General features: G+C 38.0%; 3 protein-coding genes and 1 non-coding gene across 6 annotated transcripts in view; all 4 read right to left on the reverse strand.

The window, feature by feature from the left end:
* CEACAM18 (CEA cell adhesion molecule 18) overlaps positions 1–781 on the reverse strand; it is a 3,291-nt gene extending 2,510 nt beyond the window's left edge. Inside the window, 1 exon segment of the mRNA XM_036832320.1 lies at positions 736–781. Within this exon segment, the coding sequence (XP_036688215.1) occupies positions 736–781 (46 nt within the window).
* A 28,232-nt stretch (positions 782–29,013) lies between these two features.
* On the reverse strand, positions 29,014–54,892 carry C19H16orf87 (chromosome 19 C16orf87 homolog). Of its 3 annotated transcripts, none has more exons than XM_036834880.1 (4): positions 54,601–54,888; positions 48,831–48,927; positions 36,475–36,657; positions 29,678–30,711 (listed from the first exon to the last, which is right to left on the reverse strand). In XM_036834880.1, exons 1-4 carry the CDS (start codon positions 54,664–54,666, stop codon positions 30,593–30,595), a joined length of 465 nt encoding a protein of 154 aa, XP_036690775.1. In that variant the 5' UTR covers positions 54,667–54,888; the 3' UTR covers positions 29,678–30,592. The 3 variants fall into 3 exon arrangements, with proteins under 3 accessions (XP_036690777.1, XP_036690775.1, XP_036690776.1); XM_036834881.1 differs by lacking the exon at positions 29,678–30,711 and adding an exon at positions 35,114–35,263 and having other exon boundaries at positions 54,601–54,892; XM_036834882.1 differs by lacking the exon at positions 36,475–36,657 and having other exon boundaries at positions 29,014–30,711; positions 54,601–54,892.
* A 7,684-nt stretch (positions 54,893–62,576) lies between these two features.
* Positions 62,577–106,191, reverse strand: LOC118885808 (histone-lysine N-methyltransferase SETMAR-like). Its single transcript, XM_036834883.1, has 3 exons — positions 105,948–106,191; positions 75,643–75,739; positions 62,577–63,640 (listed from the first exon to the last, which is right to left on the reverse strand). Exons 1-3 carry the CDS (start codon positions 106,011–106,013, stop codon positions 63,252–63,254), a joined length of 552 nt encoding a protein of 183 aa, XP_036690778.1. The 5' UTR covers positions 106,014–106,191; the 3' UTR covers positions 62,577–63,251.
* On the reverse strand, positions 92,661–92,790 carry LOC118885976. Its single transcript, XR_005017609.1, has one exon. It is a non-coding gene; the product is annotated as a small nucleolar RNA SNORA11 (small nucleolar RNA).
* Positions 106,192–144,179: the final 37,988 nt, after the last annotated feature.

Consider the following 144,179-nt stretch of genomic DNA (forward strand, 5'->3'; position numbering starts at 1 on the left):
TACTTCTGATTCTGCTTCTCTAGTTGAACCCTGACTGATATAGACTTTGATACCAGAAGTGGTTCTAGAGGAACAGAATTTAAGGATGAGTTTTTGTAATTGATTCTGGATTTTCTGCAATTGGTTCTCTAATCTTATTAACGGCACTAATGACTCTATTTCCAGTGGTAAAAAGGACAATAGTAGTTCATGACATGATGTGGCAAGAGAGATATGCAAAATATCATCATTGGGTACTCCTAATCAAATACCTATAGAAAGTGAGATTCTAGGTGACTGTGTATTTGCTATATTAGGATATTTTACTCAAACTAAGGAATGTGATGCATTAAACACAACTCACATTAATATAAAACCCCATGTTAAAGACCTCTTACCCTCCTGGCCCCATGTGACCAGAGGGGCTGGCAAAAACACCTGCAAGTGGTGCTCAAGCCAAGAGAGGGGCAGGCGGAGCAGGTCAGCTTGAGCTAAGACAATAAAGAGCTTTGCCAGCTTTAGAGCTACTTCTCCCACTGTGCCTGGGCAGGGAAACTAATTCGTAGCCCTGCTCATTGCTGAATACAGTCTCAAACCTGCATGGCCAGGGAATCTGAGCAGACAGGAAACTGCATAGCCCATTCAACAGCCCTGCTTACAGTAGCACTTGAATAGAGGCACAGCTTGTAGATTTCCCCATCAGCAGAGAAAAACCAGTGGCCTCACCTGACCAGAGAATTCAGTGTACCCTCTCACCAGATTCAGGTCCCCAGACAACAAGCCACACAGACCTGGGTCCCATCCTGTTGCCCTGCCAGGGCAGAGAAGCTAATTCAGAGCTCTGTCTACTACTGAATGTAGTACCCAGTCCTGACCATCTAGTAAGCCTGACCAGAAAATCCAAGCAACCATAGAGCCCATCTGACAGCCTCATTTGGGTAGGGAAACTAGCCAGTACTTCTACCCAACTGTTCTCAGCCAGTGGCACCCCCCTCATCTCCATCTTCAGAATTCAAACAGTTGTCTCTCAGAAAAACAGACCATAATAGCAGGTTCCATCTGCCCAAGGACACTACCAGCAGACATGCCCAGAAACCTAAACTGAGTTGACTGGGGAAGATCTGTCTCTTCCAAAGCAAACCTGATAAGCCTGGAAGAGAAAATCCAAGTACTCAAGTGTGCAGACACGTCCATAAAGAATCAAGGATCATGAAAAACTAAGTAAATATGACACCACCAAAGGAAACTAATAAAGTTCTAATAACTGATTTAAAGAGAGAGCTATAAACTGTCAGACAAAGAATTCAGAATACTCTTAAAATTGAATAAACTACAAGAAAACACAGGCAAACAGCTAAAAGATATTAGGAAAATAATGCACACACAAAACAAGAAGTTCAACAAAGCAATAAAAACAACCAAAACAAACAATCACACAGAAATCCTAGAGTAGAACACTACAATAACAGGAATGAAGAATTCATTAGAGAGTTTCAAAAGCAGACTCAACCATGCAGAAGAGAGAATCAGTGACCTGGAAGATAGGACATTAGAAATTATCCAGTCAGGGAAGAAAAAAGAATGAGACAGTGAAGAAAGTCTAGAGACTTATGGGATGCAATGAAAAAAAAAATTCACATTATGGGAATTCCAGAAGGAGAAGAGAAAGAGAAAATGATAGAAAGTATATTTAAAGCAAAATGGCTGAAAATTTCTCAAACCTAGGGGATACATGGACATCCAGATCCCTGAGGTCCAAAGACAGGTTGAACCTGAATAGGGCCACACCAAGACACGTTATAATTAACTTGTCAAGGAATTTTTAAAACAGCAGAGAAAAGAGAGAAATTACATACAGGGGGACCCACATAAGGCTAAAGGCATATTTCTCAACAGAAACATTTCAGGCCAGGAGAGAATGGGACAACGCATTCAAAATATTGAAAGCAAAAACTGTCAACCAAAAATACTATACCCAGTGAAGCTGTCCTTCAGAAATGAAGGGGGGATAAAGACTTTCTTGAACAAACAAAAGTGAGAGAGTTTATTACCACTAGACCTACCTTACAAGATATGCTAAAGGGAGTTCTGTGAGTAGAAGTAAAGCACACTAAGTAACATCATTAAAAGGTAGTGTAAAACTCACTGCTAATGGTAAATGTACAAAGTTAGATTCTGTAATTTGGTAATGATGGTGCATAATTCACTTACAACTCAAGTTTAAAAGTTAAAAAACTGAATGTATTAAAAATAACCATAACTATAATAATCTATTATTAGTTACACAATAGAAAAATATGTAAATTTAACAGCAGTAATCTAGAATGTGAAGGGGAGGAGAAGAAAAAATGTAAAGTTTAGAAATTCTATTGAAGTTAAATTGCTATCAGCTTAAAATAGGATGTTATAATTTTAAGCTATTTTATGTAAGCCTCATGGTAACCACAAGGGGAAAAACCTGTAGCAATTACACAAAGGAACATGATAAAGAAGTCAAAACATACTGATACAAAAGACATCAAAACACGAATATAGAGGGCAGGATAAGAAGCAAGGAACAGTTAATCTATAAAACAACCAGAAAACAGTCAACAAAATGTCAATAGTAAGTTCTTACTTATCAGTAATTACTTTAAACATAAATGGATTAAATTCTCCAATCAAAAGACAGAATAGCTAAATAGTTTTTTTCTTCTTAACAAAAAACAGGGTAGTTACACTTATATCAGACAAAATAGACTTTAATTTTAAAATGGTAAAAAGAGGCAAAGAAGATCATTACATAATGATAGAGGAGGTCAATCCATCAAGAAGATATAACAATTATAAGTATTTATGTGCCCAAAATTGGAGCACCTAAATACATATAAAGCAAAAACTGAGTTAAAAAAAATAAAAATTAAAAAATAAAAAATAAACAGTATTACAATAATAGTTGGATACTTTAATACCCCACTCTCATCAATGAATAGACTATCCTGATAATCAATAAGGACACAGCAGACTTGAACAACACTGTAGACCAAATGGACCTAATAGGCACATATAGAACAGTCTATCCAACAACAACAGAATACACATTCTTCTGAAGTGCACGTGGAACATTTCATAGGACAGACCACATGTTAGGCTGCAAAACAAGACTTAGCAAATTCAAGGAGATTGAAATCATACCAAGTATCTTCTTTGACCACAATGGTATGAAACTAGACATCAATAAGAAGAGAAAAACTGGAAAATTAATGAACACATGGAAATTAAACAACACTCTCCTAAACAACCAATGGATAAAAGAAGAAGCTAAAGGTGAAATTTAAAAGTTTCTTGAGACAAACGAAAATGGAAACTAAACATACCAGCACTTATGGGATGCAGCAAAAGCAGTGCTAAGAGGGAAGTTCATAACAATCAATGCCTGCATTAAAAAGCAAGAAAGATCCCAAATAAATGACCTAATTCTATGCCTTAAAGAACTAGAAAAAGAAGAATAAACTGAGCCCAAAAATAGCAGGAAAAAAGGAAATAATAAGATTAAAGCATTAATAAATGAAATAGAAGATATAGAAACAACAGAAATGAAGAGCAGAACTAAGAGTTGGGTCTTTGAAAAACTAAAATTGACAAACCCTTAACTAGACTAACCTAGGGAAAAAAGAGAGGGGACCCAAATCAACAAAATTACAAATGAAAAGGAGACTTTACAACTGATACAACAAAAATTCAAAGAATCATAAGAAGCTGCAATGAACAACTATACACCAACAAACTGGACAACCTAGAAGAATTCTAAGAAACATACAAGTTATCAAGAGTGAATCAAGAATACATTAAAAATCTGAATAGACCAACTACTAGTATAGAAATTGAATTAGTAATAGAAAATCTCCAAACAAAGAAAAGCCCAGGACAAGATGCCTTCACTGCTGAGTTTTACCAAACATTCAAAGGATTAACACCAATCCTTCTCAAAATCTTCCAAAAGCTCAAGGAAGAGGGAAAACACACAGATGGCTAACAGGAACAAGAAAAGATGCTCAAAATCACTAATCATCAGGGAAAAGCAAATCAAAACCACAATGAGAAATCACCTCGCACCAATCGGAATGACTATTATCAAAAAGACAACAAAAAAACCAAGTGTTGACAAGGATGTGGAGAAAAGGGAACCCTTGTGCACTGTTGGGGGAGTGTAATGGCAGCATGCATTCCATAATGGGTGCAGTCATTATGGAAAACAGTATGGAGACTCCTCAAAAAACTAAAAATAGAACTATCATATGATCCAGCAATTCTAATCCTGGGTATTTATATGAAGAAAATGAAAAAAATTAATTAGAAAAGATACATGCACCCCTATGTTCATTGCAACATTATTTACAATAGCCAAGATATGGAGGCAACCTAAGTACCCATCAATAGATGAATGGGTAAAGAAGATGTGGTATATATACAAAATGGAATATTACTCAGCCTAAAAATGAATGAAATCTTGCCATTTGTGACAACATGGATGGACCTACAGGGTACTACTTTAAGTCAAATAAGAGAAAGAGAAATACTGTATGATTTCACTTATACGTGGAGTCTAAACAACAAATGAACAAACACAACAAAACAGAAACAGAGGTATAGCTAGAGAGAACAAATAGGTGGTTGCTAGAGGGGTGGGGGGTGAGGGGAGAAAAGAAATAAGTGAAGGAGATTAAGGGGTACAAACCTCCAGTTGCAAAATAAATGACTCACAGGTTTTAAATGTATAGTGTGGGGACTATAGTCAATAACTATGTAATATCTTTATTTAGTGACAAATCACAACCAGACTTTATTGTGGTGATCATTTTGAAATGTATAGAAATATCAAATCACTATGTTGTGTAACAGGAACTAACCCAGTGTTGTAGGTCAATTATACTTCAAAAACAATCAAACAAATTCCTAGAAAAAGAGATCAGATTTGTTATTACAAGAGGCAGGAGGTGGGGGGAGGGGAAATTGGACAAAAGTGGTTAAAAGGTACAAACTTCCAGTTATAAGATAAAGTACTAGGCACGTAATGCATGACATGATAAATATAATTAACACTGCTGTATATTATATATGAAAGTTGTTAAGAGAGTAAATCCTAAGAGTCCTCATCACAGGAAAAATATTTTTTCTATTTCTTTAATTTTGTATCTATAAGAGATGATGGAGGTTCACTAAACTTACTGTGTTAATCATTTCATGATGACTATAAGTCAAATCATTTTGCTATACACCTTAAACTTATACAATGTTGTACACCAATTATATCTCAATAAAACTGGAAGAAAAAAATTAACTGAGACAAGATTTTAAAAAATAAAGGCAATAGGCATCATATTAAAGTTGCAAACAAACAAACAAAAACAAAAAAGAGGAGGAACACTCCCAAACTAATTTTACAAGGCCAGCATTACCCTGATACCAAAAACCAGAAAAAGACATGATTAGAAAACTACAAACCAATATCCCTGATGAATATAGATGTGAAAATTCTCAATAAAGTACTAGCAAACTGAATTCAGCAGCACATTAAAAGGGTCATTCACCGTGATCAAGTGGGATTTATCCCTAGGATGCAAGGATGGTTCAACATACATAAATAAATCAATGTGATATATCACATTAATAGAATGAAAGAAAATAATTATATGATCATCTCCACAGATACAGATAAAGCACTTGGCAAAATCCCACACCCATTCATGATAAAAACTCTTAGCAACTTAGTCAGAAGAAACATATCTCAGCATAATAAAGGCCATATATGACAAGCCCACAGCTAACATCATACTCAATGGTGAAAGTTTAGAAGTTTTCCCTCTAAGATCAGGAACAAAACAACGTGCCCACTCTCACCACTCCATTTAACATAGTACTGGAAGTCCTAGTTAGAGCAATCAGGTCATAAAAAGAAAAAAAGGGTATCAGAACTGGAAAGGAAAAAGTAAAACTGTCTTTGTTTGCAGATGACATGATTATACATATAGAAAATCCTAGACTCAACTAAAAAACCATTAGATCTAATCAATGAATTTGGTAAAGTTGCAGGATATAAAATTAACATACAAAAAGCAATAGCATTTCTATACACAACCAACAAATTTTCTGAAAAAGAAAAAAAGATGTCAATCCCATTTACAGTAGCATCAAAAACAATTAAATACTTAGGAATAAATTTAACCAAGGAGGTGAAAGAGCTCTACCCTGAAAACTACAAGACACTGATGAAAGAAATTGAAGAAAATACAGATAAATGAAAAGGTAGCCAATGTTCATGGATTAGAAGAATTAATATTGTTAAAATGTCAATACTACCAAAAGCCATCTATAGATTCAATGCAATTCCTATCAATATTCCAATGGCATTTTTTAACAGAAGTAAAAACAAACAAATGAAAGACTCCTAAAACTTATATGGAAATACAAAAGTTCCTGAATGTCCAAATAAGTGCTGAGAAAGAAGAACAAAGCAGGGGGCATCACACTTCCTGATTTTAAGCTATACTATAAAGCTATAATAATCAAAACAGTATGGTACTGGCAAATGCCAGTGAGCCTATAATTGGCCCCAGCCCTTGCTACCCGCTCTGGCCCCCTCTGCCACTACATAGGCACCTGCAGCTGGCCCCTGCAGCTGAGTATGTGCACACCACTGGCTCCAACCACCACCACTGCCTGCCCTGCTACCAGTTTTGGAGGTGCCACTTAGGAGCCCAAAAGATCTTGAAGCCACAGAATTCCTGCAGTGCTTGCCAAGGACCACACAGTTGTCAATACTGTGGACCCCAATGTCCTGGAGCCAAAGAGACATCATATACCATTGGACCCAGTGCCACCATGCACCTTTCCACATGGCACTCTGCATCACTAGACCAGGGTCACAGCATAACCAGTAAGGGTCCCTATCAGCAGATAGAAGGCTTCCCTTAACAAAATCAGTCAGTAAAGTCTGGAGGAGGTGACTGCTTTTTCAAATGTGCAGATACCTATACAACACTACAGGGATCATGGAGAATCAGGGGAAACATGTCTCCACCAAAGGAATACAGTAAAATTCCAGTATCTGACCGCAAAGAAATGGAAATCCAGGAATTGCCTGACAAAGAATTCAAAATAATTCTTCTATGAATACTCAGAGAGCTACAAGAGAACACAGATGAAAAATTTAATGCTATCAGGAAAACAATACAAGAACAAAATGAGAAACTCAAAAAGAGATAGAAAACATAAAAAAAGAACCAAACAGAAAATCTGGAGCTGGAGAATACAATGACTGAAATAAAGAATTGAATAGAAAGCTTCAAGAGCAGACTTGAACAAGCAGAAGAGCGAATTGGTGATCCAGAGGACAGATTGATTGAAATTTTACAAACAGAAGAGCAAAATGAATAAAGAATGAAAAGGAATGTAGAAAGCCTACAGAAGTTATGGGACACCATCAAAAGAAATAATGTATACTAGGGGAGAAAGGAGTAGAAAGCTTATTTCAATAAATAATGGCTGAGAAATTCCAAAATATGGGGAGAGATTAGGCCATCAAAGTACATGAAGCAAATATGTCACCTCAAACTCTCAATCCAAAACGTTTTTCTCTAAGACACATAGTAATAAAAGTGTCTAGGACTTCCCTGGTGGTGCAGTGATTAAGAATCCACCTGCCAATGCAGGGGACATGGGTGTGAGCCCTGGTCCGGGAAGATCCCACATGCTGCAGAGTAACTAAGCCCATGTGCCACAACTACTGAGCCTGCCCTCTAGAGCCTGCGAGCCACATCTACTGAGCCCATGTGCAACAACTAATGAAGCCCACGTTCCTAGAGCCCTGCTCTGCAATGAGAAGCCACTGCAATGAGAAGCCCATACACCGCAATGAAGAGTAGCCCCCACTCGCTGCAACTAGAGAAAGCCTGCGCGCAGCATCGAAGACCCAACACAGCCAAAAATTAATTACTTAATTAATTAGTTTTTTTTTAAACTGTCTAAAAACAAAGGCAAAGAGAGAATTTTAAAAGAAGCAAGAGAGGACTTCCCTGGCAGTCCAGCGGTTAAGACTTCCACTCCAGGGGGCACGGATTTTATCCCTGGTCTGGGAACTAAGATCTCGCACGCTGCACATCACGGCCAAAAAAAAAAAAAAAAGAAGCAAGAGAAAAAAATCTCTCTCATACAAGGGAACCCCCATAAGGCTATCAGTGGATGTCTCAGCAGAGACCTTACAGCCCAGGAGAGAATGAGATAATATATTCAAAGTGCTAAAAGAAATAAACGACTGAAGATGGTGGACTAGGAGGACGTGGAATTCGTGTCTCCACACAACTAGGGCACCTACCAGGCACCGGTGGGGGACCACAGACACCTAAGGGGATGGGAGGAATCCCCAGCAACAGGGTAGGATGTGGGGTGGGGAGTGAGGGGGGAGGAGAAGTGGAGGCGGGACAGGACCAGTGCCCCTGAGGGGCAGCTGGGGGAGAGGAAGGGATCACACGCCCAGAGGGGGAAAGGGGGGGACCATTGGAAGGTCAGAGGATCAGAAAGGAGCGTAGCCAACGTTTCCCCTGTGCACTTGGGCCCTGGGGAGCCTGCTGAGATCCCGGGCCTGATCCTATGCCAACCAAGGTCCCCTCCAACCGTATGGGTCTTGAGGGAGTGGGAGGGAGGGAAGGGGGAGCAAAAGTAAAGGCCAGACCGACAGGACTGGCACCCCTAGGGGGCGGCGGGTGGAGAGTACAAATTCCCACACATGGTGGGACCCACCCACGCTTCAGCAGCGAAGGGGGAGACGCTCGGGAGAGTGGAGGAACGGAAGGGAGCATGGCCAGCACTTTCCCTGCTGACTTGGGCACCAGAGAGCGTCTTGGGATCCTGGGCCTAATACTGTGCCCTCAGAGGCTCCCTCCAGCATTGCAGAGCTTAAACCCTGCCCCTACACCCCCACTCAGGGCCCTACTTCTACAGGCGACACTCAGAGACCACTTCTGAGACCCGCTCCAGCCACACTGGGCCTAAACCTCACCCACAAAAGCTCACTCACAGCTTACCTCCAAACTCTGGAGCTCCACTCTCCAAGGCCCCCCTCAGAACGTGCTGCCTTTCCCCTGCCGCCAAGTCCTAAGCCTAGGACCCACCCCACTCTTGAATGTCACCCTGCCTAGGCCCCGCCCACAAGGCCTTTTCCAGCTGCATGGGTCCTGAGCCTAGTCCCCATGCCCACCCTAAACCCCGCCCTTGCCTAAGCTCCGCCCCCCACAGCCAAGGCCTTTTATGGCATTTTTTTTTCTTTTTTCTTCTTTTAGGTTGTGGTTCTGTTTTACCCCATTGTTGTTGATTCATGTATATTATAATTTTTTTAATAAACCTTTTATTTTTCTAATTTTATTTTATTATTTATCCTTTGTTATTGTTCTGCTCCCCCCCCTTTTTTTATTCTTTGTTTTCTTTCTCTTTTCTGTTGTGGTTCTGTTATACCTTGTTGTAGTTCTTTCAATTATATTTTTATTTTTCCTAATATACTTTTTATCTTTCTAATTTTTTTAATTTTTAAAATTTTTTAAATGTTTATTTATTTATTTTCTTATTAGTCATCCATTTTATACACATCAGTGTATACATGTCATTCCCAACCTGCCAATTCACCACACCACAACCCCAACCCCCCACCGCTTTTCCCCCTTGGTGTCCATACGTTTGTTCTCTACTTCTGTATCTCAATTTCTGCTCTGCCAACCGGTTCATCTGTACCATTTTCTAGGTTCCACATATATGCGTTAATATACGATATTTGTTTTTCTCTTTCTGACTTACTTCACTCTGTATGACAGTCTCTAGATGCATCCACATCTCTACAAATGACCCAATTTCGTTCCTTTCTATGGCTGAGTAATATTCCATTGTATATATGTACCACATCTTCTTTACCATTCGTCTGTCGATGGGCATTTAGGTTGCCTCCATGACCGGGCTATTGTAAATAGTGCTGCAATGAACATTGGGGTGCATGTGTCTTTTTGAATTATGGTTTTCTCTGGGTATATGCCCAGTAGTGAGATTGCTGGGTCATATGGTAATTCTATTTTTAGTTCTTTAAGGAATCTCCATACTGTTCTCCATAGTGGCTGTATCAATTTACATTCCCACCAACAGTGCAAGAGGGTTCCCTTTTCTCCACACCCTTTCCAGCATTTGTTGTTTGTAGATTTTCTGATGATGCTCATTCTACCTGGTGTGAGGTGATACCGCATTGTAGTTTTGATTTGCATTTCTCTAATAATTAGTGATGTTGAGCAGCTTTTCATGTGCTGCTTGGCCATCTGTATGTCTTCTCTGGAGAAACGTCTATTTAAGTCTTCTGCCCATTTTTGGATTGTGTTGTTTGTTTTTTTTTAATATTGAGCTGCATGAGCTGTTTATACATTTTGGAGATTAATCTTTTGTCCGATGATTCGTTTGCAAATATTTTCTCCCATTCTGAGAGTTGTCTTTTCGTCTTGTTTATGGTTTCCTTTGCTGTGCAAAAGCTTTTAAGTTTCATTAGTTCCCATTTGTTTATTTTTGTTTTTATTTCCATTACTCTAGGAGGTGGATCAAAAAAGATCTTGCTGTGATTTATGTCAAAGAGTGTTCTTCCTATGTTTTCCTCTAAGAGTTTTATACTGTCCTGTCTTACATTTAGGTCTCTAATCCATTTTGAGTTTATATTTGTGTATGGTGTTAGGGAGTGTTCTAATTTCATTCTTTTACATGTAGCTGTCCAGTTTTCCCAGCACCACTTATTGAAGAGACTGTCTTTTCTCCATTGAATATCCTGCCTCCTTTGTCATAGATTAGTTGACCATAGGTGCATGGGTTTATCTCTGGGCTTTCTATCCTGTTCCATTGATCTATATTTCTGTTTTTGTGCCAGTACCATATTGTCTTGATTACTGTAGCTTTGTAGTATAGTCTGAAGTCACAGAGTCTGATTCCTCCAGTTCCGTTTTTTTCCCTCAAGACTGCTTTGGCTATTCGGGGTCTTTTGTGTCTCCATACATATTTTAATATTTTTTGTTCTGGTTCTGTAAAAAATGCCATTGGTAATTTGATAGGAATTGCATTGAATCTGTAGATTGTTATGGGTAGTATAGTCATTTTCACAATATTGATTCTTCCAATCAAAGAACATGGTATATGTCTCCATCTGCTGGTAGCATCTTTAATTTCTTTCATCAGTGTCTTCTAGTTTTCTGCATACTGTCTTTTGTCTCCCTAGGTAGGTTTATTCCTAGGTATTTTATTCTTTCTGTTGTAATGGTAAATGGGAGTGTTTCCCTAATTTCTCTTTCAGATTTTTCATCATTAGTGTATATGAATGCAAGAGACTCTGTGAATTAATTTTGTATCCTGCAACTTTACCAAATTCATTGATTAGCTCTAGCAGTTTTCTGGTGGCATCTTTAGGATTGTCTATGTATAGTACCATGTCATCTGCAAACAGTGACAGTTTTACTTCTTCTTTTCCAATTTGTATTCCTTTTATTTCTTTTTCTTCTCTGATTGCCATGGCTAGGACGTCCAAAACTATGTTGAATAAGAGTGGTGAGAGTGGACATCCTTGTCCTGTTCCTGATCTTAGAGGAAATGCTTTCAGTTTTTCACCATTGAGAATGATGTTAGCTGTGGGTTTGTCATATATGGCCTTTATTATGTTGAAGTAGGTTTCCTCTATGCCCACGTTCAGAAGAGTTTTTAACATATGTGAGTGTTGAATTTTGTCAAAAGCTTTTCTGCATCTATTGAGATGATCATATGGTTTTTATGCTTCATTTTGTTAATATGGTGTATCACATTGATTGACCTGTGTATACTGAAGAATCCTTGCATCTCTGGGATAAATCCCACTTGACCATGGTGTATGATCCTTTTAATGTGTTGTTGGATTTTGTTTGCTAGTATTTTGTTGAGAATATTTGCATCAATATTCATCAGTGATACTGGTCTGTAATTTTCTATTTTTGTAGTATCTTTGTCTGGTTTTGGTATCAGGGTGACAGTGGCCTCATAGAATGAGTTTGGGAGTGTTCCTTCTTCTGCAATTTTTTTGGATGAGTTTGAGAAGGATGGGTGTTAGCTCTTCTCTAAATGTTTGATAGAATTCACCTGTGAAGCCATCTGGTCCTGGACTTTTGTTTGTTGGAAGATTTTTAACCACAGTTTCAATTTCATTACTTGTGATTGGTCTGTTCATATTTTCTATTTCTTCCTGGTTCAGTCTTGGAAGGTTATACCTTTCTAAGAATTCATCCATTTCTTCCAGGTTGTCCATTTTACTGGCATAGAGCTGCTTGTAGTAGTCTCTTAGGATGTTTTGTATTTCTGTGATGTCTGTTGTAACTTCTCCTTTTTCATTTCTAATTTTATTGATTTGAGTCCCCTCCCTCTTTTTCTTGATGAATCTGGCTAACGGTTTATCAATTTTGTTTAACTTCTAAAAGAGCCAACTTTTAGTTTTATTGATCTTTGCTATTGTTTTCTTTGTTTCTATTTCATTTATTTCTGCCCTGATCTTTATGATTTCTTTCCTTCTGTTAAGTTTGGGTTTTATTTGTTCTTCTTTCTCTAGTTCCTTTAGGTGTAACATTAGATTGTTTATTTGAGATTTTTCTTGTTTCTTGAGGTAGACTTGTATAGCTATAAACTTCCCTCTTAGCACTGCTTTTTCTGCATCCCATTGTTTTTGGATCATCGTGTTTTCATTGTCATTTGTCTCTAGGTATTTTTTGATTTCCTCTTTGATCTCTTTAGTGATCTCTTGGTTATTTAGTAACATATTGTTTAGCCTCCATGTGTTTGTGTTTTTTACGTTTTTTTCCCTGTAATTGATTTCTAATCTCATAGCGTTGTGGTCAGAAAAGATGCTTGATATGTTTTCAGTTTTCTTAAATTTACTGAGCCTTGATTTGTGACCCAAGATGTGATCTATCCTGGAGAATGTTCTGTGCGCACTTGAGAAGAACGTGTTATCTGCTGTTTTTGGATGGAATGTCCTATAAATATCAATTAAATCTATCTGATCTATTGTGTCACTTAAAGCTTGTGTTTCCTTATTAATTTTCTGTTTGGATGATCTGTCCATTGGTGTAAGTGAGGAGTTAAAGTCCCCCACTATTATTGTGTTACTGTTGATTTCCTCTTTTATAGCTGTTAGCAGTTGCCTTATGTATTGTGGTGCTCCTATGTTGGGTGCATATATACCTATAATTGTTATATCTTCTTGGATTAATCCCTTGATCATTATGTAGTGTCCTTCCTTGGTCTTGTGACATTCTTTATTTTAAAGTCTATTTTATCTGATATGAGTATAGCTACTCCAGCTTTCTTTTGATTTCCATTTGCATGGAATATCTTTTTCCATCCCCTCACTTTCAGTCTGTGTGTGTCCCTAGGTCTGAAGTGGGTCTCTTGTAGACAGCATCTATATGGGTCCTGTTTTTTATCCATTCAGCAAGCCTGTGTCCTTTGGTTGGATCATTTAATCCATTCACGTTTAAGGTAATCATCGATATGTATGTTCCTATTACCATTTTCTTAATTTTGGGGGCTTAGCTTCTGTAGGTTCTTCTCTTGTGTTTCCCACTTAGAGAAGTTCCTTTAGCATTTGTTGTAGAGCTGGTTTGGTGGTGCTGAATTCTCTTAGCTTTTGCTTGTCTGTAAAGCTTTTGATTTATCCATTGAATCTGAATGAGATCCTTGCTGGGTAGAGTAATCTTGGTTGTAGGTTCTTCCCTTTCATCACTTTAAGTATATCATGCCACTCCCTTCTGGCTTGTAGAATTTCTGCTGAGAAATCACCTGTTAACCTTATGGGAGTCCCCTTGTATGTTATTTGTTGGTTTCCCCTGCTGCTTTCAATAATTTTTCTTTGTCTTTAATTTTTGCCCATTTGATTACTATGTGTCTCGGTGTGTTTCTCCTTGGGTTTATCCTTTATGGGACTCTCTGCACTTCCTGGACTTGGGTGGCTATTTCCTTTCCCATGTTAGGGAAGTTTTCAACTATAATCTCTTCAAATATTTTCTCTGGTCCTTTCTCTCTCTCTTCTCCTTCTGGGACCCCTAAAATGCAAATGTTGTTGCATTTAATGTTGTCCCAGAGGACTCTTAGGCTATCTTCATTTCTTTTCATTCTTTTTTCTTTATTCTGTTCCACAGCAGTGAATTCCACCTTTCTGTCTTCGAGGTCACTTATCCGTTCTTCTGCCTCAGTTATTCTGCTATTGATTCCTTCTAGTGTATTTTTCCTTTCAGTTATTGTATTGTTCATCCCTGTTTATTTGTTCTTTAATTCTTCTAGATCTTTGTTAATCATTTCTTGCATCTTCTCGATCTTTGCCTCCATTCTTTTTCCGAGGTCCTGGATCATCTTCACTATCATTATTCTGAATTCTTTTTCTGGAAGATTGCCTATCCATTTCATTTAGTTGTTTTTCTGGGGTTTTATCTTATTCTTTCATCTGGTACATAGCCCTCTGCCTTTTCATCTTGTCTATCTTTCTGTGAATGTGGTTTTTGTTCTACAGGTTGCAGGATTGTAGTTCTTCTTGCTTCTGCTCTAATTTTTTAGTTTTTTACTCTTTGTTATTGTACGCTCCTTTTTTTCCTTTTCTTTTCTATTGCTGTGCTGCGTGGCTTGCAGGATCCTTGTTCCCAGGCCGGGGTCAGGCCTGAGCTCCTGTGGTGGGAGTGCTGAGTCCAAACCACTTGTCTAACAGAGAACCTCAGACTCCTGGTAATATTAATCAGAGTGAGGCCTCCTGGAGCTCCTCATAGCAGCAGCAAGACCCAGCTCTACCCAACTGCCTGCAAACTCCAGTGCTGGATGCCTCAGGGCAAGAAACCAGTAGGACAGGAATAAAGCCCGGCCCATAAAAAAAAAATGAAAAGACAAAAAAATATGTTACAGACAAAGGAGTAAGGTAAAAACCTACAGGACCAAATAAATGAAGAGGAAATAGGCAACCTACCTGAAAAAGAATTCAGAGTAATGATAGTATAGATGATCCAAAACACTCTAGAAGGAATCAATAGCAGAATAACTGAGGCAGAAGAACAGATAAGTGAGCTGGAAGATAAAATGGTGGAAATAACTGCTGCAGAGCACAATATAGGAAATAGAATGAAAACAATTGAGGACAGTCTCAGAGACCTCTGGGACAACACTAAATGCATCAACATTCAAATTATAGGGGTCCCAGAATAAGAAGAGAAAAAGAAAGGGTCTGAGAAAATATTTGAAGAAATTATACTTGAAAACTTCCCTAACATGGGAAAGGAAATAGCCATCCAAGTGCCAGAAGTGCAGAGAGTCTCATACAGGATAAACTCTGGTAGAAACACACCAAGACACATATGAATCAAACTAAAAAAATTAAATTCAAAGAAAAAATATTAAAAGCAGCAAGGGAAAATCAACAAATAACATGCAAGGGAATCCCCATAAGGTTATCAGATGATTTCTCAGCAGAAACTCTACAGGCCAGAAGGGATTAGCAGGATATATTTAAAGTGATGAAAGGGAAAAAACCTACAACCAAGATTACTCTACCCAGCAAGGATCTCATTCAGGTTCAATGGAGAAATCAAAAGCTTTACAGACAAGCAAAAGCTATGCAAATTCAACACCACCAAACCAGCTTTACAACAAATGCTAAAGGAATTTTTCTAAGCAGGAAACACAACAGAAGGAAAAGACCCACAAACACAAACCCAAATCAATTAAGAGAATGGTAATAGGAACATATATATCAATAATCGCCTTGAATGTAAGTGGATTAAATGCTCCAACCAAAAGACACAGACTGGCTGAATGGATACAAAAAAAAGACCCTTATATATGCTGTCTACAAGATACCCACTTCAGACCTAGGGACACATACAGACTGAAAGTGAGGGGATGGAAAAAGATATTCCATGCAAATGGAAATCAAAAGAAAGCTGGAGTAGCAATACTCATACCAGATAAAATAGACTTTAAAGTTACAAGAGATAAGGAAGGACACTACATAATGACCAAAGTATCAATCCAAGAAGAAAACATAACAAGTATAAATATTTATGCACCCAACATAGGAGCACCTTAATACATAAGGCAAATGCTAACAGTGATAAAAGGGAAAATCAACAGTAGCACAATAATACTGGGGGACTCTAGCACTCCACTTACACCAATAGAGAGATCATCCAGACAGAAAATTAATAATAAATACAAGCTTTAAATGACACAATAGACCAGGTAGATTTAATTCATTTGTATACCACATTCTACCCAAAAGTGGAAAGATACACTTTTGTCTCAAGTACACACGGAACGTTCTCCAGAATAGATCACACCTTGGGTCAAAAATCAAGCTTCGGGGGCTTCCCTGGTGGTGCAGTGGTTGAGAATCTGCCTGCTAATGCAGGGGACACAGGTTCGAGCCCTAGTCTGGGAAGATCCCACATGCCGCAGAGCAACTAGGCCCATGAGCCACAACTACTGAGCCTGTGCGTATGGAGCCTGTGCTCTGCAACAAGAGAGGCCGCGATAGTGGGAGGCCCGCGCACCGCAATTAAGAGTGGCCCCCGCTTGCCACAACTAGTGAAAGCCCTCGCACAGAAACAAAGACCCAACACAGCCAAAAAATTAATTAATTAATTATTTTTTTTAAAAAAAGTAACAAATGTTCAAGTACAATTGGTGTCTTTAAAAAAAAAAAAATCAAGCCTTGGAAAATTTAAGAAAACTGAAATTGTATCAAGCATCTTTACTGACCAGAATGGTATGAGATTAGAAATCAATTACAGGAAAAAAAAAGTATAAAATACACAAACATATGGAGGCTAAACAGTGCACTGCTAAATTACCAAGAGGTCACTGAAGAAATCAAAGAAGAAATTTTAAAATACTTAGAAACAAATGACAATGAAAACGCAACAATCCAAAACCTATCAGACACAGCAAAAGCAGCTGTAAGAGGGAAGTTTATAGCAATTCAAGCCCACCTCAAGAAACAAGAAAATTCTCAAATAAACAATCTAACTTTACACCTAAAGCAACTAGAAAAAGAAGAACAAACAAAACCTAAATTAGTAGAAGGAAAGAAATCATAAAGATCAGAGCAGAAATAAATGAAATAGAAACATAGAAAACAATAGCAAAGATCAATACAACTAAAAACTGGTTCTTTTAGAAGATAAACAAAATTGATAAACCTTAGCCAAGCTCATCAAGAAAAAAAGGGAGAGGACTCAAATCAATAAAATTAGAAATGAAAAAGGAGAGATTACAACTGACACCACAGAAATGCAAAGGATCATAAGAGACTACTACAAGCAACTCTATGCCAATAAAATGAACAACCTGGAAGAAACGGCCAAATTCTTGGAAAGGTATAACCTTCCAAGACTGAACCAGGAAGAATTAGAAAATATAAACAGACCAATCACAGGTAATAAAATTGAAACTGTAATTAAAAATCTTCCAACAAACAAAAGTCCAGGACGAGATGGCTTCATAGGCAAATACTATCAAACATTTAGAGAAGAGTTAACACTTATCTTTTTCAAACTCTTCCAAAAAATTGCAGAGGGAGGAACACTCCCAAACTTGTTCTATGAGGCCATCATCACCCTGATACCAAAACCAGACAAAGGTACTACAAAGAAAGAAAATTACACACCAATATCACTGATGAACATAGATGCAAAAATCCTCAACAAAATACTAGCAAACAGACTCTAACAACACATTAAAAGGATCATACACTATGATCAAGTGGGATTTATCCCAGGGATGCAAAAATTCTTCAGTATATGCAAAACAATCAATGTGATACACCATATTAACAAATTAAAGAATAAAAATCATATGGTCATCTCAATAGATGCAGGAAAAGCTTTTGACAAAATTCAACACCCATTTATGATAAAAACTCTCCAGAAAGTGGGCACAGAGGGAACCTACCTCAATAATAAAGGCCATATATGACAAACCCACAGCAAACATCATTCTCAATGGTGAAAAACGGATGTCCACACTCGCCACTCTAATTCAACATAGTTTTGGAAGTCCTAGCCACGGAAATCAGAGAAGAAAAAGCAATAAAAGGAATACAAATTGGAAAAGAAGTAGTAAAAGTGTCATTGTTTGCAGATGACATAATACTGTACATAGAAAATCCTAAAGATGCCACCAGAAAACTACTAGAACTAATTAATGAATTTGGTAAGGTTGCAGGATACAAAATTAATGCACAGAAATCTCTTGCATTCCTATACACTAAAAACAAAAGATCAGAGAGGGAAATTAAGAAAACAAACCCATTTACCATCGCAACAAAAAGAATAAAATACCTAGGAATAAACCTACCTAAGGAGGCAAAAGACCTGTACTCAGAAAACTATAAAACACTGATGAAAGAAATCAAAGATGACATAAATAGATGGAGAGATATACCATGCTCCTGGATTGGAAGAATCAATATTGTGAAAATGAGTATACTACCCAAAGCAATCTACAGGTTCAATGCAATCCCTATGAAATTACTAATGGCATTTTTCAGAGAATTAGAACAAAAAATTATACAATTTGTATGGAGACACAAAAGACCCCGAATAGCCAAAGCAATCTTGAGAAAAAAAAAAAAAACAGAGCTGGAGGAATCAGGTCCCCAACTTCAAACTATATTACAAAGCTACGGTAATCAAGACAGTATGGTACTGGCACAAAAACAGATATACAGACCAATGGTACAGGATAGATAGCCCAGAGATAAACCCATGCACCTGTGGTCACCTAAACTATGACAAAGGAGGCAAGAATATACAATGGAGAAAAGACAGTCTCTTCAATAAGTGGTGCTGGGAAAACTGGACAGCTACATGTAAAAGAATGAAATTAGCACACTAACACCATACACAAAAATAATCTCAAAATGGATTAGAGACCCAAATGTAAGACCGGACACTATAAAACTCTTAGAGGAACACATAGGAAAAACACTCTGACAAAAATCACAGAAAGATCTTTTATGACCCACCTCTTAGAATAATGAAAATAAACACAAAAGTAAGTGAATGGGACCTAATTAAACTTAAAAGCTTTTACACAGCAAAGGAAACCATAAACAAGACGAAAAGACAATCCACAGAATGGGAGAAAATATTTGCAAACGAAACAACAAAGGATTGATCTCCAAAATATACAAACAGCTCATGCAGCTCAATAGCAAAAGAACAAACAACCCAATCAAAAGATGAGCAGAAGATCTAAATAGATATTTCTCCAAAGAAGACATACAGATCGCCAAGAGGCACATGAAAAGATGCTCAACATCACTAATTTTCAGAGAAATGCAGATCAAAACTAAAATGAGGTTATCACCTCGCAGTCAGAATGGCCATCATCAGAAAATCTACAAACAATAAATGCTGGAGAGGGTGTGGAGAAAAGGGAACCCTCTTCCACTGTTGGTGGGAATGTAAATTGATACAGCCACTGTGGAGAACAGTATGGAGGTTCCTTAAGAACCTAAAAATAGAACTACCATATGATCCAGCAATCCTACTACTGGGCATACACCCTGAGAAAATCATAATTCAAAAAGACACAAGTACCCCAATGTTCATTGTAGCACTATTTACAATAGTCAGGACATGGAAACAACCTAAATGTCCATCAAGAGACGAATGGATAAAGAAGATGTGTTACATATATATAGTGGAATATTACTCAGCCATGAAAAGAAATGAAACTGGGTCATTCGTAGAGATGTGAATGGACCTAGAGTCTGTCATACAGTGAAGTAAGTCAGAAAGAGAAAAACAAATATTGTATATTAATGCATATATGTGGAATATAGAAAAACGGTATAGATGAACCTATTTGCAGGGCAGGAATAGAAAGGCAGACATAGAGAACTGACATGTGGACACGGGGTGGGAAGGGGAGGGTGGGACGAATTGGGAGATTAAGTTTGACATAAATACACTACCATGTGTAAAATAGCTAGTGAGAACCTGCTGTATAGCACAGGGAGCTCAGCTCTGTGCTATGTGATGGCCTAGTTGGGTGGGATGGTGAAGGTCCAAGAGGGAGGGGATGTGTGTATGCGTATGGCTGATTCACTTTGCTGTGCAGCAGAAACTAACACAACATTGTAAAGCAATTATACTCCAATAAAAAAAAAAAAGAAAGAAAATGCCAACCAAGAATATTTAACCCAGCAAAACTGTCCTTCAGAACTGAAGGCAAAATTAAAACTTTCCCTAATAATCAAAAGTAGAGGGAATTCATCACCACTAAATTTGCCTTACAAGAAATGCTAAAAGGAGTTCTTCAAGCTGAAACAAAAGGATGCTTATAAGTAACATGAAAACATACAATACACTGGTAAAGGTAAACAAATAATCAGATTCAGAATACCCTAATACTGTAAAATGGTGATGTGCTAACTACTTAACTCTAGAATAAATGTTAAAGGACAAAAGCATTAAAAATAACTATAAGTTCAACAATTTGTTAATGGGTACACAATTTAAAATATGTAAATGGTGACATCAAAAACATAAAAGGGGGGAGTAAAAGAATATTTTATATATGATGTTATAGGTGATATAAGTTTAACTGTTTTCACCATAAAATAGACTATTAAATCTATTAGATGTTTTATGTAAACCTCATGGTAACCACAAAGCAAAAGTCTACAATACATACACAAAAGATAAAGAAAAGGAAACCATACTACCACTACAGAAAAATATCAACTTACAAAAGAAGACAGCAAGAGAGGAAGAAAATATATGAAATTATAAAACAGCCAGAAAACAATAAGATGGTATTAAGCAAGTTCTCACCTATCAATTACTCTAAATGTCAATGGATTGCATTCTCCAATTGAAAGGCATAGAGCAGCTGGACAGATTAAGAAACAAGAGCCAACAATACGCTGCTTACAAAAGACTCAGCTCTAAGAACACACATAGATTCAAAGTAAAGGGATGGCAAAAGGCATTCCATGCCAAGTGGAAACCAAAAGAGAAAAGGGGTAGCTATAGTAACATCAGACAAAATAAGTTTTAGGCCAAAAATGGTAACAAGAGACAAAGACGGTCATTATATGATGCTAAGAGGGTCAATTCATCAAGAGGATATAACAATTATAAATATATATGCACCCAAAATCAGAGTACCTAAATATATACTAAGCAAATACTATAAGATCTGAAGGGAGAAACAGACAACAATACAGTTTAATAGGGGGACTTCGATACCCCAACGTCAACAATGGTTAGATCATCTAGACAGAAAAATCAACAAGTAAATGTTGGACTTGATCATACTTTAGACCAACTGGACCTAACAAACACAAAACATTCTATTGAACAGCAGCAGAATACACATAATTCTCAAGCAGAAATTGAACATTTTACAGAGTAGATCACATGATAGGTTACAAAACAACATTTAACAAATTTCAGAAGATTAAAATCATACAAAGTATCTTTTTTGACCACAATGGTGTAAAAGTGGAAATCATTAACAGAAAAGCTGAAAATTCACAAATATGTGGAGATTAAACAACATGCTCCTGAACAACCAACGGATCAAAGAAGAAATCAAAAGGGAAATCAAGTAATATCATGAAAAACAGTGAAAACTGAAGCACAACATATCAAACCTATGAAATGTTGCAAAAGCAGTTCTAAGGGGGCAGTTTATAGCAATAAAAGCCTATATTAAGACACAAGGAAGATCTCAAATAAACAGCCTCACTTTACACCTCAAGAAACTAGAAAAATAACTAAACCCAAAGTTAGAAGAAGGAAAGAAACAACAAAGATTGAAGTGCAAATAAATGAAAGAGAAGAAAAAACAATAGAAAAGATAAATGAACCAAGCTGGTTTTTTGAAAACATAAACAAAATAGACAAACCTTTAGCTGGACTTACCCAGAAATAAGAGAAAGGACTCAAATTTTAAAAAGAAAAAGAAAAAGAAATGATAGAGGAGACGTTACAGCTGATACCACAGAGCTACAGAAGATCATAAGAGACTACTATGAATACTTATGCAATCAACAAATTGGACAACATAGAAGAAATATATAAATTCCTAGAAACATACAACCTAGATGACTGAATATGAAGAAACAGAAAATCTGCACTAACAAGTTACTAGTAGGAAATTGAGTCATCAAAAACCTCTCAATAAAGAAAAGTCTAGGACCAGATGGCTTCACTGGTGAATTCTACCAAACATTTAAGAAAGAATTAATAGCAATCCTTCTCAAACTCTTCCAAGAAATTGAAGAGGATGGAACACTTCCAAACTCATTCTTACGAGGCCAGCATTATCCTGATACCAAAACAAGTTGAGGACACTGCAAGAAAATCGAAGGCCAATATCCCTGATGAACATAGACGCAAAAATTCTCAACAAAATATTAGCAAACCAAATTCAACTGCACAAGAAAAGAAACAGACACCATGATCAAGTGAGATTTACTCCAGGGATGCAGGGATGATTCAACATCTATAAATCAATCAATGTGATACACCACATTAACAAAATGAAAGATAAAATTCATACGATCATATTTGCTGAGTCTGTCTATTAGCTATAGTGGCTTTCTTGTGGATTCTTTTGGATTTCCTATGTATAGGATCATGTTTTATGCACATAGATACAGTTTTGCTTCTTTCCAATTTTCATGTTTCTTTCTCTTTCCTGTCTCATTGCTCTGGCTAAAACCTCCAGTACAATGTTGAATAGCAGCAGTAAAAGTGGGAATTCTTTTCATGTGCTTTTTAACCAACTGTATGTCTTCTTTGGAGAAATGTCTATTTAGATCTTCCACCCATTTCTTGATTGGGTTGCTTTTTTGATATTGAGCTGCATGAGCTGTTTGTATATCTTAGAGATCAATCCCTTGTTGGTTGCTTCATTTGCAAATATTTTCTCCCATTCTGAGGGTTGTCTTTTCGCATTGTTTATGGTCTCCTTTGCTGTGCAAAAGCTTTTAAGTTTAATTATGTCCCATTTATATATTTTTATTTTCATTACTCTAGGAGGTGGATCAAAAAAATCTTGCTGTGATTTATGTCAGAGAGTGTTCTGCCTGTTTTCCTCTAAGAGTTTTATAGTATCCAGCCTTAAAAAGATGCTCAACATCACTAATTATTAGAGAAATGCAAATCAAAACTACAATAAGGTATCACCTCACACCAGTCAGAATGGCCACCATCAAAAAATCTACAAACAACAAATGCTGGAGGGTGTGGAGAAAAGGGAACCAACCCTCTTGCACTGTTGGTGGGAATGTAAATTGATACAGCCACTATGGAGAACAGTATGGAGGTTCCTTAAAAAACTAAAAATAGGATTACCATATGACCCAGCAATCCCACTCCTGGGCATATACCTGGAGAAAACTATAATTCGAAAAGATGCATGTACCCCAATGTTCATTGCAGCACTATTTACAATAGCCAAGACAGGGAAGCAACTTAAATGTCCATTGACAGATGAATGGATAAAGAAAATGTGGTACATATGTACAGTGGAATACTACTCTGCCATAAAAAATAACAAAATAGTGCCATTTGCAGCAACATAGATGGACCTAAAGATTGTCATAATGAGTGAAGTAAGTCAAAGACAAATATCATATGATTTTGCTTATATGTGAAATCTAAAAAAGGGTACAAATGAACTTATTTACAAAACAGGAACAGAGTCACAGATGTAGAAAACTTATGGTTGCCAGGGGTAAGGAGGAAGAGGGGTAAATTGGGATATTCAGACTGACATATACACACTAGTATATATAAAACAGATAACTAATAAAGACTTACTGTATAGCACAGGGAACTCTACTCTGTAATGGCCTATATGGGAAAAGAATCTTTAAAAAGTAGTGGATATATGTATACGTATAACTGATTCACTTTGCTGTACACCTGAAACTAACACAACATTGTAAATCAACTAAACTCCAATAAAAATTAAAAAAAAAAACCTATAAGGGAAAAGAATCTGACAAAGGGTATACATATATATATATATATAATATATAACTGAATCACTCTGCTGTACAATGGAAACTAATACAACATTGTAAATCAATTATACTTCAATAAAATAAAAAATTAAAATTAAAAAATAAACTAGGGTCATTTCATAGGAAAGTTCAATGTAACTGCAAAATGATGGGAGGAGGAAACATGTCCTTCCTTTTATTTTACATGTAATAAGATTGGGACTCAAATAAAACAGATTAAAAACAAACAAACCTCAGCACACAGTGATAGATGGAATTTCCTCAATTTGATAAGGAGTATTCTGCAACAAAAATCTACAGTTAACATCATACTTAATGCTGTAAGACTGAATTTCACACCCCACCCTCAATATTGGAATCAAGGCAAGGATTTCTTCTCTCACCGTTCTTTTTCAACACTGTACTGAGTGAAGTCCTTGCTAGTACAATAAGGCAAGGATAAGAAATAAAAGGCATACAGATTGTAAACTAATAAAACATTAAGGAGGTGGAGGCGGGGTGGGGAAGGACCCCTCAACAATAAGAGGATAAAATAGATTCCTTAATAATACAAAAGGAAAATATTTGACTGTGGTAAAAAGAATAATTGTTCCAGTCCAGCCTAGAGCTTCACTATGTTTCTCATACTTTTCATTCCAGAGAGTTTGTTTTGTATGTTAGAATACTCATTATTATAATTGTCATCTTTGAGCAATAAATACTACTAATAACTAAGTGGGTTAAACAGCACAAAAGAATAACTTTTAAAAAGTGTATGCATAGGGAGGGTGGGAGGGAGACGCAAGAGGGAAGAGATATGGGGATATATGTATATGTATAGCTGATTCACTTTGTTATAAAGCAGAAACTAACACACCATTGTAGAGCAATTATACTCCAATAAAGATGTTAAAATAAATAAATAAATAAATAAATAAAATATACTGTGAATACATTCCAAAAAAAACTGTATGCATATAGATACTATAAATATACCTCCAAATGTAAAAACAAGGCATAGAACAGTACTAAGAGAGAAACAAAACAAAAAAACACCAGCTACACACACAAAAAAGTTTAATTAAAATGAGATTAGTTTATAAAAAATGTTTTAAAGGCTAAAAAGATAGAAAATGCTAGTGAAACTTCAAGAAAATAAGGCATCAAACCAAAATCAGAAGGCAGAATGGAAATAACTTTTTTTTTTACATTTTTTCTTTTCTTCTTTTTCTTTCTTGGCCATGCCAGGCAGCATGTGGGATCTTAGTTCCCTGACCAGGGGTCGAACCCATGCCCTCTGCAGTGTAAGCACAGAGTCTTAACCACTAGACTGCTAGGGAATTCCCAAAATAATAATTTTAAAGGAATTTCAAAGAATAATAGACACATGTTTTAGGGAAGAACACATTAAATTCGGCAGTGTGAGTGACTACCTGTATCTTGAGCATATTTTGAATGCAGAATCAAACAAATTTGATTAATACTTTTGTATGAAGTTATGTAAAGAGCTTAATTTCTCCAAATTTAAAGGATAAACATGCAGGTTGGGAGGAAAGTAAAAATTAAATATATTGCTGAGACATTTCTACAGTAAGAATTGGAGAATTAAGTGCAATTACCACAGTTTAGAAAGTCAAGTACTTTTCCATTGGAATTCTTATCTCAGGAAAAACATTTCTAATAGTACTTTCAGGAAGAAACACAGATGTCATGCCATAACGACCATTATTTTTTTAAGTATTTCTGAAATTTAAAGACGTAAATTTACTTTGGCTAAATTTCTAAGTCATGTGTATTTAAAATTTTTATTTCATCATGATATAAACTGCCTCAAGCTGTGTGATCATTTCCACTGACTGCCACAGAAGTAATCTGCAGTATTTCCCTTACTTTTAGATAATTTTCACCTGCCCATAAAAATATAAGAAATGTTCATACTTTAAAAAAAAAAAGCACACAAAATCAAATCTCAAGCATTTAAGTGCCCCCCAAAACATTTTGGAATATTATGGGATTGGGTAAGTAAACATACAAATTTGTATAGGTTAGCCTAACAACCCCCAAATAACTTTTATTTAATCTTGCTCACATTTAAGAATGAACATATCTTCAACAGACCTAATCTAATTATGGAATCACTTTAGAACATTTTGAATAATTGTATCACTTATAAATATTAGAGCAGAACAAACTTTGGATTATGTAATTAAATTACTATAATTATGCTTTTAGGACATCTGCTGACAAGAAAGGTTTCTTCAACACCAGTGACAAAGTACTATTTCCTGAGACCACTACAACATACATAGACAAATTCAGCTTTACAACGAATTAGCTTATATACATATTTATCAGCAAATATGATTTTTAGAGAAATTGGTTAAATAGGTTACATCACATACAGGGGAAGCCTAGTTTGCCCCTCCATCAAAGAACGTTTAAAATAAGCCAATGATTTGAACGTCTGAAACAATTACATTTCTAAGTGGCAAACTCCAGCCTGGTCACCAGTCTCCTCCCTTATTGTATCCAATGACTATTTTAACATGACTTTCCTCTAAGGGTCTTCAGCTTTAAATGGAATGACTCTGACATCAATAATTCTTAAAGAGATGCCTACTCCATAAGCTGTTCTTGCCTTTCCTGAGGACCTCCACAGGCATAGGCATACTTCATTTTATTGAGCTTCGCAGATACTGCCTTTTTTTTGCTTTTATTTTTTTTTACAAATTGAAGGCTTGTGGCAACCCTACAAGCAAGTTTACAGGCGCAATTTTTACAACATCATTTGCTCACTTTGTGTCTCTGTGTCAATTCTGGTAATTCTCACAATATTTTGAACTTTCCCATTATTTTTATATTTGTTATGGTGAACTGCAATCAGTGAACTTTGCTGTTACTATTATAATTATTTTGGGGTGCCATGAACTGTGCCAACATAACGACCTTAATAAATATGTGTATTCTGACCGCTCCACCACCAGCCATTCCGTGTCTTCCTCCCTCTCCCCTGGCCTCCCTATACTGAGACACAATATTGAAATTAGGTCAATTAATACCTCTAAATGGACTCTAAGTGTTCAAGTGAAAGGAAGTCACGTCTCTCACTTTATATCAAAAGCTAGAAATGATTAAGCTCGGTGAGGAAAGCATGTCGAAAATCAAGACAGGCTGAAAGCTAAGCCTCTTGCACCAGTTAGCCAAGTTATGAATGCAAAGGAAAACTTCTTGAAGGAAATTAAAAGTGCTACTCCAGTGAACACATAAATGATAAGAGAAACAGCCTTATGGAGGCTGATATGAAGATCTTCCATATGGACAGAAGATCAAACCAGCCACAACATTTAGCCAAAACATAATCCAGAGCAAGGCCCTAACTCTCTTCAATTCTATGAAGGCCGAGAGGTGAGGGAGCTCTAGAAGAAAGTTTGAAGGTAGAAGTTGTTTCATGAGGTTTATGGAAAGAAGCTGTCTTCATAAAATAAAAATGCAAGGTGAAGCAGCATGTGCTGATGCAGCTGTAACAGGTTATCCAGAAGGTCTAAGTTAATTAATGAAGATGGCTACACTAAACAACAGATTTTCAATGTAGACAAAACAGCCTTAAATTGGAAGATGCCATCTAGGACTTCCATGCTAGAGAGAAGTCAATGCCTGCCATCAAAGGTTCAAAGGACAGTCTCTCTTGTTAGGAGTTAATGTAGTAGGTGACTTTAAGTTGAAGCCAATGCTCATTTACCATTCTGAAAACCTTAGGACTCTTCAAAATTATGTTAAATTTACTCTCTCTGCGCTCTATAAATGGAAAAACAAAGCCTGGATGATAGCACATCTGTTTACAACATGGTTTACTATTTAGAGCCCACTCTTGAGAACTACTCCTCAGAATAAGATTCCTTTCAAAATATTAATGTTCATTGACAATGCACCTTGGTCACCCAAGAGCTCTGGCGATGTACAAGCAAGATTAATATTGTTTTTGTGCCTGCTAACATAACATCCATTCTGCAGGCCATGGATAAAGGAGTAATTTCAACTTTCAAGCCTTATTATTTAAGAAATACACTTCATAAGGCTATAGCTGCCATAAACAGTTGATTCCTCTGATGGATCTGGGTAAATTGAAAACCTTCTAGAAAGGATTCACTATTCTAGAAGCCATTAAGAACATTTGTGATTCATGGAAAGAGGCCAAAATATCAACATACACAGGAGTTTGGAAGAAGTTGATTCCAACCCTCATGGATGACCTTGAGGGGTTCAAGACTTCAGTGGAGGAAGTAACCGAAGAGGTGGTGGAACTAGCAAGAGAACCGGAATCAGAAATGGAGGCTAAAGATCTGACTAAATTGCTGCAATCTCATGATCTAACTTTAACAGATGCTTTGTATGAATGAGTAAAGAAAGTGGTTTCTTGAGATGGACTCTACCCCTAGTGAAGATGCTGTGAAGACTGTTGAAATCACAACACAGGACTCAGAATATTACATAAACTTAGTTGATAAAGCAGGGCAGGGTTTGAGAGGACTGACTCCAATTTTGAAAGTCCTACTATGGGTAAAATGGTATCAAACAGCAGCACATGCTACCGAGAAATCATTTATGAAAGCAAGAGCCAGTCGCTGAGGCAGACTTCATTGTTGTCTTACTTTTAGAAATTGCCACGGCCACCCCAGCCTTCACCCTGATCAGTCAGCAGCATCAACATCAATGTAAGACCCTCCACCAGCAAAGATTATGACTCGCTGAAGGCTCAGATGATGGATGGCAGTTTTTAGCAATTAAGTATTTTTTAAATTAAGGTATATACATTTTTTAAAGACATACTGTTATTGCACACTGAAAAAACTACAGTACAGTATAAACATAACATTTATATGCACTGGGAAACCAAAAAATTCATGTGACTTGCTTTACTGCAATATTTGCTTTATTGCAGGGGTCTGGATCTGAACCCACAATATCTTGGAGGTATGCCTGTATTAAGTTCATAAGCATTTTTAGATATTAATCTTAAGTTTTTTTCTCAAAATTTAAAGTTTTCTTATATTTCATAGATAAAATCACATTAACATTTCTGGGAATAAACTTTATTACTAGGGCTTTAAAATGCATACAAGATAATTGTAGTAGTACTTGCAGGTAAATATGGGGATTGAGGGAAAAGGAATTTTTAGGAAAATCCTACATCCTACCTAGAGAACCTCTTAAGCTCCCTCTGCTGGCTACCATTTAAATAAAGTAGAAAAAAAGGTAAACCTCTTTTCTTCTGGGAGGTAATGGGAGATGCACTCTGAAGCTGACAATGCTGTTGTTGAAATTGAAAGGAAAGTTCTCTTAAGTAAGGACTAAGTCTAACTGCTGCCTACATTCCTTAATAAGGCTTTAGGACTTCCAAACAGATGGGGTGGGGGGGAAGGGGGAGGCCACAGTCGACTTAAAATAAGGGAAGTCATTATCAAGTTTGAATATGTTAAGCATTAAATCGATATACAAAAATGCAAAAGCATTTAGTATAAAACAAATCAACTATAAACAATTATCATTTAACACTAGAAAATTAATAATTTAAATACAGTTCACAAACTTCACTAGAACAAAAAGCTTATACCAAACTATTTAATCTATTAGTTTCAATATTAAGGTTTATTTTTTTCCTCCAGAGTGAGGTTAAGTAACAATTTAAATAATTTTCAGGATGTATAAATGAACATCCATTCAGAAAGAACATTACTGCTTCAAAGTGGCTATCTAAGAAATATTTTGCATGTAATAAATATATTTTATGTTTAGGTTAACAGGCACCATCTTGAGAGCAAAAAAGTATTTTTTTTAATTAATAAATAAATTACATTCAAGAAAACAAGGAGTTTATATCTGAAGTATGATATATCCTTAAATGTTTTTCTTCATATAGCACCCAAACTTCCAAACTAGAAAGTAGCTTCTAAAATATAACTCATACCTTAAGTTATAAAAATAAAGGCCAAGAAAAAAATCAATTTAAGACAAAATTTACAGTTTATATTATTAATTCCCCATTCAATAAAATATCAATTGCCAATTTACTAAATGAACTGCAAATATGCAATGTTAGTGCTGAAAATCTGAAATATATATTTTTAAAAGTCACTCTTTTTCAAAGTATTTAAAATATTGCATCTCTGGTGTCAAATCTGCAAACTATCATTTTATTTCTCTAGTTTTCTTACTTCCACTCCCAACCCTACCCCTTAATCCTGTAAAAGCCATCCAGCTTTTTTTCTTTTTTTCAGCAGGGGGGGTGGGGGGTGGGGGGGGTTAATACACTATATCCCAAACACAAAACACTGACAATACTCCTTGGTAAACAAGGAAATCCCAGAACAGTCCAAGCCTGCAGCTTTGCTCCCAAAGTGTGCCACAGGCTAAATGATAAAGAAAAAAAAACAATCAATGGCCCTTATTGATGCAGTCAGAATGCTCCTGGGAGTTCATAACTGTTTGAGAATTTGCTGATGTAATCCTGAAGAAAGTTTCAACACATTTTGCAGACAAATATCAGAGAATAAGTCTTTGATTAATAATTTTTCTATTTATTTCTGCCAAGGCGACTGAAAACACGAAAGCCTTTTCATCAGAGAGGTTAGCATAGATGTCAATTTCCTTTTCCTGTTTCTCTGTTAAAAGAAAAAGGGAAAGATTTTAATATAAAGGCAGTAGATGCAGTATTTTTTTTAATTTAAAGTTTTCAAGTATTCCTTTAAATGACAATACATATAATACATAATACTACAACATACACTAAATGTTATAAAGTATTATGCTACTGAACTGAAATTTTAAAATTACACAAAGGGGTTACTAAAATGCCAAGAACTCAATTCTAAGACTAAATGGAGACTGTATATATTTCTATACACACAGTCTAATATCAATATCATTTCTGTAAGAATCTCAAATATTTCTTTCTCCTCACTAGCATGAGCTGTTTCAATCAAAATGAATTTCCTCACCCTAAATATTGTCCCTTTTGAACATCAATGGTGCCTTTATGAATATATTAAGTTCTTCACCTTAGCCCTGCTATGGAAAATATGAATAACCAACATTTATTTCTACTTTTCCCCACCTGATTACAAATGTAATCCAAGTCCATGGTAGAAACTTTGAAAAATACAGAAAAAGAAAAAAGAAAAATCACCTATTATCTCATGAGCCAGCTAAAATCACGATTAACATCTTTTGTGTATATTCTCCCAAATGATTTTTTCAGGCTCTACTATGATTCCACTTTTGTCTCGTTTTTTGTTTTGTATTGACTTTTTAATCAAAGTTAAACATGAATATAGTTTAGAGTCAAATTATTTTTACAAAACGTGTTACAAAAAAAACAGAAGTCCTCCTCCCCTCACGCACATTTCCTACTCTTCAAATAAAACTACTTTTCCAGGTATTCCTTTTGGTTTTTACCTAAGTAACATATTTATCTGATGCAACAGCTTGGATTTTTGGTTTTAGGCATGATTAATTGACTTTCCACCATGAAATATTAGGATTTATTGCTTTCTGTCTCTTGCCCCCACCATACTCTTCTTATCACATCTTCCCATTATAGTTATATTACCATTTTGATGAGATCAATATTGTGTTTACATTATTCACTGTGTAAATGATTTCACTTTTCCTGTACAGTTTTCACTGAAGGGATTCTCTTTTTTCATTTGCTTAGTTTTCATTACTAATTGAACCCAAACTCTCTCCTAGTTGGATAAATCTTTCAGAATGTTTACACATATCAATCTTATTTTCTTGAAGAAATTCTATGCTCCAATGTGAAATGGTTGCTTTCTAGGCCTATTGCACAATTATCATCTGGAGATCTCTCGTCAACATCATGCTGGAGATTCTCCTCATGTCTCTCTTGAGTTGGACCCCGTGTCGTAGGTCCAGGATACTTTCTTGGTTTACTTCTTCATTGATGCCACATATCTTGCAGTAGCCTCCTGAGAAAGGGAGTATGGGTAGCAAATTTTTTGAGACCCTGAATATCAGAAAGTGTCTTTAGTCTTTCTTCACACTAGTTAATAGCATGATTGAGTTAAGACTTGAATATTTCCTCTTAGTATTTTAAAGGCAAAATACTGTCTTCCAACTACTGGTGTCACTGTTAAGAAAACCCTATACCACTTTTTATAGTTATTTTTTAAGTTATTGCTAAATTTACTACAGTTAAATATACAGATCATAAGTGTACAACTGGATGACCCATACCACAATCAAGATACAGAAAATCCCTCATGCTCCTCTCCAGTCAATCCCTCCCCACCGCACCAGCAACCATTGTTCTACCACCATAGATTTATTTTGCCTGTTCTTGAACTTCATGTAAGTGGCATGGTATAGTACGTACTGTTTTGTGTCTAGCTTCTTTCATTCAACATGTTTTTGAAATTCACTGATGTTGCTCATACATGAGTAGTTTGTTCCTTGCTGGGTAGTATTCCACTGTACCACTTTGATTATTTTCTCTGAACACTTGAAGGACCTTCCCTTTAACCAGAGAGATATGATTTATGATGATATGCTTTGGCATAATATCTAGTTTTAACCATCCATTGGTCTGGGAATTTGGTGAGGCATTTCAATATGGAAACTCAATGTCCTTCTTGTTTGGGAAAACTACTTGAATTATTTCACTGATGACTTCCCATCTACTTCATCTTCTATGTTCTTCTTCTGCAACATCAGTTATTTACAGATGTTGACCTCGAACTGGTCCTCTAAATTTCTTATGTTTCTTATTCATTTTTTCATCTCTTTTCCTATTGCTATACATTCTGGTACATTTCTTCAATTTTGTCTATAAGCCTTCTGTTAAAGTTTTACATTTCTGCAAATCATATAGACATATACATACATATATATATATTTTGAGATTCTCATTTTAAAGTTCATTTTCCAAGTACTTTTTTGACATCTGCAATTCCTTTTAAACATCATCTTGTTCTTCTTTCATGACTACCATATCTTCTCTTACAAAGAATATTAATGGTAGTCTTAATTTTTTTCTTCTCCCTGCAAAAACTTATCATATCCAAGTTATTTTTTTATTCCTTTGTGAAAGCCTGACTGGAGAACTCAGTATTTACCATCTCCAATTTTCACCTAATCTTCCTCATCTTAATTTGGTACTCCTGCCCTCAATGATGCCTGGTGTTTCCTAGACCAGAGACTCTGTTTTCCCTTTCAAAGGATAAACTTGCAGGGAAGGGAGGTCAGGGTAAAGAGCCCTAGCAGGCTATTAAAACACAGAGTTCAAATAATCTTGTTTTTAGCCTCACCTTCACCTCTACACTTCCAAACATAACTGAGGTAAAAATTCCTGACCTTAGGCAGACGTGAAACAAAAATCAGTTTCTTTCTCAGCTTTCCTCAAAGGAGTTTACGATTTGGGTTTCTTGTGTCTGCTAAAGAAGTTAGCACTTTCCAGAATTCTGCTGCTTCTCCCACTCCTTGTCCTTGTGGGACTTGGCCCTTAAAAAAAAACATCCCTTTCATCCCTGTCATTTTACTAGGATTTGGGGAGGGTGCAGAGCTAGATGTGTTTATTCAATCCACCATCTTTAACGTGAAGTCTACATTAACTGTCTATGTTCATTAATAAGGTATTCAGAATTGCCCAATATATTTCAATCAGTCAAAATGTCACTCCTACTTTACTAATATCCAGAATAATCATACCCCCCACATATAAAATAAAGACTTATTTTAAACCATCCAAAACTGTTAAGTTTAATGGTTGGCTTTTATGATAATGTTGTTATCTAGATGTCTAAAAAGATTTCCTTTTCATTCCTTCTTCTTCCTATTTTTTTCAAAACATAGAAAACAGTAAAGCCAATTAAAAATGTGCTTTTAGACACACTGTCAGGTTTTCCTTATTAGAATAAAGGTAAAGCTTGCTTCAAATTCTTCAAGTGCCCTATGAGCTGGGAATCAATAAATACTGAATTTAAGTAGCTACTTAACACTAAGAAGCATATCAAAGAAGTCTATTCTAAAATATATAGACATTTCAAAAGTTCATATTTTCTATCAGTATTATATTTAGAAAACATGGTCTGCCTTAAGGGTTTGTAAAATACAGCCTGCAAAATTGGTAAAATACAATTGGCAAAATCTGGCCTCCCACCTGTTTTTACAAAGTCTTACTGGAACACAGCCATGCCCATTCATTTACGTATTCCCTATGGCTGCTTTCCAGACACAATGACAGAGCAGACTAGCTATGACAGAGACCGTATAGCCCACGAAGCCTAAAATATTTATTATCTGGCTCTTTACAGAAAAAGCTTGCTGACTGCCCTTGCCTCTGGCCTACATTAAAAGATTCTATTTTATTATACAAAAATTCCTTTGAGGTCCTCCCTGTTTGTATTAAAAGTATATCTTACTCTAGAAATAGCTTTCTTAAAACTTTCCTATAATAAACTAAAAATACCTGAAAACAATTTATACCCAAATAAATGCTTTTTTCAAGTTAACATGAAATAAAAGATCCAAACCTGCATATATAGAGTCCTACCACAACTACAGAGCCTTCGTTCCCCCAAATAAAATACTGTCATTATCTATTCTCTCATCTCCTCTGACCAGAAGCATTCCTTTTCCATTCTTTGGGTTATATTCCCTTTACTTCAATGGTAAAGAATGTTCTGTTTTCTGGGCCAAGCAGTATTTCCCTCTTTTCTTTTTTCTCTGTTTACTTTTTTTTTAATTTATTTATTTTATTTTTTGGCTGCATTGGGTCTTCGTTGCTGTGCTCGCGCTTTCTCTAATTGTGGCGAGTGGGTGCTACTCTTCGTTGCAGTGCGCGGGCTTCTCATTGCGGTGGCTTCTCTTGTAGAGCACGGGCTCTAGGTGCACAGGCTTCAGTAGTTGTGGCACGCGGGGCTCAGTAGATGCAGCTCGCGGGCTCTAGAGCGCAGGCTCAGTAGTTGTGGCGCACGGGCTTTGTTGTTCCGTGGCATGTGGGATCTTCCCGGACCAGGGCTCGAACCCATGTCCCCTGCACCAGCAGGCAGATTCTTAACCACTGTGCCACCAGGGAAGCCCCTCTGTTGACTTTTCTTTACCTAGTTTTCATTCTGTAACATTCTTTAGCATATATTTTCTGATCATCCCATTGTTAAAGAAGCACCCTCAAGTTGAGAAAACAACTCAAACTCTCTGGAAGATCAGCATAATAGAAAGAAAGAGAAAAAGCAGTAAAATTACCCAAAGAAATTAAGGAGTGTAGAAGCACAGTCTTCACAGAATACAGTCAAAGACATTATAAACCTTAGTCCTTTAGCCATACAATATTAAAAAATCTTTAACTTTGATAAAAGCTATACCAGTGAAGTTATTTTCCCTAACAGTAGTACTTTTATTCAAATAGAAGCACACAAAGCAGAGAGAAATGGTGAACAGGTAAAAAATTCTCAATGTCTAAAATACATTTATATTTGAATACCTAAGACTGAATACCTGAAAAAGCAAAGCATAACTCACAAATAACATAAGAAGTTATAAACACATTTCACTGAAGAAATTATTTTAATAGAGGTTTTTGTGGGGTCTAACAACATTGTTATATATTTTTAATTGAAGTATAGTTGATTTACTTGAGAGAGATTTTTAAAGAATTATAAAAAGCAACTATCTCTTTTTTTCTTTAATTACTGGCTTGAAAGTCCCACTTTTTAAAAGATATTCATGGGCATATAGGGTGCATTATACTATTCTTTTTACTTCTGTGTAATCTTTTAAATTTTCCACAATAAAAGGTTTTTTAAAAGATGTATAAATCAAAGAAAACGAGAAGTTTTAGTTGATGGTTACAAACAAGTTATTGGTAGACACACTACTTATCAGAAGAAAAGAGAAAATCTATAAGGAGAATATGAATATGTTTTAGACCAAGAAGAATTCACCTTACTATCCAAAAGCTGCCTCAGAATAGGGAACAGAATAGGAGTAATTTAAAAATTCATACTGAAGAACACTTGATAGTAAAATTTTAAAACTCACAGTATAATAGTTTGAAATAAGTCTTAACAGAATTCAGATTTATCTTTAAAAAAGTATAACTATTTTAACAGACTTATCCAGGATATCATACACAAATTATCTCTGAACTTTACTATCATCAGTTTATAGCAAGGTGAATTTTACCTAATTTAAGCCTTTAATTTTCCAATAAGAATTAAATTTATATGACTTTTTTAAAACAAGCATCTACCTGCAGGGAAATGTTTTTACAAACGAAAATATGAGTTGGAATTTTAAGTCTAGGAGTTCAATGCCTACCAAACACTTTCTTCACTACTATCTAATTTAGATGTTAGAAAACTTTAATACCTGAAAAAAAAACAACAACTGCTTGGATTTACTCATACCTCTTTCTTCCTCATGTTTTTTGGCAGATGCACTTTTAGGTCTTCCTCTTCCTCGTCTGATATGATCTGAATGGCTGTTACTTCGAGACCTCTTTCTGTTTTCTAAATCCTTATTTACTGTAGAATTTATCTTCTCTCGCCTAACTCTCTCTGTTCGCCTCCTCTTGGCCTCATGCTTGTTTTCTGTATGGATGAATAAAAGTGATATATTTTAGGGCTTAGCAAGAACTGTTTGCCCATGTTCTCATTGCTTTCTTCTTTTTTTTTCTAAATAGCACTAGAGTTTGCTGCCTGGCATATTTTATAAAACTACAACCATAACATCTATATGTCCCTCACACCTATGCAGGAAAAAAAGAAATTCAAAAGAATTCAGATCCACACTAACACATGAGGTAGTAGGAATCTTATAACGGAAGACAAGTTTCTTTATTTGATACTTTTAATTTCAGCCCCTACAAGTTCACACAATTCCACAGCAACCTTTTTCCTTCTCTCTGTATCCAAGTTAAAAATGGTGAAGTATTACAAAAGGAAAATAAATATTCCATTCCTTTTTTTCCCCCTACCCAAATTACAGATTGAAATATGTCAAATACACAGAAGCAAAACTGACCTTAGCCATAATATTTATATTAAAGTTCCCAGTAAAAACCAAACAGAAAGTATCTAGGGAAAACATTAAAACACGAGGGAAGTAAGCAGCTATCACTTTATCCACAGATGAGGTCATTTCTGACATTCTAAGAGCATGTTTATCCCAAATAAATAGCAATAGGGGAACTTTACTCAACATGGTGATTTAATTAATGCAAGGAGCCACCCCTCTCACTCCAAACAGATCAAAAGGTTGGATAAGACAAACGACAATTTTTTTTAAATTGATTTAATACGTACCTGAATTCAAAAGAAAGAAAGAAAATTCCCCAAATGCCTAAAACCATGGTGGTAAAAGGGCAAAACATATAAGAAAATTCATATCCCAAGAACTAAAGAGAACAATTTAAAAGGCTATATAGGGCTTCCCTGGTGGCACAGTGGTTAAGAAGCCACCTGCCAATGCAGGGGACATGGGTTTGAGCCCTGGTCTGGGAAGATCCCACATGCCGTGGAGCAACTAAGCCCGTGCACCACAACTACTGAGCCTGCACTCTAGAGCCCACAAGCCACAACTACTGAGCCCACCTACCACAACTGTTGAAGCCCACGCACCTAGAGCCCGTGCTCCACAAGAGACGCCACCGCAATGAGAAGCCTGCACACTGCAACTAAGAGTAGCCCCCACTGGCCACAACTAGAGAAAGACCGCGCACAGCAGCAAAGACCCAATGCAGCCAAAAATAAATAAATAGAGTAAATAAATTAAAAATAAAATGAAATAAAAGGCTATATAAATTAAGTACGCTTAATAGGCTACTATAAAATAAAATAAATTTAAGTAAAATATTAAAAGTTATTTCCAAATACCATATCCTTGGAGAATTAGTTAATTCCAGGTCTCAGATTAACATATACCAGATAATGCAAGAATATTTAGTTATTCCAGACTGTAAGAAAGTTATCTAAGATCATCAGCATCTTGTTAAAGCACTCAAGGGCTAACTTGAAGAGGTTCCTGCTGACCATTATAATTTGAGCATCAATAAAAATAATAACTATAATAGACTGAAACACCTAAAGAACCAACTCACTATTTTGAAAAGTGAAATAAAGGAAAAGAATAAAGCATTTACCCTGCTTTTTCTATTCAAACTGTACCACTCACTGGTAACAAAAGGGTAGATGAAGAGCAATTTCTCATTTTAGAATCACTGTGGCTAAAAAACTGAAGAAGGAATAAGAGTATCACCATTTTCAACTTGAAATGAACTAAATGTAAACATCAACAGCTGCTAACATCACAAAAACAGAGATAAGTAGACTTTGTGCCTCCTTATAGAATACCTACCTAAGTAGTCTTGCCAAAAAAAAAAAAAAAAAAATCAAATTTCATCAAGCCCTTGGATCCAAATTACAATTTATAAGAAAAAGAGAAATCATTCAAAGAATGTTAACATACACCACGGAGACACAAACAGTAAATCCAAATGGACAAGTGATAGTTTAACATATAATTTGCAAGGAATAAAAGAGAAAATAATAGATAAAGAGAGAGCCAAAAAAGATATCAGTCATATGCAATGTGTGGACCTTATTTAGAATCTGTTTTTAAAAACCATTTATGAGAAACCTGAAAATTTCAACACCAGTTGGATATTTGATATTACGGAATTATTGTTAATTTTTTATTGTGCTTAAGTTTTTAAAGGTCTATCTTTTATTTTAATTTTTTTAATTTTTAATTTTATTTCTTTTTGGTTGCACCGCATGGCATATGGGATCCTAGTTCCCTGACCAGGGATCAAACCCATGCCCCCTGCATTGGAGGCATGGAGTCTTAACCACTGGACTGCCAGGGAAGTCCCAAGGTCTGTCTTTTAGAAACATGTAATGAAATATTTATAATTGAAATTATATGAAATTTGCTTTAAAATAATATACAAGAGAAGGCGTGGATGTGGATGGGACAGGGTATGCTTAGAATTTCTCAAAAAGAAAAAAGTTGAAAGAAATAGTAACAGGTAAAGCTTTTTACAGTATGCCTTTTAGAGTTTAACACTGAATTTAAGTTTGTTCCTTCAGCTACCCACCCATCTCTGCAAACTTCTTCATAGCCAACTTCTCAAAAAAGAAGTATCTGTACTTTCTGCCTTCAGTTTCTCACCTCCCATTCACCCATCAATTCATTCCAGTATAGCTCCCAACTCAATGAAAATGATCATCAAGAAGGACAAAAACCTCTGTCAGCAAATCTAATAGACACCTCTCTTTAATCATCTTAATACCATCTCTCAAAAATTCAACAGAGGACTACTCTTTTCCTTGAAATTAATTTTTTACTTGATTTTCAGGTTCTGCAAATTTCCCATCTCACCAGCCATTCCTCTTTATCGCCTCTGCTGTCTTCTCCTCCCTGCAGGTTCTTTTCCATCTCTAATATTAAAGTCTTAGGACTCTGTCCTGAGCCCAGATAAACCATGGACCCAAAACATTAAAAACTATTGTTATAATGGTTCCAAAATTTATACTTTCAGCTATGACTTCTTCCCAAAGCTCTAGACTGCCTACCTGACAGCTTCACTTGTATGACTCACAAGCATTTCAGATGTGCCAAAAAATAACTCTTGATTTTCCTTCCTCCAACCTTCATTATACTAGTAAATAGCACCAACCAGTTGCAAAAGCCAAATAACTTGTAGTCATTTGTGACTCAGCTTGTTTCTTCTATCATCACAGAAGTCCATAGGTACTCCGTGCAAAATACATCCACAATTTCTTCATTTCTCCCACTTCTATGGGCAACATCCAAACCGAACACATTCCCTAAATAGCTGCCAAAATTATCTTAAAAAAAAAAAAAAGACTGTATAAATAAGCTTCCTTTCTAAAACCTTTCATTAGCTTTTCACTTTATTTAAAAGAAAGTCAAATTTCCCGACCAAAGACTGTAAGTCCCCCTATAAGACCTGACATTTGCCTCTCACCCATCTAATCTCATACCACTAGCCATTTTGTTCAGTACTCTCCAGACATGGCTTCCTTTTAATAAAACAAGTTCCTTCCTCCCCTTGAGTCTCTACATTTGCTAATGCTTCTGCCTAGAGCTTTCTTCCCAAGGCTCTTCATGAGACAGGCTTTATTTATTTCCTTCAGATGTCAATTTATAGGTCGCCCCTCTGAGTCTCCCAGCCCAAGTTACTTTCTATAATCTTCTTCTACTAATACTACTATAGTCCTTCTATAATTTTCTTCTACTACTACTTCTACTTCTACTACTACTACTACTACTACTACATTTATTTATATGTTCAATATGTCTCCCCCTTCGAAATATAAGTTCTATGAAAGTTGGGATGCTTTTGCCTGTCTCATTCACAGAACCTAGAACATTACCTACACATGTTAAGTGGTGCTGAATAAATAAAATCAGACTGAACACATGATTTATTTCATTATCTTCTCAAAAATCCTACTGAAATGAAAACAAACATGGGTAAAAAGGTAAAGGGAAAAAGGAAAATAAATCTGCAGTGCTTGAAACAGAAAAGGGTGCTATTAACGATCTGAAATTACAGAATTTCAGCAAACTGGCAAGCTGACAGATTCTAAGTAACCAGAATAGAAGAAACTAAAATTCAAAATAAGAATAAGAGATATCTCCTATAGAAGGGATCGCTGTTCTTCCCAAAGATACTCCCAGGACAGGACAAAAAGTACAGTAAGGAACAGCAGGCCACAGGGTGATCATCAGAATAACTAGAACTACTGCAGAACAGTTGGGCCTATGTATACAAAGTAACACATAAAGATGTAAAGCTCTTGGGAACCAAGCGATCGATGTTCAAGGGGACTTTGAACCTCCACAACATAGAAAGAAGAAACAAACAAACAAAAAAGGCAGTTCCTCATAAAAATGAAATACTATAAAGGATTTCACATTCTGTCCCAGAATGAAGCCTTCCTTATTTTGGCAATCATGGATTTCAACAGCATCCCCCAGCTCACCTAATTTACATCTAAAAGCCTGCCAATAAGCTGCTTCCAATTGTACACTAAAGAAATGTCAAAATAGACTTTCAAAACAGTGTAGGATATTCATGCAAGTTATCGACACTGATAAACCAAGACCTTCATTTATAAATATCAACAGGCAATTAAGGATTACCAGCTATTTGAAGAAAATAAAAAGTGTGAGAGAGAGAAGGAGCAAGATAAAACATGAGGAACAGGGAGTTCCCTAGTGGCCTAGTGGTTAGGATTCTGGGCTTTCACTGCCGTGGCCCAGGTTAAATCCCTGGTCGAGGCCAAAAACAAAACAAAAACAAAAACATGAGGAACAAAGGTAGTTCAGGAAAACAAAAAAATCTTCAAACATTTCAAAGCATACCTTCAGAGAGTATTATATCATTAAGATTTTTTTGCAGAAATAGAAAACTCCATCCTAAAATCATATGGAATCTCAATGGACCCCAAACAGACAAAACAATCTTGGAAAAGAACAGAGAATCACACTTCTTGATTTCAAAACTTTTCTAACAAAACTACAGTAATCAAAAAAATGTAGTACTGCCTTACCAGAGACATACAGACCAATAGAATAAAATAGCCCAGAAATAAATCCTCGAATATATGGTCAAATGATTTTCAATAACAGTAGCCATGAAAAAACAGTACTTTCAACAAGTGGTAATTGGGAAAACTGGATATCCACAGGCAAAAAAATGAAACTGGACCCTTATACCATATACAACAGCGGTCCCCAACCTTTTTGGTACTAGGGACTGGTTTCCTGGAAGCCAATATTTCCCCCCCCCCGGGGGGGGGGGGAAGGGGCAGGGCAGGGGGGACGGTTCAGGAGGTAATGCGAGCGATGGAGAGCGGCAGAAGAAGCTTGGCTCGCTCGCCCACCACTCACCTCCTACTTTGCAGTCCGGTTCCTAACAGGCCGCGGCCCAGGGACTGGGGACCCCGATATACAAGAATTAACTCAAAATGGATTGAAGATCTAAATATAACAACTAAAACTATAAAATGCTTAGGGAAAAACTTCAAGACAGTGGATTTGTCAATGATTTCTTGGATATGACACCAAAAGTACCGGCAACGAAAGAAAAAATAGACAACTTGGATTTCATCAAAATTAAAAACTTCTGTATGTCAAAGGACACTATCAACAGAGTAGAAAGGCAACTCATGGAATGGAAGAAAATATTTGCAAAAATATATCAGATAAGGGATTAACATCCAGAATAAAAAGAACTTCCACAATTCAACAACAACAAAAAATGGACAAAGAACTTTAACAGACATTTCTCCAAAGACAGACAAATGGCCAATAAACACATGAAAAGATGTTCAACATCACTACTCATTAGGGAAATGCAAATTAAAATCACAACAAGACACCACTTCATACCCATTAGTATGGCTATTATGAAAAGCACATAAAATAACAAGTGTTGATGAGGATGTAGAGAAATTGGAATCGTTGTGCATTGCTGGTGGTAATGAAAAATAGTGCAAACAATAAGGTGACTCCTCAGGAAATTAAACAGAATTACTATCTGACTCAGCATTTCCCCTTCTGGGTATATATTCAAAAGAAATGAAAGCAGGGAATTGAACAGATATTTGTACACCCATGTTCACAGCAGCATTTTTCACAATAGCCAAAAGGTGAAAGCAACTCAAGTGTCCATCAATGCATGAACAAAATGTAGTAAGTACATACAATCGAATATTATTCAGGAAGGAAATTCTGACATGTCACAGCGTGGATGAAGGCATTATACTAAGTGAAACCAGACACAAAAAGACAAATATTGCATGACTACACTTATACAAGGTAACTACAGTAGTCAAATTCAAGTTCACAGGCACAGAAAGAATAGTAGTGGCCTGGGGCGTGATGGGGGCGGGGAGTAGGAGGAAAATGGGGAGTTACTGTTTTATGTGTATGGAGTTTCAGTTTGGGAAGATGAAAAGAGTTCTGGAAATAGACAGTGGTGATGATTAAGCACATGATATGAATGTACTTAATGCCACTGAACCGTACAACTTAAAATGATTAAAATACAAAATTTTGGGACTTCCTTGGTGGCTCAGTGGTTAAGAATCCGCCTGCCAATGCAGGCGACGCGGGTTTGAGCCCTGGTCTGTGCTCTGAGACACGCCTAGAGCCTGTGCTCTGCAACAAGAGAAGCCACCGCAATGAAGAGTAGCCCCCGCTCACCGCAACTAGAGAAAGCCCATGCACAGCTACAAAGACCCAACACAGCCAAATAAATAAATAAATAAATAAAATTAATTTAAAAAAAAAAAAGAAAAAGTAGGGGACTTCCCTGGCGGCCCAGTGGTTAAGACTTCACCTTCCAAAGCAGGGGGTGCAGGTTCGATCCCTGGTCAGGGAGCTAAGTTCCCACATGCCTCGTGGCCAAAAAACCAAAATACAAAACAGAAGCAATATTGTAACAAATTCAAGACTTTAAAAATGGTCCACATCAAAATATCTTTAAAAAAAAAAAAGAAAAAAAGTAGGATTATCCTTATAGTACAATGGAAAGAAATTTTAGCATGACAGCTGTGCAGCAGACCTAAAATCAGTCTTGATTAGAAGAAATCAGAGGATTCTATGAAAAATGTCTTTTAAAGATGAATATAGATACCATTATATAAACTATATGATTAAGAACTTTAAAAAAAGGCACAGAGATGAAGGTATGTATTTTTTCATCAAAAGGCAAAATAAAAACTATGTTCCATATATGAATATACAGCAATTTTAAGTGATTAGCATGTAAGGAACAATGTTTTCTGAAATAACAAAACCAAATCTTCACTGTCAAGTAATTCAGAGTTGAGGATCACTTACTACTGATTAATGTTCAATCATTTTGGGTTTCTAAAAGGTACTGGTGATAATCATTTCTCCATTTTTCTTCCTTAACTACAAAAGTGAGTATGTCATTTATAGACTTTGCTTATTTATCAGCCTTTCCCTGTTAGAGAATAATTTAAAAATTATGTTTAATATTTTTATCCCTTTTTCCTTCCCTCAATAAAAAATGGAATTTATTTAATTTTGCTATTTATTTGACAAAGCTTAACCCAAAGCGTATACTCCTGAGAAATTAACAGTTAAATACTAATAAGCTATTCAAAATTCTTACCATTTTAAATCTTTTTCTTACCTTTAGAGGAAGTCTTTTATAAACTAGTATCTCAGTTAGATTTTCAGTTTACTTTTTCCTTACAGTTTTTATAATTAAAAATTTTTAAAGGTATATCCATTGTTATTAAATACAAAATAGCACCCTTGATGCCACTAAACCACCCAGAACACCCATTTGGAAAACCAAATTTAAAGATTTGGAACAAACTGAGTTTGTTCTCACCAAAAACTGCTTCTGTCAGTATTTGGTGACTGACCAAATATCTGAATAGATTACTACTACAGTACTGAAGGTTTAGGCCACAGTACAGATACTTTCAATTTTAGGAAATACAGTATTTCCTTTAATTTCTTTTTTTTAAAATTTCTTCAAATTGACAGATGAAGACTCAACCTCAAGGCTACTTTTTAAACTCTCAGTCAACCATTCAATTTAGAAATGAAATCCTACATGAACAACATAGTCAATTTTAAAAAATTTATCTCCATTTAATATTGACCCCCTAAAAAGGATAAAAGAAACAATACTACATTCCTAACGCATTTAGAAAGGTATCAAAGAATAATTAATTGCCTTGAGGTTCTATGCACTTGTACAAAACACTGAGCATTAATACAGCTTTATTTGTAACACTCATCTTTTCCTCTCACCGAAATTAATATATTTTTACAATTTAAAATTAGTTTCCATAATAGATTTTATTTATCTATATTTTCAGCTAGCAAAGTTCTATATTGTTCTAGCGTCCCACCTCCCTATTTTCATGTATGTTATGAAGATATAAAGATGATTAGTATATTTGCAAAATGTGAGTTTTCAACATTTCAAATCTAGATAAATCTATGACTTAACAGATTATTTTCCTCCTGCATGTCACACAAAGTTACAATAATTAAATAAGAGGTTTCAACCCACTGAAATTCAAATAATCTTTTATAGCTTTGATTTTAAGATAAGTGCAATCTGAGCTTTAAAGATGTTTCTTTTTTGTTTTAAATGTTTAATTATGCAAATAAAAGTCTTCCTTGGGGACTTCCCTGGTGGTGCAGTGGTTTAGAATCCGCCTGCCAATGCAGGGGACACGGGTTCGAGCCCTGGTCCGGGAAGATCCCATGTGCCATGGAGCAACTAAGCCCATGCGCCACAACTACTGAGCCTGCACTCTAGGGCCTGCATGCTGCAACTACTGAGCCTGCATGCCGCAACTACTGAGCCTACATGCCACAACTACTGAAGCCCGCGCGCCTAGAGCCCATGTTCCGCAACGAGAAGCCACCGCAATGAGAAGTCCGTGCACTGCAACGAAGAGTAGCTCCCGCTCGCTGCAACTAGACAAAGGTCGTGTGCAGCAACGAAGACCCAATGCAGCCAGAAAAAATTTAAAAAAAGAAATTTAATTGTAAAAATTAGTATTTATTGAGTACCTATAACATACCAAGCTTTCTTTATGTTAGACATTTTCATATGCACTTCATCTACACTTCAATCCTCTAAGGTTGGTACTATAAATCTACATAAACACAAGTAAACAGCAGCTGCCCCTGGAGGTTAATTAACCTGTTAGAGAGTGACCAAACTGGAATCTGAATCTGAAGCCAGATCTTCCATATAATATATAACAACATATAGTACACGTCTGTACTATACCAAACTGATTTCCAGGCTTTGAGTACTCTTAATCCTTCTTAAAACCCTTTCCTCCTTTGGTTCTACAGCACAGTCTATCCCTGATATTTCTCTGTCCTTTCTATTCTTTGTTTCTTTTGCTTGTTCTTCTTCCTCCTCCCTAGGATTTCTAGGCTTCAATGTTTCATCTTCACTTCAAGGTCTCAAGTCTACTCTTATTAAACAACAGAACCTTAGGAAACTCCAAACGTAAAATAATAATGAACTGCTTCTCACTCATCACACTGACTTATGTAACACCACTCTCTGTTGGCTGTTCTCCTGCGGCTGACATTTCTTCTTAGTTGACATGACCTCCCTACCCACTTCTACCCTTAAAGTTCAGTCCCTGAACCTGCTTCCTCTTCCTACCCTACAGACTCTATAGAACTAGCTCATCCACTTCCATGATATCAACAACCATGATGATTCAAAACCTTTCTCTCCGGCTGAGGCTATTCCCTGAGCTTCAGACTATGTCCAACTGGGGAAAAAAAAAAATCTACACGGATGATATTTCACAACTATATCCAAACATAGTTTCTTCATCTTTCCCTCAAAACTTGTCTTCCCTTTTATCTTCCCTTTCTAACCAGTAATCCATCAGAAATCTGGGAGTCATTCTAAAGTCTTCCCTCTCCTTCAAATGATTCTAAATTCTTAACACTTGTAGCATCTGTCCCTTTTCTCTGTCCTCATTTACATTTCTTCCTTACCTCATTTCTCACCTGAATTGTTGGTATATAGAAGGGTCTCAAAAATATTTGTTGAGTGAAAAACTAATAAACACAATTGTCCCACTAATAGCATGGACCATGTCTTATTCATTTTGGAGCCTCGGAACTGAGTTGACATGCCACCCCAGCAAATCTACTGAATGAATCATTCCAAGGTTCCCATACCCAAATCACACTCTTAGGAAACAAGAACCAGGAATTGATTTTTAACAGTTCTCTGGATGACTCCTATATAACCAATCCAGCAACAGCCTTTAAGAACTAATGAATTAATAGTAAGTCCATTACCATGTTGAAAGGGAGCAAACTCAGAGGCGGAAATGGAATTAAAACTGCTTTCCTCCCATCTCTCCACAGACCTAGGATAAACAGACCTCTCACAGGTATAAATATAAGTAATTCTTGAATCACCTCCTACTATAACCATTCTTTGCCTAACTCGGCATCCTCACTCAGTTAACATACTGCAAAAGCTCACTTCCACCTTGTAACCCCACAAACTATTCTCTAGACAGAAGTCAGAATGATCTTTCTAAAAGGCAAATCAGAGCATGCCACCCTCCCCTCACCTCATCGCACATCCCAGGGATAGTTTCTCCTCACACCGTAAGAACAAAAACCAAAATCTTACTCTAGTTTACAAAGCCTTAAATAAATAATCTGGCCCCTGCTTATCCCTCTGGCCTCATATCGAACATTCTCCTGGTTTTACTGTCTACACTGCAACCACGCTGGCCTTTTTGTTCCTAAAATATACCAAACTTTTAACAACCTTAAAATTTTTGCATTTGCTATTTCATCTGTCAAGAATGGTCTTCTTCCTGATCTTATCATGGCTACTACCCCCCTGTTCCTATTCAGCCTCAGCCTAAAATGTCACCTCTCAGAGAAGCTTCCAACCACTCAATCAAAATTAGCCTTCCAGTCACACACCTCAGCACTCTATTTTAATTTCTTACAAGGCGTTTATTCACAAGTTGATATTCTCCCTGTTTATCTGTTCTCTATTTCCTGCCCACAAGAATGCATTAAGCTCCATGACAGCAGTGAACCTGCCTTGATAGTAAATTCATTCATTACTTTAGGCCCAAGGCTTAGAACAGTGCCTAGCATACAGCAGATGCTCATATATACACTTGCAATCAATCTACTCTTATTTGGGGATCATGAACATACAAAGTTCTGACTTTATCAAAGAACAAATAACAAAATTTCATTTTTTAATAAATATATCTGCTGAACAAATCCAATTTGTTTATATTAATGGGAAGGTAAAATTCAAACAAAAAATTTTTTAGATATTCTATATCAGGGAATTACAAAAAATAACCAATGTATCTAAAAATTATATTCACACCAAAATCAGGTTATATTTTTTCAGTCACCAGTTTAAAAAAAAAAAAAAAACCTACTTTAAAGTTGTTACACATTGTACCAGCACTATGAGAGGAAAAACCAAAATGTCCATCAAGCAGTAAACAGATAAACAAATTGTGGCATATCCACACAAAGAATACTATTAAGCAATAAAAAGGAATGAATTCTTATTGATATACACAACAATATGGCCGAATCTTAAATTATGCTCAGTGAAAGAAGTCAGGCAATAAAGATTACATACTGTATGATTCCACTTGTATAATGTAAAGTTCTAAAATAGTGACAGAAAGCAGATCGGTGGTTATCTGGGGGAGTGGGAAACAAGATGGAAAGATTACAAAGGGGAACTAGAAAGCTTATGGGAATGATGGACATGTTCATTATCTTGACTGTGGTGACTGATTGGTGTAAACACATGACAAAACTTATCAAACATACACTTTAAATATGTATAATTTATTGGAAGTCAATTATACCTTTAGTAAACATTTAAAAATTTTTTAAAAACATCAGATTAGGTCACTCCCTTGCTTAAAACCCTTCAATGGCTCTCCATCCTCCAAAAATAAAAAATAGAAAATTTGTTACAAGCTTTATCAGCATTACAAGGGAGTTAACATTTAAATAGAATGAACGGCATACTAATGTCATAAGCTGATTTCCAATAGCTAATAAAAACCAAACACATACTTCAATAGACTTTAATTGTTAACTTCAACAAAAATTGAATAGTAAATTCACAAAAATTAATTTTAAATTTCTACATCAAAAAGCTAAAAATGCGGTAAACTCTTACAATTACCTGTAGAAGATGGTGATTTTTCTGGGTGTTTTGCATTTAAAAGTTTTCTGCTAATAAATATGTAACCACAGGGACATGATTTACATGCAACAGGAACCTGTAGACAAAAAAAAGAAGCGATTTATTATTACTATTTTTCTGTTCTTAAACTTCTCAGTGTTTATGTACTCTCCTAAACTGAATGATAAATTACTTGAAGTAGGAATCATGGATTTATTTAAACCCCACCTCCTGACAACAAATTATGAGATGGGTATTGTGTCCTCTAAATCTTCACATTCTACTAACGCACTACAATAACCATGAATGTAGCAAATGCATGATAAACGTGCTGATGTGAGTGAACAACAGAAAACCACAATAGGGTCAGAGCCAAGGAAAATATATGAGAAAAAAGGTAGCATTTCCTAAAATATTAGTTTGAAAGCAGTTTATATAGAATAAATTGGAAAGGGGGGCATGATTGGGAAATCATGAAAGTAATCCCAGCATAACATTATGAGGGCCCCACTGGAATAGTGAGAATGGAAATGGAGAGAAGGTAGATCTACAAGACATTTCAAAAGGGTAAAGAACTGAAAACAACCCAGGTTCCAACATGAGCGGGTAAGATGCTGATTACTACCAATAGAAAAAAAAAAAAAGTTTACAACAACCAGTTTGAGGGGCAAAAGTGTTGTACAAACAAAAGAGAATGTGGGACAAAGCAGGAGTTAAGACCTAGTACCTTACAGTCTCAGCTCCAGGAAGGACGTCGGATAAAACACAAGCTCTTCAGGCTTCTGTTTATAAATCTGTAAACTATTTTTACAAGTGTCTCCTTTCTCCATTTCAAGTCTGTCAATATTTTTCTAAAGCCAAATGTTAGGGAGGGACTTCCCTGGTGGCGCAGTGGTTAAGAATCCGCCTGCCAATGCAGAGGACATGGGTTTGAGCCCTGGTCTGGGAAGATCCCACATGCCATGGAGCAACTAAGCCCATGCGCCACAACTACTGAGCTTGTGCTCTAGAGCCCACAAGCCACAACTACTGAGCCCATGTGCCACAACTACTGAAGCCCGAGCGCCTAAAGCCCGTGCTCTGCAACAAGAGAAGCCACCGCAATGAGAAGCTCGCGCACCGCAATGAAGAGTAGCCCCTGCTCACCGCAGCTAGAGAAAGCCCGCGTGCAGCAACGAAGACCCAACACAGCCAAAAATAAATAATAAATAAATAAATAAATTTATAAAGCCAAATGTTATTGAAAATCATTGAAAAAAGCTTTAGCTTTCCCTCCACAATTGTTTCACTAATATTAATCTTAATGATCCTTGGACTCAGGGCACATTCACTGAAAACCAGAAATTAATCTCAACAAAAAGTACTCACAGAATAGTAATTACAATTCCCTTTGTAAGATAAGTTCCATTTGCCCACTGTTCTGCTTATGTAAAAGTTTAATCACTACTATAAAGCTTTCATCCATTTATGTAGAGAATGCCTCATGTTCTAGAATATAAATATGTGATCTAAATAAGCTAAATCAGAATTTTGGCAGAATTCCTTTTCTTTGCATAAAAATACTGAACAAAGAATTCTAGTTTGTATTTATGAAAAATAACAATGAATCTATAAAAATAATCAAACTCCAGGTATGTCTAACAGCTTGCTTTATCAAGAATGTAATGAGATTCTTCCAAACCACGACAGAAAATGTAATGTTACATTTCTTAATAGTGTAAAATCTGCCTAAAATAGGTATGTTTTGTCATTTTAAAAATTTCACATCTTCAGAGAAACCAAGCTCAAAGGTACTGACTCATTTCCTTTATACTTAAACACATCATTTACGGCATCCACGGCAGTATAAATTGTTTTAAGTTAATGCTACCCAAAAAAACACAGAACGTGATGTTCTTATTCAACATACCCTTTGCTACTCAACAACCATTTTCTTTCAGCTATTGAAACTCAACAAATTGAAATTTAATTGTATTATACACAAAAAAATTATATCAACCCATGTCCAGAATTAACAGAGTGCTACAGTTAGATGAGAAATGTACATTCGGCTTTGGGATGACTAATTCAATTGACAGGCTGATCTACATCCCTTAATGAACGTGTCTTATGCTCAAGGAACATTCATGCGCCTGAGCTAAGTCACCCTAAGGTCCTTTTGAAAATGTAAAGTTCCTTCCCCTCACACCAACCCTGAAAAAAACCCAACTAACCACCACCACAATACAGATCCTGTAAAAAGAATTATTAAATGAGGTAGACAACTTCAGTTATATTAATCTCTTTAAATTATTGTATAATTTGGATTTTAAACAAACACCTAAACTTCCATGAAATTTCACTTGTAATGCCAAAGACAACAGTAATGAAAGTTCTAATGCTATACTTTCAGGATTTTAAAATGCAAGAAAAAAAATTTGAAGTGTTGTTTACTGATGGCTCGTGAATCAATTTATTCCTTGAAAAATAGGTATTGAGATTGTAGGCATGTTTTACAAGTAAGACAGGCTTAAAAAACAACTGCAAAAAACAAAATCCTGACCCTATATTGTTTCACTGACTTTAAAAAGCTCAAAAATAACCACATTACAGAGAATCCATCTATACTCTTTGTTGCTAAGAGCATCAAAGTTACATACAGCAGACATATTTGCTAAATGTCACATAAAATTTCCTAACATTCTTTCCTAAAAGGGGGAAAAAGCTGATGTAATAAAGAAAAAAAAAAAAAAAGCAAAAACAGAAACATACACCAGAGATCCCAGAAAAATAAGAATCCTGACTACTACTACACTCAAAATGGCTCAGTAACTTGAGTTAGTGGATGTGAAACCCGTTGAAAATGAAAAGTATTGTGGTTTAGATGTTTCAGAACTATATTTTCAAATGGGGGAATGTAAAAGGGGATGTAATAAAGCAACTGAAAATCTAGGTCTTTCTTGTTTGCTGATCTCTGTACCTGTTTTTAAACTTACACACACATATACAGAACTTATGTAAATCTACTCAACTGAGGCAATCTCAAACTTTAAAGATTTTATATTTATGTTTATAAACTATATCTAAATTCTAATTTAATATTCATCAGGCAACTCAGAATAACAGCAGTATTCTAAAGCTTTTTTTAAAAATGGCTTTCTGGATTATAATTTTTTTCTCATTTATAAGAAACCTGTACTTTCAAATAACTAGAAAACTAAAATTAATCTATTATTTTCTTCAACTGAGTTACTTTGAGTAAAAGATAAATCGCTTTTAAGAATCACCAAAAGTTTGAATTAGTCACCACGTATGTTATCTTCTCTTAAGTATTTAGAATAAAGAACACTACAAATCAACATTTTAAATTATGTTGTTGTAGCCTGTTATGGAATGAATTGTGTCCCCACCCCCCAAAAACACCCCAGCAACAAATTCGTATGTTGAAGCCCCAACCCCCCAACGTGATAGTATTATTTGGAGATGAGATAATTAGGTTTAGATGAGGTCATGAGGGTGGAGTCCTCACGATGGCATTAGTGTCCTTGGAAGAGACACCAGAAAGCTCTCTTTTCTGCCAGGATCTTGGGACTTCCAGCCTCCAGAACTGTGACAAAATAAATTACTGTTGTTTGAGCCACCCAATCTATGGTATTTTGTTATGGCAGCTGCAGTGGAGGTTGTGTGTGTAACAACAAAACAGAATGTGATATTTCCAAATAAAATGCTGATCACGTTTTGTTGAATAGTTACAGGGACTCCTACAAGTTTATTATCCTTTCCTCTTTTTTGAACGAGGATATTAAAAACAGGTTATTTTCCCCAAAAGGTTACTGTATGCCAAATACAACAAGGTCAGGATTTGCAATAACTGATGCCCTACAGAAACTGGAAGGCATACTGCATACCATGTAAACCTTATACTTCTGCACAATTAAACGGAACAAACAGAAATGATTTAAATATTGAAATAATCTTCGACAAGGAGACTTAAATAGAAAAGTCCAACTTTTTCAGAATTTAACAAATTTAGTTTAATGGTAAGAATGGAAATTTAGGACTTCTCTGCTGGCGCAGTGGTTAAGAACCCGCCTGCCAATTCAGGGGACACAGGTTCGAGCCCTGGTCCGCGAAGATCCCACATGCCGCGGAGCAACTAAGCCCGCGCACCACAACTACTGAGCGTGCGCTCTAGAGCTCGCGAGCCACAACTACTGAAGCCCGCGCGCCACAACTACTGAAGCCCTCGCGCCTAGAGCCCGTGCTCCACAACAAGGGAAGCCACCGCAATAAGAAGCCCGTGCACCGCAACGACGAGTAGTCCCCGCTGGTCGCAGCTACTCGGAAAGCCCACGAGCAACAACAAAGACCCAACGCAAACAAAAATTTAAAAAAAAAAGAAAGGAAATTTAACTCTGTTTTGGAAAACATGGCTAAATTGTTTTTAGAATGCATACTCAATAAACTCATACAATCAATAAACCGTAATTCTCCTCTGATCAGCATATCTATCATTGCCCATAAAAGATACTGAATAAAACATGTAACATTTTCTGTTAAAAGATTTGATCAACCTTTAAGCTTGCTCCTTAAAGTATGCACTAAAATCAGCTTATTAAAAAAGTCTTCAGCCATTTCAAATTACTCCTGATTTAAAAAAAAAAAAAGGAAAGAAAGAAAAAGGGAGAAGAGGTAATCATTTTGAAAAAATTCTCTCAGTGGAAAAGAAATAAACACACCCAGATCTGCATGTTGGCGTGAAATAGGGCCCTTACTAATGCTTTTAACTGAGAGAGTCTTAACTCATTAGATTATAAGGTTTAGAGGAACTTGTATCATTCTAGTAAAAAATGAGGCATCCTTAAACTAAAATGGTAAGATGAGATTTTTTTAAATTACAGCTATGACATCATTAATTCTGTGTAGAAAGCAGTCATTTAAAATTCATAAAACCACATATATATTTTTTAGAAGATCTGGAAGCAGAAAATGCCAAATTTTTAACAGTGGATACCGCGGCGGGTAGGGGGAAGTGAGGAGCGCTCAGAAAGGAAGGGCTTCAATGGGGGCGTTATTCAATAACGTTCCATTTAAAACAATGTACAGAAAGGATTCACGATTATTTACGTCAAAAATATAATAATTATATTTAAGAGAAAAAAATCTCCATATTTCGCCAAAACTTAAAACTATTACACTGCGGGCCTTTCTGTCACATTTAAGCATCCGCCCAGGTCGCGGGGGGACAGTTTTGGGGGTCCACCGTACACATCTGAAACGGGAACAAAGCAACCCTGCCTGGCAGAAGGCGGATTTCGGAGCCAGGAGCCCGGACTCGGAGTCGGCACATCGGGCATTCTCTTCGGGGCAGGAGGGGGCTGAGGGACCGAACTCGTCCACTTGGGCCGCTGCCCCACACTCCTGCCGCTGTCACCGGAGCCGGACAGGCGATTCGGGGAGGGTCCGGACAGGGCGCCCCGTCAGCTCGCGATAAACCCACGCCCCCTCTCACGCGGCTGGCCACAGGGCAAGATACTCGCCCGTCTGACCGCCGCCAGGTGGGCACCGGCCGGGCCGCGGCCCCGGGCGCTTCCCCCGCAACCCCTCGGCTCTACCCGGCCGGTTCCGGGCTCCCATAGTGGCCAGAGCTCGAGGGCCGGCCCACACGCTCAGCCGCTGGGACCCCGGCAAGGCGGCCTCTCCACAGCCAACGGCCGCCGGCAACGGACGCCCGCCCGCGCGCACCCGCCCCACCGGCCCGTGTGCCCGGTGCCCGGCCCCCGGCGCCCACCTGTTGGTCGCACTCGGGGCATGATTTGGTGGCCATCTTCACTTTCTTGGCTCGAGTTGCAGACATGCTCCTCTTTGGCGGCAGCGGCGGCGGCGGCGGCGGCGGCGGTGAAGGCGGCGGTGGCGGCCCGGGCTCCGCCCCTCGTACTTCAGCAGCCCAGCCTCCGCCCGTTGATCCCCGCTGGCCAGAGTGAGGCTCTGAAAAGTGCGCGCGCGCGCGTGCGCGAGCTCGCGCGGAGCCTGCGTGCCGAGGGGGCGGGGCGCGGCGTGCGCTGGCTTCGAGGGACCGCGGAACACGCCCCCACCCACACCGCTCCGGTCTTCTAGGGCGTACCGATTCTCACGAGAGGAGACCGACTGGATCTTGCGGCGGGACGATGGACACGCCCTCTCTGGGCCAGACGAACGGCGTGGAGGCGTGGCTTGGCCGGGACTCGGCAGTAACGGGCGTCGGGCTCGACCAACGAATGCACAGATGGGGCGGGTCGTGGTGCTGAGCCCGCCCCCTCCCCCAGAGGAAGGAGAACGTGAGAGTGAAAAAGGCGGTGGGGGGTAAAGCGCTTGGCACAGATCCTACCGTTTGATAAACTTCAGTAAATGTTAGCGAGTCTAATCATTGAGGAATTGTAATAGACATCTGATGAATCTGCTATATGCCAGCCCTGGACTCGCTTCTGCGAGGTATAAAATTTGTTAAGTCAAATATGTATTGAGGGCCAATTCTGCCAGACAAATGTGAATACTAGGAGGTGCCTGCCCTCAAACACGTAGTCTAGAAGTGTAGACGGCCCAACATTCGAATGTTGTTGGAAAGAATAAGTCGGTTGACTAGAGTGTTATATCAAAATTTAAAATTCACCTCGACTTTGATCTTGTAATCCCATACCTAAGAGTTTGGAAAGATATTCTCCATGTGCTCAAATGGATTTGTGCAAAAATGTTGCACTTCGCAGCACTGCTTGTCAAAGCAAAATCAGAAACAGCCCATGTGTCCATCAACAAATTGCTTGAGCAAATTAAGTTATGCATACAACGAAATGTCATTGCAGTTCTTCAAAAGAATGATAGTTCTGTATGTAAAGTGATATAATGATCTCCAAAATAGTATTAACTGGAAAAACATAGTACACCTTGTTTAAGACTGTGCAAAAATAATATGAAAATATATTTATTTATGCTTGCATATACATTAAGAAACTGGAAATAGGAACTGGATGGCAGGAAGAGGAGGGAGACATATTCCATATCCTATTGTATTATTTGAATTTTCTACTAGGTTAACCTAATATGACCCCCCACCCCCGCAAAAGGGAAAAGGATTTGTACACAGCTAATGAGGTCACCTGACCCTCTGTTGAGGGTGTTGGTGGTCCTAGAAGGCTTTCTAGAAGAGTCATCTCCAAAACTGAATCCCTAAGTAAGTCAGGTGGAGTTGCCCAATCAAAGGTGAGAACTCACCAGGCAGATGAGACAGTGTAAGCAAAGGCAGAGAGGTCAGCAGTTTAGCAGTTGTGAGCACACCAAGTGCAAGGCAAAGAGTTAAAGCTGGAGATGTGGGTCATATCCAGCTATGCAGGCAGGGTCTTTGCTACCATGGGAAGGAGTTTGGACTTCATACTGAGTTCAATGGGGCAGTAAGGGTTTTAAGTTGGGGAGTAACAGGATTATATTTGAAGTTGATAATGATTGGGCCAGAAAAATACCTCAGGTTTTAGACCTGAGGCATGGGGAGAGGATGGACAATAAACAGAGGGGCGGAATTTTAAAAATATGAAGGCCAGGGCTTCCCTGGTGGCGCAGTGGTTGAGAGTCTGCCTGCCAATGCAGGGGACACGGGTTCGAGCCCTGGTCTGGGAAGATCCCACATGCCGCGGAGCAACTAGGCCCGTGAGCCACAACTACTGAGCCTGCACGTCTGGAGCCTGTGCTCCGCAACGAAAGGCCGCGACAGTGAGAGGCCCGCGCACCGCGATGAAGAGCGGCCCCCGCTTGCCGCAACTAGAGAAAGCCCTCGCACAGAAACGAAGACCCAACACAGCCAAAAATAAAAAAATAAATTAAAAAAAAAATATGAAGGCCATAATATTAGCAAAACTTAAGGAGCTATTTTGCTGGGGGAGAGTGGTGGTCATGGACATTTTCAGGATGACTCTGAAGTTTCTAATGCAAAGAAATGGAGGAATAGAAGTAGCAGAGGAAGATAGTACCTCAGTTTTCCCTGGAGAATGGTGTAGGGCATGAATCGGGAACCCAGGCCCTGCAATCCTAGCCCTGAGGAGTTTTCTGAAAATTTCATTTGACTGGGTCCTTTTTATGGAAATCTCCCCAAAAGGGCACTTGGCTGGTGTGGGTGTTAAGGAAGAGGTCTTCATCTCTGTGGGGCTTTTGAAGTGCTTTACATGGCAGGCACTGACAGCTGTCTGATGCAAACTCCATCCAGGTCCCCCCTTCTCTCTAGCCATCTTCTAAGTAGGAGTGGGTCATGTGGTGTTATCTCTGGCCAATAAGATGTAAACCAAAGTCTGCTGAGTGAGATTTTTGGAAAGGCTCTGAGTTCCTGATAAAAATGAAGCGATTCATGTCCGAAAAAACCTCTTTGTCCTTTGCCTTTCACACTTTTCTTACTGTCTGGAGCATGAATATGAGGCCCTAGAGGTAAAGCAGCCATCTTATGACAATGAGACAATGAGGTGTTGTATTAGTTATCTATCATTTCATAACAAATTACCCCCAAAATTAGCGGCTTAAAACAGATGTGATTCTGCAGTCTCATCTGAATGCTCAACTAGGGGGAGATCCACTTCTAAGTTCATTCATTTGATTGTTGGCGGCCACAGTCCCTCATCACATGGGCTCTTCACAGATGTGCCTCGAAACATGGCAACTGGCTTCCCCTAGAATGAGTGATCCGAGAAAGAATGACAGAAGCCACATTCTTTTTATAACTTAATCTCAGAAGTGGCATCACATCAATTCTGCTATATTCTATTAGAAGCAAGTCACTAAGTCCAGCCCACACTCAATGAGAGGAAATTACACAAGGGCAAGAACACCAAAAGGCAGAGATCATTGGGAGCCATCTTAGAGGCTGGCTACCCTAAGTGCCATGCATGGAATTATCATCAATCCACTAAGGATGAATAGAAAACTAGAAAGTGCCTGGGTTGCTCATTGTTGAGTAGCACCCCAGTTGTGACCTGCCTCCCTAGATTCCCTATAATGTGAAAGGCAGAAAATAGCTCAAAATAAGATTCAGCTCCACACCCATTAGAATAGATAAAATTAAAGACTAATAACATCAAATGTTAGTGAAAGGGGGTATAAAATACTGTAATTACTTTCGAAAAAGGTCTAGGAAAACTAAATATACACATAGCCTATGACCCGTATTTCCAATCTTAAGTATTTATTCGGGAGAAATGAAAATATATGTCTACAAAAAGACTTGTGCAAGAATATTCATAACAGCTTTATTCATAATGGACCCAAAATGAGGAAAATAACACACAAATGTCTATCAATAGGTAAACATAAATAGATAAACAAATTGTAGTATATTCATTTAATGGAATATGAATCAGCTTTTAAAAGGAACAAATTACTGATACAACAAAATGGATGAATCTCAAAAACGTTATGCTCAGTAAAAGAAGCCTTACACAAAAGAGCACATACTGTAGTTCCATTTATATGCAGTTCTAGAACAAGCAAAACTATTCCATGGTAGAAAAAAATCAGAGCAGTGTTTGCCTCTTGGAGGATAAGGGTGGGGATAAAATGAAAAGGGGTATGAGGGAACTTCCTGGGCCGATAGTAATAGTCTGTATCTTAATAGGGGTTTGTGTTACACAAGTATTGGCATTTGTCAAAATGTATTGAAAAGTACTCTTAAGATTTAGGCGTTTTATTGAATTTAAATTTTATCTCAACAAGAACCTTAAGCAAATACTGAACTCTGAGTAGTGATATGTATGCTGAAGTATTTAGGGGGAAATGTGCTAATGCCTGCAACTTACATTGAAATGCATAAAAAAAATATGGCTACATGGGTAGATAAGTGATAAAGCAAATACAGTATAGTAAAATGTCAGTGGTACAATCTAGGCTGTTGGCATACAGGTGTCCACTGTAAAATTTAAGTATTTTGTATGTCTGAAAATTTTCATAAATTATAGGAAACAAGACCTACTTTTTAAACCACTGTTCATTAGGTTTTCAATTATCTGCTGTCAAACATATTCCTTACTTACACCATTACCAAAACAAGGGTTTTCTACAAAATGGATGATACTGGCCCTGACACTTATTCATTCATTTAATACTTACTAGGTACCTACTATGTGCTGGACCTTGTGCTCTTGATGGGGATACAACCTTGTGAGTAAAATAAAGTTCCTGCTGTTGTGAATCTCATACAAACACATACTATTATACAAATAAATATATAACTACAGTGGTCACAATTATGAAGGTACTATTCTGGGGCTTCCCTGTGGAAGTGGAGACTTCCTGGAGGAAATATGCATGATGGGTAGAGTTAGTGAGGTAAAGAGGATTAGCAAATATTCAGCCAGAAGGAACAGCATGGGCAAATTAACTGAGGTAAAAGGAAATGAAAGGAAGCTATTATGGCCGAAGCACCAAAAGAAAGAGGAAGAGAGAATCTGACATACTGAGGATGGGTGCTGGAAAAGCCCACTTTCCACTGGCTTTCGATGCTACTTCTAACTTTGCTCAAGATCCTTCATGTGTGCTGTTGAAGTGGCTGTAGGTGCTCTAGTCTCATAGTAAGCAATTAGACCAGGCAGGAACTTTTTTTTTTTTTAATTTCCTTTGATTTATTTATTTTTGGCTGCATTGGGTCTTCGTTGCTGTGCGTGGGCTTTCTCTAGTTGCGGCGAGTGGAGGCAACTCTTTGTTGCAGTGCACAGGCTTCTCATTGCAGTGGCTTCTCTTGTGCGGAGCACGGGCTTCACTAGCTGTGGCTCGCGGGCTCTAGAGCACGGGCTCAGTAGTCGTGGCGCACGGGCTTAGTTGCTCCTTAGCATGTGGGATCTTCCTGGACCAGGGCTCGAACCTGTGTCCCCTGCATTGGCAGGCAGATTCTTAACCGCTGCGCCACCGGGGAAGTCCTCAGGAACTATTCTAATACAGGTATTATGTACTTGAGAAACCAAAATGGCCATTCAAAGCCTTTTTTTTTTTTTTTTTTGGCTGCGCCGCTCGCCTTGTGGGATCTTAGTTCCCCAACGACGGATCGAACCAAGACCCTTGTCAGTGAAAGTGCGGAGTCTTAACCACTGGACCACCGGGGAATTCCCTCAAAGCCATTTTTTATCCCCTTTTGTAATAACAGCCTCCATCTCAACTCCTTTATTTTGACACTCAAACAAACCAAAGTTTCTACCAAGGAACCTTTTAAAGCTTTTCTTTCTTTCCTGGGAAAGGATAACAAGAGCACTAGGCTGCTTGGGAGGTCTTGTGTATAAAATTTCTCATTTTTCTTGAAATCCAATATAGCTCCTAAATTAAAGAGTTATAAGTTTAAAGCTGTAGTTCCTACTTTTCCAAAGCAACGGAGAGATGATCATCACAATGATGAAAATGTAGTCATTTTGTGTTGATTCTGTTCACATTATACTCCATATTTCCAAAAAGGAATGGTCTATGATTTTTTTAAAAAAAGATACAAATAATAGACAAAGAAGATGCTATCTTTGTCCTGAAAGAGAGCTTTTCTTTTCTTCCTGCGAGGCCAATAACACACTGGGTCAGGGAACACTCATTGCAGGAAAGCCACAGGCTCAACTCAAGAAGCCAGCCCTCCTTTACAGCTGAGTACCTCTGGACAGTACGAGACAGGTACCAGCCTTCGCTGAGCACGGAACTCAGCCCACTGGCCTGCCCTGAACACAGAGGGGCCTCCAGAGGTGTCTTACGCCTCGCTTTGCCTCCTTTTGCTTTTTCTCTCATAGTATTAAACACTACTTATTGGGCATCTACTCTGTGCCTGTCCTTTACATTAATTGTCCCTCTTCCTCCCCAAGCCCTGCAAAGGTTACAGTTAAATAAAGTAAGGCTCAGGGAGCATTATCAGTCAGGAATTTTTTTTTCCAAACAGAAAACCCAACTCAAAATGGCTTAAGCAAAAAGGGTTACTGGCTCACATAACCAAAAAACACTAATAAGTAGTACCAGTTTCAGGCACAACTGGATCCATGTCCTCACAAGAACCACAGGGCCCGTTTCTGTCTCTTGGGTCTACACCCCTTGCTGGAGATGGTAGGGAAGATGGCTAAGATAGCTCACCATCCTGTATTTGCTCCTTTTCCTGTCTCATCATGTTTCACTGCTCCTATTTGGGTTTCCTACCCATCCAGGAACCACTGATTTGGGCTGGACAAAGATATCCACTGATTGTTTTAGACCAAAATTCAGCATCCAGCCCTGGAAGTCTGACAAGGGGTCTGAGAATTGAGGGAAGGATAGATGGGTCATAAAACAACTACCATCCAGAAACACCACTTTCTTTCCCATTGGCCAAGCCACTGCCTCTCACCCTGTTACCATTTAGCCTCACCCTGTGCTGCCTTTGAAATAAAGTCCTTCCCACACTTCCGGTCTTAGTCCTCTTACCCTATCAGTCTGAACTAATCAGAAGCTTTACTCTCCTGGGAGTAAGCAAGAGTCCACAGAAACTCTGTAGATTCCTTGATAAACCCAAAGATGGAGTAGTAAATGAGCAGGTGACTCCCAACCAGGGCATCCAGCCAAGGGAATAAATTAGGACTGAAAGCACCCTATGCTCTGCTCACCAAGCCATGTGTCATGGTGCAGGGTTGCATCTACCCAAAGGAAAGGACAATTTTTTTTTTTCTTTTTTGCAGTAAACCATCCCATGGTCCTTAATCCTTGGGCTCATAGTCAATTCTACTTTTAGGGAATTTCCATTCCATCTCTCCCTCCATTTCCCTTCTTCCCTCCCTTTCTGTGTCTCTCTCTCCCTCCAGGTAAGATCCATTCCAGGATGTCCTCTCACCTCTTAACCTTTCAAGATTCCTTAACTCTCCTCTCCTTCATGGATTAGACATAGCAGGTTGTCATGAGCGAAAGAGGCAGGAAGAGGACCATCCTGGTATCTTTATCCCAACTTAATCCCTAGATGCCACAAAGAGTAACTGCAATCTAGTTAAACAATCATAAAGAGGCCATTAATTATGGTCTCTCACAGGCCACCTACATTTTTAAAAAATATAAAATCAGAATGGAAAACATATGAAAGAAAGGACTGGCTCTGTGTGACAGAGTCAGTATTACACCCAAAAGCATCACTGAGCCATGTGTGCATGCCTTCTAGTGTTAGAAACATACTTTCATTTCTTTAGTCAAAAAATATTTTCTGAGAGGACTTCCCTGGTGGCGCAGTGGTTAAGAATCCGCCTGCCAATTCAGGGGACACGGGTTCAAGCCCTGGTCCGGGAAGATCCCACATGCCGCAGAGCAACTAAGCCCGTGCACCGCAACTACTGAGCCTGCGCTCTAGAGCCCACGAGCCACAACTACTGAGCCCACGTGCCTAGAGCCCATGTTCCGCAACAAGGGAAGCCACCACAATGAGAAGCCTGTCCACTGCAACGAAGAGTAGCCTCCACTCACTGCACCTAGAGAAAGCCCACGTGCAGCAACAAAAACCCAGAGCAGCCAAAAATTAATTAATTAATTTAAAAAAAATTTTTTTTCTGAGAGCCTCAGAGCCTCTGATGAGGCAGCTCATCTCCCTGGAACCCACTTTACCCAGACCTTTGCATGGCTGACCCCTAAGCATCTTTCACACACACATACACTGGGTTGCTCCACATTCCTCCAGTGAAGAAGCCCAAAGCTCAGGGGCAGCTTGTAGTTTTCCATACCTTAGGTACCTTTCAGTCTTCACATTCTGCCAGGGTCTGGGAAGGTATCAAGTTGAACCACATGAAATTGCCTTTTTATGGGTCAAATGAAAATGTTAAATATTTTGGAGAAAATGAAAAGCTTTATTCAACCAAAGTATGCACTGTTAGCATTAACTGCTTTCCCCAAATATTAAATGGCATATACCATATTTATAAAATTCAGCATTGTTAATGTTTATTCAAATCCTCCAATTACTGCTTCTCAATTGGAGAAAGTTTTGTTTCTCAGAAAGAGTTCCAAATGACAGAAAAGGTGGTAATTGGTTGAAAAAAAGTCAGGTGAATATGATGAATGTGGGAAAATTTCTTAGTTCAATTCAGTTAACTTCTCTATGATGGTTTGTAATTTCTGTGGTCAAATGTTGTCATGCAACAGTATAGGTCCATGTCTGCTAACCAATACAGAGTGCTTTTAGATCACCTTTTTTGATATATAATTTCAACTTTTTGACAGTAAGATGCTACTGTTAGTTATACCTGGGTTAAAAAGCGGTAATGAAACACTCTTTGTAGACCACCAAACATTACCAGAACCTTTTTTGGTTGCAGTGATTGTTTGAACACATTCGGGAACTTCATCAAAATCCAACCATTGCCCCAACCACTTTCAATTTCATTTTTCATCAGAGTTTATGATCCTCTCCAAAATATGTCTCTGTTTCAAATCTTAAGGGATGAGCATACCTCTAACCATCTGAGTTTATGATAGTCCATTAACTGGTGTGGTACCTACCCACTTGTCCAATTTTTTCACCTTTCCTATTGCAGCCAGGTGTCGAGAAATTGTTGTAGCAGAAACTCCTAAGTCTGCTGCAAGACCTCGAATTGCTGTTCTGGGGTTAGCTTCCACCATGGCTCTCAACTGATCTTCATTTAAAACAGATTTGGGTCTCCCTCGAGGCTCATTTTTCAGACTCAGATCCCCAGAACGAAATTTTTCAAACCACCATCGGATAGTCCTTTCACTAACAGAGCCTTCTCCAAAGACAGAATTGATGTTTCTACTTGCCGTGGCTGCACTATGTCCTAGTTTAAATTCATATAAAAAAAGTATTCGTAAATCTTTCGAAGACATGGTATTGTTCACTTCTGTAGAGAAAATAAACAATAAAAACTCAATCATCAAAGAAAACCAAATCTATATAAAATACTATACTTAGATTCTATACAAAACTTTTGTTTCTCCTCAAATTTTCACTCACTAATTTTACTGTCCATCAGTGCATCTTGTCTGCAACAATAATTACTGTTTAGCTAATGCTGGCTTTCTACTTCCTGCAATTCTTCCACAGTTATTAATTTAAATTCTACTATAAAGGAAGAACTGTCCCTTCCCCCGCCCCATTTTTAAATTTATATCAGCATGGACTCATGGATATTTACTTTATTAATTCAATGATATCATTATTTCTTTTGCTCAAATTGTTCCAGCTTTGGTCATTAGGAACTCCTTCAGGTTGGCTCCCATGTTCCTTCAACAATATTCCCCCTTTTCTTTTTTTTTTTTTTTTTTTAAAGCATTTTGTTATTATCTGGCACACCTAAAGATTTTCCAGGCACCTTTACCCCATCTAAGTCCTGCAGTCGACCACTTCTCTAAAGAGCCCTGGTTCCTTTTATTGGAGAATCATACTTAGAAATAAAAAATTGGATGCTAAGTTTGTTCGTTACTGCTGAGGTGTCATCACTTCTAGTTCCTCACAGTGGACAGAGTTAGGAAATATATGTATGCATACTAACGCACACATATAGTGATATCGCAGATTCCAATCCAACCCAACAGAGTTCATTTTAGCCTCCTCCTCTCCTTATGAGAAACCCAATTCTTATTATCTAAAAACATATTTACCTATTTGTTCAGTTAGTACACACATAAAGCATAGATAGAATTGCTAATCTATACCCCTGTGAGAAATACATTTACTGACTAGATTACAGCATTAATGCACAGTTTTTTTATGTCTTCAACATTACAGTAGCCAGTCAAGATGATATTTTTCAAAATTACTTGGGTTAGTTCTTTTCTTCCCCATCCTATTCAATGTCACTCCTTCCTCATTCCTACTACCGAATTCCCGCCTCTCCATTTCCTTGCACCTCTTTCCCACCTACCCCCTATAGGTTACCAGTAACTTCATTTTCTGGTTTAACCCCCCGGTACTGATATTGCACAGATGAACAGATATATGTGTATTGTCTTATATCTCCTTTCTTACATAAAAGGCAGTAGGCTATAAGTACTATTGTGCTTTACTTTTTTCACTTAACTGTATATTCTCAAAAACACTCCAAATCCACATCTCCATTGATAGAGATCATCCTCATTCTTTTTTTATAGCTCCATTATTCCACTGTATGGATACACAACAGTTTAATTACTTTCCTATGTATAGGCATTTAGATTGTGTCCAATATCTTGTAGTTATATACAATGCTATAATGAATATCTGCATATGTATTTTCATATTCTTGGAGGTATATCTTCATGGTAGATTCCCAGAAATGGTCTTGCTGGGTAAATAAATACCTATGTAGTATTTTTAGGTATTGCCAAATCTCCCTTCAGAAGGAGAATTATAAAAATTATAACAATTATAACAATTTTTATTCTCACCAGCAATGTATGAGAGCACCTGTTTCCCCACAGCTTCACCAACAAAGAATACTGTCATATTTTTAAATTTTTGCCATTGATAGGTATTGTTTTAATTTGCATTTCTCTAATTATGAGTGAATGTTAACTTTTCTTCATATATTTGAGAGTCATGTTTATGGCTTATTTTTTGTGAGTTGTCTGTTCATGGCTAATTCTCACTTTTCTATCTGGTTGTTATAACTTGGTTGTTATAACTTTCTCTCTCAATTTTTAAGACCTCTTTGTAGATAAAAAATATTGTTAATAAGGACCTACTGTATAGCACAGGGAACTCTACTCAATACTCTATAATAACCTATATGGGAAAAGAATCTAAAAAAGAGTGGATATATGTATATGTATAACTGATTCACTTTGCTGTACAGCAGAAACTAACAATTGTAAATCAACTGTACTCCAATAAAAATTAATTTAAAAAAAGAATTATAGAAGTATTCTCATCTAAAAAAAAATTATCCTTTTTTGTGGCATAGATTGTGAATACTTTTTCCCACAAACTTCTTTTATGGGATTTTTGTCATGCAAGAATTTAATTTAGTGAAATTTATCACTTTTCTTTTAACGCTTCTGGATTTTAAGTCAGAGTTAAATACCCTTACTTTCTACACCAAGATTATAGAGGAATTAGTTCATGTTAGCAGTGGATTAAGGTGAACTTTTAAATAATGTTACAGGGACAAATGGGTAGCCATTTGGAAAATGCTAAAAGTAGATCGATCATTCATTATTCCATGATAAAAGTAGATCATTTTCCAAATGGCTACCCATTTGTCCCTGCACTAGTATTAAAAGGTCTATTTTACCCGTAGCTAATGTCATATTCACAGATGAACAACTGAAAACTTTCCCCCTAAGATCAGGAACAAGATAAGGATGCTCACTTTCACTGCTGCTATTCAACGTTGTACTTAGAAGTTTTAGCCAGAGCTATTAGACAAGGAAAAGAAATAAAAGGCATCCAAATTGGAAAGGAAGAGGTAAAACTATCTCTATTCATAAATGACATGATCCTATACATAGAAAATTCCAAAGAATCCATAAGAAAGCCACCAGAGCTAATAAACAAGTTTAGCAAAGTTGTAGGGTCCAAGAACAAAAATCAGTTTTGTTTTATACACCAGCAATGAATAATCTGAAGAGAAAATTAAGAAAGCAATTCCATTTATAATAGCATCAAAAATAATAAAACACTTAGGGGTAAATCTAACGAAGAAGGTAAAAGACTTATATGCTGAAAACATTGCTGAAAGAAATTAAAGAATGAAAAGACAACTGTGTTCATGGATAGGAAGATTTACAATTGTTAACATGTCAGTATTACCCAAAACAATCTACAGATTCAAACACAATCCCTATCAAAATTCCAATAGTCTTTTTCACAGAAATGGAAAAGCAGATACTCATTTTCATACGGAATTGCAAGGGACCCTGAATAATCAAAATAATCTTGAAAAAGAAGAAGAAAGCTGGAGGACTCACATTTCTGAACTTTGAAACTTAATACAAAGCTACAGTAATTAAAACTATGGTATAGGCATAAGGACAAACATAAAGACCAGTGGAATAGGAAGTCTAGAAACAAACCCTCACACATATGGTCAACTGATTTTTTGACAAGACAGTCCAGTGGTTAAGACTCCGTGCTTCCACTTCAGGGGGCACAGGTTCAATCCGTGGTGGGGAACTAAGATCCTGCATGCTGTGTGGTGCAGCCAAAAATATATATATATATATTTTTTGACAAGGTCATGTCAAGACCTTTCAGTGGGAAAGGACAGTTTTTCAACAAATGGTACTGGGAAAACTGTATATCCACATGCAAAAGAATGAAGTTGGACCCTAACCCACACTATATACAAAAATTAACTCAAAATGGATCAGAGACCTAAATGTAAAAACTAAAACTAAACCAGTCTTAGAAGAAAACCTTGGGGAAAATTTTCATGACATTGAATTTGGCAACAATTAAAGTAAAAATAGGTAAACTGAATTACATTAAAATTTAAAACTTCCATGCTAAGGACACAATCAACAGAGTGAAAAGGCAACCTACAGAATGGAAGAAAATCACATATCTAATAAATGGTTAAATATCCAGAATATATAAAGAACTCTTACAACTCAATAACAACAACAAAAAACAAATAACCTGATTAAAAAATGGGCAAAAGACTTGAATAAATATTTCTCCAACGAACATACACACATGGCCAACAAGCATATGAAAAAATGCTCAACATCACTAATCATTAGGGAAATGCAAATCAAAACCACAATGAAATATCACCTCACACCATCAGGATGGCTGTTAACAATAACAAAACAACAGAAAATAACAAGAGTTGGCAAAGATGCAGAGAAATTGGAACCCTTGAGTACTGTTGGTGGGAATGTAAAATGGTGCAGCTGCTATGGAAAACAGTATGTTGGTTCCTTCAAAAATTAAAAATAGAATTACCGGGACTTCCCTGGTGGCGCAGTGGTTAAGAATCTGCCTGCCAATGCAGGGGACACAGGTTTGAGCCCTGGACAGGGAAGATCCCACATGTCGCTGAGCAACTAAGCCCATGTGCCAAAACTACTGAGCCTGTGCTCTAGAGCCCGCGAGCGCCACAACTACTGAGCCCGTGCTCTAGAGCCCGCGAGCCACAGCTACTGAGCCCGCGTGCCACAATTACTGAAGCCCGCGTGCCTAGAGCCTGTGCTCCGCAACAAGTGAAGCCACCGCAATGAGAAGCCTGTGCACCGCAACAAAGAGTAGCCCCCACTTGCTGCAACTAGAGAAAGCCGGCACACAGCAACAAAGACCCAACGCAGCCAAAAATAAATAAATAAATAAATTTATTTTTAAAAAAATTTTTTTAATAAATAAGTAAATAAAACTAGAATTGTCATATGATCCAGTAATTCCACTTCTGGGAATATATCCAAAAGAATTGAAAGCAGAGTCTCAGAGAGCTATCTGTAAACCCAAATTCATAGCAGGATTATTCACAATAGCCAAAAGGTAGAAGCAACCCAAATGTCCATCAAACAATGACTGGATAAACAAAATATGGTAAATACACAGTGGAATATTATTCAGCCTAAAAAAGGAAGTAAATTCTGACACATGCTGCAAAATGAATGAACCCTGAAGACATTATGCTAAGTGAAATAAACCAATCACAAAAAGACAAATACTGTATGATTCTACTTATATGAGGTACCTAGAGTAATCATATTCATAGAGATACAAAGTAAAATAGAGGTTACCAGAGGCTGTGGGGGAGGGGAAAATGGCAAGTTGTTGTTTAACGGGTATAGAGTTTCAGATTTGGGAGATAAAATAGTTCTAGAGATCAGTTGCACAAAGATGTGTATATACTTACTACTACAAAACTATACACTTAAAAATGGTTAAGATGGGGACTTCCCTGGTGGTCCAGTGGGTAAGACTCCGCACTCTCAATGCGGGGGACCATCATTCAAACCCTGGTAGAGGAACTAGATCCCGCAAGCATGATGCAACTAAGACCCGGCACAGCCGAAATAAAATAAATAAAAAAAATATTTTTTAAAATGGTTAATGTGGTAAATTTTATATTTTGTGTAAATTTTATATGTTGTGTATTTTACCACAGTTAACAATAAAAATTAATGAAAATTAGATAAATTGGACTTCATCAAAATTAAGAGCTTTGTGCATCAAAAGTCACTATCAAGAAAGTGAAAAGACAATCTACAGAATGGGATAAAATATTTGCAAATCATATATCTGACAGGAGATTAATACTGAGAATATAGGGAATTCCCTGGTGGTCCAGTGGTTACGACTCCACGCTTCCACTGCAGGGGGCATGGGTTCCATCCCTGGTCGGGGAACTAAGATCCCACATGCCGCGGAGCAACTAAGCCCATGGGCCACAACTACTGAGCTCGCATGCCTCAATCAGAGGAGCCCACATGCTGCAAACTACAGAGCCCACGCGCTCTGGAGCCCGCGCGCCACAACTAGAGAGAGAAAACATGCACGCCACACTACAGAGAAGTCCACGCGTCACAACAAAGAGCCCGCCACAACGAAAAAGATCCCGCACGCCTCAACAAAGCCCCTACGTGCCGCAACTAAGACCCGATGCAGCCAAAAATTAAAAAAAAAAAAAAGAATTCTAGACTTTGAGGGGAAAATAAAAAAAAAAAAGAGAGATCAGATTTGTGGTTACCAGAGGTGGGGGGGAAGGGGAATTGGATGAAGTACACAAAAAGTACACATATCCAATTATAAGGTAAATAAGTACTAGGGACGTGATGTACAACGTGGTAAATATAATTAACTCTGCTGTATGTTACACATGAAAGTTGTTAAGAGAGTAAATCTTAAGAATTCTCATCAGAAGGAATTTTCTTTTTCTTTTATTTTGTATCTATATGAGATGATGGATGTTCACCAAACTTACTGTGGTCATCATATCATGATGTATGAAAGTCAAATCATTTTGCTGTACACCTTAAACTTATACAGTGCTGTATGTAAATTATGTCTCAATAAAACTGGAAGAAAAAAAAAAAAACCCTAGTAGACTTTGCACTAACCTCAGAGGCTGTTTACTTAGGGCAAGATTTAAGAATTACCTTAAAGAAGATTATTTAATCCTGAAGATGGCTGGCCAGATCACATGGAATTATTGGGAAGGCTTGAGAAAAAAACAAATGGAACAAAAAATAATAATTCAATGGTGTAATTCAATGGTTTTTAGTATATTCCCAGGGCTGTGAATCTAATTTTAGAACATTTCTTGCTCCACCTCTCACAAGAGAAACTCTGTACCCATTAAGTTATTCCCCATTCTCTCTCTACCCCTTTCCCAGCCCTAAACTATTAATCTATTTTCTGTCTATAAATTTGCCTATGTGGATGTTTCCTATAGTTGGAATCGTACAGTATGTGATCTTTTGTGACTAGCTTCTTTCACGTAATATACTTTCAAGTCATTCACGTTGCAGCATATATCATTACTTCCTTTCTTTTCATTGTCAAATAATATTTCATTATATGGATATACCACATTTGCTTATCAAATAGACATCAGGACTCTTTCCATTTTTTAGCTATTATGAATAATGCTGCTAATAACAGCATGTACAAGCATGATTCATGTATAAGTTTTTGTGTAGACATAGGTTTTCAATTCTCTTAAGTATATACGTAAGAGTGGAATTGCTGGATCACATTGGATCACTGTTTAACCATTTGAGAAACTGGCAGACTGTTTTCAAAGTGGCTGCACCATTTTACATTCCTATCAGCAGTGTATGAGCGTTTCAATTTTCCACTTTCTTTACCAACAGTTGTTATTTCCTGTCTTTTTTATTATTGCCATCTTTTTTTGTTATTGCCATCAGTGTGTGAAATAGTATCTCATGATTTTGATTTGCATTTCTCCAATGCTGAATATCTTTTCATGTACTTATTGGCCATTTGTATATCTTCTCTAGACAAATTCTATTCAAATCCTATGCCCATTTTTAAAATTGGGTTATTTCTTTTCACTATTTTTTTTAACATCTTTATTGGAGTATAATTGCTTTACAATGGTGTGTTAGTTTCTGCTTTATAACAAAGTGAATCAGTTATACATATACATATATCTCCATATCTCCTCCCTCTTGCGTCTCCCTCCCTCCCACCCCTCTAGGTGGTCACAAAGCACCGAGCTGATCTCCCTGTGCTATGCGGCTGCTCCCCACTAGCTATCTATTTTACATTTAGTAGTGTATATATGTCCATGCCACTCTCTCACTTTGTCCCAGCTTACCCTTCCCTCTCCCTGTGTCCTCAAGTCCATTATCTAGTAGGTCTGCGTCTTTATTCCCATCTTGCCCCTAGGTTCTTCATGACTTTTTTTTTTTTTTTAGATTCCATATATATGTGTTAGCATACGGTATTTGTTTTTCTCTTTCTGACTTACTTCACTCTGTATGACAGTCTCTAGATCCATCCACGTCTCTCAAATGACCCAATTTTGTTCCTTTTTATGGCTGAGTAATAGTCCATTGTATATATGTGCCACATCTTCTTTATCCAGTCATCTGTCGATGGACACTTTGGTTGCTTCCATGTCCTGGCTATCTCTTTTCACTATTGAGGTGTAAGAGGTCTTTATATATTCTGGACACAAGTCCTTCTCAGATATGTGATCTGCAAATAGTTTTTCCCATTCTGTGAACTGTCTTTTCACTTTCTTGATGATATCACTTGCAGCAAAAAAAGTTTTAAATTTTTATACAGTCCAATTTATTTTTTGTTTTGTCACTTGTGCTTTGGTGTCATATTTAAGAAACCACAGCCTAACCTAAGGTCACAAGGACTTACTGCTGTTTTCCTTGAGTTTTATAGTTTGATTAGCTCTTACATTTAGGCTTATGATCTAATTTGAATTAATTTCTGTGTATGCTGTGACATAGAGGCCCAACTTCATTCTTTCACATGTAGATATCCAGCAGGGTGTACTAACACTATTTGTTGAAAAGATTTTCTTTCCCATTTAATTTCCTTGGGACCCTTAATGAAAGTCAATTGACAATTTTCTTGGTTATTTTTTGCATGTTTGTTTTTCCGTATGAACTTTAAAATCAGTCTGTCTAACTCAATAAAATAACTCAGATTTTTTATTAAGGTTGCATTGAGTTTATAAATTAACTTAGGGAGGATTGACATCTTCAAGTTTTGCCATTTGTTTAAATCTGCTTTAGTATCTTTCAGGGGTGTTTGAAAGTTTCGTTGTATAGGTTTTGCACCTTATTAAATTTATTCCTAAGTATTTAATCTTCTATTTTGCTGTTGTAAATGGGCTTTTCTCTAACATTATGTTCTGTTTACTGTAAGTATATAGGCATACCTCGGAAATATTGCAGGTCTGGTTCCAGACCGTGGCAATAATGAATATTGCAATAAAGCAAGTCACACAGATATTCTGGCTGCCCAGTGCATGTTTATATTATACTGTAGCTTATTAAGTGTGCAATAGCCTTATGTATAAAAAATGTACATACCCTAATTTAAAAATACTTTATTGCTAGAAAATGCTACCCATCATCTGAGCCTTCAGTCATTCTCTTTTTGCTGGTGGAGGCTCTTGCCTTGATGTTGATGGCTGCTGACTCATCAGGGTGGTGGTTGCTGAAGGCTGGGGGGGCTGTGGCAATTTCTTAAAATAAGACAAAAGGAAAGAAATTTGCCACATCAACTGACTCTTCCTTTTGTTGCAGGAAGGGGGACCCCTTCCAGGGCCCGAGAGTGGGCTCTTGTCTAACACTCGGAAATGAATTGTCCAAGGAGACACACGTGCTGACAAAGCAAGAGACTTTATTGGGAAGGGGCGCCTAGGTGGAGAGCAGCAGGGTAAGGGAACCCAGGAGAACTGCTCTGCCACGTGGCTTGCAGTCTCGGGTTTTATCGTATGGGGTTAGTTTCCCAGTTGTCTCTGGCCAATCACTCTGACTCAGGGTCCTTCCTGGTGGCATGTGTATTGTTCAGCCAAGATGGATTCCAGTGAGAAGGATTCTGGGAGGTTGGCAGGACATATGGACTGGAGTCTCCTCTCTCCTTTTGATCTTTCCCAAATTATTCCGGTCAGTGGTAGCTTGTTAGTTCCACGTTCCTTACCAGGACCTCCTGTTGTAAGATAATTCACGCAAATGTCTACTATCTTGCCTGGCCAGGGCGGGCAGTTTCGGTCAGTGGTTCCCCTAACACTTTCATGAACGATTTCTCTGTAGCATGCAATGCTGCTTGATAGCATTTTACTCCTAGTAGAACTTCTTTCAAAACTGGATTCAAGGGCTTCCCTGGTGGCGCAGTAGTTGAGAGTCTGCCTGCCAATGCAGGGGACACGGGTTCGAGCCCTGGTCTGGGAAGATCCCACATGCCGCGGAGCGACTGGGCCCGTGAGCCACAATTACTGAGCCTGCGCGTCTGGAGCCTGTGCTCCGCAACAAGAGAGGCCGTGATAGTGAGAGGCCCGCGCACCGCGATGAAGAGTGGCCCCCGCTTGCCACAACTAGAGAAAGCCCTCGCACAGAAACGAAGACCCAGCACAGCCATAAATAAATAAATAAATAAATAAATAAATAAATAAATAAAGTGGAAAGTCATTCTTAAAACAAACAAAAACCTTTCAAACCCTGCCTCTGCTTTATCAACAAAGTTTATATAATATTCTAAATTATTTGTTGTCATTTCAACAATCTTCACAGCATTTTTACCAGGAATAGATTCCATCTCAAGAAACCACTTTCTCTGCTCACCCATAAAAGAAACTCCTCATCTGTTAAAAAGTCTTATCATGAGATTGCAGCAATTCAGTCACATCTTCAAGCACCACTTCTAATTTTGTGAAAATTAACAAAATGTGACACAGAGACACAAAGTAAGCAAATGCTATTGGGAAGATGGCACCTAAAGACATGTTTGATGCAGTGTTGCCACAAATCTTCAATTTACCAAAATGCAGTTATCTGTGAGACTCTATAAAGTGAAGTAAAATGAAATGAGGTATGCCTGCATTATGAAAGCTGATTTTTGTTTGTTAATTTTAAATCCTGCTCCTTCAGTGAATTCTTTCACTGTTTGAGTTAGTTTTATTACTGATTCTCTGGGGTCCATGTACACTATGACCTACAAATAGTTACTGTTTTACTTCTTTTATGCCTCTTACTGATTTCTCTTATTTAACTGCCTTGGCGAATTTACTTCTAATATAATACTGAACAGTAGTGGAGACAGTGGGGATGCTTGCCTTGTTCCTGATCTTAATGGATATGTCTGTAGTGTTTCCCCATTTAAGTAAACCACTAACTTTAACACTAAGATATATACTTTATCAAGTTAAAGTATTCTTCAATTCCTACTTTCTTGAGTGTCTCTATTATGAATGGGTACTGAATTTTGCCAAAGACTTTCTCAGCATCTATAGAGATAACCTGATGAGATTTTTTCCTTATACTTATTAATATGACATATGATATTAATAGATTTCCTTATATTATACTGATGGGGCCAAGTGTGCCACTCTGACATGTGGATTATTTTGAGCTAAAAACAATCAAAGCACAAAAGACTCAGGAAGAAACTTTGAACTTCCCTCTTAAATGCCTAAAAGAATTTAAGATATGAAGCCTGTCCCAGGAAGAAGCTATCACCATAGATAACTATAGTTAAGTATTAGGTGTGGTAGAGGGAGGAACCTAGCAAAGCGCATTTGATCAAATTCCTCTCTGTGTCCCACTAGCTTTGGGCAAACATTTGTTAACCAAACATTAACTCTTTTTATCTTCCTGTGAATTACCTTACTTCCCCTTGAAGCTTCAGACCCCTATGGCCTTCTCCCTAGTCCAGAATATATACATACCTCACCTTGCCTTCTGTGAAGTTCTTTATACTTATGTAGATTCCCATGCACATGTAATAAACTTGATTTTCTCCCGTTAACCTGCCTTGTATCATTTTAATTGCCAGACATAAGAACGAAGAGGGGAAGGAGGGGAAATTTCTCCTCCCCCATAGTACCAACTTTGCACTCCTGGAATAAATCTAGCCTTAGAACTTTTACCTTTGCTTTTTCCCTCTGCTTTTCCCTGGTTTTCATGTTTAGCCCCTTCATCTATTCAGATCTTAGCTAAAATATTACTTCCTCAGAGATGCATTCCCTGACTACTCAAGCAAAAGTCACCTTCCAGTCATCTTCCAAAACAGTTCCCTATTTTAATTTCCTACCTAGCACTTATTACTAGCTGCTATTTTTCCTATATATTCCATATGTATATTCTTATATATATTTTCCTTTACTGTGATAGCACTGAACCTGTTTTGGGAGTAGATTTATTGCTGTATGCCCAAGATACACAGTACCTGGCACATGTTAGCCACAATAAATTTTGTGATAAATCTACTCCCATTTGGGGTTCACTGTTAGAAATCTGATCTTATCACAGAAAAAGAAAAGAGTAACGAAAACCCACCTTCTCTGAATACATTTATTGAATAAATCTAGATTTGTCAACTTTAAAGAGAGAGCTATAAACTCAAAATTAAAATCAGCAATATTTTAGATAGTCTAAATCAGTAAACGGAATAAGATAACTGGTACTTTAAAAAATTATATTAATAATAAAACCAAAGTTCTCTTTCTTCCAGTTAACATTTTCAAATTAAAATTCTCACTAAAATTTGTTACAAAGTTTATCAGTATTGTGAAGTAGTTAACATTTAAATTGGATAAAGAACAAATCATCATAAATTGATATACTGTATCAATAAAAGCCAAAGACATACTTCAACAGACTCTAATATTATAATTTAACCAGCAAAAAAAATTTTAACTCACAAAAATTAATTTTAAATTTATATAATAGATACATAAAAGATGAAAAGGTGGTAAACTCTCACGGTTACCTGTAAAAGGTGATGATTTCTCTGAGTGTTTTATTTTTAGAGGTTTCCTATTAATAAATACATAACCACAGGGACAAGATTTACATGCAACAGGTACCTGGAGGGGAAAAAAAATGGAAAAAAATATTACTATTTTACTATTTATTAAACTTCTCAAGTGTTTATGTGGTCTCTTCAACTAAACAATAGTAACTTGAAGGTAGAAATCACATTTATATTTAAACTCCACCTCCTCAAAAATTATTTGAGATAAAAATCACTTCCTTCCCATTCTCCTTTACAGTTCCACACATATAGTAAATGTTCAATATGTGAATGGCCAGGGGAAGAATGTGAAGTACAAAGTTCATTTCCTAAAATGTCAATCTCAGAATAGTTACAACATGGATTAGATGAGAAGAAAGGGATTAGTTAGAAAAATATTACATTTATCCCAGAATGAGAGGCTCTTGGCCCGTTCTGCAATGGCCCATTCTGCAGTGCTGGCACAGAGAATGTATTAAAAAAAAAAACATTTGACAGAGATTTCAAAGGGAGGAAGGAACAAGACTTAGACACGAATAGATTACTGATAATAAAACAGAACTGAAAATAAGTCTAAGAAATCAAACATGAGAGGGGAAGAGGGTCAGTGCCAATTACAGCAAAAGGACCATTCACAATAGCCAGTTTGAGGGAAAGGAACATGGAAGACTACAGAAAAGGTGTTGAGACATAGGTTCTCCTATTCTCTGCTTGAGGAAAGACCTTGAACAAATCCCATAAGCCCTGCAGGTTTCTGTTTCTTTTCTAAATTTCTTTACTACCTGAAGTAGTCCATGATTTTTACATATTTTTTAAGTGAAAAAACTATTTTATCATTTAACAACTTCACTAAGGTATAATATACAATAAAGTACATATATTTAAAATGTACAATTTGATATGTTTTGATATGTGTACATGCCCATGAAACTATCACCACAATCAAGATAGTGAATATATCCATAAGACCCAAAAGTTTCCTCATGCCCCTTTGTAATCCCCCCTCCTACCCTTCCCTCTTAATATCCCCTCCTCAAAATCCCCAGGCAACTACTGATCAGCTTTCTGTTACTATAGATTAGTTTGAATTTTCTAGTTCTATCTAAGTGGAATCATAAGTACATGCTCTTTTTTTTGTTTAGCCTCTTTCATTCAGCATAATTATTTTGAGATTTGTCCACATTGTTGCATGTAATAGTTCATTGCTAAATACTATTCCATGTAAGGATATACCACAGTTTGCTTATCCATCAACTTGATGATGTACATATGGAGTATTTCCAGTTTTTAGCTATTACAAACAAAGCTGCTATGTATGTAGCAAATACAAGTCTTTGTATAGGCATACACTTTCTTTCCTCTTGGATAAAGAGCTACTGGCTGGATTATATAGTAGGTAAGTGTTTAACTTTCTAAGAAAACTGCCAAACTATTTTCCAAAGTGGCTGTATCATTTTACATCCTCACCAGCAGTGTATAAGAGAGTTCTAGTTCCTCCACATCCTCAGCAACACTTGGTAGGTTCAGTTTTTAATTTTAGCCATTCTAGCAGGGTAGTGGGATCTCATTGTGGTAATATCCCTCATGACTAATGACGTTGAACATTTTTTCATGTGCTTATTGTCATCTATATGTCTACTTTGGTGAAGTCTCTATTCAAATATTTGCCCATGTTTTAATTAGATTGTTTTCCTATTGTTGAGTGTTGAGAGTCCTTTACCTATTCTGGATAAAAGTCCCCTTATCAGTGGCTTTCAAAGAGCAGAACTTTTAATTTTGATGAAGTCAGATTTATCAGTTTTTTCTTTTATGGATCATGCTTTTGGTGTGTAATTAACAAACATGTGCCTAACTATGTTCACAAAGATTTTTTACTATTTTCTAGAAGATTCATAGTTTAAAATTTAATTAAATTTTAAAAATGGTTAAGATAAATTTTATGTCATGTGTATCTTACCACAATAAAAACAAGTGGGAAAAAAGTTTTGTTTTCTGGGTTTTTGCATATGCATATCCAATTGTTCCAGCACCATTTGTTGAAAAAAAATATCCTTTCTCTACCACTGTGCTCACACTACAGAGACGAATGGACCTCCTATCCAAAATTCGGTTCAGATGTTGACCCTGATGATACCATCCATGCACCTAGAGGGTATGTAAAGACTTTCATAATGAGGCTTTTTGGGGAGTACAGGGAAGGCTCCCAAGGAGGTCCAAAATGGCTTGAGAGCAGAGAAAGGAGATTGGCTCTGTTTTTATTATAGTTAGGGGAAAGGACTGGGGTGAGGGTTCCTGTATGTGAGAAGCTGTGGCTTACACGGTTTGAACTTTCTGCTGGCATTAAAGAAGAGAGTACCTGAGCTTTCTTAGCAATTTCCCCAGATGTGGGACAGAAGGGGAAAGAAGTGCTGGGGCTTCAAAGCTGTTAACAATCAAATATAAAAAACGGAGTTGGGCATTTTCTTACAATTCACTACTGATGTTTAACTGATGACATTCTACTTAATTGCATGTGAACTTGTTTAATTAAGCCATTTTGGCACTATATGAGGTTGGTAGCTTGAGACTAGTAAAGAAGGGGAGAGTTCCACTGAATGCCTTGTTCAGCAGCTCAGCATTGTGTATTTTGAGAAGTGAAATGAGTGCCTTGGTCACTATGGATAATGTATGGAACTCTAGAAGGAATAAGGAATGTCTTAGCGAGGCCTTGTATTGTGGCTTTAGCATGTGCAGAGAAATGTTTGGTTAATATTGGGTGTCTTGTGAGGCAAGAGATTCCCAGAAGTCTTTCTACCCAAAGGGGCAACCTTGAGTAAGGAGTTGTTGCTGTCACTGGCAGGACCAGACAGCCAAACTATTGGCCATGGCCCAAGAGTCAGTAAAAATGTGGAGAGAACTGACTGTTGGCCAGAGCATCTAGTGCTAAGATAATTGAGTGAAGTTTGGCCAGTAGTGCTGACCCTTGGATCCTGTCCTTGATCAGGAACATCCTGCTTAAGGAATTAACAGCAACAGCTTTCCCATGTGCTCCATCAACTGTGATGCCATCCAAAACTGTACAAATTCCCTTTAGTATTCACTCAGTTGGTCCCAAGGGGCTCCCCAAGTATCTAAAGGGTCCAGTAGAGGGGTGACATCCTCCAGCATTATGGCATCTGGCAAAGGACTGAGGACAAGGGAGACCAACCCATCCTATAGGTGGGATATGCCAGAGAGCTCAGGTTTGGCTATACTGTAGGTACTACTTTTGTTTTGGCAAGGAGGCCTTGATGAGGTACTGAGTTTATAGGGTACCGCTTCCATGACCCAAGACATAATAGGTGGCTAAGGAGGGAGTGTCATGGGCTCAGGGCCTATAAAAGCCTCTAATTGCCAGGAAAATCAGTATGTAACCAGCAATTACTGCTAATGGTGTATAGCATGGGATCAACGAGAGTAGTTTCTTACATCAAAAGCTTACAGACAATTTATGGCCATAATGGGTAGCCTAGAGACTTCAGGAGGTGTAGAAAGAGGTTGCTAAAGCCTCTACAGTGAAGGTCTTTGGGGCACTAAGGTGACTGCTGTTGACTGTTTTTTGCAATTTGGGCAAATTCTAGAGCATTTTGTTATAGGGTCTCCATTCAAGGTATCTGTAAGTAACAGCATAAATGGGCTTAAGTAAAATTTGTAAATGAGGAATATGTTGTCTTCAAGAGCCCAAAAGATGTTAGGCTTATTTGAACACTGGTGAGAGAGTCAACAGCTATTTCTTGACAGTATCAGGGACAGAGCTGTCCCAGCTTACCAAATAATTTTTCAAGACTTTAACCAAGATGGCAGGGCTTTGTACTATGGCATTATGTGTGGGGCAATGGCCCATGCCCTTTTTGTGAAATCCTTTGTTATTTGTATATCCTGAACTGAGTGTGTCAAATCAGTCCCCTTGGAGGAGGTTGACATCACTGTGATGTCATACCTATGCTTCTGGAAGAAGCTGGATACTTTTAAGATCTTGCGTATAAAGACTGTGTGCGATGGTAGGGCTGTTGAGGTAGATAGGTAAAGGTGTATTATATTCCTTTGAAGGTGTAGGCAAACTATGAATGAGAGATTCTGGAAATAGGCACTAGCCAGAACATATTAGTCAAATCTATGCAAGGTATTTATGAGATATTGATTGGAAAGAGTAAGTAATTTCAATAACAGTGCATATAGAGGCCTTAACAGGTAGGACCATGGCATTAAGGTTGTAGTAATTCACTGTGAGGCGCCATTCATTCTTTCTAAGTTTAAAAATCAGGTAAAATTGGGCTATTAAATGGAGAAGCAGTGAAGATAACCCCCCTTTCTCTAAATAAGTCTTGAATAACAGGTTTCAATTCATCAAGGCCCTGTTTTAACTTTTATTGAGCCATATTAACTATTTTAACTGGGGGGAGATGGGGAAGTCCGTGGGGTCCCATTTGGTCAAGCCAATTGTGAGTGCCATAGACTTACTTTTAATGTATTACTTGATAGGTCAGGTCATCCATGCCCACTATGGGATATTTTACGGCAGTAGCCGCTATGACTATAAGGAATTCAGGCAAAGCAGTAGTTCTGATAGTTCTCTCTGTGTGGAAACTCTACTAAAAGTATAGGGGTATCTTGTTTAAATTTGGTGGGATCCCAGGTATAACTATAATTTGAGCCCCAGTATTAAGGCCATGAAGGTTTGCCAACTGGTATACTTCGGTATATATTAAAGTCAACTCAGAACCTATGTTGTAGAGGCAAAAAGGGCAATAAGAGACCTTTTATCTTTTCATTGCACAAAATCTAATAGGAAATTTTGGATTTCTGATAGAGTTAAATTGTGGACCTGTCTCAGCTTTTTGTTTCCTTGATCTCTCTGAGCTCTTAGCTCTGTCTCCTCAGCTCTTAACTCCGTCTCAACTCTTAGCTCCGTCTGCCATACTACTCCTGAGTTTCCTTTCCCTGTGCCACAGCCAGGAATTCTCTTAAGGTGGTTAGCTAGGGCAATCATAGGGCTCACCTAATTTGTTTCTCAATTCTCAGGGTCACTACCCTACATTGCCTAATGTCAAGTGTCTTGAAAACCGTTGTCTTAAACGTTTCATCTGCTTTTTATGGTTGCTGCAGGTGGGAAAATAAATCTGGTCTTTCATCATATTGCTTCTTGTTTAAAGGAAATTATAGATTCACATGCAGTTATAGGAAATACTACAGAGACAGCCCTTATATACTTTGTCTAGTATCCCCCAACAGTAAGATTCTGTAAAACTAGAGTATAATACCAGGGTATCGATATGATACAATCCACCGTGATCTTATTCAGGCATTTCATCATATTTTAGCACGTCAATCCCACGCCAAAAAAAAAAAAAGCTTTTGAAGAGACACTGCCCCCAAGATTTCACTAATGATGATCCTTGAATTAAGAATTATTCACCAAAAACCAGAAATGATTTTCAAATACCAGCAAGAATAAGTTCAGACAGAAAACTGCAATTCCATATGTAAAGAAGTCTATTCTCCTACCGTTCTTCTTGCATAAAGCTTAGCTGTAGTGCTTTACATTCATGTATTTTTAAGATGCCTCATACTCTAGAACACAAACATTTTGTCTAAACTAATTAACACTAAGCTAACTAAAATTCTGGTAGAATTCTTTTTCTTCAGTAAAAATACTGAAAAAGCAGATCTCTAGCTTGTATTTAAGAGGAAAAAAACTTTGATAACTGACTTCTAAATCACAACTGTTACTCCAGATACATCCAAGTCCATAGTTTACTAAGTATATCATGTGGTTCTTTCTAATCACAAATAAAAATGTTAATTTTTGAAAAGAGGAAAATATACTAGAGATAGGTATGTTGGTCATTTTTTCAGTTTACATTTTTGTTCAAATAAAATTCAAAGGTATCAATTCATTTATTTAAAATTAAACATATCACCAAGAAAGGGATATATGCCTTCACTCAGAACTAGCAAAGACTGTTTTGGTTAAATGAGAAATGATACACAAACACTCACATTCAATTAATAGGTTGATTTCCATTACTTAATGAAAATGTTTAATGTAACATTCCTGCAACTGAGCTAATTATCATCTTCCAAGACAACAACAACAAGCAACTACTACCTCCACCAAATTCATTTATAAAAAGAGCTTCCTCTAGAAACAACTGTAAAATGGGTTGGACAAGTTGGATACTATTAATCCAAGAGTTAATTACACTACAATTTGTACTCTGTATTGAAAATATTAATGACTTGCTGTAACATTGCATTTCCAGGATCTTTTTTTAATTCAAAGTATCACTTGCTAATAATATCAATTGTTGGAACACTACATCAATTGATTCCTTGAATGTAGATTGTTTTTACATTTTTCCAAGTAAAACTGGAAACAAACTATAAGGAAAAAGTCCTTGTTTTATTTTGTTTCTTAGATTCCAAGGAGTTATAAAATAACCACATTATAAATAACTCATTCCAACCTTTATTACAAAGAGAACTGAAAATCACTGTCAGTAGACATATAATTCATAATGTGATTGCTCTGTGTCAAATAAAACATTCTCCAAATTAAAAAAAAAATCTGCTTTACAAGAAAACAAAAAACATACAAACACACACCAAAAAACCCTAAGGTAATAATTAAAACAACAAATACACAAAAAGTACTAAAAAGAACAAATATTTTAATGATTTCCCTTATATGAGGTAACTAGAATAGACAAATTCATAGACAGAAAGTAGAACAGGGCTTCCCTGGTGGCGCAGTGGTTGAGAGTCTGCCTGCTAATGCAGGGGACATGGGTTCGAGCCCTGGTCTGGGAAGATCCCACATGCCGCGGAGCGGCTGGGCCCGTGAGCCACAACTACTGAGCCTGCGCGTCTGGAGCCTGTGCTCCGCAACAAGAGAGGCCACGATAGTGAGAGGCCCGCACACTGCGATGAAGAGCGGCCCCCGCTCGCCGCAACTGGAGAAAGCCCTCACGTGGAAATGAAGACCCAACACAGCCAAGGATAAATAAATTAATTAATTAATTAATTAATTTTAAAAAAACAAAAAAAAGAAAGTAGAACAGAGGTTACCAGGGGCTAGGGGGAGTGGGGAATGGGGAGTTATTGTTTAAGGGTACAGGGTTTCAGGTTGGAATAATAAGAAAAGTTCTGGAGACAGATGGTGGTGATGCTTATACAACACTGTGAATGTACTTAATGCCATTGACCTGTACACTTAAAAATGGTTAAAATGGTAAATTTTATGTTATGTAGATTTTATTAAAAATTTTTTAAATGCTAGAAGGCTAACAATAATTTTGAATACTATACACTCATAAGGACTTGGTCAACTCTGAGTTATATGAATAATAGATGTGACACACCTTGGAAATGAAAAGCATAAATGATGTTGATGGATATTTCTCAACTTTGGCACTATTTTGTTTGTGACCAATAACTTGCTGTGATGAGCTGTCCTCTGCATAGTAGGATGTTTATCAGCATCCCTGGCCTCTTCCCAGTAGAAGTCAGTAGCACTTCCCATCCAATTGTGACAACCAAAAATGTCTCCAGATTTTGCTGAATGTCCCCAGGGGAACACAATCACTCCTGGTTCAGGACTACTGGTTTAGATGATTGTGAACTACATTTTTAATACAGGTCTGCAGAGAATTTTACAAAGAAACTGAAATATTCTACCTCTTTCCTGCTTATAGTATTTCTATAACTATGTTTCTAAATTTTTTTAAAGGATAATATATTCAAATGGAAAAATTCCTTCAAACTCTAAAGATTTTATATACTATGTATAAAATACATAGAAAAACTTAATATGATATACTTCAGGTATTGTAGAATCATCATAGTACTCATATGCAATATTCTAATATTCTTATTTGTTGTGTAGTCAAAAAAAAAGTAAGAAACAAAACATGGCTTTCTGGTTTCCGATTTTTTTTAGCTTATATCTTAAAGAATTGTTTCTTAATCCAGTTTAGAAAGAAAAAACTTCACCTTTAAAAAATTAGAAAACCTCAACTGTAACATAATATTACTTTCTTCAGTTTTTTACTAAGAGAAAATAGCACATTTAAGAATCAACAGGGCTTCCCTGGTGGCGCAGTGGTTGAGAGTCTGCCTGCTAATGCAGGGGACACGGGTTCGAGCCCTGGTCTGGGAAGATCCCACATGCCGCGGAGCGACTGGGCCCGTGAGCCACAACTACTGAGCCTGCGCATCTGGAGCCTGTGCATCTGGAGCCTGTGCTCCGCAACAAGAGAGGCTGCGATAGTGAAGAGGCCCGCGCACCGCGATGAAGAGTGGCCCCCGCTTGCCGCAACTAGAGGAAGCCCTCGCACAGAAACGAAGACCCAACACAGCCAAAAATAAATATAAAAATAAATAAATAAATAAAAGAGCCTTCCCTAAATTAAAAAAAAAAAAAAAAGAAAAGCAGCTTCATTATTAAAAAAAAAAAAAAAGAATCAACAAGTTTGAGGGACTTCCCTGGTGGTCCAGTGGTTAAGACTCTGTGCTCCCAATGCAGGGGGCCCGGGTTTGATCCCTGGTCAGGGAACTAGATCCCGCACGGCACAACGAAGATCCCGCATGTGGCAACTAAGACCGGGCGCAGCCAAATAAATAAATAATTTTTTTTTTTAAATCAACAAGTTTGATTAAATTCTCATGAATATTCCCTTAAGAATTTACATTAAAAATTGAAACAATGTGCTTAAACGTACGTAATATTTATTATATTCAAAAGAATGTATGTAGCATAATTAGCTCTCTCCAAATGAAACTGAGCTCTTATTATGACAAAAACTTCTAGTTGTCCTTAGATTTTCTTTTCACCTTTAAGCCAGCATATTAAAAAATAGGCTTTTTTTTTTGTCCTGAAAGATTATTTTCTGCCAGGTGAAACATATCAGGATTTACAATAGTTTCTGACCTGAAGAAACTGGAAGATATTATGCATACAAAGTAAACCTAAGCTTTTACTCTATTAATCAGAACAAATGAAAATGTTTTAAATATTGAAATATTTTCTTCCAAAGTAAAATTACTCAAGTCAGTTATGTCAGAACATAATAAATTTAATTTTAAGCTAAGAATTAGAGTTTAAATAGGTTTTCTTTACTTTGGAAAACCTTACCAAATCCTTTTTATACTATATACTGGCAGTGCTTATTGGCACTGGAACAACATCAACTATATTTCTCTTGTTTAATCTTTCTCTGATCACATTTCCACCACTGTCCATAAACCATATTTGTATAAAACACAATACAGATTTGGTTGGCCCACAAGATTGCTCCCCAAACAATGTACTAAAATCTCCTTTAAAAAAAAAAAGAGGGGGCTCTCCAGTTTTCACTCATATTTACTCATATTTAAAATACTCATATTTAAAATAAGTATATGTGTATATATTTTTTTCTATTATTTTCTTTTAAAGACATATATAGTTGGTTAAGGAAGGCATCAGCAGACTTTTTTTGCACAGATTAGTAAATATTTTTGGCTTATGGTCATATAACTGTTCGTGTCTCATATTTTTCTTTTTCCTTTTTCTTAGTAACTCTTTAAAAATGCAAAATATTTGATCTTAAAAAAAAATGCAGAAAACATTCTTAGCTTGTGGGTCCTACAAAAACAGGCCAGGAGCCAGATTTGGTATGGGAGCCATATTTTGCCTGAGAGCCATATTTTGCCCACCTCTGACTTAAAGCAAAAAGTACAACATCATATTGTTGAGTTTATAACATTTATAGATGTAACAAAGATGATAACAATAGCAAAAATGACCAACCTTTCCAATTTGCCCAGGACTGAGGGAGTTGCCCAGACACAGAACTTTCAGCGCTAAAACTAGGAAATAAAACTTATCAGGAGATAAGCTGATCACTCTAATTATAGCACAAAGGCTAGGAGAAGTAAAGGGAACTAGATGGTTGCAAAATTCCTATATTTTTCCTGAACTAATCCAATATTGCCTCTAGACTGTGATAAGTTAGAGCTGCATAACGTAATTCCTAGAGCAATCACACACACACACACACACACACACACACACAAAAGCAAACAAATAAAGGTAAGAGGCCAAAAGAGAAATTAAAACATAGTACCAATAACATGTAATTAAGACAAAAGAGGGAGAAAAAGAGAAACAGAAGAATAAAAAGCTGATGAGACAGAAAACAAACAGCAAAAAAAAAAAATTAAATCCAAACATATAAGTTACATCATATGTGAATGGATTAATTCTCCAATCAAAGGGCAGACATTGTCAGATGGATAACAAAGCAAAACCAACACTAAGCTGTTTACTTTAAATACAAAGAAACACACTTTAAATACAAAGACACTAACAGGTTAAAGGGATAAAGTAAGAAAAAAGATACATGAATTTTTTGGTTTCCCAGTGTGTATAAAATTAATGCTTACACTATACTGTAGTTTAGTAAGTGTGTAATACCATTATGTCTACAAAAACAATGTATATACCTTAATTAAAAAATAATGCTGCTGGAAAAATGGCACTGATAGACTTGCTCAACGCAGGGCTGCTATAAACCTTCATTGTGTAAAAAATGCAGTATCTGCAAAGTATTGTACAATAAAGTGCAATAAAACAAGGTATGTCTGTAGATGCAGAAAAAACATTTAACAAAAATCCAACACCCATTCATGATAAATGCTTTCTGTAAACAAGGAATAGAGGGGAACTTCCTCAGCTTTATAGTAGATATCTACAAAAAACCTACAGGTAACATAATACTTAATGGTAGGAAACAAGAAGCATTCTCACTAAGATCAGGAACAAGACAAGGATGTCCCCTCTCACCACTCTTTTTCAACCTCATACTGGAAGTCCCAGCTAATTCAGTAAGACAAGAAAAGGAAATAAAGGGCATACTGATTGAGAAGGAATAAATAAAATTGTCTTTTTTGCAGATGACATGATTGTCTATGTAGAAATCCAAATTAATCAACCAAAAATCTCTTGAAATAAGCTACTGTAACAAGATTACAGGACACAAGGTTAATGCAAAAAAGCCAACTGCCTTCCTATATCCCAGGAATAAACAAATGGACTTTGAAATTAAAAGCACAATACCATTTATAATTAGCATGGCAAAAAAATGGAATTCATAAGTATAAACCTAATAAAATATGTACAGTAAGTCCCCTACGTACGAACCTTCAAGTTGCGAACTTTCAAAGATGCGAACGTGCATTCACATGTCCAATCATATAAGTTGGGTCAAGTGTCTGGTGTACATTGTCACGTGCGTGCATCCTCTACAAGTGGTTGTGCTTTTGTGTACTTTACAGTCCTGTATAGAGTACAGGAGTACAGGATCTTTATTTCAAGCCCAGGATGTCCAGAAGCAAGTGTAAAAGCAGCAGTGATGTAGCTGGTACTGCTAAGAAGCACCAAGCAATAATGATGGAAACAAAAGTGAAAATAATTGAGAGTGGGGCGAGACAGTAAGATAGTAGACGTTGCTCATTCTTATAACATGAATTGTTCAACCATCAATGATTCTAAAGAACAAGGACAAGATCATGGAACATGTGAAGTCTGCTGTGCCAATGATGTCAACAGTAATATTGAAGAAGCATGGAAAAGTGATAGAGGAGATGAAGAAATTTCTCAGTTTGTGGATGCAGGATCAGCATCAGTGTCAAGTCCCACTCAGCTTAATGTTGATTCAAGAGAAAGCTAAAAGGCTTTATGAAGACTTGCAGAAGAAACACGGTGAAGAATCAGAGGGCACATCTTTTAGTGTCAGCCATGACCGGTTTCATCAGTTCAAGGCTAGAACCAACCTTCACAACATAAAAGTAAGTGGTGAGGCAGCGAGTGCAGATACAGTAGCTGCCCAGGAACTTCCTGAAATGCTTTGAAAAATTATGGATGAAGGCGCATATTTACCCGAGCAGCTTTTTAACGTGGATGAGACAGGACTGTACTGGAAGAGGATGCCAGACCAAAGTTACATCAGTAAGAAGGAAAACTTGATGCCAGGCTATAAAGCAGCGAAGGATACGCTAACTCTGTTGTTTGGTGGCAATGCTTCCGGCAATATGAAGCTGAAGCCTCTCTTAGTTTATCATTCAGAGAACCCAACATAGCCAAGGGTTTCCTTCCTCTTGTGTGACTGAGTATCCCCAAAGCCTGGGTTACACAGGCCATTTACCAGGACTGGTTTTTCCACCACTTTATCCAGGAGGTAGCGAAATGTTGCTTGGAGAAGGACATCCCATTCAACATTCTTTTGCTGCTTGACAATGCTCCGGGCCACCCCCCATTAGTGGACAACTTTTATCCTAACGTCGAAGTAGTGCATCTGCCACCAAATACTATGTCGCTCACCCAACCTATGGACCAGGGAGTTATAGCAACTTTCAAGAAATATTATTTAGGTCACACTTTTTGTCAGGCAGTAAAGGCGAGTGACACGAATCAGGAACAACCTTGCAACAATTTTGGAAGGACTATAACATCTACAAGGCCATAAAAAACATTAACTTTGCTTGGCATGAGGTTACGGTTGTCATCATGAATGGGCTTTGGAAGAATCTTTGCCCACAGTTTGTTCACGATTTTCGTGGGTTTGAGAAGGTGGATGAGAGTCCAAAGAGGTCTAAGCTGGAGCGAGATCTGCAAGACAACGACTTCATTGAACTCCTTGCTGAGCAACACAAGGAGCTTCCTAATGAAGACCTGATGGAATTGGAGGCCGAGAGAAAGGATGAAGAGAGACAAGAGGAAGAAGAAGTAACTGAAGAACCAAAGAGATTCACAATGCAGGAAACGGCAAGGGGATTTTACTTGAGGAGGCACTGTTAGTTTTTGAGGCACAGGACCCGAATGTAGAATGGTACACAAAGGTTGCAGCAGCTGTTCAGAATGCTATCCAGTGCTATCGTGTCATCTATGACGAGGAAAAAAGAGCTACTACCCAGACATCACTGGATCGTTTCTTCAAGAAGGTACATAGAATTGAATCCAGCAAAGAACCAGAACCTGTGCCATCACTGTCAGGCGTGAGTGAAATTGCAGCTTGCACTCCGTCTCCTATTGCTGACGATCCTTCAGCTCTACCATCTCCCCCCTCCTCTCCCTCCTCCAGCCAGTAACCCTTCTCGCCTGTTCACTCAATACAAGCCCCTGTATGCCAGCTGTTGTACTGCACTACTGTACTTTTCAAGGTACTGTACTGTAAGATTTAAAATGTTTTCTTTATTTTTTGTGTTTGTTTTTTATGTATTATTGTGTGAAAAGTATTATCAACCTATTACAGTACAATACTATATAGCTGACTGTGCTAGTTGGGTACCTAGGCTAACTCTGTTGGACTTAACGAACAAATGAGACTTTCAAACGCACTCTCAGAACAGAACACACTCTTGGAACAGAACTCATTCATAGGTAGGGGACTTACTGTACAAGATCCATATTAGGAAAACTACACAACTATAATGAACAAAATCAAAGAATTAAAATATACGGATATTCCATGTTCATGGATAAATAGACTCAATATTGTCAAGATGTCAGTTCTTCCCAACTGATCTAAAGAGTCAATGAAATCCCAATCAAAAGTCCATCACGTTACTTTGTGGATATCAACAAACAGATTCTAAACTTTACGTGTAGAGACAAAAGACCCAGAATAGCCAACCCAACATGTAAGGAGAAGAACAAAGTTGGAGGCTTACTATAAAGCTACAGTAACTAAGACAGTGTGATACTGGTGAAAGAACAAATAAATCAATGGAACAGAAATAAAGGGCCTAGAAATAGACACACATAAATCAGTCAACTGAACTTTGACAAAGGAGCAAAGGCAATACAATGGAGCAAAGATGGTCTTTTCAACAAATGGTGTTAGAACAACTAGACACCCACATGAAAACAACAACAACAACAAATGGAATCTAGACACAGATCTTACATCCTTCACAAAAATTAACTCAAAATGGATCACAGACCTAAATGTAAAACACAAAACTATAAACTCCTGAAAGATAACAAAAGAGAAAATCTAGATGACTTTGGGTTTGGTGATTACTTTTTACATATGACACCAAAGGTACGATCATGAAAGAAAGAACTGATAAGCTGGGTTTCATTAAAATTAAAATTTTCTGCTCTGCAAAATATACTTTCAAGAAAATGAAAAGACCAAGCCACAGACTGGGAGAAAAGATTTGCAAGAGACATACCTGACAAAGGACTGCTATCCAAAATATACAAAAAACTCTTAAAACTCAACAATAAGAAAAATAACCCAATTTTTTTTTAAAGGGCCAAAGACCTTAAAAGGCATGTCACCAAGAGCATTTAAGCATATGAAAAGATGCTCCACATCATATGTCATCAGGGAAATGCTAACTAAAACAATGAGATTCCAGTACACACTTATTAGAATGGCCAAAATCTGGAACACTGACAACACCAAAGTCTGACAAGGATGTGAAGCAACAGGAACTCTCATTGCTGGTGGGAATGCAAAATGCCTCAGCCACTTTGGAAGACAGTTTGGCAGTTTCTTACATAACTAAACATACTGTTATCTTACAATCCAGCAATCTTGCTCCTTGATATTTACCTGAAAGAGTTGAAAACTTATATCCACACAAAAACCTGCACACGTTTATAACAGCTTAATTCATAATTGCCAAACCTTGGAAGAAACCAAGATGTCCCTCAGTAGGTAAACGGATAAATAAACTGTGGAACTTCCAGAAAATGGAATATTATTCAGTGTTTGTAAAAAAAAAAAAAAAAAAGGCTATCCAGCCCTGAAAAGACATGGAGGAAGCTTAAATGTGTATTACTAAGTGAAAGAAGCCAATCTGAAAAGGTCACACACTGCATGATTCCAACTATATGACATTCTGGAAAAGGCAAAACTATGGAAATGGTTAACAGATCAGTGGTTCCCAGGGGTGAAGGGGAGGGAGGGATGAACAGGCAAAGCACAGAGGATTTTTAGGGCAGTGAAAATACTCAGTGATACTGTAATGGTGGATACATGTCATTATGTATTTGTCCACACATGGAATGTACACCACCAAGAGTGAACCATAATGTAAACTATGGACTTCAGATGACAATGATGTGTCAATGTAGGGTTATTAATTTTAACAAATTTACCAGTCTGGTGGAGGATGTTGATATGGGGGAGGCTATGCATGTGTGGGGGCAGAGGGTATATGGAAAATCTCTGTACCCTCTTCTCAATTTTGTTGTGAACCTAAAACTGCTGTAAATAAATAAACAAATAAACAAAGACTTATTGTGTGATCATTTCACAATATATACAAACATCAATTCATTATATTGTACACCTGAAACTAATATAATGCTATAACTAATATATATAACTAATATAACATTATATCAATTATACCTTAATTTTTAAAATATTTTATTGAAGTATAGTTGATTTATAATGTTATGTTAATTTATGCTGTACAGCAAAGTGATTCAGTTATACATATATATATTCTTTCCCATATTCTCTTCCATTACGGTTTATCACAGGATATTGAATATAGTTCCCTGTGCTACAGGAGGACCTTGTTGTTTATCCATTCTATATATACCAGTTTGCATCTGCTAATCCCAAACTCCCAATCCTTCCCTCCCCCAGCCCCCCTACCCCTTGGCAACTAAAAGTTTGTTCTCTATGTCTGTAAGTCTGTTTTTCTTTCATAGATATGTATATTTGTATTGTATTTTAGATTCCACATATAAGAGGTATCATATGGTATTTGTATTTCTCTTCCGACTTACTTCACTTAGTATTATAATCTCTAGGTCCATCCATGTTGCTGCAGATGGCATTATTTTATTCTTTTTTAGAATGAGTAATATTCCATGGTATATATATACCACATCTTCTTTATCCATTCATCTGTCGATGGATACTTAGGTTGCTTCCATGTCTTGGCTATTGTAAATAGTGCTGCTATAAATGTAGGGGTGCATGTATCTTTTCAAATTATAGTTTTGTCTAGGTATATGCCCAGAAATGGGATTGCTGGATCATATGGTAACTCTATTTTTAGTTTTTGAGGAACCTCCACACTGTTTTCCGTAGTGGCTGCACCAATTTACGTTCCCAGCAACAGTGTAAGAGGGTTTCCTTTTTTTCACACCCTCTCCAGCATTTATTATTTGTATTATTTTTTTTGAGGTTAATTTGTGCTTTTATTTGCCAGTATAACTTAACTATGGTGGCCTGCAAACTTTTTTGATCTAAAAAAAAATTTTACATCACAATCCAACAAACACACACCATATAATATATATACATATATAAAAGTGAAACAAAAGTTTTGCCAAAAACTTCTACCCTGAGCATTAATTCTCTTGAGACTTTTTTTTTTAAGCAGTTTTAGGTTTAGAACAAAATTGACAAGAAGGTACAGAAATTCCCCCAAATACCCCCTCCCCTCACATGCATAGCCATTATCAACAGAATGGTACCTTTTTTTTTAACACCAAGGATGAACTGCATTGACAGATAATCACCAAAGTCCACAGTTAACCTTAGGGTTCACTTTAATGAAGTGAATAGTGTTGCACATTCTATGGGTTTGGACAAAAGTATGATGACATATAGCCAGCATTATAATGTCATTCAAAGCATTTTCACTGCTCATAAAAACTTCTGTACTCTGTGTATTCATCTCCCCTCTCCCCGCAAACTCCTGGCAACCACTGATCTTTTTATTGTTTCCATAGTCTTGCCTTTTCCAGAATGGCATATAGAATCTATTTTTCTTTTTCTTTTCTTTCCTTGAAAAGAGAGGTTCAAAGCCTTTATGTCTATAACACCACTTACAGCCCACCCACGTGTGGACCAGATAGGCTCTAGGTGGCAAACTCCCCCACTAAATACTGTAGCTTTCCTTCCAGTATCGAGCCCTGCCCCACTGTCCTGCCCAGCAGCCACATGGAGGTGCAGGGGGACAGGTGTTGGGTATTTGTTCACAGGAAGGCCACAAGTTTTGTGCCTCTTGTCACAATGAAGCCAGATTCCTCTTGGGTTTGTTGTAAACAGAGAAGCCATTTCTTCAGGCCCTGTGCTCTGAGCACACCCCAGGTAGACTTTTTAATGATGGCCATTCAGACCAGTGTGAGGTGGTACACTTCATTATAGTTTTTATTTGCATTTCTCTAATAATTAGCAATGATGAGCATCTTTTCATGTGCCTATTGGCCATCTGTATGTCTTCTTTGGAGAAATGTCTATTTAGGTCTTCTGCTCATTTTTTTTTTTAATTTTTAAAAACATTTTATTATAGAAAACAATAAAAACAATAAAATATAAACAAAAATAGCAGTATAATGAACTCTTCTGTATCCATCATCCAGGTTCAACTCATAATCTTTTTTTTTTCTGAGATATACATTTTAAAGTAATAACTAGAATCATGACTTATAACATTATACCAGAACATATAAGATTTTTAGAAATTTCATGTAATGTCTGAAACATTTACATTAACATATTTCCATACAAATAACCCAATGAAAGTTTAGTATTAGTTGTTTTGTTTGTTTGTTTTTATACTGCAGGTTCTTGTTAGTCATCAATTTTATACACATCAGTGTATACATGTCAATCCCAATCGCCCAATTTAGCACACCACCATCCCCACCCCACCGCAGTTTTCCCCCCTTGGTGTCCATATGTCTGTTCTCTACATCTGTGTCTCAACTTCTGCCCTGCAAACCAGCTCATCTGTACCATTTTTCTAGGTTCCACATACATGCGTTAATATACAATATTTGTTTTTCTCTTTCTGACTTACTTCACTCTGTATGACAGTCTCTAGATCTATCCACGTCTCAGCAAATGACTCAATTTCGTTCCTTTTCATGGCTGAGTAATATTCCATTGTATATATGTACCACATCTTCTTGATCCATTCGTCTGTTGATGGGCATTTAGATTGCTTCCATAACCTGGCTATTGTAAATAGTGCTGCAATGAACATTGGGGTGCATGTGTCTTTTTGAATTATGGTTTTCTCTGGGTATATGCCCAGTAGTGGGATTGCTGGATCATATGGTAAATCTATTTTTAGTTTTTTAAGGACCCTCCATACTGTTCTTCATAGTGGCTGTATCAATTTACATTCCCACCAACAGTGCAAGAGGGTTCCCTTTTCTCCACATCCTCTCCCACATTTGTTGTTTGTAGATTTTCTGATGGTGCCCATTCTAACTGCTGTGAGGTGATACCTCATTGTAGTTTTGATTTGCATTTCTCTAATAATTAGTGATGTTGAGCAGCTTTTCATGTACTTCTTGGCCATCTGTATGTCTTCTCTGGAGAAATGTCTATTTAGGCCTTCTGCCCATTTTTTGATTGGGTTGTTTGTTTCTTTACTATTGAGCTGAATGAGCTGTTTATAAATTTTGGAGATTAATCCTTTGTCCGTTGATTCATTTGCAAATATTTTCTCCCATTCTGAGGGTTATCTTTTCATCTTGTTTATGGTTTCCTTTGCTGTGCAAAAGCTTTTAAGTTTCACTAGGTCCCATTTGTTTATTTTTGTTTTTATTTCCATTACTCTAGGAGGTGGATCAAAAAAGATCTTGCTGTGATTGATGTCAAAGAGTATTCTTCCTATGTTTTCCACTAAGAGTTTTATAGTGTCTGGTCTTACATTTAGGTCTCGAATCCATTTTGAGTTTATTTTTGTGTATGGTGTTAGGGAGTGTTCTAATTTCATTCTTTTACATGTAGCTGTCCAGTTTTCCCAGCACCACTTATTGAAGAGACTGTCTTTTCTCCACTGTATATCTTTGCCTCCTTTGTCATAGATTAGTTGACCATAGGTGCGTGGGTTTATCTCTGGGCTTTCTATCCTGTTCCACTGATCTATGTTTCTGTTTTTGTGCCAGTACCATATTGTCTTGATTACTATAGCTTTGTAGTATAGTCTGAAATCAGGGCATCTGATTCCTCCAGCTCTGTTTTTTTCCCTCAAGACTGCTTTGGCTATTCGGGGTCTTTTGTGTCTCCATACAAATTTTAAGATGATTTCTTCTAGTCCCATAAAAAATGCCATTGGTAATTTGATAGGGATTGCATTGAATCTGTAGATTGCTTTGGGTAGTATAGTCATTTTCACAATATTGATTCTTCCAATCCAAGAACATGGTATATCTCTCCACCTGTTGGTATCATCTTTAATTTCTTTCATCAGTGTCTTATAGTTTTCTGCATACAGGTCTTTTGTCTCCCTAGGTAGGTTTATTTCTAGATATTTTATTCTTTTTGTTGCAATGGTAAATGGGAGTGTTTCCATAATTTCTCTTTCAGATTTTTCATCATTAGTGTATAGGAATGCAAGAGATTTCTGTGCATTAATTTTGTATCCTGCAACTTTACTAAATTCATTGATTAGCTCTAGTAGTTTTCTGGTGGCATTTCTAGGATTCTCTATGTATAGTATCATGTAATCTGCAAACAGTGACAGTTTTACTTCTTCTTTTCCAATTTGTATTCCTTTTATTTCTTTTTCTTCCCTGACTGCCGTGGCTAGGACGTCCAAAACTATGTTGAATAATAGTGGTGAGAGTGGACATCCTTGTCTCGTTCCTGATCTTAGAGGAAATGTTTCCAGTTTTTCACCATTGAGAATGATGTTTGCTGTGGGTTTGTCGTATATGGCCTTTATTATGTTGAGGAAAGTTCCCTCTATGCCCACTTTCTGGAGAGTTTTTATCATAAATGGGTGTTGAATTTTGTCAAAAGCTTTTTCTGCATCTACTGAGATGATCATATGGTTTTTATTCTTCAATTTGTTAATATGGTGTATCACATTGATTGATTTGCATATATTGAAGAATCTTTGCATCCCTGGGATAAATCCCACTTGATCTTGGTGTATGATCCTTTTAATGTGTTGTTGGATTCTGGTTGCCAGTATTTTGTTGAGGATTTTTGCATCTATATTCATCAGTGATATTGGTCTGTAATTTTCTATTCTTGTAGTATCTTTGTCTGGTTTTGGTATCAGGATTATGGTGGCCTCATAGAACGAGTTTGGGAGTGTTCCTTCCTCTGCAATTTTCTGGAAGAGTTTGAGAAGGATGGGTGTTAGCTCTTCTCTAAATGTTTGATAGAATTCACCTGTGAAGCCATCTGGTCCTGGACTTTTGTTTGTTGGAAGATTTTTAATCACAGTTTCAATTTCATTACTTGTGATTGGTCTGTTCATATTTTCTGTTTCTTCCTGGTTCAGTCTTGGAAGGTTATACCTTTCTAAGAATTTGTCCATTTCTTCCAGGTTGTCCATTTTATTGGCATAGAGTTGCTTGTAGTAGTCTCTTAGGATGTTTTGTATTTCTGCGGTGTCTGTTGTAACTTCTTTTTCATTTCTAATTTTATTGATTTGAGTCCTCTCCCTCTTTTTCTTGATGAGTCTGGCTAATGGCTTATCAATTTTGTTTATCTTCTCAAAGAACCAGCTTTTAGTTTTATTGATCTTTGCTATTGTTTTCTTTGTTTCTATTTCATTTATTTCCGCTCTGATATTTATGATTTCTTTCCTTCTGCTAACTTTGGGTTTTGTTTGTTCTTCTTTCTCTAGTTCCTTTAGGTGTAAGGGTAGATTGCTGACTTGAGATTTTTCTTGTTTCTTGAGGTAGGCTTGTATAGCTATAAACTTCCCTCTTAGAACTGCTTTTACTGCATCCCATAGGTTTTGGATTGTCGTGTTTTCATTGTCATTTGTCTCTAGGTATTTTTTGATTTCCTCTTTGATTTCTTCAGTGATCTCTTGGTTATTTAGTAACATATTGTTTAGCCTCCATGTGTTTGTGTTTTTTACGTTTTTTTCCCTGTAATTGATTTCTAATCTCATAGCGTTGTGGTCAGAAAAGATGCTTGATATGATTTCGATTTTCTTAAATTTACTGAGGCTTGATTTGTGACCCAAGATGTGATCTATCCTGGAGAATGTTCCGTGTGCACTTGAGAAGAAAGTGTAATCTGCTGTTTTTGGATGGAATGTCCTATAAATATCAATTAAATCTATCTGGTCTACTGTATCATTTAAAGCTTCTGTTTCCTTATTTATTTTCATTTTGGATGATCTGTCCATCGGTGTAAGTGAGGTGTTAAAGTCCCCCACTATTATTGTGTTACTGTCGATTTCCTCTTTTATAGCTGTTAGCAGTTGCTTTATGTATTGAGGTGCTCCTATGTTGGGTGCATATATATTTATAATTGTTATATCTTCTTCTTGGATTCATCCCTTGATCATTATGTAGTGTCCTTCCTTGTCTCTTGTAACATTCTTTATTTTAAAGTCTATTTTATCTGATATGAGTATAGCTACTCCAGTTTTCTACTGATTTCCATTTGCATGGACTATCTTTTTCCATCCCCTCACTTTCAGTCTGTATGTGTCCCTAGGTCTGAAGTGGGTCTCTTGTAGACAGCATATATATGGGTCTTGTCTTTGTATCCATTCAGCAAGCCTGTGTCTTTTGGTTGGAGCATTTAATCCATTCACGTTTAAGGTAATTATCGATATGTATGTTCCTATGACCATTTTCTTAATTGTTTTGGGTTTGTTTTTGTAGGTCCTTTTCTTCTCTTGTGTTTCCCACTTAGAGAAGTTCCTTTAGCCTTTGTTGTAGAGCTGGTTTGGTGGTGCTGAATTCTCTTAGCTTTTGCTTGTCTGTAAAGCTTTTGATTTCTCCATCAAATCTGAATGAGATCCTTGCCGGGTAGAGTAATCTTGGTTGTAGGTTCTTCCCTTTCATCACTTTAAGTATATCATGCCACTCCCTTCTGGCTTGTAGAGTTTCTGCTGAGAAATCAGCTGTTAACCTTATGGGAGTTCCCTTGTATGTTATTTGTCGTTTTTCCCTTGCTGCTTTCAATAATTTTTCTTTGTCTTTAATTTTTGCCAATTTGATTACTATGTGTCTCGGCGTGTTTCTCCTTGGGTTTATCCTGTATGGGACTCGCTGCGCTGCCTGGACTTGGGTGGCTATTTCCCTTCCCATGTTAGGGAAGTTTTCGACTATAATCTCTTCAAATATTTTCTCTGGTCCTCTCTCTCTCTCTTCTCCTTCTGGGACCCCTATAATGCGAATGTTGTTGCGTTTAATGTTGTCCCAGAGGTCTCTTAGGCTGTCTTCATTTCTTTTCTTTCTTTTTTCTTTAGTCTGTTCCGCAGCAGTGAATTCCACCATTTTGTCTTCCAGGTCACTTACCCGTTCTTCTGCCTCAGTTATTCTGCTATTGATTCCTTCTACTGTATTTTTCATTTCAGTTATTGTATTGTTCATCTCTGTTTGTTCTTTAATTCTTCTAGGTCTTTGTTAAACATTTCTTGCATCTTCTCGATCTTTGCCTCCATTCTTATTCCGAGGTCCTGGATCATCTTCACTATCATTATTCTGAATTCTTTTTCTGGAAGGTTGCCTATCTCCACTTCATTTAGTTGTTTTTCTGGGGTTTTATCTTGTTCCTTCATCTGGTATGTAGCCCTCTGCCTTTTCATCTTGTCTATCTTTCTGTGAATGTGGTTTTTGTTCCACAGGCTGCAGGATTATAGTTCTTCTTGCTTCTGCTGTCTGCCCTCTGGTGGTTGAGGCTATCTAAGAGGCTTGATGGGAGGCCCTTCTGCTCATTTTTCAACTGTGTTTTTTGTTGTTGTTGTTATTGAGTTGTATGAGCTGTTTGTATATTTTGGAAATTGAGCCCTTGTTGGTCACACCATTTGCAAATATTTTCTCCTTAGTCATATATTAAATTAATAATTATGTATGTAATATATAATTATGCATATAATATATAATTATACCTTAATTTTAAAAATTGATGTATAGTTGATGTGCAATATTATATGCTACAGGTGTATAATACAGTAATACAAAATTTTTAAAGGTTATACTCCATTTATAGTTATTATAAAATATTGGCTATATTCCCTGTGTTGTACAATATATCCTTGTAGCTTATTTATACATGATAGTTTGTACTTCTTAATCCCCTACCCCTGTATCACTCATCCCCCCTTCTTTTTCCCCACTGGTAACCACTCATTTAATTACACCTCAATTTTTTAAAAGTCTTTAAAATTAATCTTGGACAAAGAAGACAAGAATATACAATGTAGAAAAGGCAGTCTCTTCTGCAAGTAGTGTAGGGAAAGCTGGACAGCTGCATGTAAATCAATGAAGTTAGAACACTCCCTCACACCAAACACAAAAGTAAACTCAAAATGGCTTAAAGACTTATGTATAAGACATGACACCATAAACCTCCTAGAAGAGAACAAAGGCAAAACATTCTCTGACATAAATCATAGCAACACTTTCTTAGATCAGTCTCCCAAGGCAATAGAAATAAAAGCAAAAATAAACAAATGGGACCTAATCAAACTTATAAGCTTTTGCACAGAAAACCGTAAACAAAATGAAAAGACGACCTATAGAATGGGAGAAAATATTTGCAAATGATGTGACTGATAAGGGCTTAATTTCCAAAATATATAAACAGCTCCTACAGCTCAATATCAAAAAAAACAAACAACCCAATCAATAAATGGGCAGAAGACCTAACTAGACACTTCTCCAAAGAAGGTATACAGATGGCCAATAGGCACCTGAAAAGATGCTCAGCATTGCTAATTATTAGAGAAATGCAAATCAAAAGTACGAGATATCACCTCACACTGGTCAGTAGAGCTATCATTAAAAAGTCTACAAATAATAAATGTTGGAGGGCTTCCCTGGTGGCGCAGAGGTTAAGAATCCGCCTGCCAATGCAGGGGATGCGGGTTCGGGCCCTGGTCCAGGAAAATCCCACATACCACAGAGTGACTAAGCCCATGCACCACAGCTACTGAGCCTGCGCTCTAGAGCCCGCAAGCTACAACTACTGAAGCCCGCGCACCAGAACTACCGAAGCCCATACACCTAGAGCCCGTGCTCCACAAGAGAAGCCACCGCAATGAGAAGCCCGCGCACTGCAACAAGGAGTAGCCCCCGCTCGCCGCAACTGAAGAAAGCCCGCGCGCAGCAATGAAGACCCAACGCAGCCAAGAATAAATAAATATATAAAAATAAATTTATTTAAAAATAAATAAACAAATAAAAATAAATACTGGAGAGGGTGTGAAGAAAAGGGACCCCTCTTACACTGTTGATGGGAATGTAAATTGGTGCAGCCACTATGGAAAATAGTGTGGAGGTTCCTCAAAAACTAAAACAGAGTTACCATATGATCCAGCAATCCCACTTATGGGCATATACCTAGACAAAAGTATAATTTGAAAAGATACATGCACTCCTATGTTTATAGCAGCACTATTTACAATAGCCAAAACATGGAAGCAACCTAAGTATCCATCAACAGATGAGTGGATAAAAAGGATGTGATATATATATACATACACACATATACATACACACACACCCTGGAATATTACTCATTCCAAAAAGGAATGAAATAATACCATTTGCAGCAACATGGATGGACCCAGAGATTATCATACTAAGTGAAGTAAATCAGACAGAGAAAGACAAATACTATATGATATCACTTATATATGGAATCTTAAAAAATGATACATAATGAACTTATTTACAAAACAGAAACAAACTCACAGACATAGAAAACAAACTTATGGTTACCAAAAGGGGAAGGGGGATAAATTAGGAGTTTGGAACTAACAGATACACATTACTATATATAAAACAGATAAACAACAAGGACCTACCGTATAACACAGGGAACTATATTCAATATCTTTTAATAACATATAATGGAAAAAAAACTGAAAAAGGATATATATATGTATATGAATCACTTTGCTGTACCCCTGAAACTAACACAACATTGTAAATCAGCTATACTTCAATTTTTTTTTTTAAGTCTTTAAAAGAAGCCTGTGTATCCCTGAGAAAAGAAAAACTAAACAAAACAGTGTAGTGCTGGCATAACAGACATATAGATCAATGGAGCAGAATTAAGAATCCAGAAGTACACCCATCAATCTATTGTCAACTGACTTTCAACAATGGTGCCAAGACCACTCAATGAGGAAAAAACAGTCTCTTCAACTAAAGGAGCTGGAACAGTGGGATAACCACATACAAAAGAATGAAGCTGAACCCTTACCTCACACCATATACAAAAATTAACTCAAAATGAATCAAGGAATATATATAACAACTAAAACTATACAACTCTTAGATGAGAAAATGGGTAAATCATTATAACCTTGGGTCTGGCAATAGTTTCTTAGTTATGACACCAAAAGCACAAGCAACAAAAGAAAAAACAGACGTATTGGACTACATCAAAATGAAAAACTTTTGTGCATCAAAGGGCACTATCAATGGGTTTTTGCAAATATTTGCAAATCATATATCTGATAAGGGTTTAGTACCCAGGATATACAAAACCTCTTAGAACTCAAACAATAAAAACAACGCAATTAACAACTCAAAAATAGGCAACGAGGGACTTCCCTGGTGGTCCAGTGGTTAAGAATCCGCCTTCCAATGCAGCGGACGCAGGTTTGATAGTTGGTCGGGAAACTAAGATCCCCGTGCTTCGTGGCAACTAAGCCCACGCGGCACAACTACAGAGCCCACGTGCTCTGGAGCCCGCGGGCCACAATTAGAGAGAAGACTCTACCGTAACGAAGAGCCCACATGCAGCAACTAAGACACAATGCAGCCAATAAATTAATTAATTAATTAATTAAATATTTTTTTAAAAAATGGGCAACGAACCTGAATAGATATTTCTCCAAGGAATATATATAAATGACCAAGAAGCACATGAAAAGATGTTTAATGCCTTTAATTATTAGGGAAATGCAAATCAAAACCACAATGATATCCCACTTCACATGCTCTAGGATGACTATTCTAATTCCCCCCGCCCCACAGGAGGAAGGGCTCTGTCTCTCTTATTCACTGTTTTACTTCCTGAACTAGAACAGTCTCTGACACAGCATGTGCTTAATAAATATTTGTTGAATTAATTAATAACAAGCTCTAGGAAATTACATTCCAGAGGACCCTCCAGAACTAGGAAGATATCATCGTGTCCATTTTTCTCCTCCACCCTCCCAGCATGCTCTCCGCTGAGAAATTGACAGGTTTGGTCATGGTTATAAAGAGCCAACAATGCAGCTTAAAGCTTTTCAAACATGAGAATTTTCTTTTCTTTTTTTTCTTTGGTGTCAAACTATACTAACTCTTTTAAAAACAAAAAATAACAAGTGTGGGTGAGGATATGGGAAAATTAGAACTTTCATACAATGTTGGTGGGAATGTAAAATGCACAACTCCTGTGGACAACAGTTTGACAATTCCTCAATAAGCTAAACACAGAATTACAATATGACCATGCAGTTCCACTCGTGGGAATATAATAAATGAAAACAGATATTAAAACAAAAACTTGTGGGAGTTCCCTAATGGTCTACTGGTTAGGAGTCAGCACTTTCACTGCCATGGCCTGGGTTCAATCCCTGGTTGGGGAACTGAGATCCCGCGAGCCACGCGGTATGGCCGATAAACAAAAATTGAGTAGTAAATGGAATATATTAAACACACACACACAAAAGAAAAACTTGTACATGAATATTCATAGCAGTACTATTCACAATAACCAAAAGGTGGAAACCACCAAAATGTTCATCAACTAATGAATGGACTAACAAAATGGGATACATCCACACAATGGAATGTCATTTGGGCATAAAAAGGAACGAAGTACTGATATATGATACAACATGGATAAGCTAAACAAAAGAAGTCAGATATCAAAGGACACATATTGCATGACTACTCCATTGAAACAGAAAACAAATTAGTAGTTACTAGGGGCTAGAGGGAGGGTGAATCAGGGAGTGACTGCTTAATGAAAACAGGTCCTCTTTTTGGAATGATGAAAATGTTCTGGAACTAGATAGTGGTGATGGTTGTACCACATTGTGAATGTATTAATGCCACTGAAATATATATATATATATATATATATATATATATACACTTTAAAATGGTTTACATGGTGAATTTTATGTTTTTACCACAATAAAAAAACAATTGTATTCCTGTATATAATTAATGAACACTGATAAAATGAAAATTTTAAAACAATTCCACTTACAGTAGCATCCTAAAAATTAAATTCATAGAGATAAATTTAACAAAATATGTACAAAACTGAAAACAATGCTGAGAGAAAGTAGAGGCAGTAAATTTCTCTTGCTGAGACAGGGAAAGTAAAAGGAAAGGTAATTATTTTGAAAAGAAATACACATTAAGGTCTGCATTTTGGCATAAAACATGTCTTACAAATGGTTTTAATTGACGGAGCTTTAAATGAACTTCTCCTTTTTCTGGTTAAGAATAATCAAATATTATACATGTAGGAGTCAGTAAAAAAAATTTTTTTCATTGGGTTATGTATGACACATTAATAAAGGGTTAACAAAACTCCATCTTGAGAAAAAATACCTTTGGTTAACCTTCTATCACTCTGACCCTGTCAACTTGATAAAGATGTAATGGCAGCAGTGTTACTGTTACCAAAATGCAAGTCCATGTGCCCGACGCACAGAGGCCAAACAGTACCAAAACATGAGTTTGGAACAGAGAAAGGTTTACTGCAGGGCCATGCAAGAAGATGGGTGGCTCATGCCTTAAACACCCCAAACTCCCTGAAAGCTTTCAGCAAAGCCCTCTTACAGGAAAGGTGAGGGAGGGGTACTGTTAGTTGTTGCAAACTTCTTGGTGTCAGATCCTTTGTCTGAGGTCAGGTCATGATCAGGAAACGATGTTCCTGTAAATCTCTACCAAACAAATGTTACTCTCTATTCTGACAAGAAAAGGGAAGGTCCCAAGGCACGACTCTCACCCTCCGAGGTCCAGGCCTAGCTAAGAGAAGGGGGTGTCTCCAGGGGCACTGGTTACCCTGCCCCAGAGCATTCGTCCAGCACCCAGTGTGGGTCTTCCCACCAGTGCCCAGGCCTGGCTGAAGAGGCAGATCTCAGTTGATGGATCCCTCAGGACCTGGTCCCCAGACCCTGCCCAGCTGTCATTGCTTAAGGAGCCAGGCGCCCAGGACCCAACTGGCCCTCAGGCTCCTCAGGCCACCCAAACAGCGGGGGCCAGGTCCCGAAAACTGCTTCCCATGCAGACTGCTGCTGCCATTAGGTCGCAGAGGCAGGTATGGGGGAGAGGTTCACCGCCGCCTCAAGGCCTGCACCCGGCCAGTGGGTGGTCTTGGCAAGGGCTCTGGAGCCCTGCAGGACACAGCCCCCAGCCTGTTCCCTGGGCCCCCCAACTCAGTCACTGGCTCGAGGCTGGGTGAGCTGGAGGGCCCAGTGAGAAGGCTGGGATCCGCCTCTTACCTCACTCTCCCTCCGCCTGACGACCACTGCACTGCTGACTGTTGGCTGAATGGGCCAACAAGAAGCTCATTGACAGTTGCTCGTTTGGGGGAGGGGCCCACTGCGATGCAGACCAAGGGCTGAATGCGGCCCACTGTAGCACCGACCAATGGCTGAGCAGGACCTCTAACACTGCTCTGACCATACAGCGTTAACGGTCTCCCGGTAACGTTGCCAGGTAACGGGGTGGGGGGAGTAACAGCGGGCAGCAAGGGCGGAGTGCTAAGAGCTCTGCACTGCCGGCTCTATTACATTACTAGGCAATATTGCCTAGGATAAAAATGACCCCTTGTTGGTATCTGGACTGGAAGGCACCTGGTGAGAAGCCACAGCTTTGGGCTCCCTAAGTACAGTATAATCATGCCATTCTCTGCAAAACCTTGGAAGCTAAGGCCTTGCTCATGGGCTAAGAAGCATGAAATTTCTAAGCCATGGTAGCTCTTGCAACCACCTGCATGGTTGTTTTTCTTCACACCTGAGCTGTCATTAGATGCTGTTCTGATGCTGTGTTGATCACATGCAGTGTTTACTGTCATAGCTGAGCCCCCCCCTTTTTTTTTTAATATTTATTTATTTTCCTTCTTTTGGCTGCGTCGGGTCTTAGTTGCAGCACATGGGATCTTTGTTGAGGCATGCAGGATCTTTCCATTACGGCGCACACTCTCCTCGTGTTTCTCTCTAGTTGCGGCACGCGGGCTTCTCTCTAATTGTGACATGCGGGCTCTCTCATTGAGGCGCCAGAGCTCAACAGTTGTGGCACGCGGGCTTAGTTGCCCCGCGGCATGTGGGATCTTAGTTCCCAGACCAGGGTTCGAACCCTCGTCCCCTGCATGGGAAGGCGGATTCTTTACCACTGGACCACCAGGAAGTCCCCATAGCCGAACCCTTTTAAGTTTGAATGTCTATCTGAACCCCAGGCCACTAGTGGTCATAAAGCCATTGCATGACCTAGTGAATTTAGTTTAGAAAGCAGATATTAAAAGTTCAAGAAACCACATAAGGTAAGAAAGGTAAATTCATCTTTTAAAAAGTTAACAAGAATATACAGCATATTAAGAGGGGAGCACCTAGAAAAATAGGACTTTAACGGAGACAGTATTTAAAAGTGTTCTACTAAAAATTAGACCAAATTAATGACTATTGGGGTTATGAAAATTATTAAAAAGCATAAAGATCACCAATTTACTTAAGTCTAAGAGAAAAACATCATTACACTGCGGGCTTTTCTGTCACATTTAAGCATCCGCCCAGGTCGCGGGGGGACAGTTTTGGGGGTCCACCGTACACATCTGAAACGGGAACAAAGCAACCCTGCCTGGCAGAAGGCGGATTTCGGAGCCAGGAGCCCGGACTCGGAGTCGGCACATCGGGCATTCTCTTCGGGGCAGGAGGGGGCTGAGGGACCGAACTCGTCCACTTGGGCTGCTGCCCCACACTCCTGCCGCTGTCACCGGAGCCGGACAGGCGATTCGGGGAGGGTCCGGACAGGGCGCCCCGTCAGCTCGCGATAAACCCACGCCCCCTCTCACGCGGCTGGCCACAGGGCAAGATACTCGCCCGTCTGACCGCCGCCAGGTGGGCACCGGCCGGGCCGCGGCCCCGGGCGCTTCCCCCGCAACCCCTCGGCTCTACCCGGCCGGTTCCGGGCTCCCATCGTGGCCAGAGCTCGAGGGCCGGCCCACACGCTCAGCCGCTGGGACCCCGGCGAGGCGGCCTCTCCACAGCCAACGGACGCCGGCAATGGACGCCCGCCCGCGCGCACCCGCCCCACCGGCCCGTGTGCCCGGTGCCCGGCCCCCGGCGCCCACCTGTTGGTCGCACTCGGGGCATGATTTGGTGGCCATCTTCACTTTCTTGGCTCGAGTTGCAGACATGCTCCTCTCTGGCGGCAGCGGCGGCGGCGGCGGCGGCGGCGGAGACCCGGGCTCCGCCCCTCTTACTTCAGCAGCCCAGCCTCCGCCCGTCAGTTCCCGCTGGCCAGAGTGAGGCTCTGAAGAGTGCGCGCGCGCGCGTGCGCGAGTTCGCGCGGAGCCTGCGTGCCGAGGGGGCGGGGCGCGGCGTGCGCCGGCTCCGAGGGACCGCGGAACACGCTCCCACCCACACCGCTCCTGTCCTCTAGGGCGTACGGATTCTCACGAGAGGAGACCGACTGCATCGTCCGGCGGGACGATGGACACGCCCTCTCTGGGCCAGACGAACGGCGTGGAGGCGTGGCTTGGCCGGGACTCGGCAGTAACGGGCGTCGGGCTCGACCAACTAATGCACAGACAGGGCGAGTCGTGGTGCTGAGCCCACCCCCTCCCCCAGAGGAAGGAGAACATGAGAGTGAAAAAGGCGGTGGGAAGTAAAGCGCTTGGCTCAGATGCTGCCGTTTGATAAACTTCAGTAAATGTTAGCGAGTCTAATCATTGAGGAATTGTAGTAGGGATTTTATATATTAAAGCCCTGGACCCAACGTTGGAGATTGAAAATTCATTTATTTAATAAATAGTTGCCTAAGGCCCACTATCAGGCAAATTAAAATAGAATGCAATGTCTGCCCTCAAGGAGCACAGACTAGCTGTTTAGACCAGTGCTACTTACTGTCCATGATGAAAGACCAGTTCTTTTTTTATTTCATCATTTACTTTTAAGATAAAATATATTACTCCGGGACTTCCCTGGGCGCAGTGCTTAAGAATCCGCCTGCCAATGCAGGGGACACGGGTTCGATCCCTGGTCCGGGAAGATCCCACATGCCACGGAGCAACTAAGCCCCTGCGCCACAGCTACTGAGCCTGCGCTCTAGAACCCATGAGCCACAACTGCTGAGCCACGTGCCACAACCACTGAAGCCCCCGCGCCTAGAGCCTGTGCCCTGCAACAAGAGAAGAAACCGCAATGAGAAGCCCACGCACCACAGCGAAGGGTAGCCCCAGCTCGCTACAACTAGAGAAAGCCCGCGCACAGCAACGAAGACCCAACGCAGCCAAAAATAAATAAATTTAAATATAAAAAAAAGCAATTGGAACAAAGAAAATAATTTAAGAAATTACACTTTATTCTGACAAAATTTGCCAATCAGCATTTATTACAGACAATGGCTGCTGCACTGGTATCTGTTCTACAATTTTAAGGAAAGCAAAGGTATTAGTGAAATCTCTATTCTACATATTAAAGCCTGTAAGCACACTTTCAATGAAAACAATGTATATAAATATTTAAAGCTTTCAGTGTGACAAATAAGATTGTTTCTTGTTTAGTCATTTATCTAAATCAGGTTGGATTGGTAAAAGCACCACTTGCAGGGAAAAATTTATGTCTAAAGCATCTCAAGGCAGGAAAACTATCTTATGGAGGTATGTTAATGGTGATGGAAGAATAGATTTTAAAGCAATTTCAGTAAATTCGTGGTTCATTCTTAACCTTTATCCAAAATGAACTGATGATGTATTTTCAAAATTCATATTCAATCCTCATAAGTAGGTAGGTCTGACAATTTACCCCATATAGTAATGGTTAGAATTTAAAATGTCTTTCTTTTTCTTTTTTAATTAATTTTTTTTTTTTTTTTTTTGGTCTGCATCGGGTCTTAGCTGCAGCACCCAGGCTTCTCTCTAGTTGTGGCACACAGGCTCCAGAGTGCGCAGGCTCGGTAGTTGCGGCGCACGAGCTCTGTAGTTGTGACACACAGGCTCCAGAGCGTGTGGGCTCTGTAGTTGCAGCACACAGACTCTCTAGTTACGGCGTGCAGGCTTAGTTGCCCCGCAGCATGTGGGATCCTAGTTCCCCCATCAGGGATGGAACCTGCGTTCCTTGCATTGGAAGGCAGATTCTTAACCACTGGACCACCAGGGAAGTCCCCTAAAATGTCTTTCAATGAAAGAAATTGATTCCAGATCCATGATTTTCCTATACGAGGATCTTCTTTTGAGGGAAAGTGCAATTCAAACTGTTCTATCACATTTGTAAAATATTTAATTATAATTTTTCACAGGTGTGCAATGTCAAGTTCATTTTCTCTTTCATTGATAATTGTCAAAATATGAAATAACAATATGTAAAACTGTTCTTTCAACTTTCTAACTTAAATTTTTGTTCTTCCGTCTTAACTGCCATACGTTGCATTCCTTCCTTCCACTGATATATTAAGATCCAAATATCCTTCACAAAATACTAGCAAACCAAATTTAGCAACATATTGACAGGTTTATACATCACAACCAAGTGAGATTTATTGTCAGAATTCTGGGATGTTCAACATACAAAACCATTCAGTGGAATAAACCACAAGAGTGACGGCAACAAAATGGTGAAATAGGAGTTTTCTACCATCTTTCCTTCAAAGAACACTGGTTTTGACAACACCCACAAATGAGAGTATCTTTGTGGAATTCCAGGAGTCCAGTGGAGAAGTTCTAGCACATACTTGGAGCAAAAAGTAAATCCAAGATTGGACACATTACAGAGGGCAAGAAAAGCAGTTTTACTTCATTTGTGTCTTCCCTCCCACAAGGCACACAGCTCAGTGGCAAAAGAGACCCCCTAGGCCTGGAATTTCTTCCAGAGCAGCAAGTGAGTGTCTGAATGAGTGCCCAGTTTCCCCAGCTGTGCAGGACACTGCCAAAGAGGCCCACTTCTTTCTCACCCCTTCCAGAATACTGAGGTAGGTTGCAAAGCTGAGAGTGGGGAGAGGCTGGGAGCACAGCAGGCAGGACTTGGAATGCATCAAAGAGATACGAATCCTACTAACTTCTTTGCAGACTCCATTAGAGGGACCACCCACAAACTTCTGGAGGGGCCTTGCCCGCAGATCCCCCCAGCTGGTCCACAGGCATTCCCAACACTCCCCACACCTCACCAACATAACCTTCTGCCTTGTAACCAGCTCCCTGTGTGTGCCCCTCAGGTGGCAAGTACAAGCATTGGCAGAGAGCTTGTGAGCACATGCAGAAAGCTGGCCCAACTCTGCAAGATTGTGAGAAAGCAAACAAACTTGAACATTCACCACTACCTTAGGAAAAGTAAAGCTGATGCTGTCAGCACAATGTCTACTTTATTTGATTAAAAGAAGGCATACAAATCTTAAGAATCACCCCGCCCCCCAAAAAAAGGGAACAAGAAGTGTGGAGTGGCTATATCCATAGAAAAGTTCTGAGAAATTCTCAGAATCCCTAGCCAGGATGATAGAAATTGTCTCCCAAAGCCAGACAGTAAAGGCCAGAGGTTACTGCTTTCTCAAATGCAAAGATAACAGTGCAACTCTTCAAGGAACATATGAAAAATCAAGGAAATATGAAACCACCAAAGCAACATAATTTCCCAATAACCTACCTCACAAATATAGATCTATGGATTGAATGATAAAGAATTCAAAATAGATGCTTTAAGGAAACTCAGTGAGCTACACGAAAACAAAGAAAGATAATTCAATGAAATCAGAAAAACAACACACAGGCTTCCCTGGTGGCGCAGTGGTTGAGAATCGGCCTGCCAATGCAGGGGACACGAGTTCGAGCTCTGGTCTGGGAAGAGCCCACATGCCGCGGAGCAACTAGGCCTGTGAGCCACAATTACTGAGCCTGCGCGTCTGGAGCCTGTGCTCCGCAACAAGAGAGGCCGCGATAGTGAGGGGCCTGCACACCGCGATGAAGAGTGGCCCCCGCTTGCCGCAACTGGAGAAAGCCCTCGCACAGAAACTAAGACCCAACACAGCCATAAGTAAGTAAGTAAGTAAATAAATAAATAAATAAATAAAAGAAGAAAAACAACACACAAAATGAGAAGTTTAACAGGGATACAGAAATTATAAAAAAAAAGAAAGAAAGAACTAAAATTCTGGAACTGAAGAAAACAATGAATGGAATGAAAATTGTAATAGAGAATATTAACAGCTGACTTGAGAAAGCAAAAGAATGTATCTCAACTTGAAGACAGGTCACTTGAAATTATCTATTCAGAGGAGAACAAAGAAAAAAGAATGAAAAAGAGTGAAGGAAGACTACATGAATTATGGGATACCATCAAGCAAAAACAATTCCTGCGCTATTGGAGTCCCAGAAGGAAAAGAGAGGGAGAGGGAGCAGAAAGCTTATTTAAAGAAATAATGGCTGAGAACTTCCTAAATCCAGGGAGAAATATGGACAAGTGAGTTTGTGAAGGTCGTATGTCCCCAAAGAGATTCAACCTGAAGGGATTTTCTGCAAACACATTATAATAAAACTGTTTAAAATCAAAAAGAATAGTAGAAACAACAAGGGAAAAAAAAAAAAAACTTCCTCACATACAAGGTCTCTCTCAGCACAAACCTTGTAGTCCAGGAGAGAGTGAGATGGGATGATACAGTCAACATGCTGAAAGAAAAAAACTGCCAACCAAGAATATTTTACCAGCTGTCATTCAGAAATGAAGGAGAGATAAAGAATTTCCCAGACCAATAAAGCCAGTGGGAGTTAATTACCACTAGATCTGCCTTAAAGAAATGCTGACAGGAGTTCTTAAAACTGAAATGAGAGTTGCTAACTAGTAACATGAAAAATATGAAAAGATAAAACACTGGTAAAGGTAAGAATATAGTAAAATACAAAAAACTTTAATATAAGACTATGGTGGTGTACAAATCATTTAACTCTAATGTAAAGGTTAAAGACAAAAGTATTCTAATAGGGCTTGCCTGGTGGTGCAGTGGTTAAGAATCTGCCTGCCAATGCAGGGGACATGGGTTTGAGCCCTGGCCCAGGAAGATCCCACATTGCTGCGGAGCAACTAAGCCCATGGACCACAACTACTGAACCTGAGCTCTAGAGCCTGCAAGCCACAACTACTGAGCCCACGTGCCACAACTACTGAAGCCTGTGCTCCTAGAGCCCATGTTCAGCAACAAGAGAAGCCATGACAATGAGAAGCCCGCTCACCGCAATGAAGAGTAACCCCCGCTCACCGCAACTACAGAAAGCCCGCACACAGCAACAAAGACCCAACACAGCCAAAAATAAATAAATAAATAAATAAATTTATTTTTTAAAAAAGTATTCTAATAACTATTGCTACAATAATTTGTTAATGGATACAGAATATAAAAAGATGTAAATTGTGACATAAAAAACATAAAATGGGGGGAATAAAGGGTAGTTTTTGTATACAATTGAAGTTAAGTTGTTATCAACTTAAAATACACTGTTATAACTGTACGATGTTTTATATAAGCTTCATGGTAAGAGCAAGCAAAAATCTGCAGTAGATACCAAAAGATATAGAGAAGGGTATCAAAGCATACCACTATGGAAAAAAATCACAAAGTAAGACAGCAAGAGGAGAAGAAAGGGACAAGAAACTACAAAACAGCCAGAAAAAAAATTAACAAAATGACATTAGTTAAGTCCTTACCTATCAATGATTACTTTAAATGTAAATGGATTAAGTTATCCAAACCAAAGACATAGAGTGACTGAATGGGTAAAAAACCAAAACAGACAAACAAAAAAAGGACCCAATTATGCTGCCTACCAGATACATACTTCAGCTTTAAGAACACAAATAGCCTTAAAGTTTTAAGGGAGGAAAAAGATATCCCATGCAAATGGTAACCAAGAAATCATGGGTAGCTTTACTTATATCAGACAAAATAGATTTCAAATCAAAAACTGCAACAAAAGACAAAGAGGGTCATTATATAATAATAAAGGGGTCAATTCATCAAAGGGATATAACAATTATAAATATATATGTACCCAACATCAGACCTCCTAAATATATTAAGCAAATGCTAACAGATCTAAACGGGAAAATAAACAGCACTACAATAGCTGGCATTTTAACAGCCCACTCTCAACAATCGATAGATCATCCAGCCAGAAAATCAATAAGAAAACATTGGACTTGAACTCTAGTTTAGACCAAATTGAACTAACACACATATATAAAACATTCCTTCCGACAGCAGCAGAATACACATTCTTCTCAAGTGCACACAGGACATTCTCCAGGATAGATCATATGTTAGGTCACAACACAAGTCTTAGCAAATGTAAGAAAATTGAAATCATACCAAGTATCTTTTCTAAGCACAATAATATAAAATGAAAAATAAATAAAAGTAGGAAAACTGGAAAACTAAAAAATACATAGAAATTAAACAACACCCTCCTGAGCAACCAGTGGGCCAAAGAAGAAAACAAAAGAAAAATTTGGAGTAACTTGAGACAAATGAAAATAGAAACACAACATACCAAAACTTACAGGATGCTACAAAAGCAGTTCTAAGAAGGAAGTTTAGAGTGATGAATGCCTACATGAAGAAAAAAATATGTCAAATATACAACCTAACTTTACATCTCAAAGAACTAGAAAAAGAACAAACTAAGCACAAAGTTAGCAGAAGGAAGGAAATAACAAAGATCAGAGCAGAAGTAAATTAAGTAGAGGAAAGAAGAAAAATAGAAAAGGCCAACAAAAATAAAAGCTGGAGTTTTGAAAAGATAAACAAAACTGACAAACCTTTAGGTAGACTAAGACAAAATCAAAATGAAAGAGGAGACATTACAACTGATAGCACAGAACTACAAAGGATCATAGAAGACTACTGTGAACAATTATAATCCAGCAAATTGGATAACCTAAAGGGAATGAATAAATTCCTAGAAACATACAGTCAACCAAGACTGAATCATGAACAAATTAAAAATCTGAACAAACCAGTAACAAGCAAGAAGATTTAATTAGTAATTTAAAAATCTCCCCAAATAGAAAAGCCCAGGTTTCATTAGAGAATTCTACCAAACATTTAAAGAATTAATGCCAGTCCTTCTCAAATTCTTCCAAAAAAATTGAAGAGGGAGGAATACTTCTAAATTTATTTTAGTAAGCCAACATTACCCTGATATCAAAACCAGAAAAGAAAACAACAAGAAAAGAACAGTACAATATCCCTGATAAACATAGATGCAAAAATCCTCAGCCAAGTATTAGCAGGCTGAATACAACAGCATATTAAAAGGATTATACACCATGATCAAGTGGAATTTAACCCTGGGATTCAACATATACAAATCAATAATTGTGATACACCACATTAACAGATTGAAGGATAAAAATCATATGACCCTCTCAATAGATGCAGAAGCAGCATTGGTCAAAATTCAACATCCTTTCATGATTAAACTCTCAACAAATTAGGTATAGAAGGAATATAAATCACTTAATAAAGGACATATATGACAAGTATGAGTATGATAGCTAATATCATACTCAACAGTGAAAAGCTAAAAGCTTTTCCTCTAAGATCAGGACAAGACAAGGGTGCCTACTCTCACAACTTCTATTCAACATGGTACTGGAAGTCCTAACCAGAGCAGTTAAACACAAAAAAGAAATGTAGCCTATCTAAACAGTAACGGAAGAAGAAAATTGTCTCTGTTTGCAGGTGACATAATCTTATATAGCTAGAACAGTAACAACAAAAACTGTTAGAACTAATAAATGAATTCAATAAAATTGCAGGAAAAAAATTCAATCTGCAAAAATCAGTTGCATTTCTATACACAAATAATGAACTACAAGAAAGAGAAGTTAAAAAAGCAATCCCATTAACAATAGCATCAAAAATATTTAAGAATATTTAAAATATTTCAGAATAAATTTAAAATATTTAAGAATAAATTTAACCAAGGAGGTGAAACATCTCTACATTAAAAATTATTACAAGATATAAAAAGCAATTGAAGAAGACACAAACAAATGGAAAGAAATTTTGTGTTCAGGGATTCAGAGAATTAATATTGTTAAAATTCCATACCATTCAAAGCAAATCCCTGTAAAAATTCAATGCAATCCCTATAAAAATTCTAATGGCATTCTTTACAAAAATAGAAAACACAGTCCTAAAATTCACGTGGAATCACAAAAGATGTTAAATGGCCAAATCAACCCTGAGAAAGAAGACCAAAGCTGCTAACATTGGGGAAAGGGGAGAGGCAGGTGCAGACGAAAGGTGGAGGATGTTGGAGGGCAGCTCCATGGACCTGTTTCCCAGGGGAGAACGTGGAACCAGAGGGTGGTGGTGGCACATGCATGCCACTGTACTCATCCACACCCAGGTCCTCCACCACCTCTGGTGCAGGGGGTGGGCCAGGGGACCTGGATGGTCGCTGACCTTGTGTTCTTCCTCTCTGCAGTGCAGGTCGACCAACAGTCCCAGTGGGTTTGGGCTCCATAGACTGGCTGAATGGGTACAAAAACAAGACATGTATATATGCAGTCTACAAGAGACCCACTTCAGGTCTAGCGACATATACAGACTGAAAGTGAGGGGGATGGAAAAAGGTATCCCATGCAAATGGAAATCAAAAGAATGCTGAAGAAGCAATACTCATATCAGACACGATAGACTTTAAAATAAAGACTGTTACAAGAGACAAAGAAGGACAATACACAATGATCAAGGGATTAATCCAAGAAGAAGGTATAACAATTGTAAATATATATATACCCAACATAGGAGCACCTCAATATATAAGGCAAACACTAAGAGCCATAAAGGGAGAAATCAACAGTAACACAATAATTGTGGAGGACTTTAACACCCCACTTACATCAATAAACAGATCATCCAGGTAGAAAATCAACAAGGAAACAAATGCCTTAAATGACACATTAGACCAGATTAACTTACTTGATATTTATAGAGCATTCCATCCAAAAGCAGCAGAATTAACATTCTTCTCAAGAGCACATGGAACATTCTCCAGGATTGATCACATTCTAGGTCACAAAGCAAGGCTTAGTATATCTAAGAAAATTGAAATCAAATCAAGTATCTTTTCCAACCACAGTGCTATGAGATTATAAGTCAACTATAAGAAAAAAAAACTGTAAAAAACCCACAAATACATGGAAGCTAAACGCTACTAAATAACCAAGAGATCACTGAAGAAATCAAAGAGGAAATCAAAAAATACCTAGAGACAAATGAAAATGAAACACAGTGATCCAAAATCTATGGGATGCAGCAAGAGCAGTTCTATGAGGGAAGTTTATAGCAATACAGTCTTAACTCAGGAAATAAGAAAAATCTCAAATAAACAACCTAACCTTACACCTAAAGCAACTAGAGAAAGAACAAGCAAAACCCAAAGTTAGCAGAAGGAAATAAATCATAAAGATGAAAGCAGAAATAAAACAGAAATGAAGAAAACAATAGAAAAGATCAATGAAACTAAAGCCTGGTTCTTTGAAAAGATAAACAAAATTGACAAATGATGAGCCAGACTCATCAAGAGGAAAGGGAGAGAACTCAAATCAATAAAATTAGAAATGAAAAAGTTTCAACAGACACCAAGGAAATACAAAGGATCATAAGAGACTACTACAAGCAACTACATGCCAATAAAATGGACAACCTGGAAGAAATGGACAAATTCTTAGAAAGGTACAATCTCCCAAGACTGAACCAGGAAGAAATAGAAAATATGAAGAGACCAATCATAAGTACTGAAATTTAAACTGTGATTTAAAAACTCCCAACAAACAAAAGTCCAGGACCTGATGGCTTTACAGATGAATTCTATCAAACATTTAGAGAAGAGTTAACACCTATCCTTCTGAAACTATTCCAAAATATTGCAGAGGAAAGAATACCCCCAAACTCATTCTCTGAGGCTACCATCACCCTGATACCAAAACCAGACAAAGATACCACAAAAAAGAAAATTACAGGCCAATATCACTGATGAACATAGATGCAAAAAATCCTCAACAAAATACTAGCAATCTGAATCCAGCAATACATTAGAAGGATCATACACCATGATCAAGTGGGATTTATCCCAGGGATGCAAGGACTTTTCAATATCCGCAAATCAATCAGTGTGATACACCACACCAACAAATTGAAGAATAAAAACAATTATGATCATCTCAATAAATACAGAAAAGGCTTTTGACAAAATTCAACACCATTTATGATAAAAACTCTCCAGAAAGTGGGCATAGAGGGAACCTACCTCAACATAATAAAGGCCATATACGACAAACCCACAGCAAACCTGATGCTCAATTTTGAACAACTGAAAGCATTTCCTCTAAGATCAGTAACAAGACAAGAATGTCCACTCTCACCACTATTATTCAACATAGTTTTGGAAGTCCTAGCCAAGGCAATCAGAGAAGAAAAAGAAATAAAATGAATCCAATTGGAAAAGAAGAAATAAAACTGTCACTATTTGCAGATGACATGGTAACTATACGTGGATAATCCTAAAGATGCTAACAGAAAACTACTGAAGTTCATCAATGAATTTGGTAAAGTTGCAGGATACAAAATTAATACAAAAAAATGTAATACACAGAAATCTGTTGCATTTCTATACACTAACAATGAAAGATCAGAAAGAGAAATGAAAGAAACAATCCCATTTACCATTGCATCAAAAAGAATAAAATACCTAGGAATAAACCTACCTAAGGAGACTTCCCTGGTGGCGCAATGGTTAAGAATCTGCCTGCCAATGCAGGGGACACGGGTTTGAGCCCTGGTCCAGGAGGATCCCACATGCCATGGAGCAACTAAGCCTGTGTACCACAACTACTGAACCTGCGCTCTAGAGCCCACAAGCCACAACTATGGAGCCTGAGTGCCACAACTACTGAAGCCCACATGCCTAGAGTCCATCCTCCACAACAAGAGAAGCCACTGCAATGAGAAGCCCACGCACCACAACGAAGAGTATCCCCTGCTTGCCACAACTAGAGAAAGCTCACGCGCAGCAACAAAGACCCAATGCAGCCAAAATATATATATAAATAAATAATTAATCAATTAAAAAAAAAAAAAAACTACCTAAGGAGGCAAAAGACCTGTACCGAGAAAACTATAAGATACTGATGAAAGAAATCAAATATAACACAAACAGATGGAGAGATATACCATGTTCTTGGGTTGGAAGAATCAATATTGTAAAAATGACTATACTACCCAAAGCAATCTACAGATTCAGTGCAATTCCTATCAAATTACCAATGACATTTTTCACAGAAATAGGACAAAAAAATTTTAATTTGTATGGAGATACAAAAGACCCCGAATAGCCAAAGCAATCCTGAGAAAGAAAAATGGAGCTGGAGGAATCAGGCTCCCTGACTTTAGACTCTACTACAAAACTACAGTCATCAAAACAGTATGGTACTGGCACAAAAACAGAAATATAGATCAGGAGAACAGGATAGAAAACCCAGAAATAAACCCACACGCTAATGGCCAATTAATCTATGACAAAGATGGCAAGACTATAAAATGGAGGAAAGACAGTCCCTTCAATAAATGGAGCTGAGGAAACGGGACAGTTACATGTAAAAAAATGAAATTAGAGACTTCCCTGGTGCTGCAGTGGTTAATAATCCGCCTGCCAATACAGGGACATCGGTTCAAGCCCTGGCCCAGGAAGAATCCCACATGCCGCAGAGCAACTAAGCCCATGCACCACAACTACTGAGCCCACATGCTGCAGCTACTGAAGTCTGTGCGCCTAGAGCCCATGCTCCACAACAAGAGAAGCCACTGCAATGAGAAGCCTGTGCACTGAAACAAAGAGTAGCCCCCACTCGCCCCAACTAGAGAAAGCCCACGCACAGCAACAAAGACCCAATGCAGACAAAAATAAAAATAAATAAATAAAATAAAGTATTTTTTAAAAAATGAAATTAGAACATTCTTTGACCCCAGACACAAAAATAAACTCAAAATGTATTAATGACCTAAATGTAAGACTGGATACTATAAAACTATAAGAGGAAAACATAGGCAGAACACTCTTTGACATAAATTGCAGCAATATGTTTTTCGATTTGTCTCCCAGAGTAATGGAAATAAAAACAAAGATTAACAAATGAGACTTAATTAAACTCAAAAGCTTTTGCACAGCAAAGGAAACCATAAACAAAATGAAAAGACAACCCACAGAATGGGAGAAAATATTTGCAAACAATGCGACCAACAAGGGATTAGTCTCCAAAATTTACAAACAGCTTATGCAGCTTAATATCAAAGAACAACAAACAACCCAATCAAAAAATGGGTAGAAGACCCTAAGAAACATTTCTCCAAAGAAGACATACAGATGGCCAAGAAGCACATGAAAAGATGCTCAATGTCGCTAATTATTAGAGAAATGCAAATCAAAGCTACAATGAGATATCACAAAATCTGCAAACAATAAATGCTGGAGAGGGTGTGGAGAATAGGAAACCCTCCTACACTGTTGGTGGGAATGTAAATTGGTACAGCCACTATGGAGAACAGTATGGAGGTTTCTTAAGAAACGAAAAAATTTTAAAAAAAAGAAACTAAAAATAGAGCTACGATATGACACTGCAATCCCACTCTTGGGCATATATCCGGAGAAAAACATGGTTCAAAAGGATACAGGCACCCCAATGTTCATTGCAGCATTGTTTACAATAGCCAAGACATGGAAGCAACCTAAAAAATGTCCATCAACAGATGAATGGATAAAGAAGATGTGGTACATATATATGATGGAATATTACTCAGCCATTAAAAAGAACGAAATAATGCCATTTGCAGCAATATGGATAGACCTGGAGATTATCATACTAAGTTAAGTAAGTCAGACAGAGAAAGACATGTATCATATAATATCACTTATATGTTGAATCTAAAAAAAAAAAGATACAAATGAACTTACTTACAGAACAGAAACAGACTCACAGACTTAGAGAACAAACGTATGGTTACCAGGAGGGAAGGGTGGGGGGGAGGGATAAGCTGGACGTTTGGGATTTACATGTACACACTGCTATATTTAATATAAAATGCCAGGACTTCCCTGGTGGTCCAGTGGTTAAGAATCCACCTTCCAATGCAGGGGACATGGGTTCGATCCCTGGTCAAGGAACTAAGATCCCACATGCTGTGGGGAAACTAAGCCTGTGCACCACAACTACTGAGCCCACATGCCACAACTAGAGAGCCCATGTGCCGCAGTTACAGAGCCCACATTCTCTGGAGCCCACGTGCCACAACTAGAGAGAAGCCCACACCCGACAATAGAAAGAAGCCCACACGCCACAATGAAGAGCCCATGCACCTCAACGAAAAATCCTGTGTACCGCAACTAAGACTTGACACAGCCATAAATAAATAAATAAATAAACAAATAAATAAATAAAATGCCTTTCCATGAAAAAAAATTTTAATAAACTATATTACAAAGATATAGTAATCAGAACAGTATGGTACAGGGGGGGTTCCCTGGTGGCCTAGGGGTTAGGATTCCAGGCTTTCACTGCCATGGTCCGGGTTCAATCCCTGATCAGGGAACTGAGATCCCACAAGCTACACAGTGCAGCCAAAAGCAAAACAAAACAAACAAAAAAACAAAAAAACAGTATGGTATAGGCATAAAAGTAGGCACTCAATGGAACAAAATAGAATGCCCAGAAATAAAGCAACACATATACAGTCATCTAATATTTGACAAAGGCACCAAGAACATACAATTGGGAAAGGACTATCTCTTCAGTAAATGGTGTTGGGAAACTGGTTATCCACATGCAAAAGAATGAAACTAGACCCCTAAACTACACCAAACATCTTGATTTTAAACTATACAACAAAATTTAACTTGAGATGGATTAAACACTTAAATTTAAGACCTGAAACTGTAAAACTCCTAGAGGAAAACATAGAAGGAAAACTCCTTGACATTGGTGTTGGCAATGATATTTTGGAGTATCACACCAAAAGCACAGCAACAAAATAAAAAATGAGTGAAACCACATCAAATTAAAAAGCTTCTGCACAAGAAAGGAACCAATCAGCAAAATGAAAAGGCAACCTACAAAACGGTAAAAAAATATTTGCAAACCATATGTCTGATAAGGGTTCAATATCCAAAATATAAAAGAAACTTATACAACTCAAGAGCAACAAAAAAATGATAATCCAGTTTTAAAATGAGCAAAGGCACAGATGTGGAAAACAAACTTATAGTTACCAGAGGGGAAGTGGGGGAGGGATAAATTAGGAGATTGGGACTGACATATACACACTACTATATGTAAAATAGATAACTAATAAGGACCTACTGTATAGCACAGGGAACTCTTCTCAGTACTCTGTAATGAGCTATGTGGGAAAAGAATCTAAAAAAGAGTGGATATATGTATATGTATAACTGATGCACTTTGCTGTACAGCAGAAAGAAAAAGAAAATATACATACTCCTAGGCTTTCTGTGTAGACAATTATGTTCTGAAAATAATGACAATATTTTTTAAACCTTTCCTTTTGAAAAAATAAAATAAAATGAGCAAATGACCCAAATAGACATTTTTCCAAAGAAGACATACAGATGTCCAACAGGTACAAGAAAAGGTGCTAAACATCACTAATCATCAGGGAAATGCAATTCAAAACCACAATGAACCATAACCTCACACCTGTTAGGATAGATTTTATCAAAAAGATAAGCAATAAGAAGTGTTGATGAGGGGACTTCCCTGGTGGTGCAGTGGTTAAGAATCCACCTGCCAATGCAGGGGACACGGGTTCAAGTCCTGGTCCAGGAAGATCCCACATGCCGTGGAGCAACTAAGCCTGTGTGCCACAACTACTGAGCCTGTGCTCTAGAGCCCATGAGCCACAACTACTGAGCCCACGTGCTACAGCCACTGAAGCCCACATGCTCTAGGGCCCGTGCTCTGCAACAAAGAGAAGCCACTGCAATGAGAAGACCACACACTGCAACAAAGAGTAGCCCCCGCTCGCCACAACTAGAGAAAGCCTGCATGCAGCAACGAAGACCCAACGCAGCCAAAAATAAATAAATCGGAAAAAAAAAAAAAAGTGTTGATGAGGATTTGGAGAAAAGGGAACCCTTGTCATTGTTGGTGTGAATGTAATAATATGCATAATGTACAACCATTATGGAAATAGTATGGAGGTTCCTGAGGTCATGAAAATTATTATAACTACCATATCATCCAGGAATCCCACTTCACAGCGTATATATGAAGGAAATAAACTCAGTATCTCAAAGAGCTTGTCTATTCCCAAGTTTGTTGCAGCATTATTCACAATAGCTAAGATATGGACACAACCAAAGAGTCTGCCAATGGATGAATGGATAAAGAAGATGTATATATACATATATACATATATATGTATATATACATATGTATACACACACACACACACACACACACACACACACACACTAGAATATTATTCAGCCATGAGAAAGAAGGAAATCCGGACATTTGTGAAAACATGAATGAACCTAAAACACATAATGCTAAGTAAAATAAGCCCGATAGAGAAAGATAAGTATTTATGATCTCACTTATACGTGGGATCTAAAAAACAAAACAAAACCCCTCAAAAAGTTGCAATTCATACAAACAGAGAGTAGAATGGTGGTTACCAGTGTCTGGAAATGGGGGAAACGTAGAGATGCTGGTCAAAATGTATAAGCCTTCAGTTATAAGATGAATAAGTTCTGTGGATCTAATGTACATACAGCATAGTGACTTTAGTAAATAATACCACATTGTTTTCTTGAAATTTGCTGAGAGTAAATCCTAAGCATTCTTGCCACAAAAAAGGCAACTATGTAACATGATGGATATGTTAATTAACCTGATTGTGGTAATCATTTCACAAAGTATACATATAGGAAATCATCATGTACGCTTTAAATATATACAGTTTTATTTGTCAATTATATCTCAATAAAGCTGTAGAAAAAAAGTAATGTACCAGGACTTCCCTGGTGGTCCAGTGGATAAGACTCCACGCTCCCAATTCAGGGGGCCCAGGTTCGATCCCTGGTCAGGGAAATAGATCCCACATGCATGCAGCAACTAAGAGTCCGCATGCTGCAACTAAAAAGTCCGCATGCTGCAGCTAAGAAGTCTGCATGCCACAACTATGAGACTGTATGCCGTAACTAAAAGATCCTACATGCCTCAACTAAAGATCCCACATGCCACAGTGAAGATCCTGCATGCTGCAACTAAAACCTGGCACAGCCTTAAAAAATTAAAAATAAATAAATAAATATTTTTTAAGACATCTTAAAAAAAAAGTGATGTACCAGATTAATAGAATGAAGGGGGAAAAAACCACATGACCATTTTGATTGCAGCAGAAAAGGCATTTAACAAAATTCAACGCTGTTTATTTATTTATTTATTTTTAAAAATTACTTATTTATTTATTTATTTTATTTTTGGCTGTGTTGGGTCTTCATTTCTGTGAGAGGGCTTTCTCTAGTTGTGGCAAGCCAGGGCCACTCTTCATCGCGGTGCGCGGGCCTCTTCACTATCGCGGCCTCTCTTGTTGCGGAGCACAGGCTCCAGACACGCAGGCTCAGTTAGTTGTGGCTCACGGGCCCAGTTGCTCCGCGGCATGTGGGATCTTCCCAGACCAGGGCTCGAGCCCGTGTCCCCTGCATTGGCAGGCAGATTCTCAACCACTGCGCCACTAGGGAAGCCCAACACTTTATTTTTTAAAATTCTTTTCCATTATAGTTTATTACAAGATATTGACTATAGTTCCCTGTGCTATACAGTAGGACTTTGTTATTTATCTATTTTATACATAGTAGCTTGCATCTGCCAATCCCAAATCCTAATTTATTCTTCCCCCCAACACATACACTTTCCCCTTTGGTAACCATAAGTTTGTTTTCTATGTCTGTGAGTCTATTTCTGTTTTGTAAATAAGTTCATTTGTATCATATTTTAGATGCCACATATAAGTGATATCTATGATATTTGTCTTTCTGTGTCTGACTTACTTCATTTAGTATGGTAATCTCTAGGTCTATCTATGTTGCTGCAAATGGCATTATTTCATTCTTTTTTATCCTGAATAATATTCCATTGTACATATATACCACATCTTCTTTACTAGCCATCCGTCGATGGACATTTAGGTTGCTTCCATGTCTTCACTATTGTAAATAGTACTGCTATGAACATTAAGGTGCATGTATCTTTTTGAATTAGAGTTTTCTCCGGATATGGTAACTCTATTTTTAGTTTTTTAAGAAACCTCCATACTGCTCTCCATAGTGAATGCACCAATTTACATTCCCACCAGTAGTGTAGGAGGGTTCCCTGTTCTCCACACCCTCTCTAGCATTTATTATTTGCAGACTTTTTAATGATAGCCATTCTGACCAGTGTGAGGTGATACCTCATTGTAGTTTTGATTTGCGTTTCTCTAATAATTAGCAAGGTTGAGCATCTTTTCATTTGCTTATCAGCCATCTGTATGTCTTCTTTGGAGAAATGTCTATTTAGGTCTTCTGTCCATTTTTTGATTGGGCTGTTTGGGGTTTTTTTGTTGTTGAGTTGTATGAGCTGTTTCTATATTTTGGAAATTAAGCCCTTGTCAGTCTCATTGTTTGCAAATGTTTTTTCCCAGTCCGTATGTTGTCTTTTCGTTTTGTTTATGATTTCCTTTGGGGCCCAAAAGCTTATAAATTTGATTAGGTCCCATTTGTTTATTTTTTGCTTTTATTTCTATTGCCTTGGGAGACTGACCTAAGAAAACATTGCTATGATTTATGTCAGAAAATGTTTTGCCTATGTTCTCTTCTAGGAGTTTTATGGTGTCATGTCTTATATTTAAGTCTTTAAGCCATTCTGAGTTTATTGTTGTGTATGGTCAAAACCCTTTCATGATCAAAACAATAACAGAAAACAGCAAGTGTTGGTGTGTTATGGACATTGAGAAATTGGAGCCCTTGCAGGAATGTGATGGGAATGTAAAATGGAACAGCTTCTGTGGAAAGCAGTATTGAGGCTCCTAAACAAATTCAACATGAGATTACCATTTGATCCAGCAATTCCACATCTGGGTATATACACAAAATAATTTGAAGAAGGGACTCAAACAGATATTTGCATACCAATTTTCATAGCATCATTCATCACATATAGCTGAAAGGTGGAAACAATCCAATTGCCCATCCACGGATGAATGGATAAACAAAATGTGGTATATACATACAATGGAATATTATTCACACATAAAAAGGAATGTACTTTTAATATATACTACGTCATGTATTGAACTTGACAACATTATGCTTAATGAAATAAGCCAGACAGGACTTCCCTGGTGGCGCAGTGGTTAAGAATCCACCTGCCAATGCAGGGGACACAGGTTCAATCCCTGGTCTGGAAAGATCCCACATGCCACAGAGCAGCTAAGCCCATGTGCCACAACTACTGAACCTGCGCTCTAGAGCCCACAAGCTGCAACTACTGAGCCTGTGCGCCACAACTACTGAAGCCCGCGGGCTCTAGGGTCCACATGCCGCAACTACCGAGCCCATGTGCTGCAACTACTGAAGCCCACGCGCCTAGAGCCTGTGCTCCGCAACAAGACGCTACCACAATGAGAAGCCCACACACCACAACGAAGAGTAGCCCCTGCTCGCCGCAACTAGAGAAGCCCACACGCAGCAACGAAGACCCAACGCAGCCAAAAATAAATTTAAAAAGAAAAGCCAGACACAAAAAGGAAAATATTGTGTAATACCACTTGTATGAGGTACCTAATGTAGTCAAATTCATAGACACAAAAAGCAGAGCAGTGGTTACCAGGGACTTGGGGGAGGAAAGAGGGAGAATTTTTTTTAATAGATTTACTTTTTTCAAGTTTTATAGAAATGTAATCGACATATAACATTGTATAAATTTACAAAATGATTACAAGTTTAGTTAGTCTCCATCACCCCGCATATTTACAATTTTTTTTTCTTTTTCTTTTTCTTCTTTTTTTTGGCCATGCTGTGCAGCATGTGGGATCTTAGTTCCCCAACCAGGGATCAAACCTGTGCCCCCTGCATAGGGAGCATGAAGTCTTAACCACTGGACTGCCAGGGAAGTCCCTACAGTTTTTTCTTGCAATGAGAAATTTTAAGATCTCTTAGCACCTTTCAAATATACAATACAGTAATGTTAACTATAGTCACCATGATGTAATTACATCCCCTGAACTTATTCATCTTATAACTAGAAGTTTTACCTTTTGACCTCATTCACCCATTTCCCTCATCCCTTACCCCCACCACTGGTAACCACCAATCTGTTCTCAGTTTCTATGACTTCAGTTTTTTTTTAGATTCCACGTATAAGTGATATCAAACAGTATTTGTCTTTCTTTGTCCAAATGCCCTTCTCATTCTACTTGGTCTTTGACCTCTTACACTGGGCATACTCCTCCATCCCCATTGCATTTGTGCAATGGCTCCACCGTTTCACACCAGCTGCCACTGCCATCGCCCCCCAACACACACAGTTGCCCTCCTCACCACTCTTGGACCTAACACCTTGGGTTGGTTGCTGTCACCCCTCCCTATGGATGCCCTCTTTACCCAGCTGGAATTCCAATTCTCCACATTTGACTTCTTCATCCCACTTGAGTCCCACACCCCATGGTCCCTCCTTTTATTGCCCCCTCCCCAATATATGGATACATTCTTCATTCTTGCCAGGCTTCAACACCTTGCTTTGGGCCATTACCACCACTGTCCCCCTCCCCCATGCACAGACTCCGACATCCCACACCATACTGCAGGGATATCCTCCTCCCCTAACTTGTGAAACCACACGTTGAGCTGCTTCGCACCCACAGAGACTTACCTTGCTTGGAACCACCTGATGGCTTTTGGAATGAATTTTGCAGAAACGAAGGGAGGGAAGGAGGGAGGGAGGGAGGGAGGAAGGGTTACTTTCTGTTCGTGGCTAACACTGATTTTTCATTTATGGCATATATAGAATACAATTTTTTTAGTAGTTTATTTTTAGAGCAATTTCAGGTTCACAGAAAATTAAACAGAAGGTACACAGATTTCTCATATATACCTTGTCTCCACAAACTATCAAAAGATGGCAGCAGAATAGTTTATTTGTCATAATCAAGGAACCTACATCGACACGTCATTATCACCTAAAGCCCATAGTTTACATTAGGGCTCATTCTTGGTGTACATTATATGGGCTTTTACAAATGTGTAATGATATGTATCTACCATTATAGTATTGTACAAAATAGTTTCACTGCCCTAAGAATCCTCTGTTCCACCTGTTCATCCCTCCCTCCCCCTTAACCTCTGACAACCACTGTCTCCATTGTTTTGCCTTTTCCAGAATTTCATATAATTGGAATCATACAGTATGTAGCCTTTTCAGATTGGCTTCTTTCACTCAGTAATGCATTTAAGTTTCCTCCACATCTTTTTAGGGCTTGATAGCTCATTTCATTTTAGCGCTGAATGATATTCTATAGTCTGGATGTACCACAGTTTATTTATCCATTTCACCCATTGAAGGACGTCTTGGTTGCTTCCAAATTTAGGCAATTGTGAATTAAGCTTCTATAGACATTGTGTGCACGTATTTGTGTGAAGATAAGGTTTCAAGTTATTCTGACAAATACCAAGGGGCACAATACAGCAAGAATATGTTTAATTTTGTAAGAAACTGTCCAACTGTCTTCCAAAGTGGCTGTAGCATTTTGCATTCCCACCAGCAATGAATAAGAGTTCCTGTTGCTGCACAACTTCACCAGCATTTGTTGTTCTGGATTTTGACTATTCCAATAGTCATATAGTGGCATTTCATTATTTCAGTTTGCATTTCCCTAATGACATACGATGTAGAACATTTTTCCTTATGCTTATTTGACACCTGTATATCTTCTTTGGCAAGGTGTTTTTTCAGGCCTTTTGCCCATTTTTTAATTGAATTGTTCATGTTCTTACTTTTGAATTTGATGAGTTCCTTTTTTCCAGTTTTATTGAGATATAAATGACATTTAAAACTGTATAAGTTTAAATTGTACAATGTAATGATTTGATATATATATTTATTGTGAAATTATGACCACAACAAGTTAAAATATCCATCACCTCACATAGTTACAAAAGTTTTTTTCCTTATGATGAGGACTCTCAAAATCTACTCTCTTAGCAACTCGCAAAAATACAAAACAGTATTGTTAGCTATAGTCATCATTTTCTCTTTTTTTCTAAGCAGCCCTAATCTTTTTTTTTTAATGAATTTATTTATTTTTGGCTGTGTTGGGTCTTCGATGCTGCTTGTGGGCCCTCTCTAGCTGCCGCGAGCGTGGGGCCACTCTTTGCTGCAGTGCGCAGGCCTCTCACCACGATGGCCTCTCCTGTTGCGGAGCACGGGCTCCAGGGTGCACAGGCTTCAGTAGTTGTGGCACGCAGGCTCAGTAGCTGTGGCTCGTGGGCTCTAGAGTGCAGACTTCAGCAGTTGTCGCACATGGGCTTGGTTGCTCCGCAGCATGTGGGATCTTCCCTGACCAGGGCTCGAACCCATGTCCCCTGCATTGGCAGGTGGATTCTTAACCACTGTGCCACCAGGGAAGCCCCTCATTTTCTTATAACTGGAACTTTTGACCACCTTTACCCAATCCCCTCCTCCCCGCCTATACTAATCTGATCTCTGTTTCTATGAGTTGGGTTTTTTTAAGTTTCACACATAAGTGAAATAAAACAAATATTGTATGTCTTTCTCTGTCTGGCTTATTTCAGTTAGCATAATGCCCTCAAGGTCCATCCATGTTGTTGCAAATGACACAATTTCCTTCTTTTTTATGACTTAATAGTATTCCATTGTGTGTATACCATAATTTCTTTAACCAATCATTCATTGATGGACACAGGTTGTTTATTTTTTTAAATGATCTTTTTTTTAATTGAAGTATAGTTGATTTACAATATTGTGTTAGTTTCAGGTGTACAGCAAAGTGATTCAGTTACACATATATATGTATATATCTATATTCCTTTTTTTCTATTCTTTTTTGTTATAGTTTATTACAAGATATTGAATATAGTTCCCTGTGTATACAGTAAATCCTTGTTGTTTATCTATTTTATATATGGTAGTGTGCATCTGTTAGTCCCATACTCCCAATTTATCCTTTCCCCACCCCTTACCCTTTGGTAACCATAAGTTTGTCTTCTATGTCAGTGAGTCTGTTTCTGTTTTGTGTATACATTAATTTGTATTATTTTTTAGATTCCACATATAAGTGATATCATATAGTATTTGTCTTTCTCTGTCTAACTTATTTCACTAAGCATTATATTCTCTAGGTGCATCCGTGTTGCTGCAAATGGCAATATTTCATTCTTTTTATGACTGAGTAATATTCCATTATATGTATATGTATATGTATATGTATACGTATATGTATGTATACCACAACGTCTTAAGCCATCCTCTATTGATGGGCACTTGGGTTGCTTCGATGTCTTGGCTATTGTAAATAGTGCTGCTATGAACATTGGGGATGCATGTATCGTCTCGAATTAAAGTTTTCATTTTTTCCAGATATATATCCAGGAGTGGAATTGCTAGACCATACGGTTGTTCTGTTTTTAGTTTTTTAAGGAACCTCCATGCTGTTCTCAATAGTGGCTGCACCAATTTACATTCCCACCAACAGTGTACAAGGGTTCCCTTTTTTCTACATCCTCTCCAGCATTTATTATTTATAGATTTTTTTGATGATAGCCATTCTAACCAGTGTGAGGTGATACCTCATTCTGTTTTTTTTTAATTTATTTATTATTTCATATTTATTTTTGGTTGCGTTGGGTCTTTGCTGCTGCGCAGGGGCTTTCTCTAGTTGCGGTGAGCGGCAGCGACTCTTCGTTGTGGTGCACGGGCTTCTCATTGCAGTGGCTTCTCTTGTTGCAGATCACGGGCTCTAAGCACGCGGGCTTCAGTTATTGTGGCGTACAGGCTCAGTAGTTGTGGATCGCGGGCTCCAGAGCACAGGCTCAGTAGTTGTGGCACATGGGCTTAGTTGCTCCGCAGCATGTGGGATCTTCCCGGACCTGGGCTCGAACCCATGTCTCCTGCATTGGCAGGCGGATTCTTAACCACTACGCCACCAGGGAAGTCCTCTCATTCTGGTTTTGATTTGCATTTCTCTAATTATTAGTGATGTTGAGCATCTTTTCATGTGCCTGTTAGCCATCTGTATATTTTCTTTGGAAAAAATGTCCATTTAGATCTTCTGCTCATTTTTTGATTGGGTTGTTTGTTTGCTTTGATATTGAGTTGTATGAGTTATTTGTATATTTTGGATATTAATCCCTTGTCGGTCACATCGTTTGCAAATATTTTCCCCCATTCCACAGGTTGTCTTTTCGTTTTGTTGATGGTTCCCTTTGCTGTGCAAAAGCTTTTAAGTTTGAATAGGTCCCATTTGTTTATTTTTGCTTTGGGAGACTGATCTTGGAAAATATTGCTACAATTCATGTCATAGAATTTCACCTATAAATTTCACCTATGTTCTCTTCTATGCATTTTATGGTGTCATGTCTTACATTTAGGTCTTTAAGCCATTTTGAGTTTATTTTTGTATATGGTGTGAGGAAATGTTCTAATTTCATTGATTTGTATGTAGCTGTCCAGCTTTCCCAACACCACTTGTTGAAAAGACTATCCCTTCTTCATTGTATATTCTTGCCTCCTCGTTGTAGATTAATTGACTGTAGGTGCATGGGTTTTTTTCTGGGCTCTCTGTTCTGTTCCATTGATCTATGTGTCTGTTTTTGTGCCAGTATCAGGCTGTTTTAATTACTGTATCTTTGTGGTATAGTCTGAAGTCTGAAGGATTATATATCCAGCTTTCTTCTTTTTTCTCAAGATTGCTTTGGCAATTCTGGGTCTTTTGTGGTTCCACGTGAATTTTAGGATTATTTGTTCTCATTCTGTGAAAAATGTCATGGGTATTTTGATAGAGATTGCATTAAATCTGTAGATTGCTTTGGGTTGTATGGCCATTTTAACAATATTAATTCTTCCAGTCCATTTCTTCTAGGTTGTCCAATTTGTTGGCATATAACTGTTCATAGTATTCTCTTATGATTTTATTGTTGTATCAGTTGTTATTTCTCCTCTTTCATTTCTTATTTTGTTTATTTGGATCCTGTGTCTTTTCTTCTTGGTGAGCCTGGCTAGAGGTTTGTCAATTTTGTTTATCTTCTCAAAAAACCAAATCTTGGTTTTATTGATCTTTTCTATTTTTTTAATCTCTATTTTATTTACTTCCTCTCTGATCTTTGTTATTTCCTTTCTTCTGCTGACTTTGGATTTTATTTGTTCTTCTTTGTCTAATTCTTTTAGGTGGTAGATTAGCTTGTTTATTTGAGATTTTTCTTGTTTCTTGAGGAAGGCCTGTATCACTATAAACTTCACTCTTAGAACTGCTTTTGCTGAATTCCATAGATTTTGTAAAGTTGTGTTTTCATTTTCATTTGTCTCGAGGTATTTTCTGATTTCTTCTTTGATTTGACCTCATTTCTTCTTCTTCTTTGACCCATTGGTTATGTAGTAGCTGTTGTTTAGTCTGTACATTTAGGTTGTTTCTATCTCTTGGCTACTGTAAATAATGTTGCAGTGAACACGGGGGTGCAGATATCTCTTCAGGATGGTGACTTATTCTCCTTTGGATATACACTGAGAAAATGAATTGCTAAATTATACAGTAGTTCTATTTTTAATTTTTTGAGGAACCTCCATACTGTTTTCCATAGTGCTTGTACTAATTCACATTCTTACTAATATGCACAAGGGTTCCCTTTCCTTTGCATCCTCACAAGCATTTGTTATCTCTTATCTTTTTGATGATAGTGACTCTGACAGGTGTGAGGTGATTTCTCAATGTGGTTTTGACTTGCATTTCCCTGATGATTAGAGATGTTGAGCGCCTTTTCGTTTACCTCTTGGCCATTTGTATGTCTTTTTTGGAAAAAAGAAGGTCCTTTGCCCATTTTTTAATTGGCAATATTATTATTATTGCTAATGAGTTGTATGAGTTCCTTACATATTTTGGACATTAACCTTTATCAGATGTGTGGTTTGCAAATATCTTCTCATATTCTGAGGTTGCCTTTTCGTTTTCTTCATTATTTCTTTAGCTGTGCAGAAGCTTTTTAGTTTGATGTAGTCCCACTTGTTTATTTTTTATTTCGTTGCTTGTGCTTTAGTGTTATATCCAAAAAAATCATTACCAAGACCCATGACAAGAAGCTTTTTTTTGTTCTCATCTAGGAGTTTTATGGTTTCAGGTCTTACATTTAAGTGTTTAATCCATTTCAAGTCAATTTTTGTGAGTGGCATAAGATAGGAGTCTAGTTTGATTTTTTGCAAGTAAATATCCAATTTTCAGAGCACCATTTATTGAAAAGACTGTCTTTTCTCCACTGAATAGTCTTGTCTCCCTTGTCAATTATTAGTTGACTGTGTATGCATGGGTTTTTTCACTGGGCTCTTGATTCTGTTCCACTGGTCTATATGTCTATTTTTATGCCAGTATCATACTGTTATGACAACTATAGCTTTGTAATATAATTTGAAATCAAGAAGCATTTGTCTTCTCTCTCATGATTACTTTGGCTATTCAGGGACTTTTGTGGTTCCATATGAATTACACATTTTTTTTTCCATTTCTGTAAAGTTGCCATTGTAATCTTGATAAGGATTACGTTGAATGTATAGATGGCTTTGGGTAGTATGGACATTTTAACAATATTAATTCTTCCAATCCATGAACATGGGCTATCTTTCCAGTTGTTTGTGTCATCTTCAATTTCTTTTGTTAATGTCTTATAGTTTTCAGTGTAAAGATGTTTCACCTCTTAGTTAAATTTATTCCTAACTATTTTGTTTTTGATGCTATTGCCAGTGGGATTATTTGCTTTATTTCTTTTTTTTTTTTAAGTTTTTTTTTTTTTTTTTTTTGGCTGTGTTGGGTCTTCGTTTCTGTGCGAGGGCTTTCTCCAGTTGCGGCGAGCGGGGGCCACTCTTCATCGCGGTGCGCAGGCCTCTCACCGCCGCGGCCTCTCTTGTTGCGGAGCACAGGCTCCAGACGCGCAGGCCCAGCAGTTGTGGCTCACGGGCTCAGCCGCTCCGCGGCATGTGGGATCCTCCCAGACCAGGGCTCGAACCCGCGTCCCCTGCATCGGCAGGCAGACTCTCAACCACTGCGCCACCAGGGAAGCCCTGCTTTATTTCTTTTTCAGATAATAAGTTGTTAGTGTATTGAAATGCTACTAATTTTCCATGCTAATTTTGTATCCGGCAACTTTACTGAATTTGTTGATTAGATCTAACACTTTTTTGGTGGAGTCTTTAGGATTTTCTACATATAAAATCATCTGCAAATAGAGACAGTTTTGCTTCTTCCTTATCATTTTTGATGCTTTTATTTTTCTTGCCTGATTGTTCTGGCTGACACTTCCAGTACTATGTTGAATTAAAGTGGCCCAAGTGGGCACTTTTGTCTTGTTCCTGATCTTAGAGGAAAAGCTTTAACATTTCACCATTAATAAGATGTTAGCTGTAGGTCTGTCATATATGGCCTTTTTATGATGAGATAGGTTCCTTCTATACCTGATTTGTTGAGGGTTTTTATCATGAATGGGTGTTGAATTTTATCAAATGCTTTTTCTACATGTATTGAGATGGTCATATGATGTTTATCTTTCATTCCTTTAATGTCATGTATCACATGTATTGATTTGTGTATGTTGAACTATCCTGGTATCCCAGGGATGAATTCCTCATGATCATAGTGTATGATCCTATATTGCACTGCTGAATTTGGTTTGCTAGTATGTTGAGAATTTTTGGATCTGTATTTATCAGGGATATTGGCTTGTAGTTTTTTTTTCTTACAGAGTCCTTCTCTGGCTTTCATATCAGCCAGAATGTTGGCCTCATAAAATGAGTTTGGAAGTGTTCCCTCCTCTTCAATTTTTTGGAAGAATTTGAGGATTGGCATTAATTCTTCATTAACTGTTTTGTAGATCCAATAAAGATGTTTCACGACTAGAGAAAGCCCTCGCACAGAAATGAAGACCCAACACAGACAAAATTAAATAAATTAATTAGTTTAATAAATAAATAAATTAAAAAAAAAAAAAATGTTTGGTAGAATTCACTAGTTAATATTTCTGGTCCTGGGCTTTTCTTTCTTGGGATATTTTTGATTAATGATTTAATCTCCTTACTCATTATTGATGTGTTCAGATTTTCTATTTTTCCTGATTTGGTTTAGGTAGGTTGTATGTCTAGGAATTTATCCATTTCTTCTAGGTTTTCCAGTTTGTTGGTGTTTTAATTGTTCATAGTAGTCTTCTGTGATCCTTTGTATTTCTGTGGTATTACTTGTTATGTCTCCTCTTTCATTTATGATTTCACATTGATTTTTGTTCTTTCTCTTCTTGGTAGTCTAGCTAAAGCTTTGTCAATTCTGTTTATCTTTTCAAAGAACCAACTCATTTTCATTGATCTTTTCTATTGTTTTTATTTTCTCTGTTTTGTTTATTTTTGCTCCAATCTTTGTTATTCCTTCCTTATGTTAACTTTGAGCTTAGTTTATCCTTCTTTTCCTTGTTTCTTTATGTGTAAAGTTAGGTTGTTTATTTGAGATCTTTCTGTCTTCTTGATGTATGTGTTTACATATATAAACTTCCCTCTTAAAACTGCTTTTGCTGCATCCCATTGGTTTTGGTATATTGTGTTTCCATTGTCATTTGTCTCAAGATACTTTTAATTTCTCTTTTAATTTCTTCTTTGATCCACTGGTTGTTCAGAAGTGTGTTAATTTCCATGTATTTGTGAGTTTTCCAGTCTTCCTCCCATTATTGATATCTAGTTTTATACCATTGTGTTCAGTGACAATACTTGGTATGTTTTCACTCTTTTCGAATTTGCTAAGACTTGTTTTGTGCCCAACATATGATTTATACTAGAAATGTTCCATGTGTGCTTGAGAAGAATGTGTTTTCTGTTGTTGTTGTTGGATGGATTGGGCTATATATGTCTGTTGGGTGCATTTTGTCTATAGTGTTGTTTGAAACAATAAATCAAATCTGCTGTTTCTTTATTGATTCTCTGTCTAGTTGATCTATCCATCATTGAGAGTGGAGTACTAAAATCCCCAATTATTGTTATTATTATTTTGGCTATGCCATGTGGCTTGTGGGATCTTAGTTCCCCAACCAGGGATTGAACCCAGGCCCTCAGCAGTGAGAGCATCCTAACCACTGGACCGCCAGGGAATTCCCTCCAATTATTATTATATAGCTGTGTATTTCTCCTTTTAGTTCTGCTAGTATTTGCTTTACACATTTAGTTCCTCAAATATTGGGTACATAAAAAATTACAATTTTTATATCTTCTTGATGGATTGATTCTTTTGTCATTATACAATGCCCTTTTGACTCTTTTGATCATTTTTAGCTTAAAGTCTATTTTTTTAAATAAATTTATTTATTTTTGGCTGCATAGGGTCTTCATTGCTGTGCATGGGCTTTCTCTAGTTGCAGCAAGCAGGGGCTACTCTTCGTTGCAATGCATGGGCTTCTCATTGCAGTGGTTTCTCTTGTTGCGGAGCACGGGCTCTAGGAGCACGGGCTTCAGTAGTTGTGGCACGAGGGCTCAGTAGTTGTGGTACATGGGCTCTAGAGTGCAGGCTCAGTATTTATGGCACATGGGCTTAATTGCTCCACAGCATGTGGGATCTTCCCGGGCCAGGGATCAAACTCATGTCCCCTGCATTGGCAGGTGGATTCTTAACCACTGCGCCACCAGGGAAGCCCTACATATTTACTATTACCAGTGAGTTTTATACAACTACCTTCATATATTTTTATGATGTAGAATAGAATCCTTAGATTTCTTCTTAGAATCCTTTTATTTCCACTTGAAAAACTTTCTTTAGCATTTCTTGTAAGGCAGGTGTAGTGCTGAGGAACTCCTTCAGCTCATTTGTTTCAGAAAGTCTTTTAATGCTCTTTCATTTCTCAAGGACAGCTTTTCCAGTTATAGTATTCTTGGTTGACTGTTTTGTTTTGTTTTATTTCTTTCAATATTTTGAATATACCATCCTGTTCTCTCTTGACCTGAAATGTTTCTGTTGAGAAATCTTCCAACAGTTTTATGGGGTTCCCTTATATGTATGTGACCTGTCACTTTTCCCTTGTTGCTTTCAAAATTCTCTGTCTTCGACTTCTAATAATTTAAATCTAATAAGTCTCTGTGTAGTCCTTTTTGGGTTCAATTTTTGGAGGATTCTTTGCGTCTCATGAATCTGGATGACCATTTTTCTCCCCAGGTTAAGGAAGTTTTCAGCCATTATTGCTTTAAATATACTTTCGGTCCCTTTCTTTTTCTCTTCTCCTAAGATTCCCATAATGTGAATGTGGTTTCTCTTGATGGTGTCCCATAAGTCCCCTTGGCTTTCTTCATTCTTTTTCTTGTTTACCTGATACTTCAGGATCCTTGATTCCTGTTAATTGTAATCTGCACATTTGAGTAAACTCTGCTCTTTCAGACAATACAGATTCACTTTGGCAGAGACAGTTCTTCACCAGTCAGCTCAGCTTGGGGTTCCAGATGGGTCAGCTGGTATTGTACTTGGGCAGGTTGGGCATGCAAAACTTTTATGGGCTCAGAAATTCATAGGGAATTACTTCCACTATATTCTGTTGGCAACACAGGGCCAGGCCATATTCACTGTGAAAGGGAACTACACATGGACATACCATTAATTCTTATTATTTGCAGTGTTTAAATTCTATAAGTTTTGTAAATCAACTATAGTTAAATAAAAAATAAATTTAAATAAATAAATGAATTCTACAAAGTCATCATGAACACTGAATTAGTGACTACAGAACCATTGCTCCTAGGGGAAATATAAGGTTAGGTTCCTGCAACCCTCTGATCACAACATTTTTTTTTTTATTGGAGTATTGCTTTACAATGTTGTGTTAGTTTCTGCTGTACAATGAAGTGAATCAGCTATATGTATACATATATCTCCTCCTTCTGGGATCTCCCTCCCCCTCCATCCCACCCATCTAGGTCATCACAGAGCACTGAGCTGAGCTCCCTGTGCTATACAGCACGTTCTCATTAGCTATCTATTTTACATATGGTAGTGTATTTATGTCAAACCTAATCATCTCCCAATTCATCCCACCCTCCCCTTCCAACTTTGCGTCCACATGTCCATTTTCTAAGTCTCCCTTTCTATTCCTGCTCTGCAAATAGGTTCAACTGTACCATTTTTCTAGATTCCACATATATGCATTAATATACAATATTTTTGTTTTTCTCTTTCTGACTTACTTCACTCTGTATGACAGACTCTAGTTCCATTGACATCTCTGCCAATGACCCAATTTCATTTCTTTTTATGGCTGAGTAATACTCCATTATATATATGTACCACATCTTCTTTATCCATTCATCTGTCGATGGACATTTAGGTCGTTTCCATGTCCTGGCTATTGTAAATAGTGCTGCAATTAACACTGGGGTATATGTGACTTTTTGAATTATGGTTTTCTCAGGGTATTTGCCCAGTAGTGAGATTGCTGGGTCATATGGTAGTTCTATTTTTAGTTTTTTAAGGAACTTCCATATGGTTCTCCACAGTGGCTGTATCAATTTACATTCCCACCAACAGTGCAAGAGGGTTCCCTTTTCTCTGCAACCTCTCTAGCATTTATTGCTTGTAGATTTTTTTAAATTATTATTTATTTATTTTGGGCTGCATTGGGTCTTTATTGCTACGTGCAGGCTTTCTCTAGTTGTGGAGAGCAGGGGCTACTCTTCGTTGCGGCGTGCGGGCTTCTCATTGTGGTGGCTTGTCTTTGTTGCAGAGCATGGGCTCTAGGTGCAGGAGCTTCAGTAGTTGTGGCACATGGGCTCAGCAGTTGTGGCTCGTGGGCTCTAGAGTGCAGGCTCAGTAGTTGTAGCACATGGGCTTAGTTGCTCCACAGCATGTGGGATCTTCCCAGATCAAGGCTCAAACTTGTGTCCCCTGCATTGGCAGGTGGATTCTTAACCACCGAGCCACCAGGGAAGTCCCTGTGGATTTTTTTAATGATGGCCATTCTGACCAGTGTGAGGTGATACCCCATTGTAGTTTTGATTTGCATCTCTAATAATTAGTGATGTTGAGCATCTTTTCATGTGCCTCTTGGTCATCTGTACGTCTTCTTTGGTAAAATGTCTATTTAGGTCTTCTGACCATTTTTTGATTAGGTTTTTTGTTTTTTTGATATTGAGCTGCATGGGCTGTTTGTATATTTTGGAGATTTTTTTATCTTTTAATTTATTTTTGGCTACATTGGGTCTTCGTTGCTGCACGCGGGCTTCCTCTAGTTGCAGCGAGCGGGGGCTGCTCTTTGTTGCGGTGCACGGGCTTCTCACTGTGGTGGCTTCTCTTGTTGTGGAGCATGGGCTCTAGGCACGTGGGCTTCAGTAGTTGTGGCACGCAGGCTCAGTAGTTGCGGTTCGTGAGCTCTAGAGCGCAGGCTCGGTAGTTGTGGCACACAGGCTTAGTTGCTCCATGGCATATGGGATCTTCCCGGACCAGGGCTCGAACCTGTGTCCCCTGCGTTAGCAGGTGGATTCTTAACCACTGTGCCACCAGGGAAGTCCTATTTTGGAGATTAATCCTTTGTCCGTTGCTTCGTTTGCAGATATTTTCTCCCATTCTGAGGGTTGTCTTTTTGTCTTGTTTATGGTTTCCTTTGCTGTGCAAAAGCTTTTCAGTTTAATTAGGTCCCATTTGCTTATTTTTGTTTTTATTTTCATTACTCTAGAAGGTGGGTCATAAAAGATCTTGCTGTGATTTATGTCAAAGTGTGTTTATCCTATGTTTTCCTCGAAGAGTTTTATAGTATCCAGTCTTACATTTAGGTCACAACGTTTCTGTCAACTGATTAATCCGTAACCTATTTTTATGCTTGTTTCCATTTAAAGACACCTTACTTACTATATATTGTTGGCTATAATCTAATAGCCAGTGGCACTCTAACTCATGCCAGAACAAAGCTTATCTAATAAGCTTATCTAATAAGCTTATCGTATTTTCTCCATAAGATAATCACAGACTTCTTGTGCTTAGTAACACCAGACAGCACTTCAGCACTCTTCTTGAGGATTACTAAATAGACTAATAAAGGCAGTCACTAATCTACTTTTAGTCTCTATTAATTTACCTTTTCTGATGATTTTCTGTAAATGGAATCCTATCATATAGCCTGTAGTGTTTTCCAACACTACACCAAGTATGTGGGGTTTTTTCCCCATATTAACCAATTCTCCAACTCCTTAGACACTAACTGGGTGTCCTACAATTCAATACATTCCTTTTTTTCTTTTTCTTTTTTTTTTAGCCACACTGTGCTGCTTGCAGGATCTTAGTTCCCCAACCAGGGATCAAACCCAGGCCCTTCTCAGTGAAAGCGTGGAGTCCTAACCACTGGACCGCCAGGGAATTCCCCAATACATTTCTGACACCAACTGGAGTTAGTACAGAACCCACATTTTAAGGACTTAGTCCCATAAGACTGCCCCTTTAGATACCAGTTGCAAGCCCCAGGTAGACACCTTACTTCTGACCAAACCACTATAAATCAGGAGTTCCCGTGATCTGCTCCTCAGTTTCAATTATTTTCTAGAACAGCTCACAGGACTCAGAAAAACATATTACTTACTATTACCAGTTTGTTATAAGAGGATACAAGTCAGTAGCAGCTAAATGGAAGAGATGCATAGGACAAGGTATGGGGCTATGGGTACAGGGCTTCCATTCCCTCTCTGGGCACACCACCTTCCTTGCACTTCAGTGTGAAAGCTCTCCAAACCCCATCATTTAGGGGTTTTTATGGTGGTTCCACTACATAAGCATGATGGATTAAATCATTGGCCATTGGTGATTGAACTCAATGTTCAGCCCCTCTCCTTTCCCCAGAGATCCAGAGATGGGCTGAAAGTTCCAACCCTCTGATTCACATGGTGGTTCCTTTCGCAACCGCCCCCCATCCTGAAGCTATCTAGGGGTTCACCAAGAGATATTTAATTAGCATAAGCCTTGGTATGGTCAAAAGGGGCTTATGAATAACAAAAGCTGCTCCTAACACCCTTATCACTCAAGAAATTCCAAAGGTTTTTGAAGCTCTGTGTCAGGAACTGGGGACAAAGACCAAATATATTTATTATTGTATCACATACAGCATGTTGCCTTTTATGTCTGGCTTCTTTCACTTAGCATAATGTTTTCAAGGTTCTTCTATGTTGTAGCAAGTATCAGTACTTTGTTTCTTTTTATAGCTGTATTACATTCCATTGTATGGATATACCACATTTTGTTTATCTATTCACAGTTGATGGACATTTGGGTTGTTCCCACTTTTTAGCTGTTATGAAAAATGTTTCTGTAAACATTCGTATAAAAGGTTTTGTGTAGACATGTTTTCCTTTTCTCATAGGTATATACCTAGTTTTGGAATTACAGGATAATATGGTAACTTTATGTTTAACTTTTTAAGGAACTGCCAAACTGTTTTCCAAAGCAGTTCCACTATTTTTTTGTTGTCTCTTTAATTCAGTAATATTTCTTTAGAAAGATTATTTTGACAAGAAAAAAATTTTTGTAACTATGTATGGTGTTGGATGTTAACTAGACTTACTGTGGTGATCATTTAGTAATATATACAAATATCAAATCATTATGTTGTACACCTGAAACAAATATAATGTTATATGTCAATTATACATCAATTTAGAAAAGATTATTTTGATTTTTAATTTATTTCTTTGTGTTTTGTTTGTATATGTTGTTTAAGTTTTGATAGTTTCATTGGTCAGTATACTTCCACAAATAATACACCACAATCTTAGCTCTTGACTGTTAATTTTGGCTTTTATTGACAAAAAAACAGAAACAATAAAGTTTGTTTTGCCATATCGGGGTGAAAATTAAATTTTCCTTCTCTAATTTAGCTAATAATTTTAAACTAGATATATATTTCTTTTAAGACTTAACTATCTATAAAAATTTAAACGATTATAAATTTGGGAGCAGCTTAACCACGTGGTTCTGGCACAAAATCTCTTACAAGGAGGTGGCAATCAAGCTGTCAGCAGGGCTACAGCCGTCTGACTGACTAGAGCTGGAGGATATGCTTCCAAGGTGACTCACATGTGGCTGTTGGCAGGAGGCCCCGGTTCCTCACCCCATGGGCTTATCCACAGGGGTATTTGAGTGTCCTCATGGCATGTCAGCAGATTCCCTCCAGATCAAGTGACCTAAAAGAGAGAGCTAGGGTAAAATTGTGATTTCGTTCACGACCAAGTCTCAGAAGTCACAAACCATCCTGTTTACTATTTTCTATTTACTAGAAGTGAGTTGGGACTTCCCTGGCGGTCCAGTCATTAAGATTACATGCTTCCACTGCTGCGGGCACGGGTTCAATCCCTGGTCAGGGAACTAGGATCCCGTGTACTGAGCGGCACGTCCAAAAAAAAAAGAGTCATAGTTCTTACCTTCCCTAAACTACTGTAGTGAACATAAAAGTTCCATTTCCATTCATTTAAGATACCAAAAAAATATGCTTGAAATGAGCAAAAACAGTACAGGAATGTAAATAATTATAAAAAGAAAAAAAAAGAGAAGTGAGTTAACAAGTCCAGTCCATACTCAAGAAGAGAATTAAGCTCTTCCTCTTAAGAGAGATGTATCAAAGAATTTGTGGACATCTTTTAAAACCACCACGTTGGCTGATGGCAAGAAGCCTCAGGTCCTCACCATGTGGGCTTCTCCATTGGACTGCTTGAGTGTCCTTATTACATGGCAGCAGACCTTCCACTGTGGAAGTAGGAGACCCAAGAGAGAACAATAAGGAATTCACAATATCTTTTATGGTCTAACTTAAGAAGTTACACTCTGTCATTTCTGCAGTATCCTATTGGTTACACAGGTCAGCCTTATTCAGGGTGGCAAGAGACTAAATGAGGACATGTATCTCAGGAACCAGGAATGACTGGGAGCCATCCTGGGTGCTGGCAACCACATGTACCCACAGGAAGTAATAACTAATTCTGCCAGGGCATTCTGGGGTGGGCTCCGCAAAGGAAATGACATAGAGATGGACTTTTTGGATCCCGCCTTTGGATCCCACAGACTCTGAGAAAAACCAGAAGGATCAGTAAAGGTCATCTAGTCTATCCCTGACTTGAAGACAGAAAGTAAGAAAGAACCAGGACAGATGCCAGGGGAGTCTACTTTCCACTGGCTTTTTTTTTTTTTCTTTAAACATCTTTATTAAAGTATAATTGCCTTACAATAGTGTGTTAGCTTCTGCTTTATAACAAAGTGAATCAGTTATACATATACAATAGGTTCCCATTACTCTTCCCTCTTGCATCTCCCTCCCTCCCACCCTCCCCATCCCACCCCTCTAGGTGGTCACAAAGCACCGAGCTGATCTCCCTGTGCTATGCGGCTGCTTCCCACTAGCTATCTATTGTGGCACATATATACAATGGAATATTACTCAGCCATAAAAAGAAATGAAATGGAGGTATTTGTAATGAGGTGGATGGAGTTAGAGTCTGTCATACAGAGTGAAGTAAGTCAGAAAGAGAAAAACAAATACAGTATGCTAACACATATATACGGAATCTAAGGAAAAAAAAAAAAAAAAAGGCCATGAAGAACCTAGTGGCAAGACGGGAATAAAGACACAGACCTACTAGAGAATGGACTTGAGGATATGGGGAGGGGGTGGGGTGAGATGGGACAGGGTAAGAGAGTGTCATGGACATATATACACTTCCACTGGCTTTTGATGCTATTTCTAACTTTGCTTAAGATCTCTCATGTGTGCTGCTAAAATGCCTGTAGGTACTCTAGTCTCACAATATGCCATTAGACCAGGCAGGAGCTTCTTTAATAACAGGTATTAAGTACTTGATGAACCAAAATGGCTATTCAAAGCCGCTTTTTGTTCTCTCTTGTAATTCGGACGTGCGCTTCCTCAGGGGGGTTGGGAGAAATGAGGTGTAACAGCCCCCACCTCTACTCCTGTCAGTGTTTTCACATTCAGAACACAAAATCTCTACTGAGGAGCCTTTTAAAGCTTATGTATTTTTGGTGGGAGAGGAGACGAAGAGCAGTGAGAAGCTCAGCAGATTTTTAAAATATAAAATTTCCCATTCCTCTTGGAAAACCAAAAATAACTCCTGAGTTACAAATTAGAGGTCTTTGTTCTTTCTTGTTTTTCCCCCAAAAGATTTGGCATCATCACAACACCGCAAAGGTGGTCATTTCATTTTTTAAAATATTTATTTATTTATTTATTTATTTTGGCTGCACCGGGTCTTAGTTGCGGCACACGTGATCTTCGCTGCGGCATGTCTAGTTGCGGCATGCAGGAGCTTTAGTTGCAGAATGTGGACTTCGTAGTTGTGGTATGCAGACTCTTAGTTGCAGCATGCACGTGGGATTTAGTTCCCCGACCAGGGATGGAAACTGTGCCCCCTGCATTGGGAGTGTGGAGTCTTACCCACTGGACCACCAGGGAAGTCCTGGTCATTTCATGTTTACTCTTTTTATTTTGTTATAAACTTTACATATTTCCACAAAAGAATAGTCTACAAACAACAATAATAACAAAAGTAAATAAAAAGAACTGTCCATGTAAAGAGAAAGAGGGTGAAGAAGCCTCCCTCATCTTTGTCCTGAAAGAGAGCTTTTCTTTTCTTCCTACGAGGCCAATAACACACTGGATCAGGGAGCACTTGTTGCAGGAAAGCCACAGGCTCAAAGCAACTCAAGACGCCAGCCCTCCTTTACAGCTGGGTACCTCTGGACAGTGCAAGACATGTACCCCCAATGGCCTGCCCTGGAAACAGAGGGGCCTCCAGAGGTGCCCCATGCCTTGCTTTCCCTCCTTTGTTTTTTCCTCTCACAGTATTAAATACTATTTTGGGACATCTACTCTGTGCCTGTGCGTTACATTTATTGACCTTCATCCTTCTGAAACCCTGTCACATTTTAGTTACAGAAAGTAAAGCTCAGAGATCATATTAATCAAGAAGCTTTCTTTTGCTGAAATGGAAAACCCAAATTCAAAATGGCTTAAGCAGAAAGACTGTTCATTGGCTCAGAGAACCAAAAAAGCCAAGCATATGATGGGCTTCAGGCATAGCTGGATCTACATAGTCAAGTGAGCCACCAAGACTGCCACCAAGACCATATTTCTCTCTCGGCCTCTTGTTTCTATACTCTGTGCAGGCAAGCTCTTCCTTCCTGGTATTGGGGAGGTGGCTGAGACGACAAAGACACTACATTTGATTAAGTGTGGCAGCTGAAGGGTGCTCCATTTGGATCTCCCTTCTGAAAGAACTTGCCATTCAGCTGAAGGAGCACCTTTAGCTGACAGCCTCCAGCTGTACCAGCTTCAGGATCCATGACCTTCCTGGTCCACTACCAGCCAATGCCTGGACATGGCAAGGGCCTGGTCACTTCTGCCCAATGCATGACTTTTCTAATGCGTCAGATTTCCCATGGGATTGGCTGAGAAAGTCAGAGCAGATTGTGTTCTGAGGCTCCCCCTTTATCAGACATTACCCTCTCCCCTAAATAAACTTCTTGTGCCCCAAACTCCATCAGTGGCTTCCTCCTTCAGGGGTTAACTGAATCATCACATCTCACTGGCCTACTCCCCACTAGAAGCAGATGTTCTTGCTTCACACAGATCCCTTTGGATAACTTTGTACTGATTTTCAGTGTGCTCTTCTAACACCCAGCACCTTCAACTGTGCCCTGGAGTTAGCGCTTCACCCTAACTGAACATTCAGATGGTCCAGGACCTACATAATCCCCTGCTTCCTCTCCTCCTTGCCCACCTGATGAATGACTGGCAGGTTAAGAGTCTCAATGCCAAGCCTCTTTGCCTCCAGGCAGACCTTGTAAGAAATAACCTGCCCTCCAAAGTTCCTTGGAGGGGTCAGGGTAAAGCTACCTTTCACAGGGCTCTGCCAGAGATCACACTTTGCCTGGCCTTCTCGCCTTCTCTGCCCTGCTTCTCCCCCTCCACCTCCCATCTGTCCAGGCATACTTCCTTATTAAATCACTTACATGTGAATCCTTCTCTAAGGGTGTGCTTCTC

This window comes from Balaenoptera musculus, chromosome 19 (assembly GCF_009873245.2).
Source record: "Balaenoptera musculus isolate JJ_BM4_2016_0621 chromosome 19, mBalMus1.pri.v3, whole genome shotgun sequence".
Taxonomy (NCBI): domain Eukaryota; kingdom Metazoa; phylum Chordata; class Mammalia; order Artiodactyla; family Balaenopteridae; genus Balaenoptera; species Balaenoptera musculus.

What these genes read in the sequence shown, in the direction of transcription:
- C19H16orf87 (XM_036834880.1), bottom strand. Translation starts at nt 54,666, where the DNA reads ATGTCTGCAACTCGAGCCAAGAAAGTGAAGATGGCCACCAAATCATGC. An exon ending in AAAATCACCATCTTCTACAG is followed by an intron (nt 36,658 to 48,830) that starts GTAATTGTAAGA and finishes TCATCCATACAG; the next exon opens with AAAACAAGCATGAGGCCAAG. An exon ending in AAAACATGAGGAAGAAAGAG is followed by an intron (nt 30,712 to 36,474) that starts GTATGAGTAAAT and finishes TTCTTTTAACAG; the next exon opens with AGAAACAGGAAAAGGAAATT.
- LOC118885808 (XM_036834883.1), bottom strand. Translation starts at nt 106,013, where the DNA reads ATGTCTGCAACTCGAGCCAAGAAAGTGAAGATGGCCACCAAATCATGC. An exon ending in GCCCCGAGTGCGACCAACAG is followed by an intron (nt 75,740 to 105,947) that starts GTGGGCGCCGGG and finishes TTTCCCCTCCAG; the next exon opens with GTACCTGTTGCATGTAAATC. An exon ending in GAAATCATCACCTTTTACAG is followed by an intron (nt 63,641 to 75,642) that starts GTAACCGTGAGA and finishes TTTTCTCTACAG; the next exon opens with AAGTGAACAATACCATGTCT.